This window comes from Moschus berezovskii, chromosome 20 (genome assembly GCF_049115385.1).
Source record: "Moschus berezovskii isolate FMDL1 chromosome 20, NW_MosBer_1.0, whole genome shotgun sequence".
In the NCBI taxonomy this organism is placed as follows: domain Eukaryota; kingdom Metazoa; phylum Chordata; class Mammalia; order Artiodactyla; family Moschidae; genus Moschus; species Moschus berezovskii.
This window is the reverse complement of record NC_142479.1, coordinates 48,138,458-48,252,202: the sequence shown is the minus strand read 5'-3', so window position 1 is coordinate 48,252,202 and position 113,745 is coordinate 48,138,458. Positions and strand designations below refer to the sequence as shown.

Genomic DNA, 113,745 nt, shown 5'->3' with positions numbered 1-113,745 from the left:
AAGGTCACCCCCTCAACTAAAGCCCTTCCGCAGCTTTCTTCTGCTCTTATCAGTAACCAAACTCCTGCTCACAGTTCAAAACCTAGCCCCCGCCCTCCTCCTTCTCAATGTCACCAGCTCATCTGCACCTCTCTTTGCTGTGCTGTCTGTCCTACAGCTGTGCTGGCTTCTGGAGCACCTCAGCCCTGACTCACTACTGTGCCACAGGGCCTTTGCACATCTGTTCCTCCTGCTTCCCCAGCACTTCCCCCAAGCCCTTTCCAGATTGCATCCTCTTGTTCTTTGCAGGCTGTGACACAAAGGTGATTTCCTTAGGAAGGCCTTCCTCTCTCCCACCAGACCAGTTTCCTTGTGATACCTAGTCATGGCACGTCTCACAGTGGGTGGTTGTACATTAATTTGTATGGCTGTTGGATTAGTTTTTGCCTCACTCATCAGACTGTGAGTAACACAAGGATGGGATGGCCTGGTCTCTCTCTGCCCACTGTGGTACCTAGCAGAGTGTCTCATGGGCACTCAATAAATGTTGACTAAGGGTAGCTGGGAGGGATTGGGGGTAGGAGGAGAAGGGGACGACAGAGAATGAGATGGCTGGATGGCATCACCAACTGGATGGAGGTGGGTTTGAGTGAACTCCGGGAGTTGGTGATGGACAGGGAGGCCTGGCATGCTGTGATTCATGGGGTCGCAAAGAGTCGGACATGACTGAGCAACTGAACTGAACTGAACTGAAGTGTAGCAAATGAGACTCATAAAATACCTGATAGCACCTGAAAGTTGGTTCATTATTATTATTCAGGGAAGGTTTCCTGAGGGGGTGAGGTTTGAGCAGGAACTTCAGGTGACGGGGCAGAGCAAAGGCGAAGCTCCCAGTTTGGATGGCCTGGAAAAGCCACTCCTTTGCCTCTCACTTCATTTCTCATTTGTAAAACGCGCAAGGTTGGACAAAATGACCGGAGGCTCTGGCTTTCCATGGCCCTGGCATCCTCACAGCCTCTATATTCTCCATAAGAGGGTTACCTCCCCGCAGGCCCTGATTTGCATCCTATCGAGCCCACCCAGTTTTTTGCACAGACCTGTGTCCTCCTACGGAGAAGGCAATGGCAAGCCACTCCAGTACTTTTGCCTGGAAAATCCCATGGATGGAGGAGCCTGGTAGACTGCAGTCCGTGGGGTCGCTAAGGGTCGGACACGACTGAGCGACTTCACTTTGACTTTTCACTTTCACACATTGGAGAAGGAAATGGCAACCCACTCCAGTGTTCTTGCCTGGAGAATCCCAGGGACGGGGGAGCCTGGTGGGGTCACACAGAGTCGGACACGACTGAAGTGACTTAGCAGCAGCAGCAGCAGCAGTGTCCTCCTAAGCCCCGAGTATACGGTCTGCAGTCCCGTGATCGGCCACCGGGCGGCGCTCAGAGACCAGCCTGCTGCCGGCCTTATCGGAGAAGACACTCCGGCGGCCGGTTCGGGGCCTGCTCCCGCCCTCCCTTCCTGTCCGCAGCGTCCGGGCCGACCGCCACCAGCAGCCATGCTGGGCGCGCGGGCCTTACGGTGCCGCGGCTTCCTGCTGCCCGGGGCCGGGCCAGCCCTCGCCTTGAGCTACAGGTACAGGCGGGCGAGGGGCACGCTTCAGCACCCGGCGCCTACGGAGCACTAGGGTCAGTTGTCCTGGCGCTGGTCCCCTGTGCCTGCCCGGTCACCCCCCCCACCCCATGCCTGCCTTCCCCCCAGACTAGGGCCAGCTCCTGCGACCGGGCTCAGACAGTAATCCTCTCCTCCCTCCCTCCCCCACAGCTGCAGGGCTCGCTTGCCCCAGGAACTCTGTTCTGACACCATCTCCAGGAAGCCTTCCTTGAACCCCAATGCTGGGCCAAGGGTCCTTGTCCAACAACACCCTGAGCTGGCCTGTCACAGCCCTTGATGCTGCAAGGGCTTGTCATTACTTAAGCCTGCCCCACCCATGCTGCCCTCCCAGGCTGAGATCAGCTCGAGTTACTGATTCTTTGAGGGTAATGGGGGTCTGGCACAGGATCTGGCCCCCCAGAAGTGCCAGTGGCTGGATGTTGAGTGAGGGAGTCCCTGATGCCAAATGAATTTCTTCTCCTTGCCCTTCACCTGGCCCAGTCCTACACACAGCAGCCAGCAGCCTTCCTGCCCAGATCATATACCCAGGCAGGCATGCCAGAGATAGCTCCCGCACAGTCACCCTGGATGGGGCCCCGTGAGGGGGAGAGAATGGAGCCTGAAGGACCATTCCACCCATTGTGACTCGCCCTGACTTCACAGTCATCATCGTTCCCACCACCAGGTCGGAGAGGTTGGGGGAGACTAACCTGGCAGGGAGCCCCCAATGAGCCACCTTTCTTCACCCCCCCAAAAACACAAGGGGGAGCACAAAGGCCACGGTCTCCCCCGTGGTTCAGAAAGGTGGGTTGGGCTGGGAGCAGGGGGTTCCGGGAGAGATACCACGGGGGTGAGGGGGTGGTCAGGTGGGCCTCTGGGCATGTGTAGGTGGAAGCAGTGGAGACTCCTGGTCTGACCTGCCTGACCCACCTGCCCACACCAGGGGTAGCTCCTCCCGGGACAAGGACCGAAGTGTGATGGTCAGTAGTTCAGTGCCCATGCCTGCTGGAGGGAAGGGGAGCCGGACTAACTGCTGTCAGTCCACACCCCAGAAGGTCCCCAACCGCCTGATCAATGAGAAGTCACCGTACCTCCTGCAACATGCCTACAACCCTGTGGACTGGTGAGTCCTCTCCTGATGCCCTCCTGGGGCAGCTAGATCCTCAATCTTCCTACTGCCCTCCTCCCGAGCTAGTGAGTGATGCCCCCACTCTACTGGCCTTAGGTACCCCTGGGGACAGGAAGCCTTTGACAAGGCCAAGAAAGAAAACAAGCCAATTTTTCTTTCAGGTACTGCATCCACCATTCCTGGGATGGGTGCAGGGGAGTGGTGGTAGGTGGGGGATGGGTCCTATGGGCCTGGGGCCTTCTAGGAACCTAGATGCTAGGGCATCACAGGCCCAGCTGGAGTCCTTTGGCTGCCCCTCTCTGACCAGTCACTGGTCCTGGTCCCCGTGGCCCTGTTCCAGTGGGATACTCCACCTGCCACTGGTGCCACATGATGGAAGAAGAGTCCTTCCAGAATGAGGAGATTGGCCGCCTGCTCAATGAGGACTTTGTCAGCGTGAAGGTGGACCGGGAGGAGCGGCCTGACGTGGACAAGGTGTACATGACTTTTGTGCAGGTGAGTGGTCTTCCCTTGGACGGGTGGTTGCCCGTGTACATGGGGCTGCTCCCCTCACCCTTGCCCTCTCTCTGCCAGGCCACCAGCAGTGGTGGGGGCTGGCCCATGAGTGTGTGGTTGACTCCCAACCTACAGCCCTTTGTGGGGGGCACCTATTTTCCCCCTGAGGATGGCTTGACCCGAGTTGGCTTCCGCACAGTGTTGATGAGGATACGGGACCAGGTGGGTATGCACTGGGGGACGGGGGCCGGGAGTCGAGGGGGCCTCAACCGCATGCTGACCTCCAGGTCTGCCCCTGCCTCCCACAGTGGAAACAGAACAAGAATACCCTGCTAGAAAACAGTCAGCGGGTCACCACAGCTCTGCTGGCTCGCTCGACGATCAGTATGGGTGACCGCCAGCAGCCACCTTCTGCTGCCACCATGAACAGCCGCTGCTTCCAGCAGCTGGATGAGGGCTATGATGAGGAGTATGGTGGCTTCGCCGAGGCCCCCAAGTTCCCCACACCAGGTCGATGCCCCCTGCCCCGCGCCCACACCAGCCCTGGCCTGGCCTTCTGAAGCCTACCCTAGCCAGTGATCTCTTCTGACTCCTGTCTTGGTTATTAACTTCCCACTCTCCTGTCTGGCCAGTGACCGCCTAACCCCGTCCTGCCTGTCAGTAGCTATCTAGCGAAGCTCTGACTTTTGGTCTTAGCAGGGACTCTCTCTGATGCTGACCTTGGTAATTATCACCCGTCCTCTGGGTTGACCTAGCCTATCCAGAGAAACGGCCTATTGAGTGAACCCGAAACCCTAGTCTGGCCAAAGTCCTGATCACCGAGATCTCGGCCCCCTGCCCTTCCTATTCTCTAACCTGTGTCTTCTTGGTGTCCGCAGTGATTCTGAGTTTCCTGTTCTCCTACTGGCTCAGCCACCGGCTAACCCAGGACGGCTCTCGGGCCCAGCAGATGGCCTTGCACACCCTGAAGATGATGGCCAATGGGGGTATCCGAGACCATGTGGGGCAGGTGAGGCAGGGGCAGGCATTCCTTGGAGAGGGCAGCAGGTGGCAGCGGGATGGGGGCAGTGGCTGCGGTCAAACTCCAGCCCCATGTTCGTCCTGGCACAGGGCTTCCACCGCTACTCCACGGACCGCCAGTGGCATGTCCCCCACTTTGAGAAGATGCTGTATGACCAGGCACAGCTCACGGTGGCCTATTCACAAGCCTTCCAGGTGTCCTCTGACCCCAGCCCTGAGTGGAGACCCAGCCTGTCCACCTACTCTTGGCTGCCCCTTCCAGGGCCTTCCTGGTGACCTGTGGCTCCCCGTTAACTTCACCCCTAATTCAGTCTCATGGTCACTATCCAGCCTCCCTCCCTGACCCCGTGGGAGGACACTTACTGCCCACCTCGTACCTAGAGACCTCTGCTTACAGCCTCCTTCCTCCCTACTCAGATCTCTGGTGATGAGTTCTACTCCGAAGTTGCCAAAGGTATCCTGCAGTATGTCGCTCGGAACCTGAGTCACCGGGTGTGTGTCCACTGAGGCAGGCAGGCCTGGCTGCGGGAGGGCTTGGGGCCTCCACTGCCCTGAAGGGAGGGGCCAGCCAACTCTCCCCTCCCTACAGTCTGGAGGCTTCTATAGTGCAGAGGACGCGGACTCCCCTCCGGAGCGGGGTATGCGGCCCAAAGAGGGCGCCTTCTACGTGTGGACTGTCAAGGAGGTCCAGCATCTCCTCCCTGAGCCTGTACTGGGTGCCACCGAGCCTCTGACCTCAGGCCAGCTCCTTATGAAGCACTATGGGCTCACGGAGGCTGGCAACATCGGCCCCAGTCAGGTGAGGACTGCTGAGATCACAGGAGAGGTCTTCAAACCACACAGACCAGTGGACTCCCTTGGACAAGAACTGTCTTTCTCAGGACCCCAAGGGGGAGCTGCAGGGCCAGAACGTGCTGACCGTCCGGTATTCGCTGGAGCTGACTGCCGCCCGCTTTGGTCTGGACGTGGAGGCTGTACGAACCTTGCTCAATTCAGGTCTCGAGAAGCTCTTCCAGGCCCGGAAACATCGGCCGAAGCCGCACTTGGACAGCAAGATGCTGGCTGCCTGGAACGGTGAGGTGGTGTGTCTGAGGCCTGATCCGTATATTGAATTCCCCTTCACAAGGGCCCTTATGTATGTCAGGCACCTGCTGAATATTAATTTTTTCTTTGTCAGAATTACTGTCCTTAATTTACAAATGAGCAAACTGAAGCCTATAGTAATCCACCCAAGATCATACAGAGACAGGAGCCCAGGCTTGCCTGGCTCTGGAGCTTAAACTCTTATACACTTGTCCTGTTGCTCCAGGGAGATATCAGAGCTTGGGGGGTTGGGATAGACATACCTGGAGAGCCCCGGCTGGGGTCACAACCACCTGTGTCTCCTCCCTCCAGGACTGATGGTGTCTGGCTTTGCTGTGACTGGGGCTGTTCTGGGGCAGGAGAGGGTGATCAACTATGCCATCAATGGTGCCAAGTTCCTGAAGCGGCACATGTTTGACGTGGCCAGTGGCCGCCTGATGCGGACCTGCTATGCAGGCTCTGGTGGGACTGTGGAACACAGGTAGGGTACTGGGCAGCCTGGGAAGGCTTGCCTCCCTAGGCATCCCAGGCCTCTCTCTGCCCCTCTCCTCCCCTCTGGGTCGGTGCTAATCCTGATTCTGCTTTCTGCTCACTGTGAGCTCTCTTACCCTCCTTGAGACCTTTTGCTCATCTGAGCAATGGGCTAACAGGACCTACCCAAGAGCTAGATTTTGAGAGTTAAATAAAGACATGTGCAAAGTGCCTCTTCTGTGAAAGTGCCTTTTTTCCTGGCCTGTCCCCCTAGCAACCCGCCCTGCTGGGGCTTCCTGGAGGACTACGCCTTCGTGGTGAGGGGCCTGCTGGACTTGTACGAGGCCTCACAGGAGAGTGCGTGGCTCGAGTGGGCTCTGCGGCTGCAGGACACGCAGGACAGGCTCTTCTGGGACCCCCGGGGTGGCGGCTACTTCTGCAGCGAGGCTGAGCTGGGGGCTGGCCTGCCGCTGCGCCTGAAGGACGGTCAGTGAGGGCGTGGAGCTGGGGTACTGGACCCAAGTGGGCTTGGTTTTTCCTGGGGGAGAGGAGTAAGTGCAGTGTGGTGGTGAAGAGCTGGCAAGGGCAGGGCCCAGGCCCTCGTGGGCTTCCATCTTTAGCACTGAGTGACTCTGAACTGGTCTCTTTACCTTTCAGAGTCTCAGATGCTTAATATGCAAAATGGAGCTAATGGTGGCATTTCCTTACATGGTTGACACAAAGATTAATGTAGCTATTCTGTGAGCATGCTTAGTGACAGTAACTGACATGCCTAGATAGACTAAACAAGGCCAACTTCATCCCTATCCTCATAAGGCTTTCTAGGTAGTGAGGGAGACAATGCACAGACAGTACTATTTAAAGCAAAATCGCACACACACGCATAGTTAAAACTGTGAGTGCCATGGAGAATTAGGAGCTGTCCACTGTGTACCCTGATCCTGACTTTTCTCAGTGGCATTTAGCATCACCTGATGCATCTAGTCTGTTAACGGCATCCAGATTTAAGTGTCTTGGGGTCAGGATGTTGTCACTGCTGTATCCCTAGGATCTCCTGCACATCTGGTATGTAATTAGGTGCTCAATAGATATTAACTGAATGACTGAAAGGGCCCTGACAGAACAATGGTAGGGCCCAACTCAGCGGGGAAAGTAAAATTAAACCTGTATAGGTGTCATTTACCCAAGGACTGGCGGGCAAGATAGAGCCATGTGGTCCTGCAGGATCAGGAGAGGGATTTCAGGTGGAGGGAACAGCCCCTGAGAGGCTCTGAATGGGCAGCTTGTGTCCTGGAGGACAGAGGGGCAGAGGCCAGCGTGAGGGGAGGATGCCCAGGGGGCTGGATCCCTGCAGGGTCTTACAAATGTGGCAAGGAGTAGAAGGCTCTGGTGAGTTTCGAGTTGGTTGTGATCTGCTCTGGTTTAGATCTCAGAGTGTCACCCTGACCGATGGTAGAGAACGGATGGGGAAACAGGGAGGCTAGGTAGGAAGCCGTTAGTGGTGCTCAGTCCAGGCAAGTGATGGCAAAGTCCAGACAAGGCAGAAGTACAAGATGGGAGAAGTGGTCAGTTTGGATCTATTCTGGTCACAGACCCTGCAGATTCACAGTGGGAGGTGAGGAGGTCGGAAGGAGGGGCAGTTGGTAGCTGGGTGGAGGTTTCAGCTGGGAGATGCAGGACCCTGGGGAGCAGCAGCTCAGTCTGGGCAGGTGGAGTTGAGGATGCATGTGAGGGTCCATAGGGTCAGTTACTGCTGGGCCTGGCATTCATTCTCAGACCTGGGGCAGGAGCCGGTGGGCAGGGACTCCTCCACCCCATCCCCCTGCCATCCTGGCAACAGTCTTGGACCAGGCTCCTGGGACCCGGTGACCCTCCCTCCCTGTCCCCTACAGACCAGGACGGTGCAGAGCCCAGTGCCAACTCTGTGTCGGCCCACAACCTGCTTCGGCTGCACGGTTTCACCGGCCACAAGGACTGGATGGACAAGTGTGTGTGCCTATTGACCGCCTTCTCTGAGCGCATGCGCCGTGTCCCCGTAGCATTGCCTGAGATGGTCCGCGCCCTCTCAGCCCACCAGCAGACCCTCAAGCAGGTGGGGCCCTTGGGCCGGGACCCAGGGTGGAAGGGAAGCAGGGGTTGCAATGGAGGCATGGAGTGGAGTTCCTGGGGCTGTCCCCAGAGCTCAGGTCCACGAGTGTGTAGCCCTCTGTGAGTGTGTGTCTCTGAGGGAAAGTCTGTAAGGCTGCTTTTTCGAGGCAGAAGAGTCTGTTTGTGTCTGAGGCAGGTCTCCATCGTGAGCAGGTGCCTTTGTGAGTTCCTGTGAGTAAGGTTCTCAGAGGAGAGGGTTAAATATGGATCCCTGTGGTTGCTGAAATGTGTGTCCGCCTGCCTCTGTGTGTCAGTATAGTTGGGTCAGCAGTGAAGTGTGTGCAGGCGTGTGTTTCTGGGTGTATGTCCCTATGTGTGTTCCCTATGTGTGTTATTGCTGGGTGTGTGCATCTGGATTTGTATAGCTCTGGAGGTGTGTGTGACTGTGTGCCGGCCTTTCAATGTGTGCTGGGGTGAGTGTTCACCAGTACATGGTTACCTCGTTGTATGTGTATGCCCCATGTTTAGGTTTGCCTGCTTATATTTGTATGTCTGCCTGTGTATCTGTGCCTCTGTGGCCTCTGTGTGTGTGTGTCCATGTGTGTGTGTGTGTGTGTCTGGTGTCTGGTGTCTGCTCTCTGCCGGCATCTGCTCTGTGTATATGTGATGACTCTGTGTCTCCCTGTGTCTGGCTTTGTGTGTCTGTGTGTCTATGTGTGAATGTATGTGTCTGGTGTCTGCTCTCTGCGGGCATCTGCTCTGTGTGTTGTGTGATGCTCTGTGTCTCTCTGTGTCTGGCTCTGTGTGCGTGTGTGTGTCTTCCAGTGTATCGAGTCTTATGTACCTGTGCCGGTGTCTCTGCCCATGTGTGCCTGTCCCTGTGTATCTCTATCGCTACATAAGACCCTGCCACTTAGTGTGTTCTCATTTGTGTGTGTGTGTGTATGTGTATGTGTTCTCACCTGCTGATCAGTAAATCTGATGCAGCCTCCTGGCAGCTGATCTGTGGGATGCTGAGTCCCTATTTCTTCTTAGGCATATAGGATGGGTGGCAGGCAATGGCACCCCACTCCAGTCCTTTTGCCTGGAAAATCCCAGGGACAGGGGAGCCTGGTGGGCTGCAATCTATGGGGTCACTAAGAGTTGGACACGACTGAGCGACTTCACTTTCACTTTTCACTTTCATGCATCGGAGAAGGAAATGGCAACCCACTCCAGTGTTCTTGCCTGGAGAATCCTGGGACGGGGGAGCCTGGTGGGCTGCCGTCTATGGGGTCGCACAGAGTTGGACACAACTGAAGCGCCTTAGCAGCAGCAGCAGCATGGGTGGCAGGAGGATGGGGAGGGCCTGTTGGGTCTGGATCCAGCCTCTTTGCATCAGTCATTGGAGTTAACCTTTCTGTTCTGGCTAGATTGTGATCTGTGGAGACCCCCAGGCCAAGGATACCAAGGCTCTGTTGCAGTGTGTCCACTCCATCTACATCCCTAACAAGGTTTGGTCTCTGAGCCCAGCCCCACTCTCAACCTCCCCTGCCTGGGAGCTCTCACTTCCTCAGCTCCCCAGTATCTCTGGCTCCTCTGAAGGCTTGGAGGAGAAACCCGCTAGTGGGTCCTGCTGGTGTCTGGGTGGCCCCTGGTGACACTCTCTGCCGTTCTCCCAGGTGCTGATTCTGGCTGATGGGGACCCCTCGAGCTTCCTGTCCCGCCAGCTGCCTTTCCTGAATACCCTTCGGCGGCTAGAAGACCAGGCCACTGCCTATGTGTGTGAGAATCAGGCCTGTTCGATGCCCATCACCGAGCCCTGCGAACTACGGAAACTGCTCCATCAGTGAATGCCTCCCCTACCTTGGGCTGGGGCAGAAGGTGGAGCTTCCCAACCAACCAGAGACTCAGGCCCTGCAGGGCCCTGCAGAACCTTTGGCCACCCCTGGGCACCATGTCACCAGGTGACCTCGGCCATCCCTTCTGCTCCCCCCTGAGCACCCACTCACCCTGGAATAAACCTAACAGCATCCCGCAGTAACCTCTGGGCCTCAGCCTTGCTTCTGAGAGAGGGGCCTCGGGCTCCAGCATGGAAACCAGCAGCCCAAGTTTCCTTTTTCTGGGAGCCCCTGGATGATCCTCCTGTATTCTTGGATTCCTGTTTTACCTTCAAAGGTCACCAGGCTAACTCTGCCCCCCTCCATGGTCATTACAACCTGAGTGAAGCTGAGGTCAGGGGATTGGTAATGGTCACCAGGGATGGGGGTGGGGTGTGGACTTGCACAAGAGGAGAAAGGCCAGTCCTTGCCCTCAGACAGGGTTAAGAAAGGTCGCTGCCTCTCTTCCCATTGTTTCCTCCAATTTTAAGCTGGGATGCTTCATATGAGCTTTTATTTTTCATGGAATTTACATATTTTCTGGTCCATTATGGGAGCTGCTCTTATCAGGACCAAGGACTTTTCTTTTGGGGTATCTATCCAGCTCTCAGCCTTCCCACAGGAAATCGTATTGTCCATCCCCCTGATTTCATATATGTCAGTCCAGGGAAAGAGTTGGGTTGGAAGTCCTTCTCCAAACCTGAGTACTTCTTGTTGCAGGGACAACCTCTGCCTGCCTGTGATCTCCTTCTGTTCCCTCAGTGTTGGGAGATGCTCACAAGATTCATCCTTGGCACCCACATCTTCACAGGCCCTGGAAGCCCCATCTAGTTTTCCTCAGGAAGAGGGGACTAGAAGCATTCTTTGGGAAGGGCAAGTACAGAGTAATGGGGCTGCACCTCAACCCTGAGCCCTTTGGGGGTCTGATGAGCCTAGGTACCCTTGTAGCCCCAGAGCCAAGCAGTACAGAGAGCCAGGAGAGGCTGCTAGAGATAAGATCTGAGTGGGGCCACTGCTTGTGGGAATGTCAGCAGAGGGGAGGAGTGGAGCTGGAAGGGGCTGGGAGACTGAAGTAAACCACTTCAAGTTCTGCTCAGGACTATCGCCACCCCTTGCACACTGTTAATCACAGCCACAAATGGTCACTGGGACCTGGGTATGGGCAGATGGGCCAGTGGCAAGCCACCGGCCGAGCTGGAGAGGATTAGGGCTCCAGCCAACAAGGTCACCTAGCCCTTTCTGGCTGAAGCCTGTTCATCCTGGCCAGGAAGTCTGGATAAGCAGAACCTGGTCTGGGGTGCAATGAGGAGAGAGGGTGGTGGTTGGTGGTTTAGTCGCTAAGTCATGACCAATTCTTGCCACCCCATGGACAGAGGAGCCTGGAAGGCTACAGTCCATGGGATTCTTCAGGCAAGAATACTGCAGTGGGTTGCCATTTCCTTCTCCAGGGGATCTTCCCAACCCAGGAGTCAAACCCGGGTCTCCTGCATTATAGGAGGATTCTTTACCAACTGAGCTACAAGGGAAGCTCCAGGAGGGAGGGTGGAGCATGGTAAAGCACAGGTGGCCTTTTTTTTCAGCCCCAGCTGTGGCTTTGAAAATGTCTAGGCAGTTTGCAAAGCCCTCTTAACTCAGTTGTCCCACTCACCCTCATGAATGAGATGGCAAGGTAGGTAACTTCTGCTTCATACGAATAGATGTTCAAGACCCATAGTGGGTAAGAAAACTGGTCTGAAAGCATCTGACACATCTCATTCTTTCTGGGGTCTTTGGCATACAATAAAGACTACTAGGGCTTCCTCTTTCTCCAGGAAGTCCAGCTATAAAGGAGAGTCATTTGGTGTTTTCTGCCCCTCCATCCAGACTTCTGTGGTGGATAAGCAGAGAATCCGCCTGCAATGCAGGAGACTCAGGTTCGATCCCTGGGTTGGGAAGATCCCCCTGGAGAAGGAAATGGCCACCCACTCCAGTATTCTTGCCTGGGAAATCCCATGGACAGAGAAGCCTGGCAGGCTACAGTCCATAGGGTCCCCAAAGAGTTGGAAACACCTGAGCAACTCGCCACCAACAAGAGTGCCCCTTCATCCAGTCTTCTTTCTCCGTCTCACCTCTTCTCCTTGCCCTGGTATCAGGCACGCACCTGACAGTGAAAGTGAAAGTTGCTCAGCTGTGTCTGACTCTTTGTGACCCCATGGGTGGAATTCTCCAGGCCAGAAGACTGGAGTAGGTAGCCCTTCCCTTCTCCAGGGGATCTTCCCAAACCAGGGATCAAACCCAGGTCTTCTGCATTGCGGGCAGATTCTTTACCAGCTGAGCCACAGTCGGTTCAGTTCAGTCACTCAGTCGTGTCCGACTCTTTGCGACCCCGTGAATCACAGCACGCCAGGCCTCCCTGTCCATCACCAACTCCCGGAGTTCACTCAAACTCATGTCCATCGAGTCGGTGATGCCTTCCAGCCATCTCATTCTCTGTCGTCCCCGTCTCCTCCCACCCCCAATTCTTCCTAGCATCAGACTCTTTTCCAGTGAGTCAACTCGATGTATGAGGTGGCCAAAGTATTGGAGTTTCAGCTTTAGCATCAGTCCTTCCAATTAACACCCAGGATTGATCTCCTTTAGAATGGACTGGTTGGATCTCCTTGCAGTCCAAGGGACTCTCAAGAGTCTTCTCCAGCACCACAGTTCAAAAGCATCAATTCTTCGGCGATCAGCTTTCTTCACAGTCCAACTCTCACATCTATACATGACCACGGGAAAAACCATAGCCTTGACTAGACGGACCTTTGTTGGCAGAGACGCCAGCTCCGGCGGCGCAGACGCGAGCTGAGCCACAAGGGAAGCCCCAAAATCCTGGAGTGGGTAGCCTATCCCTTCTCCAGCAGATCTTCCTGACCCAGGAATCGAACCAGGGTCTCCTGTGTTGCAGGTGGATTCTTTACCGGCTGAGCGATCAGGGAAGCCCACACCTGACAATGGGAGTTGGTAAATAAGTTCTGAGGAGAGTTAGGGCCTTAAAGGGTTAGTTCTCTTAGGCGTGCTTGCCTTTTCTAAAGAGGGCACAGCTGAGAATAAGTCTTGCTCAAATGTGGGGTTGTAAGTCTTCAGCCTCTCTCTTCCTTTTCCCTCTTGAGTATGCACCTTGTTCAGCCAGTAGGACTGTCCTGGAGGAGCTGTGGGCCAGGGCCATTGGAGACAGTCATTTAAGTAATTTCATCATTTCCTGGAGCCTCAGTTTCCTTATCTAAAAAATACCACCCAGCTCCCAGCACCCACCCAGCCACCAACTCCCAAGGCTGTGAGGTGACTAAATGGGACAGTATATCATTGCTGAGCAGAGAGCATCACCAATGGGAGGATTCTCTCAGTTCCTGAGGGAGCCATACAAAGTTGCTGCTGCTGCTAAGTCATTTCAGTCGTGTCCGACTCTGTGCGACCCCATAGATGGCAGCCCACCAGGCTCCCCTGTCCCTGGGATTCTCCAGGCAAGAACACTGGAGTGGGTTGCCATTTCCTTCTCCAATGTGTGAAAGTGAAAAGTGAAAGTGAAGTCGCTCAATCATGTCTGACTTGTAGCAACCCCATGGACAGAAGCCTACCAGGCTCCTCCGTCCTTGGGATTTTCTAGGCAAGAGTACTGGAGTGGCTTGCCATTGCCTTCTCCAATCCAGACTTGAGGGAGGTGTAAATGGGAGTGGGCTGAAAGGGCTGGTGGAGCAGGGTCCATTTGGAGGTTCTCCTCTAAAATCAGAGGAGGCTTTAGCCACAGACCAGCTGAGACCCAGAGAAAGGAATTTCTTATCCCTCCCATTCCCCTTGTCTGCCTGAGGTTATTTATTCATCTAACAGATTTATTAAGCACCTACTTACTATGTGCCAAACTGATGAGCAAAATGGACATAGCCCCTGCCTTCAAGGAACATAGAGCCTAGAGGGGAATATAACCATTTCATTGCCATAAATAGAGACATAAACCCAGGCTGGGCCAAGTCCTCTGAGATTACGGACTGTGGCGTGACCCAGTACGGAGTTCTCAGCACTTTGGCACTTAGTAGGTACTGTAATAGTTACTAAATACTTGCTGAAAGAAGGCCACCCTGAGGAGGTAATGTCAGAGCTGAGGCTTGGAGTTGAAGATGATTTCATGGCTTCCTTTGTCTTCTTTGTGGGTCCTGCCTCCCTCCTTACCTCCTGCAGTACAACCAACAGTGAGCGTCTCTGATAGGGATGTCAGAGTCCCCTGGTGTCCTGCAGAGAAGTCTGGATGCCTTAGGTGGCCCCAAGCTCAGGGATGCTTTGCCCTGATGGTGCATGTTATCTGCCCCCCTTTATGGGTGTGTTCTAGAACAAAGTTCAACCCCGAGATGGGGGTTAGAGGATGGTCTGGGTGCTGGATAAAGGAAACCTGACCATTGGACTGGGCAAGTCTCTCTGGCTTCGTTTTCTTTGTTAAGGGGTGGGGGTAATTAGAGTGGGGCCTCTTTCCCTGATCTTGTCTGGGAAGGGCAAGACAACTAGGCAGACTGCCGACTGCCCAGAGGGAAAAAGGTGTCAGACTCTGAGGGCATACTCTAATAAATAGTCCCCTCTCCCAGAAGACCACTGAGAGTTTAAGACTGGAGCGGGCGCAAGCCGGAATGAGAGCAGGGACTCCCGCTAGGAGAGAAAGGCACTTCTTCAGGGATCTGCTCATTAGCATGAAATGCAAAAAGCCCGGCCTCATTTGCACAACTAGGTGCCAGATTCGGCAAAGGGCAACCTGGGAGGTAGCAACCGCTCTGCCCTCCCCACTGCATTCCCTGAAATCCGCCCGGGAGGGAGCTGAGACCCCACCCAACTCGGCAGGAGGCGTGGGTGATGCAGCCTTGGGAGAGTGAAAAACGCCAGGGAGTCGGGGTGAGAGTGGGGAGATGGCAGGTGTAGGAAGGTCATCCAGTCCATTCCTCTGCCTCTCGGCGGTGGCACGTAAGTGGCCCTGAAGTCTCCAGAGAACTAACTGATCTGCTTGGTTGCGCAGTGTCTACCTCCAGCAGAGGTGGGAAAGCACTTCCCTACGTCTTAATCCTGGATACCCTCTCTGCCCCACTTCACCCCAGAACCCCGCTCCAGGGTACACACCACCTTTAGGGGTAGGGCTGCGGGCGAGAGGGACCTGGGGCCGACAGAGCTGGAGGATTCAGGAGGGAGAGGCAGGGTGAGGGCCAGGGTCTGCGCCCCTGTGAGCGAGCGTGAGTAGCAGCAAACCCTCGAGGACCTGCTCGGGGTAAGGTGGAAATGTGCGAGGCGAGTAGCCCTGCCAACCTGCTTTCCTGCAGACAGGCATATTGGAACTCGAGAAGGAGAAACTGAGGCACGGAATGGGGGCTTCGTGAAACTTCAGGCTAAGAGTCGGCAAAGCCCATTTCTATGCTTCCGCAGCCTCCCACACACTGGAGACCCCTGCAAGTCCCTTGGCAGGAACATCCCCTTTCAATGCAGTTGCTCGTAGAGATCTGGGCTCTGGGTCCATTGTGACCTGTCTGGGGCCATGTGTTCAAACACGAAACCCTCCCCGGAAGCTCAGGAGTGTCAGCATGAGATCAAGGTCAGCAGGTTAGGGTTAGGAGATTAGGGTCAAAGTAACAAAAGTGGACCTGGAAGGAGGACCAACAAGCCCAAGAGGTTGGTGGGGACCACGCCCAGACCTTGCCTGCTTCAACCTTTCCTTGGCTCGCCCGTTTCCCTAAGACTACCGCCCCCTCAGCCTGAAGTCCTATCCCCCGGACTTCCCGCTCCGCTCGCCCCTTCCTCAGTCCTGCTCCCAGGCTCAACTCCAGGATGAAAGATTAACCAAGGTTTTGCTCTAGGACCCTGGTCACACCCCTCACTCCGGACCGTCTGCTTCCTTCTGCACCAGGCCCTCCCAGAGCTGAGCCCCGCCCTCCATTTGCGGTCCAATTCTGGGGTCTTGGACAAAGGATGCCCCGGGGCCGGCGGCGATATCGCAGGACCCCATTCTAAAGACTTTTGAGTCCCTGGGGCTCCCTCCAGAAGAGTCCCAGAGCCCTTAGCAGCCAATAGGAAAGTGGGTTCGGTCTGGGTAGCTGTCTAATTGGCTCCGGTCTTCTGGAGCTGACACCACGGGCAAGAGGAGGGGAGAGGGGCGGTCCCGGGCTTCGGGGTGGGAACCGGATTCCAGCTGCGGCTCTCTCCCCGGCACCCCCGCCCTCACTGCCACGCCGACCGGCCAATGGACGTGCGGCTCGGGGCCGGCGGCGCGCGGTCATTGGCTGCGAGGCTGGCTGGGGAGAGGCGGGGCCGAGGCTTGAAGTTGGAGTGAGGGATCCAGCTGTGGTGTGCGCCCGGCTCCTCGCCGCCGCTTTCGCTTGCTCTCTCCGCGTCTCGGCCGGAGGAGGAGGCAGTGGCGCCGGCGACAGCTACGGCAGCAGCAGCCACCGCGGCGGCTGCGGCGGCGGCATCTCCGCCTCCAGCCCCGCCTGGGACGGCCCCTCGTCACCTCCCCGCCCCTCCTGGACCGGGAGCCGGCCGCCGGGAGGAGGAAGGAGCCGCCCCCCACCCCCTCCAAACCCACCCCCAAAGAGATTCCTCCTCCCCTCCCCCGCCGCCGCTGGCGCGGAGCCGGGACGATGCTGACCCCTTAGATCCTGCTCCAGCTGCGCCGCGGGAAGAGGGGGCGCCCCTCCTCGGACCCCCGCCTCCAGCCCTCTTCTCTCTCTCCCTCTTGGGGCCGCTTCGCCGAAGGTAGCGCCGAATCTGGCGACCGGAGCCTGGGCGCGAAGCGAAGAAGCCAGAACAAAGTGAGGGGGAGCCGGCCGGCTGGCCCGGGGGGCCCTAAAAGCACTGGGGAAGCGGGACTCGCGCCAGGCGGGGCTTCCCTTCGACCCGGCGCCCGGCGGGCAGCATGCCCCTGCGGGCAGGGGGATCTGGGCTGAACTGGCCCTCCAGGGGGCTCAGCCTGCGCCCTAGAGCCCCCCAGATGCGCCCCCGCCGGGGCCCCCCGCTTGCGTGAGGACACCTTTTCTGAGGGGCGCCTCTAGCCCCTCTCGAAACCTCCCGGGCCCCGGCTGGCCAGAGGATGGACGAGGAGGAGGATGGAGCGGGCGCCGAGGAGTCAGGACAGCCCCGGAGCTTCATGCGGCTCAACGACCTGTCGGGGGCCAGGGACCGGCCGGGGCCGGGGTCGGCGGAAAAGGACCCCGGCAGCGCGGACTCCGAGGCGGAGGGGCTGCCGTACCCTGCACTGGCCCCGGTGGTTTTCTTCTACTTAAGCCAGGACAGCCGCCCGCGGAGCTGGTGTCTCCGCACGGTCTGTAACCCATATCCTCCGGGGCACGACGACCGGGCTGGGGGGTCCGCAGGGGGGCGGGCCACCGCCTGAGGGAACCGAAAGCCAGGTGAGTCGGAGAAGTGAGCTTGGAAGACGGGCAGATGCGAGGGGAGCTGCTAGGGAGGGGAGGGGGCGTCAGAGTGGGAGCGGAGACGGGAGCAGGTTTGGCTGGTACCCCAGGCGAGCCCCACCTCGGTACACACACCTCAGTTCTCCTTGAGGGATTGGGATCCAGGCCAGGAAAAGAGAGGCGACGTGCCCCCATTGGTTGGCAGCTGGATGCTCTCCAGATGTGGGCAAGGGAGGGTCGTCATCCTCCAGATGTGGGAAGCTTCGGGAGCCCGGGAGCTCTATTCCGCCCGCCGCCAGTTAGCGAGCTGGGTTTGGTTTCCGAGTTTGGGGGGTGGGGTGGGGAGGAAGCTGCGGGGACGGGGGAGGGGGTACCGCAATCTCCTGGGTTTCCCTCCTGCCCCAGCTCCAAAGTTTGCAGTGGATTCTAGGGTCTAATTCCTCCACCCCACCCCACCCCCGCCCCGACCTGGTCCTTGAGACTGACGTTTTCACTGACCCTGAGGGAGATGCTGGGGGGCGGGGACCAGGTCCTAACCCCCCCAACCCCCACCCCGCGGGTTGGAGGCACAACAAGGAGATTCCGGCGGCGGCTGATGTCAGGGGCGCAGAATGAGAACAAGATGTGGTGGCGGAGAGCTATCTGCCCCCAGAGTCGGAGTAAAGACCCTTTCAGTAGGAACCCAGTGCTCCGAGTGCCTCCCTTCTCCCCAGTTCTTTATTCAATGCGGGGTGCTTAAGGTTGGCTTGGGGAGTTTTGTGCTAGATTTTTTTCTTGTGGAGGGAAAGACTGTGGCAAGAGCTTTGGCAAGCGGGGGATGGGATTAAGCAGGTCCAAGTTACCCATCCCCTTCCTATAGGAGCGCTCCTGCCTGACTGCCGAGCAGGTATGGGAGACCACAGCCTTCCGAGAAAGCCGTGGGGGGCACGGGGCACAGTGAGACTGTAAGCTGGTTCACTGAGGAAAGCTCAGGTCCACCACCTCATGTCTACTCCTTGGATGGCTTTGTGAAAGGCAAGCCCCACATTCCAGGAAGATAGATTTAGCACTGCCCTCTCTCCTGTGCCCTGTCTGGAATTGTGTGGGAGACCCCAGCCCCCTTACCCCCATGGCTTCTCCCCCTTAGCCCCCAGCACAAAACTCTGCTTGACTAATGCCCGGCTCCAGGCTCCTGGGTGAGTCCCATCACTGCCGAAAGGAATGGGGAGTGATGGGCTGCCATCCCTGGTCTGGACAGCTTCTCCTGGCTCTTTCTTCCCAGCACAGAGGCCCTTTTGGACCCAGGGTGAGAGATGTCAGTTCTCCCCTGTAACCAGCTGAGAGCCCAACTGGGACTCTGCTTTGGGGAGGGGAGAGCTTGGTGCCGCCCTCTGTCTCTGCAGCTCTGCTGCCTCTAGTCCGCAAAGCAGAGATGTGAGCCTGGGTCTCCCCCCAACCCCCACCCTGTGCGCCCTGTGGGTCTTTAGGAAGCTCCCCTCATCATACCCTCTCTCCATCCCCTGCTCTTTCCTTTCTCTTGGAGCTGCAGAAAAAAGGGGTTGCCTCAAAGGTCTGTAGACCTGCTGAACTGGCACATTTGTGCTCCCCACCCCCCACCCCAGAGTCCTTTCTCAGGGGTAGAGATGGGGAACAAATGTCTCTGCAAAAGAACAGTCTGGGGCCTCCCTCCTCTCCACTCCTAATCACCCACCCTCTCCATGAATGTGAAAAAGCGCTAGACCCAACTCCTCCATCTCGAGCCCCTGGGGTGTGTGGTGGCGGTGGTATGTGTGCAGAGAGAAATCTCCTCTTCTCTTTCCCTCCAAAAAGCCGCAGACCTCTTGGCCAGCATCTCCCCCGCCTCCCCCCCCCCCCCCCCCCGCTTCACCCGCATCTTAGGTGCTAGTGGATGGTCTGGGGTCAGATTTCTTCCTTGAGGAGGTCTGGAAAAGGGCAAGTGGAGAGGGCTGGAATGAGGAAAGAGAGGTGGAGGCCCAGCGCTCATCTTGGGAGTGGGGGGGTAAGTTTACCTCTAGTGGTGGGAGCCTGGGGTGTGGGGCATCAGCTTTACTGGGTCTGGACAAGCCCCTAAGCCTGGATTGGCTAAGGATGGGTGGAGAACAAATTTCTTGGCAAGGGAGCTGCTTCAGATGTGCCCTCACCATACTCATCACATCCTGTATCAAAAGAAAACTGTTTTCACGTCAGAGGGGCTCTGGACTGACTCTTGGACCTCAATCTTTCTCTCGGTCCTTTTGGTATCCTCAAGGCTTCCCTTGGCCGCACCTCTGGGCCTGAGGGACAGGACACCTCCCCTCAACTAACTGAAGCTCACTAGGTTCTTCTTGGCATTCTTCTCAGCCTCTTTAAGAGACCAGGTTTCCTAGAGAGGGGATCTAGACCCAGGTGGGACATGGTGTATGTGTGAATGTGTGCGTGTGTGCATGTTTGTGTGTGTGGATGTGTGTTGGGGAGGGAGGGGTGACAACCAAGGAAGGAGGAGCTCGGAAGTGCATATTTTGGTACTGGGGAGACCAGGGCTTCATGGACAGTCAGAAAGGCCCCCCTCCTCCCAGGCTATAGGGAAGGGAGTGTGTTGGACTTTGCAGGATGTGTTTCTTCAAGTGTGAGGGAGTGCGTTTCCCCTCCTGGGAAGGAGATCCTGAGCATTCCCTCGGCTGTTGTGTCACATCTGGAAGTTTGTGTAGGAGTTTCTCCAAGCTCAGAGCCCAGCACAGCTTTTTCTCATTTGGAAATCACAGGCTGGCATTTGGGATGCCGAGAGGGGGAGTGGGAAGAGGGCCAGAGGGGGAGAAGGGAGCCTGCCAGGAGTGGGGGGAGGAGAAGGGGAGGCCTGAGCAGCAGGAGCCCTAATGGCTTCCAGAAGTGAGTGTGAGTGTGTGAGCTGCGTGTGTCTGCAAGTATGTGTGTCTGGAGGGGAGGGGTCACCGGGAGTCTCTGGAGCTCTCCTTGCCACCATCCCAGCGTCCCAAGTTCCCCTGCTTCCCTTCCCTAGGGAGAAGTCTCCATTTTGGTCCTCAGAGAAAACGGAAGGGAGGTGTTCTTCGTATCTCCTCACCAGTTCCCCCCTCTTGTTTTCAACCCCAAGGCCCTCCAGAGACGGTTCTGGGGAGCAGGGCTGGGGCTAGAGAACTGAACTGGGCTGAGAGGGCCAGAGCACCCCCTCACACTCTTTCTGTCCCAGGCCCACCTTCCTTCCCGGCTCCACACACACTTTGCTCCTCTGAGCTGTTGGGGGACTCCCCATCACCCAGAGTGCCAGTTGGAGCCATTCCTGGGATTATCCCGACCACATAGCCCTCCTTCACCCTTGCCTGCTCCCGCCCGAGCTCTCACCCCGCCCTGCCTGCCTCAGCCAGGATGGCGACAGACACAACTGCTCACACACATACACACACGCGCATGCACGCAGACACACACACACACAGAGTCACAGACATTTGAATCAGATTTCTGGCCTATTTTCCCTCAAAGATTCCAGCGGGCCGGCTCTCTTGTGTCCCCATGTCTCACGTCTCTGTCTCTGGGTGGGGCTGGCTGCCTTTCTCAGGGCTGCAGTTTTCAGTTGAGCTGGAAACCTCCCTCCCCACACACCCACACTCTGGAACAGGAGATGGGCAGACCACTGTGAAACAGGCTTGTGGTGGGGGGGGGTTGGCTGGGGGAATCCCCTTTTCAGCCTCCCAACAGGAACCCTGCTTCTGAGCCCCTAGGTCTCACCCCACCTGGAGAATGCTGAATCTCATAGGCACCAGCCTCTCCAGGGGCAAATGAGACAAGCACCCCACCTTCCCAACAAGTACTGGGAGGCCAGGATTCCTGGGTCCAGGCCAGTTTCCTCTTCAGCGCTCCTTAGTCTCAGATTTGCTGGCTCCTAGCAGGGAATGGGACAGCTGGGGGGGCTGCTTCCCTTCTCAAAAATGCCTTGCCCAGAGCCCCCATACCCCTGGAGGTGGTCCAGCTCTACCTTCCTCTCCCTTATAGCTGCCTAACTAGGCAAGGGCTCTAGATAAAGCCCCACAGAGAAGACTCAGTTGTGTAGCTAACATGCTCTAGTTTTTTTCTTGGAGGGAGGAGAGGGGGAGGGATGGAAGTGGGGTTCCTCACCCTGCCATTTCCTTTTTCTCTGCTTTTGATGGTGGGTTGTTGGGAGAAGAAAAATCCTCCCTTCTCCTACCCACCTCCCCCTTTGGGATCCACTCCAGCCCGGACAGTCACCATAGCAACAGTAGACATGTGACTGCACAGGTCTCTCACAGTCACTATGGCAACCAGTGTCCCCCATTCCCCTGGTTACTATGGAGATTTGTCACATGGTTCCCCCTTCCCGAACCTGATAACCTGTGGGTCTCCCCACTTCCCCTTCCCTGCATGAGGATAAGACAGAAACCTGGGTAAGGGGAGTTCATATGTGAGAGGGTCCTTTTTGTTACCATGGCAACAAATCCACACCACCTGGTGACACATCCTCCTGTTGTTATGGCAACAGAGGAACATCACACAGTGACATACGGCTATATTCTCAAGGAAATGAGCCCTACTCTGATAAGGGTGAAAACCTCCCCATCCCCGTTAATTATTCCTCAGTTTAGATTGTCCCAAGTTTTCCTGTGCCTTGGTGTTTCCACTTTCCGTTTATGTTTATCTATAGGGAAAAGGGAGAGGTGAGAGTGGCAGGATGTACCTAGGAGTAAGGTGAATTGTCTGTGGGGGCTTTTAAGAAGGGGCTTCCATTGTTAAGAGCTGGAGGTGAGGTTATCTGCGGGCAGACTCTGGCTATAAGAAGCCTCAGTATGAGCATGTGTACGGTGTGGATAGAAAGATGGACAGCTCCTTTACAGTGTCACTTCTCCCCACCCCACCCCCAGTTATCATTAATGTATTGCTATTGGACCAATTAAGGTAGGAAAACATGAATGGGAGACACACCTGGCTTCTAGGCAGGGATATTGATTGATTCATCCATTCGTTCGTTCACTCATTCTTCCCATGTATTGGTCATCGGCTACATGCCAGGCACCACTCTAAGCTGTGTAGGGGCTTGGATGTGTCAGAATGCCCCTGCCTCGGCGAGGGAGATGAAACAAGGGCACAGATGATGTGATGGACTCACTGCCATTAGGGAGGTCCAAACAGGTGTCCCAGGAGCTCCTCTCTCCAGGAGAACTACCCGCCTCCCCCCAACGTGGAGACATCTGCTCATATGGGTCCCTTCCAGAAACTCTTCGCTACAGAAGAGAAGAGGGGGCTATCTTGGGGAAAGCAGGCCAGTTCTTGAAGGTAATTGTGTCCTTCCTCTTCCAGATGTTGGTCCCAAGGGAGCTCCTTTCCTGTCCCCTTTATTCCAGGGTGGCCCCTGGCTGACCCTCATTCTGGGGAGAGATCCACTGGGCTCTAGCTCTACTCAGGAAATCAGCTCCATGGAAACAGAGCACTCCTCTGATTTCCCCATTCCATCTACTTACCCCAAAAGCCTGGAAATGTTTTTTAAACTCTTATTCCTGTGAGGTTAGGGAAATTGTAGTGCTTTGGGAAGTTTGGGTACCTGTCAGTGGAAAGGGGTGTGGTCTGAGGGAAAAGGGCCTGGGTGATAGGACTGGGTAGGAGGGCTTTGAGGGGGTTGAGTGTGGACTCCTGGAGAGGGATACTGGCCTGAGGTTTAAGACAGAGATGGGGTATGGCTGGAGCCAGCTTCAAGGAAAGTTCTTGGGTCCCTGGCCAAAGCCTTCTCCACTCTGAAAGTGGAGTTATGACAGGAAGATTCCATCTGCTCAGGGCCCTGTCTGTTGCACTGAGCCTGGCTTCTTGGGTCATGCTGTGGGCTGCCATGGCACCCTCTGCACCTTCTTTCTCGAGGCCTTCTCCTTCCTCTGGCCTCCCATTTCTGCTTGTTTCTAGCCTCTTTACTCTTTCCCACCCCTCTCATGTTTTCCTTGAGAAAATGGGATGCTCAATCATTTATCTGTGAGCTTGATCCCCAGAACTTTCTAAGGTCTGGAAGCCATTTTGTACATTCTCCTGCTGAAGGGCTAGAAGTGAATCCCTTAATGAGATCCACTATGTGTAAAAAGACCTCTCTCCCCCTTGCTGCAAAACAGAGCTTTGCTGGAAACCCTAAGAAGGAGTGGTGGCGGCATGGTCTGTATACATGGTACCGTCTGCTCTGCCCAGGCTGAGGGCTTGTGTCCAGTACAGGGGCTGGTATGTAGTCGGTCCTCATTACTTAAACGTGTGAATGTGTCTGGAGGCCACCTGAGGGCTTTGAGAGGCCAGGGGGCTGGTGGGGAAGAGGCAGCCTGTGCCTCTGGTCCTGTGGCACTTGTCTGCCTCGGCCTGTCAGTTTGGTGCTGCCAGTGTGGTCGTGACAGCCCCTTCCATGCAGCCTGAGCAGCTATGGAAGCTACTATCCCAGATCAGAAGCTTAGAAACCTCCGTCTCATCTGGGTCTCTTCCATGACCTTCAGCACGTGACTTTGTGTGGGCCTCAGTTTCCTTGAGTTCTGCCGAAGAAGGTGATCTATTCCAGCTCAGATAATTCCTGAGGCTGTTGTGAGCATCCAGTGTGGCGTGCTGTGAAAGTGCTTGGTAAACTGTAAGGCAGGCATAATCCGACTTTAGGTTTGTGTCACACATTCACATACATTATCTCATTTGCTTCTCACATCTTCCCTGTGAGGTAGGGAGAACAGGATTCAGATTCAGCAGCAAACTCTTAGTGCCTGGCATTTCCAACAAGCACTATTGATTTTATCCCCTAAATGGCTTGTGCAAATAGTCAGGATATTTGTGGCTTTTCCTACTTTACAGAAGAGGAAGCTGGGTCCAGAGAGGTGAGATGGCCAAGGTGGGGGTCTGGACCAGCATGATATATAGGCCAGCATCCTCCCAGCATACCTGGCTCCATCTCAGATGGGGTTGGGAGGTCAAGCAGCAGGAGGTGCTTGGACAAGACGGTAATCAGGTTTCACCTGGCCAGCTGTTTCCTTGACCACTCGGTACCTGGTTTGAGCGCATCAGTATGTTGGTCATCCTTCTCAACTGTGTGACCCTGGGCATGTTCCGGCCGTGTGAAGACATCGCCTGTGACTCCCAGCGCTGCCGGATTCTGCAGGTGAGCATGTGTGTGGTGAGCAAGAGGGCAGTTCCTGGTCTTTATAACCCTGACTTGGCAAGAGGCCCTGAGCCCAGAGGTGCGGGTGGGGGTGGGGTGGGGGGGATTTGCCCACCCTTTTCTCAGTTTCAGCAGCCTTTTGTCCCCATATCAGGCCTTTGATGACTTCATCTTTGCCTTCTTCGCTGTGGAGATGGTGGTGAAGATGGTGGCCTTGGGCATCTTTGGGAAAAAATGTTACCTGGGAGATACTTGGAACCGGCTTGACTTTTTCATCGTCATTGCAGGGTGAGGGCCTGGAGTGGAAGAGTGATGGATCAGATAAGTCCCTTCCCCAGGTCCAGGGTTCTAGGCCTGGCCCCCTACCCCTGCCCACTTATAGCATTGCTTTCTCCCTGGCTGTCCACTAAGGGTCCAGGGCTGTCCTGCTTATGTTGCTCAGACCCATACCTCTCTGAGTTCCACGACCCCTCCATCCACACTCTTTTCTGTTCAGTCTCTGATAAGGAGTTCGTTCGTCCTTGGATTGAGGGTGGCCTTGCCCCTAGGGAGAGAGCTGGCTTTTCAGGGTCCCTTGGTGGAAGGGGAGGATTCCTGCCCCATCACAGCAGGATTCCTCATTGACCTCTTTTGACCCTCATGGCGGCCTCAGATTCAAAGGGCTTCCCTTTGGCCCCCTCCCTGCAGGATGCTGGAGTATTCGCTGGACCTGCAGAACGTCAGCTTCTCAGCTGTCAGGACAGTCCGTGTGCTGCGACCCCTCAGGGCCATTAACCGGGTGCCCAGTGAGTGACCCCTCAGCCCTCGGCCCCTGGACAGGGAACACCAAGAGGAAATATGGAAGTCTCAGATCCCACCCCTACCTCCTGGCCACTCATAGGCCTCATGAGGGTTTGGCACAATGAGACAGACCCCCCTCAGAGAAGGGCTCAGTGGAAATCTGGGTCACTGGAGCCAAAGGGAGCCCCCATACCAGCTGTGGCACTGTGAGATTTACCTGGAAAGGCTCTTCCCTCTCATTTCAGCCTGATTTTAGGTCCTAGTCTCAGGGGGTCTCAGATGACCTGTTCCCTTCAGCTACACTACCCTCCCTCCAGTGGAAGAAGGGTGGGTGGGAGCAGGGTAGAGAGTTGGCAGACCAGGAGAAATGGGTGCAAAGTGGGACGGCCTTTTCTAGCCAGAACTGCATCTCATGCCATCTGGTTCTCGTTGGAACCGCAGTGGCCACACTGAGCATGGCTTCTCTCAAGACGAGGCCGCTCCATGCCTCATCCTCCCGCCTATGTCCCTTTCCACCCCCTTCCAAGCCGCTGCAGCAACTGACTGCCGGGACCATTATCTAAATTAAACCGCATCGGTTTCTGAGCCAGCCAGGCTTTGGCAGCTCCAGCTCCCCCCCACATCCCGCCCCCCACCCTTGCTCAGGCCCCCATTGCAACTCCCCAGCCTACACAAACTGCAGATGGTCTCTGCTGCTGTCCCAGTGGGGTGGGTGGGGGCATGTTTCTGGGGCTCTGTGTCTGTTGTAGCAGTAGCCCCCTTTGCTGCTGTGCACACGTGCCTCTGTGTGGATGTGGATATATGTCAGGGTGGCCAGAGGTGGTTAGTATGTCTTCCAGGCATTGAGGTATGTTGGTGTTAACGGGATCTCCAGACAGAGGCATGCCTTCTCTTCTCTCCCACCCCAGGTGATGGCTGGCAGATTTATAGGCCTCTAACTACCAGTGTAATTCCCTTAATGCAAACCCTGAGGAATTGATCTCAGTGGGAGCACAGGGAAGCTGAAGGGAGCTGGGTTTGGGGGAGGGGAGAGTAACTGAGAAAACTGGGAGGGCCTAGTGGGAGGGGTGGGGCGGGTGGGCTGCTGTAGTCATCAGCAGGGTTAATTAGCAACTGCTTAGAAGGTTTTTCCCTGGAGGGGTCAGGGGTGGCACTTTAGGGCACATGAGTGGTACTTTAGGGGTCAAAACTAGTCACTAGAGCTCTGTGTGTTTGACAAAGGCTTGGTGGCCTAGGGGCTAGTTCGCTGTGTGTGCTCAGCCGCTCAGTCATGTCCGACTCTTTGCAACCCCATGGACTGCAGCCTGCCATGCTTCTCTGTCCGTGGGGATTTTCCAGGCAAGAATACTGGAGTGGGTTGCCATGCCCTCCTCCAGGGGATCTTCCCAACCCAGGGATCGAACCCAGGTCTCCCACATTGCAGGTGGATTCTTTACTATCTGAGCCACTAGGGAAGCCCATTAGCTAGTTTCGACATCCTAAATCTGGAGTAGGGAAGGTGGGCAGTATCTAACAGCATCTTAGGGGGTAGGTTTGTGGAGGCTTTCCCAGGGAAAGGGGTTGTTAACAAATGGCCACCTGAGAAAACAGCCTCAGGTCTCTCAGGCCCTGATGTGAGAAACTGGACCAGGCAGAGACTAGACCCAGGAAGGGGGCTCAGAACCACGGTGAAGTGCAGGTCATCTTGGTCCCTGCTGAGGGCTTGTTTCTCAAAGGGAAATTCCTCCCAGCTAACATCCGTGCTGGAGTTCTCTGCCTTGGTTTCCCCAGTGACTTTGGGGTCAGGTGATTATGACTGATGAGAGAAAGAAGTAGGATGGGAGTGTGTGTGTGTGTGTGTGTGTGTGTGTGTGTGTGTGTGCGCTGGGGAGTGGGATGCGGAAGCTGGGAAGTGGGTTTTAAAGTCCTGGAACCTATATTTGGCAGCTCTATGATACTGGACAAGTCATGCCAGTCCTCTGAGCCTTGACCCTCATCTGCAAATTGGGGGTGATGGTATCCGCTCTGTGATGATGTTAGGAGAGTTGGGTAGGATGTGGTGCTGGAGACTGTTTTGGACACTGTGGCCACTCTGCCCGTCCTTGGTGGCACTGTGCTCTGACTGGTGTGGGTGGACAGAGAGGGAGAGTGGGTAGGGGTTAGGGGCTGTGAGGGCTGCCTACAGAGTCAGCAGTGTCTGTTGGTCTCCCTCCAGCTTGAGCCGGGCTGCCTCAGCCTTGGAGGCCCCGGTGGGCCCTCTCTGGGAGTGCTGCCAGGCCTGTGGCAGCCAGCCTAGCCCGGCCAGCCTGGCACCCCCCAGCGTGGCTTCTGCCCCCACAGGCATGCGCATCCTCGTCACGCTGCTGCTGGATACGCTGCCCATGCTGGGCAACGTCCTGCTGCTGTGCTTCTTCGTCTTCTTCATCTTTGGCATCGTTGGTGTCCAGCTGTGGGCAGGACTGCTTCGTAACCGATGCTTCCTGCCTGAGAATTTCAGCCTGTGAGTGGCACATGGGTGGGAGGTGACCTGGGAGTGACTGTGGGGCTGGGACCTCCCTCAGTCCCTGTTGCTGGTGACATACCTGTTCTGTTATTAATGATGTGTCTGGTGATCAAACTTGGCTACACACTGAAGTCATCTGGGGAGCTGAGACAACTGCTAAGGCCTGGGTTCCCCGGCTCCCCATTCTGATATCATTTGTATGGGATTCAACCTGAGTGTGGGGATTTTTAAAAGCTCCTTAGTGAGCCTAAAGTGCAGCCAAATTGGGAACCACTGCCCTAGAATGGAGCCTTCCTATATCCCGACCCTGGAGTCCACCCTCAATCTGTGTGCTCCAGGCGCCCCTCATGCGCACCCACAAACCCCTGCCCCTGCCTAGTACTTGCCCTGCGTGCCTCAGTGCATCCACCCAGCTCTCCCTTCCTGGGCCCTGTCCCCTGAAAACCCTGGTCTCAGCCTCATTCCTGTCTGCTCCTCAGCCCCCTGAGCGTGGACTTGGAGCGCTACTACCAGACTGAGAACGAGGATGAGAACCCATTCATCTGCTCCCAACCTCGTGAAAATGGCATGCGCTCCTGCAGGAGTGTGCCCACGCTGCGCGGGGACGGGGGTGGCGGCCCGCCCTGTGGCCTGGACTACGAGGCCTACAACAGCTCCAGCAACACCACCTGCGTGAACTGGAACCAGTACTACACCAACTGCTCCGCGGGGGAGCACAACCCCTTCAAGGGTGCCATCAACTTTGACAACATTGGCTATGCCTGGATTGCCATCTTCCAGGTGGGGTAGTCTGGGCGTTGGGAGAGTTCCCAGGGCCCAAGTGCTAGGACACAGTCCCGGCTTGGAGTGGTCATCCTCAGGCTTGAGCTGGGATCAGGGCCTCTAGAGGAGACTGCGGGAAACTCTAGGGGGCCCAGAAGTAACCTGCCGCTTTGCAACCTCCCCAGGTCATCACGCTGGAGGGCTGGGTCGACATCATGTACTTTGTGATGGATGCCCACTCCTTCTACAACTTCATCTACTTCATTCTTCTCATCATTGTGAGTGATTCCTCAAGCTCTTGTGGGGATGGAGGACACTGGGGAAATGGATAGGGAGCCCAGAGAGGGGTCTGAAATTCTAGCTCTCAGTGCAAGTCTCATAGAGATGCAGGCAGAGGGCATTGTTATGAGGAATCAGGAGGAAATCCAAAGTCAAAGCCTGTCACTTATCACCACTTACAATCTTGAGCAAGTCATTCCCCATGAGGCCCCCAGCCCTACCCTGGGCATTTGTTTCTTCATCAGTAAAATGGGTGGTTCTCAACCCAGGGTGATACCACCTCTCCTAGGGGGCACTTGGAAATGCAAAGGGTTGTTCTGTTTTTTATGAGGACAAGGGGAGCACTTTTGGCATTTTGCTGGGAGGCAGGGGGTAAATAATAGACACCTTGAAATGACAGTCCTGCAAACAAGGAATTGTTCCACTCCAAATTCCCATCATTTGGTGTTGAGAAACACTGTGTGATCTGTTGTTCCAGCTCAGAAGTTCCAAGACTTTATGAGGACAGAAGACAGAGGCAAAAGTAGCAATATTTAGTAGTTTTAATCACTACCGTGATTAGTAATTTAATTGCTACCACATATAGCTAGTATTTATTGAGCATGTACTATGTGCCAGTCCCTGCTCGGACCGCTTTTTCATGTGCTGGTGCGTTTAATCCTCACTAAGGTCCCGTTATTAGCTCCATTTTACAGATGAGGAAACATCAGTTTCCTCATCTGTCTGACCCAATCATGTGCTTTGAATGTGCTTTGGCTTAGTCTTGCTGGGCTGAGTGCTGCTGCTGAAGTGTGCTGTAACATCTGCTGCCCGCTTCGTCCTCAGCTTCCCTGTGAGGTGGCAGGTGCAGGGACTGTGGGCCTCATCTTCTAAACAAGACCTCTGAGCTCCAGAGGGCAGGCTTGCTGGAGCTGAGCATTCAGCCCCAGGCTATTGCCTCCAAATCCAACCCTTTTCCCACGTCACCAAGAGGCCAGTGACATAGCCAGACAGAAAGACAGATAAGAGAAAGATGAGAGAAAGAGATGAAGATCTACTCAGGACTTAGGCTCCAGAGAGAGGTGGAGACAGAATAAAGACCTGTTGGTGAGTGAGAGGGGTCCCTGAGAAAGAACAGCCCCTCCGCCCCCAATCGTCCCTGATGGGGAAAAGTAGCCAGGCTTGGGCCTGTTCCATTCTCCCCACCGTCACCCGGGCAGCAAGGTTAGCACCTCTGGGAGGTGGTCTGTGATCTTTTTCCCCATTGGGCTCTCTCTGAGCCTGGGGAGTGGGAGGGAAGCAGACAGAGAGGTAAGGGACCTTGTTTCCACCCTCCCACACACCCCATGAAAAATCTTTCCAAACAGCTCTCCGGAATCACACTAGTGAAGCTAATTATCATAATTACTAGGACACAATCTAGAAAAAAAAATTTGCCTTTCACCATAAATATTCATTACTTTCATTCTGGATCATTGTCCAAGCAATTGCCATCCCAGAGGCCCAGGGTGGGGGTGGGGGGGTGGGGACTGAGGTATGAAAGTGGAGACATGACAGTGTGGTCAAGTCAGGGTGGCAGCCTGGCTAGTCTGCAGGGTTCAGGGTCAGCCTGTCACCCAGCTTGGGGCGAGGAGAGACATGGTTTGGAAAAGGGATACAGGCAAGGCCAATGGTCTTGAGGATACTGAGGTCCCGGGGTTAAAGGTCTTACTCAAGGTCACACAGCAGGACTTGGGACTAGAAGCAAGAGTTTTGTAAATGGTGTTTTTGCCAGAATATCAAAAGCTCAATCCAATGTGAAAACCCGTGTCCCCCAAATAGCATTCATTTCCATAGCCTTCTCTACTCCTAACGGAAAGTGAGAAGGGGGGTGCTCACAATCTTGAACGATGGGGTTGTTTAGGGGCGGAGAATTGGGGAGATATCCTTGCCAATAACCTCGTGATCAATAGCAATTCCTTGGAATTCCACAGAGGTTGGTTCAGGTCTTAGCCTTGCTGTGCTGAACGATCATGGGGAAATTCCTCAACATCTCTGAACCTGTTTCCTCACTTGTCAGATGGAGATAATAAGTGTCACCTCTTAAAAAAAATAAAGTGTCACCTCTTCAGATTGTCATGAGAATGAAACAGGATGATGCTTGGACAATTATCGAGCCTATTATCTGGCACATAGGAAGTGCTCAGTACTTGGCAGCATGCTCTGTGAGTCCCTCTCCTTTAGGCTGTCTCCTCTTTTTGTCCCCACCCCGATAGGTGGGCTCTTTCTTCATGATCAACCTGTGCCTGGTGGTGATTGCCACACAGTTCTCAGAGACCAAGCAGCGGGAAAGCCAGCTGATGCGGGAGCAGCGCGTGAGATTCCTTTCCAACGCCAGCACCCTGGCCAGCTTCTCCGAGCCCGGCAGCTGCTACGAGGAGCTGCTCAAGTACCTCGTGTATATCCTCCGGAAAGCAGCCCGAAGGCTGGCCCAGGTCTCCCGGGCAGCGGGCGTGCGGGTTGGCCTGCTGAGCAGCCCAGCGCCCCGTGGGGGCCAGGAGCCCCAGCCCAGTGGCAGCTGCTCTCGCCCCCACCGCCGGCCGTCCGTCCACCACCTGGTGCACCATCACCACCACCATCATCACCACTACCACTTGGGCAATGGGACTCTGCGGGCCCCCCGGCGCAGCCCGCAGATCCAGGACAGAGATGCTAGTGGGTCCCGCCGGCTCATGCTGCCACCACCCTCAACACCTGCCCTTTCCGGGGGCCCTCCAGGGGGTGCAGAGGCGGTGCACAGCTTCTACCATGCTGATTGCCACTTGGAGCCAGTCCGCTGCCAGGCACCCCCTCCCAGGTCGCCGTCAGAGGCATCGGGCAGGACTGTGGACAGTGGGAAGGTGTACCCCACCGTGCACACCAGCCCTCCACCTGAGATGCTCAGAGAGAAGGCACTAATGGAGGTGGCTCCCGCCTCTGGACCCAGCACCCTCACCAGCCTCAACATCCCACCCGGGCCCTACAGCTCTATGCACAAGCTGCTGGAGACACAGAGTACAGGTAAGAACTCCGGGTGGAGGCATGTTAGTGCCCCTCACCCAGGGACCAGGTGATGTCCTATCCCAGGGAGGACTGAGGGGATCTGGAGTCAGAAGGACAGGGCCTGGATTCCCATTCTGCCTTTCTCGGCCTTGGGACCTTCAACCAGTCACATCACTTCTTTGAGCCCCAATTTTCTCATCTATTAAAATGGGAGTCATAATTCCTACATTGTAATGACATCAATAGTTGTCTGTAACAAGCACCTATGCTCTGCTCTATGCCATTTGCACTTGTTGACGATTGCTATGTGCCTGTCGCATGCTTCACAGGCAAAACCCCGTTGGGTCCTCTTATCAGTTTAAGTGATAAACTTTCCTTATTTTACTGATGAGGAGGAGGAGCTTGGAGAGGTTGTGTGACTTGCCCAAGGCGCTGTTGTTGGTGAGGGGTGGAGTCAGGGCCCTCTGACTCTGGGGTCCATGCTCTATAGTCCAGGTTCAGAGGGGGAAATGGTGTATGACCTCGGTGAGCCCCATGCCCCATGCTAAGGGGACTCCTGTAAATACAAATGTCACTGTGTCCCCATAGGGAGACCTGGGGCTTGGTGCAGCAAGTCCTCAGAGGCCTCTAGACTGATGGATAGAAAGAATACCCAGTGTTGTGGGGAAGGGAAATGCTTGTGCCTTGGGGCATCCCCCAGTCAGGCAGGGGTGATGAGCCCTCCTCTACAGACTCACTGCAGCCAAAGCCCAGGGCCTGTGCTTCAGGAAGAATGTGGCACGTGGGAGAAGTGGGATATTTGTGGGCTGTTATGTGGGAATGTGGGCTGGACAGGAAGGTGCCATCACAGAACACAGTGGGAAGGGTTCTTATGCCAGTTCCGCTATTACCCTGCCAAGGGGCGCCAGCCAGCCACACACACGTATGGTTCTGTTTCCCTCTGTGTAAAAGGCGGGGCTGGGACCATCACAGCTGTGAGTGGTGCTTACTGATGTCCTCCTGCAGGCAGGCGGAAGGGCTGGGCCCCAAGCCAGGCGTCTTTACATCTGTGCTTTACCTGGGTGGTCTCTGAGGGTCCTCGCAGCTCTCAGTCTATGATCAAGCTGGATTTAAACGGACAGTGGTGCCTTGGGATGGGTCACTGTGTGCATGCACACGTGCTGTCTGGTGTGTGTGCGTGTGTTCATAAAGGTGACCACTGTGTGTCTGTGCCATCTACATGCACAAGTATGGATGCTTGTGTCCACACGTCTGCTGTGTGTAGGTGCATGTGTGCACACATGGGGTGGGGCTCTGGTTTAGTGTGTACACATGCCCTTGTGTGCACATGCCTGGCATACATGTACTGGGTGATGTGTATGGATCTGTGTACACCTGTGTTTCGCTCTACATGTATAAATGACTTGTGAATGGTGTGTGTATGTACACAGTACATGTGTGTGCAAGTATGTACCTAGTGCACAAGTGCAAGTGTCTGGCGTGAGAACGTACATGAACGTGTAAGGCTGTCCAAACCTGAGGACAACCAGCAGTGACTGTCAGTGGGATGCTGTTGGCGTTTGGGGGCATTCTATTGCTCAGGATCACCCACACTGCAGGCCATTCAGTACCCTTGCCCACCAAGTGCCTGGTACCACCATTGAAAGAACTCCAAACTCCCCCACTCATTTTATATACATGCTGAGGGAAGGTCACCCCAAGTAGGAAAGCCTGGAGCCTCTAACCTCTACCTTCCTGTCCCAGGCGCCTGCCAAAGCTCTTGCAAGATCTCCAGCCCTTGCTTGAGGGCAGCCAGCGGAGCCTGTGGCCCAGACAGCTGTCCCTACTGTGCCCGGACCGGGGCAGGGGAGGTGGGGCTCACTGGCCACGAGATGCCTGACTCAGACAGTGAGGCGGTTTATGAGTTCACGCAAGATGCTCAGCATGGCGACCTCCGGGATCCCCACAGTCGGCGTCGACGGAGCCTGGGGCTGGATGTGGAGCCCAACTCTGTGCTGGCCTTCTGGAGGCTGATCTGTGACACTTTCCGGAAGATTGTGGACAGCAAGTACTTTGGTCGGGGAATCATGATTGCTATTCTGGTCAACACACTCAGCATGGGCATCGAATACCACGAGCAGGTAGGGGCCTGGGCAAGGCATGGTTCTCGGGGCTGGGCATCCTCTATCTTCCTCTCCTCCCACCCCGAGTTGTTTCCTCTCTGTGCTGTCAGCCTGCATGGCCAGGAGGAGGGCAAAAGAGAGCTGCACCAATGCGTGGGAACTCTTTGGAGGATGAAAGCCAGGGAATGTCACGCAGTCTCGGAGTGTGGAGGTTGCCTAGGGGCAGGGACTGAGCTGGGTGTGTTTTATCGGGAGGGTTCTGAGAAGAGGTGGGCTTTAAAGGATGTAAATGAGTGGTGAGCATCAGATGCGGGCCAGACCATTTTGGAGGGACAAGTCATAGATAGGGGCATTCACCTGACTCAGTAATTAGGGGTGTGATTGACTGGTGGCAGGAGGGGGCTGTGCGGGTAGAGGTGAGGAGTGGGGGCCTGGAGCTGGCCCCTGGGGAGGGTAGAGAGGGTGGCCATCTGCTTCGGGCCTCTGTTCTGGGAGCCGTGCTGCGAGCGGGGAGGGCGCTGCAGGGTAGAGGAGAGCTCCCAGCATGGTGAGGGGACTTGAAACCTTTGCGTTTGAGGAATCGTTCTAAGAACCAGGATGTTTAGTCAGGAGAAGAGGAGGCTCAGCAGGGACAGGCGAGCTGTCTTCAAATATTTGAAGGGCTGTCATGTGGAAGAGGGAGCAGGCTTATTTTGTGGGGCCAATAGCTGCAAGCAATGTGATTTGAGCTGAGGCGGGGAAAAGGCTGTTTTCTCTCTCCGAGCTGTGCAAAAACAGAAGGGGTGGCCTGGGGAACCCCACTGACCCCCAACTCCCACACTGGAGATGGGAGCAGGTATCGTAGGGCCTCACAACTGGCTGTGGCTTCATCCCCCACAAGATTTCTTTCAGAAGTCAGCCCTTCTCCCGGTTTGGCCTTCGAGGTCGCCCCCTTGGTGGATTCTTGAGGAAGGAGGGGGGCCAGCAAGCAGGGGCTGTGGTTCCCAGGTCCTTCTGTGCTCTTCTCCTCTGTGTGTCCTCACTGTCCTGGGGCTGGGGGAGAGTCAGGGCTGCCAGAACCTGGTGTAGATGGAAGCCAGGCACTGCCCCAACCCCTCAACTCGTGGGTAGAAGCATGTGGGAGCCAGAGGTGTGGCGTGGGCACACACCTGTGTGCGTGCATGCACGGTGTGGCAGGGGCGGGGTAGCCACGGGGAGGAGTGCCCACCGAGGAGGGCAGAGAATGCACTCAGTCTCAGCTGAGGTGGGGTGTCCTAGGTCCCAGCCCGGGCTGGAGCACACATGTGATGTTCACTTTTCACGGGGTTCTGAATCCCCTTACCATCCACTCCACTCAGCTGCTACTCCAATTGCCCTGTCCAGCCGAGTGCACCCCAGCCCCAGCCCTTTCCCCATCACCATCATACCATATTGACACCCCTTTCTTTTGTGTCAGCGACCCCCACCCAGCTGGCTATACCCTGTTCCTTTCCTGGGGTGGGGAAAGCAGAGAGTGTGGACAGCTTGGGGCCCACCTTGGGTAAGGTGGGGGAAGTGGGGGTGGGGCAGGACACTAGCCGCAGGGTCAGCAATGGCATTTTGGTGGGTGTGTCGTGTCTGGGTGCATGGGGCGTGTGTATGTGTGCTCACGCCTGCTCAGCCAACCTCTGGGGAAGGGGTGCTCTGCTCTGCCAGAGCAGATCGTGGCTGGGGCACGATCCAGGTAATGGCAGCTCTTAATCTCTCACTATGCCGGCTCCCAAGCCTGAACCTCAGCCTCCTCTCCCTCACCCCAGTTCTGGCCATGGTCAGATGCCCCTTCCCCAGGGGGTGCCTCCTCTGCTGCTGATGGAGGATTTGACTACGCTAGAAAGAAGCTGAGTCACAGAGACAGAGGCCAGATGAAGCTGCAGCAAGAGGGCTTTCAGTTAGACATCAAGAAGGACACCCCCTTGGGGAAGATATAATAGCGATAAGTCAGGGACGACTGCAGCATCTCCTTACCCAAGTTCCTGAGGGGAGCGGGGGACAGCCTCTGAAGCCTTCAGCAGCAGGGAGTCCTACTCAGTGGTGTGGCACAATGTCTGCTCCAGGGAGGAGTTTGTCCCAGTACCTGGCTGCTAAGGGCCCCGTGGGGTGAGTGGGAGTCCCCAGCAGGCCAGGCAGATGACTGACTGTGGCCCAGCAGGCTCAGGGGCTGGGGGTGGGAGAAAATCCCAGAAGCAGCCACGGCCCTGTGCTTACAGGCACAGTGGCGTGAATGTCCCGCCATCTGGGTCCTGGAGCCTGAGCAGGCTTGGGGGTTGGGGGCCAAGTGCAAGGAGACATGGAGGCCAAAAGACAGAGACGCAGAGGGAGACGGAAAGAGAAAGGGAGAGACAGAGATGGGGGGATGAGGGCAGAGAGAGCAGGGTGGAGGCCTGGGCAGGGGCGAGAGGATGGGGAGAGATAAAAAGACAGGAAAGCAGAGACCCAGAGATAAGACGGTCAGAGATACAGAGAGGGAGACTCGGGGGAGGAGACAGAGGTAAGCGGAGGTACAGAGATGCAGGGGTGACAGAGACAGTCACGGGGAGGAAGCCAAAGTCAGGCCAAGGCCCGGATGCAAACAGGGACAGACCGGGAGACAGAGGCTCTGATGGAGCCTCAAATGGAGGGGAGGAGGAGCCAGCTGAACAAGGGAGCTGAGGGACCTGGCAAGGAAGAGCGGCCGCAGGTGCTGACAGAGGTGAGGGCCAGAGGCTCACGGTTCCCCTGCGGTGCTCGTAATGAGGCGGTTGTGTCCGTCGACCCTGGTATTGATCAGACTGAAGGGCGCTGGAGAGGGTGTTGCTGGTGCTTGCCTGGAGCAGGAGAACAACCCTCTTTCCAGCCCTGTCCTCTCCCACCGTCACCAGCCTCACCCTTCGTTCGGGTTTCCTGTCAAGAACAGAAATGCTCCTGCTGTACGCTACCAAGCTCTTGACTGAGGAAGCACTCATTCTGTCACACCGCACCCTACCCAGGGTGAACCCTCTGCTGTTCACACTGTCCTGCTTTCCCCACCCTTTAGCCCACCAGCTGGTGGAAACGTGGCAGGGCCGGTTTGTACAGAGAGACTGGTGAGGAGGATGCGGACACAGGACTCTGAGAAGGGAGCAGGACTGTGGTTTGAGGTCGGAAGTACAATCTGATAGAGGGTAGGCACGTGTGTGCCCCACCCACTGGGGGGCAGAACCCGGAACAGGGACATCGTGAACCATCCATCTGTCCATCCATCCATTCCACACACGTTTTCTGGGCATCAGAGTGGGGCCTAAGCAGTGGCCTGCTAATAAATGTTTAATAACCAGCCCTTTGAAAAGAAAAAAGGTCCTGATTTGTGGGATTTGCAGTGTTCACCAATGTCCACGGTGCAAATGCTCCCACTGTGGCAAGTTTCAAACCCCTGATGTGATGTCACTGCGTGTGGAGTTGGGAAGAGAAGTACATAACCAGACGCTCCAGCACAACACAGGGCCAAGGCACTCTGTCCTTCCTCTCAAAGACTCCACGACAAATAAGCAGTCACACAAGTGCCTGCTTGGAAAGGATGCTCAGAGGAGTCGCCTGTGACCCAGACTGGGGAAAGGATTCAAGAAGGGCTTCAGTAGGATATGACCTGGGAGCTGAGTTTGAATGGAAAGTGGGATGTAGCTAGCAAAGGGTGGAGGGTAGGGCACAGCATAGGGGAGAACCGAAAGCACCAAACCCCCAAACAGAGAGACTTATAAGGAGTTCAGAGTGAATTGGGCACTGGGTTGGGGCTGGGATGGCAAACAACAAGAGATGAGCTTGGAAAAAGCTCAGAGCCAGGTCCTGAGAGGAATAGGATGGAATTTGGATTTTATCCTGAAGGTGATAGGGTGCCAACAATGGTTTTAAACAAGTCCATGGTATATGTTTGTATTGTATCAAAGTCTTCCAGAAGCCATGTGGGGAGCAGAAGGGAGTGAGAGACGGGAGGCCAATGAGAGGGCTACTGCCACAATCCAGCCAGTTCATGTACCCTGTCCCTGGAGACAGAGAAAAGCATGCTGGGAAGAGCTGGCAGTGGCTGAATCTGTAGAACTCAACTCCAGTTGGATATTTGTGAGGTGGCAGCAAGGATGACATCCAGGTTTCTGCTTCTGGGAGGAGCCCTGGGGCTTGTGCATATTTGGGCTGGAGGGCATTGCTTGCAAACTGCCTGTGGGATGCCCAGGGTGTCTTTGGAGTGTGGAAGAGAGGTGTCTCCTGGAACCCGTCCGGCTGGGTATACATGGGGCCAAGGCCTTCCAGGAGGATGAAGTCTTAAGGACACAGGGACTTCCTAATCACCTTCCTTCCTAGTTCTGGGTTGCTGGGAGTTGGGGCCAACATCGTGCTCTAGAAGAGAGACAACAGCGGGGGGCGGGGTGGTAGGGGGTAGGGGCACACAGCCCACTGGTATCCTGGGCTGCAGAGAGAGAGAGGGAGGGTCCAGAATAGACAGTCTTTCAGGCCCGGAGAGGACAGGGCAGGTGATGCTTCTGCTCATTTCTCAGACTCTGGGCCCATCCTGTCACTCTGGATACATGTTCAGGGAGGGTTTCTATTTATAAGTGAGTGAGGTCAGCTGTTCAAGGCAAGGGACGCTGGGGGTGGGGTAGGGTGAGGAAGAGACCACATGTGGTAGGTCTTAACTTTGAGGGGATTCACAAACTCCTTTTGGATTCTGTTAAAAGCTGGGGCCATCTCTCTAGAAGATAGACACACGCATGGATACCCCAGTGTGGACTTCAAGGACAGGAGTTTACAGACACCTGTCCTATTCCTTGGGCCTCCCAGGAGTCCTTGGCCTGCAGACAGAGGAGCTGGGACTACAGGCCAAATGAGACTTTGGAGGACGATCTCTTACAGTTGCCCTGGCCCCAGACTTTCAAAGGTTCTCCACATGTGGGAGGGAGAAGGGTGCTTTTCTGGAGATGGCCTGCTAAAGGGGGCATCCTCTGGCTCTATGGCTCCTCCAATTCATCAAGCATGGGGAGTGCTTCTTGTGCACAGCACATTTGAAGAGAATAATAGACTGGGGGTATGGGAAATGCCAGGAGCTCCAAAGAAACTTAGGTTCCGGCAGAAAAGTCATTCTGCTTGATTATGCCAAATGCCATAAAGGAGATTTCTGGGGACAGAAGAGAGATGTGTACACCCAGGTCAGGGATTTTGGAGGTCTTCCTGAAGGAGGTGTCTTGTGAGAGTGGCCTTGAAAGAAAAGTGTCACTGGCAGCTGAGGCCAGGAGCAAAGGGATCTGGTGGAGGGATTGGGGGGGATTCTGGCAGCCTGGCCTGGGAATGCACAGGAAGGCATGGGATGCTCTGAAAGACCATCATATAGCCTCCCTCACTCCACCCTAAGTTATCTGAGCAGGGGCGAAGTGAATCCAGCAGTGCTCTTGAAGCTGGAGCTTCCAGGAGGTGTGGGCTGGTTTGGGGGCGGGACCCAGAAACTATTTCTATCGTCCAGATCAGAGGCAAGGAGGGCCCCCAGGATGGTGGAGGGGAAATAGAACTAGTGGGTGGGGCACAGCCATTCCATTGTACAAGGTCTGTGGGCCCAGGCACCTGCTGTTAAAGGGATGAAGGGCAGGCATAAGTCCTAGATAACTCCTAGGTTGCGAGATGGAACTCTGGAGAGGGAAGTCCATGGAGCCGGGAAGCTGGGGAAAGAACAGGTTTGGGAGAGGAGGTGAGAGGGTTTGTTTTGGATGTGGTGCATTTGAGCTGGCTGTGGGCCATCCTGGGAAGGCTATCAGGCAGGTTGGCTCTCTGGGTGAAGGGCCAAGGCTTGGAGGGAGATTGTTTTGTGTCGTCCACACCCTGGTGACAGCCGGAAAGGTGGGAGTGCTGGAGGTGGGGAAGTGGGAGAGCCCAGGGAAGGAAGTGGGCTCTACTGAACTCTGAGGAATGTTGGCCTGAGGGGAGAAAGGCAGTGGGAGAGGGAGAGGAGGGCAGGAAATGGCCAGCAGGGTCAGGGAAGTAGAGGGAGGTGGCCATAGGCAGGGAGGCGAGTGCAGGCCCAGGTATTGTTCAGGCATCCAGAAGTTGAAGACTGGGAAGAGGGTCCTTGGAGAGAGCTGGGGTGGTGGGTCCCGGCGTTCAGGGGTGAATAGGCTTGGATCCATGTGAAGGTTTCAGCTTTTAGGCAGGGGAAGGGATATTGGAGATGTGAGGAAACAGGACAGCTGATGGAATGAGATGGAGCCCAGGGGAACCAAGGTGTGGGTGAAGGTACAGGTGGAGGAGGCACTGGCTCCTTTCCAGGTGGGAAGAGAGATGAGTAGTTTGCAGGATGCAGAGCTGTTTGGGGGAGGGAAGTGAAGCCCCATGAAGCAAGAGGCCAGGTTGGAAGTGGGTTGGAGACCTAGGGGAGGAAGATCAGAAGCAGCTCTTGGGGCGAAAGATGGAGACCCAACAATGAGAACCATGCATACAGGTACAGAGCAACCCTGGGGCCCCAGTAGGGTATTTCCCTGTCCAGTCAGCACAGGTTTGTAAATAGCAAAGCTCAGCAATTTGACAGTTGCAGCAAAGAGGCGGGCTTGGGGGAGGGGGGACTAACCTGGATTGGACAGGAGCCCTCTGAGATCTGTGGCCTGAGGGCAGCCTTTAGATGGTCCATGACAACTGGGTAGAGAGGTTGTACAGGTGAAGGAGGGGCAGGGGCCGTAGCTTCAAAAGTTTAAGTCACAGAAGCTTGGGCTGACTCTCTCTGGCCGAGCGAGCACTGCGGGTGTCCTGTGCCTACTTAGCTTGTGTGTCCCCCTGCGGTGGCTCTGGGGAGCTGACAGGAGACCGTGGGGAGAGACTAAAGTCATCCCTGGTTATGAGGTACTGAAGCACAGTGACGCCTAAGGACAGGGCCTAGAGGGGCTGGAAAACATGCTGGGAGGTCCCTCCAGGGAGACGGTAAAGAGCAAGGCTGTGATCGTGTGATGAGCCCTGTGAGGTCTCCTAGAAACCTCCTGCTGCCCAGGCGTTCCCTGACTTCCCACACCTCCTTGGAGGAGGAAGAGAAGGGGCGGGGCCCCACTGACCCAGTGACCCTTACCCCATCACTGTGGCCCTCCTGTACCACCTCTTTTGAGCGTGAAAGTGGCCGGCAGAACTGTCAAGAACAGAGGTGAGGCGAGCCGAGGAGTCAGAACTGGGGAGCTGAGGTTGCAGGGTCCCTGGAACAGGTGGCCTCGGAGGAGACAGAGAATGAGGATGGCGTCTGGTAGGGCGAGGGTGACTCCCCTCAGTTCTGGTCGGGCTTGTCCCCGCCCGCAGCATGTCCCTGTCTGTGAGAGCCAGCTTTCAAGCCTCCCGCCTCGACCACTGCAGTATCCCCTAATCGCTCTTAGTCTCTTGGTCTCTCCAAGCCATCCGCAGGCTGCCACCACTGCAGTGGATTAATCTTCTTAATATACCATTTTGCACACCTCCTCCCTCCCCCTAGAAGATCATGGGCAGAGGCAAGTCCAGCCTGAGGCAAGTCATGGAGCAGAGTCAAGGCCATTCTGGCTGGCCCTGCCCACCTGGCAGCCTTGATGCCCAGAGGCCCCTCCCACCCTCTGACCAGGGCAGACACTCGATCCTCGGTCCTGGAGGATGCCCTGCATATTCATTCCTCTGCTCCTTTGCTCACGCCCCCTGGCCAGCCGGGGATACCTTCCACGGGAGTTCTCCCCACTGGCCCACTGACCTCAGCTGGCTTGAGTTCCTGGGGCCCTTCTGGTGTCTGCCTCCACATGTTGCTTAGCTTCAGACTAAGCGGCAGGCACTCTGTTCTGCCACATGTGAGGACTGCTGCCACTGTCAGTGCCCACGGGGCCACTTGAGCAGGACTCTGGCCTGGGTGTTTCCTGGCAAGCCACAAAGGGGTGTTACCCTGTTTCATAGAAGAGGCCACTGGGAACCAGCAACGTTAAGGACTTGGCTAGGTCACCCAGGTGGAAAGTCTCCGAGTTGCCAGGCCTCCGGCTTTCAGGTTTAGCCCCACCTCTTAGCAGGGTCGCACACACCATGGGCACTTTAAGGGTTAGTGGATACAGGTGCTCTGGGTTTCAGGGGAGTCCTGGTGCTGGGAAGTATTGAGCAGCTTACCTGGGGCCCAGTTACTCCAGGCTGACAGACTAAGAGGAGGGGAAGCACTGGGAGACGGGAGATGCACAGTTAGCGTCACACAGAGAAGAGCCTGGGGCCTCTGGGTGAGGACCTCAAGCTGCCTGGCCTCCACACGCAGAAACCCCCACTGGGCCTTGACCTCTGTGAACAGGCGGGAGGATGCAGTCTAGACTAGAAAAAGGACTTCCTGGCAGCCTGAGGGGCTTGTATGAGCTTGTGTCGGCGGTCTGGGTGTGTGCGGGGCGGCAGTGTGGAGAGATGTGGAGGGAAGTGCAGGTGGGCCTTTCTAAGCGAGCGATGTGACCTCCATCAAGTCACCACATCTCGAAACCTCAGTCTCCTTGCCGTCAAGGAAGCCTACCTCCCTCCCTCATCTTTTGTGAGCAGGGAGGAAACGGACTTCTAGGAGGAAGGGCTCAGCGGTGCAGGGCCTGCGGACGGCACTAGTCAGAGTTGGCTTCCTGTCTGTCCCTTTGCGGCTGCAGGGACTGTGATCACGGCTCTGGTCCCTGGGGCAACGGTGTTGCTAAGATTGTGCCTGTGCGTCCTCATCCTGCATTTGCAGAACATTCCCAGCTTCTGATTTAGTAACTTGGGCAGAGCTGGCTGTCTGAGAAAAGAGCACTTTTTTCCCATGGATCACAGGGAATTCGGGGCCTTGGGAGGGAACAGGCGTTGCCCATAAGTTTGTGCACTGAGGCGAGCAAGCGAAGGCCAGGGGAGGGTGCCAGCCAGGCCCTCCTTCCTACCTGCTCCTTCAGTCCTGGAGCCTCCTGGCTGGGCAGGCTGGAGCGCCGGTCTTTGCCGCCACCCATCGAGGAGAGCAGTGACACAGGCCTTCGGGGAGCCTGCACCATCCTTCTGACGAGGCTCTAGGTTGGTGTGCTGGTGGAAGTGTGTGTGTCTGTGTGTATCTATGAACCCTCAGGTACAGACTGCCAACAGCCCTGTAGACAACATCAGGAAACGGTGAGAACACCCCTCTCCACACGCCTGGTTGTACTTCAGGGATTCACTAATGAAGTAAATACATGATACCAAAAGCTATCATGCTGTCACCATTTTATTAAGTTTTGTTTTGGGTGGCTTTTTTTGATGTTTAATTCATATGCTCTAAACTATACCCATTATATGTGTGCCTCAGTTGTACTTTCAGACTCATTCTTTATTAATGCATCTGCGTTCACGTGAAATATAAAGACACTGCATATTCAGTCCATCCATGTGTCTGGATTCACGGGCCCCTCACTGTCGCCTTTGGATCCTGTCTGCCTAGTCGTATTGGAGTCAGAGTAGGCTAGGATTGGGTCCGACTCCCTGGCTCTCCCCATCCTGTGACTTCGCACTGGCCAAGCATCATCTTTTGGCCTCTTGTGCTTATCTGCAAGATGTGGAAGGGGAAGGCTGTTGTGTGGATGGTACGGGATGAGACCCACAGGGCATCGCACCCACGTGGCCTGTGCTTACCATCTTTATCAAATCCAAGAATGGACAACTGGGTAGATGGCAGAGTGACAGAGAGGCAGGTTCACTGACCACAGTTTTCTGACAGACTGGACTTGGGAGCAGAAGGTGGGCTTGTCAGGGGAGGGCCTGAGCCCTGGGCTTTAGCTGTCCTGACTGTGGCCCCTTCCCCTGTGCTGTGGTCCTCTGTGACCCCACTTGCTAAGTCAGGTGGCACTGCCCCCACTCACAGTCTGCGGGGCAGACTCTCACTTGAGATCTGCTGGAGCAACATGACAGTTACTTGCTCTTTGGACAGCTGGCTCTTGGCCCTGCCGGCTGACCCTGGCTCAACTCCCCAGACCTGTCTCTGGAGAGAATCCATGCGTGGACTGAAAACTTCTCTCCTTCTGAGAAGCCATTGACCCCTCAAATGCCCCTTACCTGCCAATCAGAAGGCCCAGCCTACCACCTCTCCCACTTCTCACCCAGGCTGGCCACACAGATGGGACTATTTAGATATATTTGGTGGTACCCAGGGCCTGACTCCATGCTTGGGTGACCTGCCTGGGCAACTGGCCAGATGAGGCAGCTGGGTAAATAGGAGGAGGTGTCTGATGGACTAAGGATTTCATTGGTTATTTATTCAAACTTCTAGAGTAGCTAGTATGCACCGTGGGCTTTGGGGGTGATCAAAACACCTCACCAGGTGGGCAGTAAGCTCCACTGAGTCCATCACATTCTGTTTTGCAGCTTCAGTCATCAACCAGGTTGAGCCTCCCTTTCTCCCCTGACATGGCTCATTCCCTGTGCTCAGCCCTGTGATGCCTTCCCCTCCTCTCTGCCTGGAGAGACCCCATTCACCCTCAGAGTTCAAGTGCTGTCTCCCAACCAAGGCTTTCCCAGTGTGTCCTCACTCACCTTCTCTCCTCAGAACTCCTGGATTTACTATCTGCATAATTTATTTTGGCACCAAATCATCTAAGGCCTCTCGTGGTTATTCGACTGTTTCATGTGTGTATAATTTGTTTCCAGCTAGACTCTGAACTCTTAGGAGGCAGGGAGCATTGCTGGCATGTTTTTGCCTGCCTGGTGGATTATATGGCACCTCATGGATTATATGGAAGGGACTTAATATTAAGAGGGATGCTCAGTCACTCAATCGTGTCCGATTCTTTGTGACCCAATGGACTATAGCCTGCCAGGCTCCTCTGTCCATGGGATTATCTCAGCAGCAATACTGGAGTGGGTTGCCATTTCCTCCTCCAGGGGATCTTCCCAACCCAGGGATTGAACCTGCCTCTCCTGGGGCACCTGCATTGGCAGGCAGATTCTTTACCACTGAGCCACCATATGAAGAGGGAGGAGGTACTTAATATTCTGTGCTAGAATAGCAGATGAAGTAGAGTTTGTCATTAATTCTGATGACCTCTCTAGGATGTGTTTGCTGTCCTAATCCCAGACCCTGGGTAGGAGTATTAAAGTAATTACCTCTAGTGTTTTACATTTGACCAGAGAGATTAAAGATCTTGCTGAAGGTCACACAGTGATTGACAGGATAGGCTGAGAATTAACCCCGGTGTCCTAGTCTCAGGTAGCAGCTCCAGGTGCCACCTCTTGTGTGACATCTTTCTTGGGGATCTCCCGTCTGCTCATTGGTGTGTTTGTGTGTACACACTTGTTTGTGTGCACGTGTGTGTGTGCATGTATGCATTTGTGTGTGTTTGTGTGTACGTGTATGCAGTGTGTGTGTGTCTGGAAGGAAATAATGTTGCCAACAATTGTCCAAGAGAATGCTGCCAAGTCCACAGAGTAATTGTGGAGAACATGTGACTTCGCGTATGGCTGTGTGACCGGATATGCGTATGAGGCCTTGGCAATCACCCTCTGGTGTCCACCAGCATCAGTGCACTGCTGGCCTGGGCCTGCTGAGCTGACATGACAGCACAGGACAGGTTGGGTCTCGGAGCACCCAGTAGGAAGTGGGTAGAACGCACACCATAGGCCTCCAGCGAGCCTGTGGCCCCAGACTCTGAGACTCAGCTGAAAATAACTAGGGGCTGGGGGCTTTGTGCCCTGGCCACCCCAAGTGCATTTTCTTATGGATGCTTTTGGGGAGCGTCCTCCCCATTAGCCTGAGCATTCAGCACCCCTACTACCCTCTCCCAACCCCCACCCCACCCCCTAGCTTGCTGTTCTGCTCCCGGATGTGTAGGAAGGCCAGGAGTTTTTGAGGACTGGGATGAGGGGCTCAGGGACCAGCCTCTGCTACTTCATGGCCCACCCTGTCTTCCAGCCTGAGGAGCTCACCAATGCCCTGGAAATCAGCAACATCGTCTTCACCAGCCTCTTTGCCCTGGAGATGCTGCTGAAGCTGCTGGTATATGGTCCCTTTGGCTACATTAAGAACCCCTACAACATCTTCGATGGCGTCATTGTTGTCATCAGGTATGACTGTCCCTCTGCTGCCTCTTGCCTGAGGAATGCCCTTAGGGTGGCTTGGGGTGAGAAGCCACACACCCTGCTCCTCTGGGCCTGGAATCAGACCCCACTGACCCAGAGGCCCCCTGCTCCCCTAGCAGCGCATACCACACTCTCTCTCAGCCCTCCCTTGCTCACACAGAATGTGGTCTTCCATCTGCTTTGGCCAGGCTCCTCTGAAATCTCTGCTCTCATTTCCACTCCTTGTCCTTGACCCCATGCAGGCCTGGGGTGGGCAAAGACTGGGGAGTCGGCTTTGGAGAAGAGTTGGAGGAGGTGTAAGGCCCAGCCAGCTGTCCCTGCTTACAAAGTGCTTGGAGACTGTCACACATGCTGGCAACTTGCTTTAGGGTTTCCAAGACCTTGGGAAAGTGTTCCACTGTTCCCCCCCACCCCCCTCAGGCCCTGGGCCAGAAGAACTGCTTTATTGCTTTTTGGAATTGGCTTTAGATTTCATTAGAAGAGAACAAAGCAAACATTCCATAACTTGAGGCTGTTGCTTTGGCTGATCGAGGGAGAGGACTGGCCTGGAGGGGAGAGCGGGGAGAGAGGGACCTGTCACCCTGACCCTTGCCTCTTGGAGCTCCTGCCTAGAGACCCAAGTTTCCCTCAGCACCCACATTCTCAGTGCTGGCCAGGCCAGACCCTCAGGTGCTGCTGAGCCCTCCCAGTGGGTGGGGTGGGGGGAAGGTGAGCATGCAGAGGCCTCAGGCTCTGGCTCCTGCCCCCACCCCTTGCAGCGTGTGGGAGATCGTGGGCCAGCAGGGGGGCGGCCTGTCGGTGCTGCGGACCTTCCGCCTGATGCGGGTGCTGAAGCTGGTGCGCTTCTTGCCGGCGCTGCAGCGGCAGCTCGTGGTGCTCATGAAGACCATGGACAACGTGGCCACCTTCTGCATGCTGCTCATGCTCTTCATCTTCATCTTCAGGTGAGGGCAGGTGCGGCATCCATGCCAGCGGGATGAGGGCCTGAGGGGCAGGGGTTTCTGGGGCCCTGACCCCCGTCTCACAGCTCCTGTGTCTTCAGCATCCTGGGTATGCATCTCTTCGGCTGCAAATTTGCATCTGAGCGGGATGGGGACACGCTGCCGGACCGGAAGAATTTTGACTCCCTGCTCTGGGCCATCGTCACTGTCTTTCAGGTGCAAGGGCAACAGGAGAGGGTGGGCAGGGTGCTGGGGGTGCCCCGCTAAAGGCCCTGACCCCCATCCTCGCCCACAGATCCTGACTCAGGAGGACTGGAACAAGGTGCTCTACAACGGGATGGCCTCCACGTCCTCCTGGGCCGCCCTTTACTTCATCGCCCTCATGACCTTTGGCAACTACGTGCTCTTCAACCTGCTCGTTGCCATTCTGGTGGAGGGCTTCCAAACGGAGGTAACCCCCTGCCTGCAACAGTCCACTTCCAGGAGGAATTGGCTGCGTTGCTGGAGTGGTGGTGTCCTGGGAGGTTCTGCAGGAAGTGCCCTTCAGACAAGCCTGGGGGACTAGGGCCGGGACGTTCTGAGTTTCAGGCAGCCCCCTGGCACTCGAGAGACAGGGTGGTTGTTGAGGGGCGTAACCCTGGATCCAAGGTGAGCTACTGAGTGGGCTTCCCCGACAAAGTCGGCCAGACTCTACCCCGGGGAGCTGGACGGGATGAGTGTTGGCACACAGACAGCTGGATCCCTGAGCACAGGTGTGCTTGGGGACATCTGGAAGGAACCCATCTGAGTTGAGGGGTGGGGGAAGTTTGCATGCAAATCATCTGGGCTTTGGCTGAGCTGGGGAAGATGGCACCAGCGCCTGGGCAGAACTGAGCTGCCCTGGTTGAGAAATGAGCCCAATTAGCTGCGGGCATGGCAGAGATGAGCGTCCTATTTCCAGCCCAGGATCCATCACTTTCGTCATAGGCAGCATCATCAATTAATATTGATTTACATTGATCCCACCCTCGCCCTGCCAGGACGCAGTCTCTGCCTGAAGGACTGCATACCATTCTGCTCCCTCAGCTCAGCCGCTCTTCTTACCCGAGCCCCAGGCCCAGCCCAGCTTCCCAGCACCTAGCACAGGGCAGGTTGACTCAACCTAGAAATGCTCCAGGTTGGGTGTGGAGAAGCTCTCGGTCCAGTTCTCTCCGGGTGACCCGGATGGAAGCTCCCGCTGCGGCTTGGTCTATAAATATCCAGCACACGGTGGAAAAACAAAAGTCTATTTTCTGACTCCTTCCCAGCCTTGCGAGGGAGGGCTGTTCCCTGTGGGCTGGGCTGGACTGATAGGTGCGGGTATGCCTCTCCCACACCGGTCTCCTCCCATTGTAGTTCCATAGTTAACCATTATTGCATTTCCTCCCCACCTTTGGTGACGCCTGGGCCTCTTGATGGGAGGGAGGTCCCTTGGATGGGACCTTTATTGACCCTCTGTGGCCTAAAGGTTTAAGGATGTCAATGTGTTCCATATGAGTCAAGGTCTACGTGGAGACCCACTGCTTGGCCACTGCTTTTGGCCTGTGGGTGGAGGAGCTGAGTGGGGACAGTGGTCCTTCAGCCTCTTCCAAACCACAGCTCCTGACAGCTCAGGTTCCCTCAGATAAATTCCTGTGGAACTCTGTGGAAATGGAAAACATCCCAAGCCTATTTCCCTCCTTCAAGTGACCGTTCAGCTGGCTTGGTAGTCCTGGAGATGCCTGGTACAGGCACCCCTCCCCGTCCCTGGTCCTTCCAGCAGACACCTGGTTAAACTGAGAGCCGCTGAACTGGCCTGGTTGCTAGGCAGCAACAAAGTCTGCGTGTGGGGATGGAGAGCAGTCTGGCCTTTGGGCCTGGCCTAGTCACTCTGGCCCTCCTGGGGGCTTGTGGCTGTCCCAGCCTGAGGGGTTCCCCAGGGTCTGGGGAACCTCAACAAGTGCCTAGGAGAGGGTCTCACTCAGGGTGTGATGCTTTGGGTTTGGGGTGGGATGGAGAAAGGATTTCAAGATCAGCCTCTTCATGGAGGTGGGCAGCAGCATGGCCCTGAAATGCCCATGTGAGGAGCTAGATCAGCTACTCACTATCCTATAAACCCCTGGGTCAGTGCAGAGGTTGGTCACTCAATGCCAGTGACCTAGACACCTGCAGAGGCGCCTGCTTCAACCGCATGGAATTTCCAGAGGCACACTTGTGGCTCTGCGGGAGTCCCAAAATCTGGCAGAAGAGGTTGGCTTTTCCTATTGTGACGACCTGCTTTTTTATAAACAAGGCAACCTACCTCAGTGAAAGCAGTGGTCACCCTCATTTTGTTGGCCGTCATCAGCAAGAGGCCTCAAGGGTCACCCCTTGCTGGGCTTGCCGCCCTGCCAAGATGTAGGAGAAAGTAGCCCGGGAGTCTGGGCCAGCTGGGTTGTTGACTTCCCAACTTGCAGGGGGCAGCGCCCTGAATCCATGAGTATTTATCATCTGCACACTTAATTGAATGAACAAACAGCAGGCCCTGTGTGAGGCCATTAATTGATATCAAACAACCTCATAGCCATCATCCTAGTGTTATTTGTCACATCCCATCCCAGCAGGAGCATGCTGATGTGGAGGGCACAGTTAGGAGTTCGGAGGCCTGTTCTTGTGCCTGGTCTTTGGTCTCCTCCCCCACCTCTGACTTCTATCCACTCCTCCGTCCCACCCTCCATGCCTGCTGCTTCAGAGCCAGTGAGAGGTGAGCTAGAGACTCAGATACGAGGCCCAGATGCATCTCTTATTCTCTGTATCACTTGGGGCAGTTTTTTTTAACTTCTCCAAATCTCAGATGCTTCCTGTAAGATGGTGCTAGCTGTACCTCCTTCTCACCTGGGTAAGCTAGTGTTAATGAAGCAGCTTTGTGATGCCTGGCACACCTCCAGTGAATGGTAGCTGTTATTAGGGTTACTGGGGGCTCAGTCTCCTTCCCTTTCCCTGTTCCCATCTCTGTGGCCTCTGCCCTCACCCTTCAGATTCATTCTGGCTCCAGGGCCTGTGGTTGAATTCTGGAAGGCCCTTCTGTCCCCTTTCTTCTCCTCTCTTGCCCCTTGTCTTATTTACCCCACTGTTGGGTTGGCACCCATCCGTCTCTTCCTCCTCTTTCAACATTGCTGCTGTTTGAAAGCCGGGCGCCTGTGACCAGTGCCCGTCCCCTGCCTCCCCTCTCCCTGTAGGAAATCAGCAAACGGGAAGATGCGAGTGGACAGTTAAGCTGTATTCAGCTGCCTGTCGACTCCCAGGGGGTAGGTATGCGATCATGAGTCAGCATGCCCCCCGTGCCCCGTGCCCCCGACTCTGCCTCCGTGTCTGTGCTTGTGTTCACGCTCAGCTGCTGTGCAACCTGTGGTGGCTGCGGTGGTCCTTGGTGTCGTGAGGTTTGCTTTGATTTTAAGTCCCTTCCCCCTTGAGGACACTGAGGGGAGGGCCTCCTTTCCTCTGCCCTGTTCGCCAGCGAAGGGCACAATCCATCCCGTCAGACGAGTGGATGGCTGGAGAAGGAAGGGACTTAGAATCCTCTGTGTGCACGTGTGCGTGCCTCTGCTGCGGTCCCTGAAGAGTCTGAGTCATTGGGCCTCGGTGGAGTCGGGATCTCTGGCCATAGACCCAGCTCCCCCATCTCTCTCCTCCTCCTTGCCTTAAGCTCCTGTTGGAGACCCCACAAGTTGCCTCATCTTAGGACAAGTCTTTGGAGGATGTGGGAGTGGGTGTGCCTCTTGCCAGAATGTACCAGAATTTTCAATCTACTTCTGTGTCTCTGGCCCCTTGACCACCCAGGAGGTCCAGCAGGTACTCAGGGGCACACTCCTCCTCTGGCCCCCACGCTGAGCCTGTGCCCTACTGTCTCCTGCACTGGCACCAGAATTCGGGGCAAAGCCAGGGTTCCCATGGGACTCCACAGTACTGTGCATTCTGAGCAGCCCCCTGGAGATCCCACTTGATAATTAAAGACCTCGTTAGGGATGTAAACTGAGTTAATGAAAATGATCCCCTGAGATGCCAATTACACAATATTTATGTCCTTATCAAAAGTAGCAATCAAGTATTTCTTAATAACTTCTTAAGGAGAAGTGTGTAATCACTGGGGAACCTACTGACCTGCTAAGGAGGAAGAAAAAATCTATCCCAGAGACAGGGAGAGAGGTAAAAATGGGGCCAGGGTAGGAGGCGGGTCTTTGGGAAGAGGGAGGAAAGAAGTAGAGAACATCCCTTGGGCTGAATAGCTCTGTTTGGGGTCCTTCGATTTCTCTCTGGGGTCCTCGGGTCTGAGGCTCAGGGGAGGGCAGTCATGGAGGGCAAGCAGAGGGCACAAGTGGCCTTTGGAATTGAGGCTCTCATGACCACTACACTCAGGCCCCCAGCTCCCTCTGACCTGTGCCACCCACCCGCTGGGCTATCCCCTCTCCCCTCAGCCCTTCTTGAGCCAGTCCCAGCCAGGAAAGTTGTGCTGTGGGTTCTGGAGATAGTCCAACCTTCTCTGAGGTGACAGAGGCCCTTGGGAGACCTAGGCCCCAAGCCTGGGTGGTCTGGTCCGGGCCAGTGCATGCCTCGTGCCGTGGTGGCTGGTTCCTTGTGGCGTGTGTGTGTGAAGACAGGGAGACCTTGGTCCATCCCCCTAACCCCTGCCGGGCCAGGTTCCTAAAGCCCGCTGCCCTCCCACCCTAGGGAGATGCCACCAAGTCGGAGTCGGAGCCTGATTTCTTCTCGCCCAGCCTGGATGGTGATGGGGACAGGAAGAAGCGCTTGGCCTGTGAGTATCTCTCTGCAGGTACAGGCCCTGGTTCTTGGCTAGCCGTGAGTGGATTCAGGGTCTTGCCCTCTCTCCCCTGCAGTGGTATCTCTGGGAGAGCACCCGGAGCTGCGGAGGAGCTTGTTACCACCGCTCATCATCCACACGGCTGCCACGCCCATGTCGTTGCCCAAAAGCTCCAGCAGCGGCCTGGCCGAAGTTCTGGGCCCTCCCTCGCGCCGCACCAGCAGCAGTGGGTCGGCTGAGCCAGGAGCACCCCACGAGATGAAGTCACCGGTAGGGGGTGCAGTGGGAGTTGTACAGGGGTCAGGAGGGAAAAGAGGTGGAACTGGCGGGCCCAAGGGGACAGCCTCTGAACCACGGGCCAGACGAGGCCCGGGGGTGTTAGTAGGGCTGGTCATCTAGGCAGACACCAGAGCCCTGACCTTGAGGACCAAAGAGCACTGTTCTAGTTCTTCTTCTGTTCCCCAAGTGTCCTTGGGGATAAGACTCAATCTCTGAGACTCCTCTGTAAAATGGGAGGTCCTTACCTCTTTAAGTCCATAGGGTCACAAAGAGTCGGACACGACTGAAGCAGCTTAGCATAGCATAGCATAGCATACCTCCTTGAGACCTCATCTTAATAACAGCAAACCCCATCCAGATATCGATTCTGTGCCAGACACTGTTCTAGACATTGCTTATAAGTGTTCTATTAATAAAAGCATGTAATCCTCACAGCAAGCCTCTGGTAGGTACCAATATTATCCCCATTTTACAGATGGGGACCTGAGTCTCAGATTACCAGAGTGAACTGTGGGAAGCTCCACAGCGAGCAGGTGGCAGAGCCAGCGTTTTAGTCCAGGCGGTTGGTGTCAGGGCCCATGCTGTCACTGTGATTTTATACTGCCACTCAGCTAAATAAGGAATAGGTGCTAAGGTCATATCTCTTTTACAGATGAGCAACCGAGGCACAGAGAGGTTTAGTGACTTGCCTAAGCTGGTGTGCATCCAGGCATCCAGGTCTAGGGCCCCTGCTCACACTCCTATAGTGATGTGATGCCAAGAGGCTCACAGGAGCCTGGGTGAATGTGAGGGGGTGCGGGGCCGTGAAGCTCTGGCTCAGGCCGGCCTCTCCTCTGTTCACTCCTCAGCCTAGTGCCCGCACTTCGCCACACAGCCCCTGGAGTGCAGCAAGCAGCTGGACGAGCAGGCGCTCCAGCAGGAACAGCCTGGGCCGCGCCCCCAGCCTGAAGCGAAGGAGCCCAAGTGGGGAGCGGAGGTCCTTGTTGTCGGGTGAGGGCCGGGAGAGCCAGGATGAGGAGGAGAGCTCGGAAGAGGAGCGCACGAGCCCAGCGGGCAGTGATCGCCGCCACAGGGGCTCCCTGGAGAGGGAAGCTAAGGGCTCCTTTGACCTACCGGACACACTGCAGGTTCCCGGGCTGTACCGCACAGCCAGTGGCCGCAGCTCAGCCTCCGAGCACCAGGACTGCAACGGCAATTCGGCCCTGGGACGCCTGACTCAGGCTGTGCGGCCCAATGACCCCCCACTGGACGGAGACGACGGTGACGACGAGGGCAACTTGGTGAGGCCCCTGTGGGCACAGTGACCTCTCACCCCTGACCTTGAGTGAGGGGAGCTGTGCCCGACCTGGTGCAGGACTGGACAACTCCCTCCCAGTTGTTTGGCATTCAGGCAGTTACCATCATGCTCAAGGGGTCTCCAGGGGTATCAGCCCTGAAGCCAAGCTCCAAACAGCCCCTCTGTCCCTCCGCCCACCCCACCAAGCCCCAGATCCTCGTCATGCCTGGGGCTGCAGCTATGCGTCCTTGTTGGATAAGAATGACTTCAGGCAGATGTGTATGAATCTTTCATGGCCCTCCCCTGTGACTCAGAAAGACCCATCACTCATCTCTCCAAACTGATGCCCTCCTCTGTCCCCCTCTCTTATATCAACCTCATCACAAGCCTTGATTTCACACCCACTTTTACCCATTCACCTTTTCCCCAGCCCTCTCACCACTGCCTTTAACCCTGGGGATGGGGCTCAGGGACCTGGGACCTCAGGGTTAGCACATGAGAAGGGGCGGATGTCTCCTCATCCCAGGTGTGTCTTTGAACAGACAGCTGTAATGGGGACAATGTTTGATCATTCCAAACCCAGTGGGGAGGGAAAGAGGGAAGGCAGGCAGGGGGCTGGGCCGGAGTGGAGAGAGTAGACTAGGAGTGAGGGCCACGGAGCTATTGAGGAGTGAGGGATCAGGAACTTGGAGACCTGGCCCTGCTCACTCCCCAGGCCATCCTTCCACAGAGCAAGGCAGAACGGATGAGGGCATGGGTCCGAACCCGGCTCCCAGCCTGCTGCCTGGAGCGAGACTCTTGGTCTGCCTACATCTTCCCTCCTCAGTCAAGGTCAGCACCCCGACCTCTCCTCCTGGGTAATCCTCCTGTGACTTCATCCCAGGGATGCTAGAAGTGTCCCTTGACGTGGGGGTGGGTGAGAGCAGGACCTCGGGCTGGGAGGGCCCAGGATGGGTAGGGGCTGGGCAGTGCCCCTCACTGCCATCCCGCCTTACACCCACTCAGCCTTTACCTCCATCTTGGAGCAGGTTCCGCCTCCTGTGTCACCGAATCATCACCCACAAGATGTTCGACCACGTGGTCCTCGTCATCATCTTCCTGAACTGCATCACCATCGCCATGGAGCGCCCCAAGATCGACCCCCACAGCGCTGTGAGTCACTGGGGCTGACGGCAGTTGCTGAGTGCCTACTTGGTGCCCTGCCCTCCTGGGTTAGCGAATTTGTACCCATGCGGCGAGCCAGGCAGGCAGGGAGGCCCAGAGACACGCGGAGGCAAGGAGCCAGGAAGCTCCCTGATTCTGACCCTTGCAATTGGATGCCTCCCGTGTCCTCACCTGTTTCCCTTGTGTGAAAAAGCAGCCAGTCGTGGGGCTTGCTTCTAGCCTGGGCGAAAGTCAGCTTTGTTGCCCCCGCTGTTTGCAGTGGTGCCTTCCTGCACACCAGGGCTTCTGAGGCCTGTATATGAGTCAGTGAGTATTGCAGAGATGCCAACGGTGAGACCGACCCGAGCTGGTCTGAGTGGCCGAGGGTCTCCTTCTCACCAGGACCTGTGCGCTGACGGGGAGGCACCCTGCCCAGCCTGCCCCATGGCTGATGTCCCATAGGGGAGGGAAGCTGTCCTTTGTTCCTCTGGGTCTTTCCAGGTTACAAACAAGTAGCGTTTTAGGGGCCTTCAGGGGAGCATTGGTCACTTATGCTTGGCTTTGAACCTGCCAGTCCTCCTCAGGAGAGGAGAGGCCATGGGTCAGAGTGTGTGGACACACTCCTTCAGGCCTGACTTCTTTAGGATGGGCCCAGCTAGTCCTGGACACTCTCTCCCTAGGCTGGCATCACAGCCTGTCCCCCCCAACAATGATCTGAGGCCTAGAAATGTGGGGGGCTCTGTTTTCCCCCCATGACATCTTGCACCACTAACTTGGAGGTAGACCCTATCCTTGTTGCTGCCTCCCACACCATTGTTCAGATTTCAACATTATGGGGCTTCTGTTTTCCATCAGGGTGGGCTCCAGCCAGGTCAGTGGGAAGGGGTGGTGGTGGCGGAGGGAAATGGGCGCTGGAGGGGCCAGCCTGGGAAGAGGTGAGAGCCTGTATGCGTGCAGTAAGGGTGGCCAGCCACACTGGCCCCCTGGTCTGTCTCCGACCCAGGGCCCTGCCTCAGAGCTCGCCGTGGCCGGGTCTCTCCCCCACCTTCCCACTCAGCCCCTCCATCTCCAGCTCTTCCACAGGCTTCTCCCTCCTCCCCTTTCCCTGTTTCTCACTACCCCTGACACACTTTACCCGCTGCCTCTCCAGCTCTCTACACCCCTCTCTTGGCCATGCAACGATGGAATCAGCTCACAGATATCAGGGGATTGGGCCACTTTCTTTCCTGCCCGGCCTCACGCTATGCTTGGCATAAATATGGTGCCTGAGGATGCACAGCCTGTACTCAGGCCCCCATCTTGCCCTGCGGCTCCATTTCTGGGGCACACAGCAGGAAAGCAAGTACGTGGAGCCGGGACGAGTAGGATGGGGCAGCGAGAGATCAAGCTAAACGCTGCTCCAGTTTTAAGAAAGGAATCAGTGAATAGGACCTGAGCTCTGGGGCTCAGATGACAGCGCTGTGGTGGGAATCACTTTCCCTCAAGGCAACTCCAGGAGGTAGGGGGCAGGAGTGGGACTGTGCTCAGAGCTCTGAGCGAGTCAAGGGGCTTGTGGCTGGCTGTGTGTGTGTGTGTGTGTGTGTGAGAGGGACGATGGGAGAGCAGGGAGGAGATTGCATGTTGAGGAGAGTGGGGGGTGGTTGTTCCGAGTTAAACATTGAAGGCAGTTCCTGGCTTCTGTGCGCAGAGCAGACCTGGCCCACGGTGGGGGTCCCGGTGGCAATACCTGCCTGCTCTCTTTTACAGGAACGAATTTTCCTGACCCTCTCCAATTACATCTTCACCGCAGTCTTTCTGGCTGAGATGACAGTGAAGGTGATGGGGGGGGAAGTCAGCATTAGATGGGAGCCATCTGGTTCCTGGGTGTGGGGGGAGTGGGCAGGGGAGAGGCTGGGCCACAGAGCGGGCAGGGCTGGGGGCTGACTGTGTTGGAGGCAGTGTCGGTGACGCAGGGGCATCCCCAGGTGGTGGCGCTGGGCTGGTGCTTTGGGGAGCAGGCCTACCTGCGGAGCAGCTGGAACGTGCTGGATGGGCTGCTGGTGCTCATCTCCATCATCGACATCCTGGTGTCCATGGTCTCCGACAGCGGCACCAAGATCCTGGGCATGCTGAGGGTGCTGCGGCTGCTGCGGACCCTGCGCCCGCTCAGGTGCAGGCACACCCTGATGGCCAGCAACCCATCTGCCCCTGCTTCCCGCCTGTGACTCCACCGGGAACCCGGCCCCCAACTCCCGGCATCATTTCTCACTTGGTTTAGCTATGGCCCCAGTGGTCTCCCTCCACAGGCACCCCCTTCAAGGACCCCCTCACGTGACACACTCCTACAGGGCACACCAGATAAGGGCCCATAGGCAGGGCCCTCATGCCCTTCAGCTGCAGCTCTCCCTGTGTGGAACCCTCAGGGGCAATACTTGACTCCCCCTGTGAAGTGACAGACTCTGTTTCCTCCTTCCCTGCTTTCTCCCCCATCCCAGGGACTCCCCACCAGGAAATACTTCTAGCAATGGATCTGCACTGTTAGGAGACCCTCCCCAATCAGACAGTCACCCTGAACCCCAACTGAGAGTCAGAAATTTCCATGGGTGGGGACGTGGATGAGGCAGATACTGACTGACCAGTGAGGTTTTCCTGGTTGTGATAATTCGCCTCCCTGCCTGCCTGCCCTCTACATGCTCCACACAAGTTTGTCTCCCCATCCCCACAACGTTCTGCATCCCGTTGAGTCACCACCCAAACCCCATCCTAGAGGTCTAGGTGTGGGGGTGGGTGGGGGTCTCTGCACAGTGAGCCCAGAGAGCCAACTCTTCCCTCCACTAGAGCCCAGGATGGGGACCAGTGAGCCAAGGTGGGAGGGGGTGGCGAACAGGGCAAGGGATTGGCTGAGCTGGGAACCCCTCTTACCAGCCTCCCTTTCTCCCCAGGGTAATCAGCCGGGCACAGGGGCTGAAGCTGGTGGTGGAAACACTGATGTCCTCGCTGAAGCCCATTGGCAACATTGTGGTCATCTGTTGTGCCTTCTTCATCATATTTGGCATCCTGGGGGTGCAGGTTTGTGGGGGTCCAGGGCCAGCTGTCAGCAGAAACCTGAGGAGTGGCCTTCCTCTTGGCCTGGATGCTGTGGCTCCAGGAGCTGCTGCCACCTTTATCCTAGAAAAGCCTTGAAGCCAAAGGCCCTCGGGCTTCTTCACCTCCTGGGCATTTTGCAGAAAACTGGGAGCCTGGAAGAGGCCCGCAAGGGGAGAGGGCCTCCAGGGGCTTCTGACCAGTGGCGCATAGGCTGCCGTTCTGCCCTCTCACGCACTGCTTGGAGTGCAGATGCTGGCCTTGGCCTGCAGTCTGCTCAGGGGTCCCCTCCCTTCCTTCCCTACTGGAGCCAGTGGGCTGCAGGCCAGGCCTGGGGATCCAGGGCCCAGACAGCTGGGCCAGGTTAGCAGTGAGCTGGCAGGCAGGCGGGTGCAGACCCCAGACGAGGCAGTAAGTGGGGGCTGCTGGGGAAACTTGGCCTCTGGCCCAGGGAGGGAACTTGGCTTTGGAGGAAAAAGAAAGGGAGCTGCCTGCAGGATTTAGCAGGCACCTCCAGGAGCCAGGGCAGCCCGATCATCCCTCTCCTCCAGAGTACCCCTCCTTGCTCCAGGCTCCAGACATTTCAGCTGTAGCATAGATGGCTGGCTGTTGCGCCAGAAGGAGCTTCTGGTTGGCTGCCCCCCTCCCTATCCCCTCCTTTGGCTTCCTGGGGTCTCCACTCTGCCTTGGGCGGGGGAGGCATTCTTGGGTTTCCTCAAATTCTCTGGCTCCAGAGACCAGGCCAGAATACATTTGCTAAGACTGTGTGGTGCCTCTCTGCACACGTGGTGCCCCTTCCACTTCTTATTTCTGGCCTGCTTAGGCCCCCTGTTCCTCCTGTCCCTTAGTCCCTTCCCCACAGTCATAGACTGGTCTGTTCTAGAGTGAGGTGAGCTTTCCCGTCAGAAGGACCTGTGCCTGAGCCCCCTTTTCGCCACCTTCTGGCTGTATAAACTTAGTGAGTGGATTTACTTCTCTGAGCCTCAGTTTTCCTCATCCGTTGAGTGGAATCCATATACCTTGCCCGCCCCCACCATTAAACCAGATCTCTTGGCCCTCCTGCAGCATGTCTGATTCAGTGGGTCTGGGGTGGTCCTGAGAATTTGTATTTCCAGCACGTTCCTGGATGATGCTGATGCTGCTGTCCAGAGACCTCACTTAGAGAATCACTGGCCTCCCTCTTTGTAGGAAATGAATGACTGTCCCCCTCCTTCCACACTTTCCCAGGCCCCTCCCCTAGGACCTTTCCTTCCTCTCCAGGGACTCTGCTCCGAGGAGCCTGGAGGAAGGGTGCCTACAGGGGAGGTTACTGTCAGTGTATCTCTGACTTGACCAAACACCTGGCCCTCACCTAGGGTGTACCTGGAGCTCTTAGGCCCCAGGGCTGGTCTGGGCTTCCTGCGCTCACAGCTCACTTCTTTCTGTGTCTCTGGTTATGTGTGTGTTCAGCTCTTCAAAGGGAAGTTCTTTGTGTGCCAGGGCGAGGACACCAGGAACATCACTAACAAGTCTGACTGTGCTGAGGCCAGTTACCGGTGGGTCCGGCATAAATACAACTTTGACAACCTCGGCCAGGTGCGTCCCAGGCTCTAAGGCGGAGGTGGGAGAGGTGGCAGGAGTCTGGGGAGGATGCAAGTCCACGCTTAATGATGCATGCGGGGTGGTTGGTTCACCTCTGTTTCATCATTAGTGAATGGGTCCTAGTGGGATCTCCATGCAGTGAGACGATGTATTTCTTTAGCACGGTACAAGGTGCAGGTGTATTGTCAAGATGATTCTTTTTCTCATTCCGCATTCATAGAAACAGAAATGTAGAAAATGAAATAGCTCGCTCAGTTTTGCTGGTTTATTTCCCTGCCCCACTCTGGTTTTGGTTTCCGGATTTCCAGAACTCTGGGGTCCGTTGTTCTTCCTGGCTGAGGTCATCTCCCAGGGCTCTTCTGCTTCAGGCAGCCATGGAGCCCTGGGACAGAGAACTCCCATGGAGCCTGGAGTGTGATTCCAGGCTAACCTCTGAAGGCCTAGGGTCCCCCCAGCTATTGCCAGGAGGTGCTTTGGGGGTCACTGGTGGGTGTCTTGGCTATACATCCTAGGTTTCAAATGGTCCTTTCCTCCCCTTCCCCCAGGCCCTAATGTCCCTGTTCGTGCTGGCCTCTAAGGATGGCTGGGTGGATATCATGTATGATGGGCTGGATGCTGTCGGTGTGGACCAGCAGGTAGGGCTGAGGTGGGCAGTATCCATCTTTGGACTCAGGTCACTCACGATGGGCCAACTCCAGGTGTGATGCGTGCAGGCAGTGGATAGAAAGACAGCAAAGCAGGTTGGCAAAATGCCATCCAAGAGGTATTAGGTCTTAATATCAGAGACTGTAACTGGTGGCCTGAGGACAAATGTGGGCTTGCTTTATTGGCTTACAACATATTTAAATTTTTTAATTAGGGATAAACAATTAAACAGCTTCCCTGGTAGCTCCTATGGTGAAGGATCTGCCCTCCATGTGGGAACCCAGGTTCAGTTCCTAGACTGGGAGAAGGGCATGGCAACCTCCTCCAGTGTTCTTGCCTAGAGAATTCCATGGACAGAGGAACCTGGCGGACTACAGTCCATGGGGTCACAAAGAGTCGGACATGACTGAGTGACCAACACTACCATTAAACAATTAAAAATTGACAAGTTTCACGTGAAAAATCCAGATTTGGGTCTGCTCAAGTCCAGAGATCTGGAAACACTGGACTGGCATTCCCTAAGGGCAGGAGTCAACTGAAACAAAGAAGCGACTCCCCCCCTCTTGGATAAAACATCCACGCTCTGCTTTGCCACAGTCCCCAAACCGCTCTACTGGCTAGCACCAAATGCACACCATCACTGACATCACCTGATGGATCTGTGTGTCACTGAGTACGCAGGCCTTGTCGTAAGGACCCCAGGCTGGGGGGCAGCACCTGTGACAGTTACCCTCAGGCTGATATCTCCCCTGGTCCTTCCTGCTTCCCACCAGCCCATCATGAACCACAACCCCTGGATGCTGCTGTACTTCATCTCGTTCCTGCTCATCGTGGCCTTCTTTGTCCTGAACATGTTCGTTGGCGTGGTGGTGGAGAACTTCCACAAGTGTCGGCAGCACCAGGAAGAAGAGGAGGCCCGGCGGCGGGAGGAGAAGCGTCTCCGGAGACTGGAGAAAAAGAGAAGGAGTAAGGAGAAGCAGATGGCTGGTCGGTAGTCTTTCCACATCTCTCTGAGTCACACTTAACCTTGGCCTTGCGACTGTAGGGGGCCAGGGGCTGGGGCTGGGGCAGGGAGAAGATGCTCCCACCCCTTCCCCACCTCCTTCCCCTCGAGAGCATGTCAGCCTTTAGAGCCTGCATGAAGCAGACCAGTTCAGCCCTGTGGGGTAGGGGAGCTCCCGTCTGTGGGCCTCCCGGTCTCAGCATCGTGCTCCCCAGATGATGCCGGAGGGAGCTGATGCACAGTCCCTCCCAGCCTGACTCTGAGAGGAGCCTCATGGGATGAAAACCCCGCTTCATTGCCCTGTGCCGGTATCCAGGGACCCTGACCTTGGCACTTGGCACCTTACCCATCCCACGGTTGGTGAGCAAACATCTTCAACCTGTGGCTGCCCAGTGTCCGTATCTGATGGGCAAGGCCTTGGCAGAACGTGCAGATGGACCATGGCGTGCAAACCCCTGATCGCTCCTTTCTCCCTGTTTCCAGAAAAACTCCCTGGCTCCCTGACTGTCATATATATATATATATATTTTTTTTTTTTGCTAAGCTGTTCAAAAATACCCACCCACCTCAGGGAGGGTCTGAGGTCACAGGAACTCTAAACTCATGACGCTCTGGCCTTAGACCCTTTAGCCCTTCATCTTCGACCTCCAACACCTCTTGCCATTGACCGGGTGAGGCCCCTACCCCAGGCCTCCTCACACTCCTACTATGGGTGGCCAAGACTAAGCGAAAGACTGCAGATTCCGGGACACAAGGCGTGAGTGCGGGTCCTGTTGTGTCCCCATGTGTCTCCAGGTGTGTCTGCACTTGAGTCACCTCCCAATCTCAGGACTCCTGCCTGTCTGTCTGGTACTCAACAATCAATCAGTGTAACTTCCAGTCGCCCACGCCTCTCTAAGTGTCTTTATGTGTGGGTTTTCCTAAGCTTTCGTGTATCTGTCTCTGTTTCGTCTGCGGGTTTTCCCTCTTCTCTCTACCCTTTCACAAACTGTCTTCCTTACTCTGAGAAGATGTACATGGTGCTCTGCGTTTTCCCTTTGGTTTGTTACAATGTGAGTACTGTCAAGCAGGTGGAGGGCTTGGTGCCCCCAGCCCCTGGCTCTAGGGCATCTGGAGCCAGGGGAGGGCTGCTGGGGGCTGTGAAATGGAAGCGGGAGGGACAGAGCTCATGTTCCCCATGAGAGGGGCTGCTCCAGGGTTAGGACACTGACCTCTAGGCAGCAGCTCTGGGATAGGGGTCCCATCTTTGTTCCTGGTGGACGACTGAGGCTGAGCAGGCGTACTGCCCCCAGCAGCCATGCTCCCACCCCTGCTCCATCTGCCCCTCCTTGCAGTCTGTCTTCTTGGCAGGACCTCTGCAGATGGAACTCTTTTGGCAGGAGGTACCTGTGGCCCTGCCTGACCAGCTGGCTCCCCTTCTGGGGTCTGCAGCCTTCTCAGGTCCAGCTGAGGCCACAGCACGGGAAGGAGTGGACATCTGTTCCGAGGACAGGCTTCCTCCTCTCCCCATGCCTCGGACTCCCTGCCCCTGTGACTCTGATGAGCTGGCCAAATTGCTCAGCTTCCTCAAGTGCCCTGTATTCGAGCTTGGGGCTGGTACTCAGGACCCGCCACCCTTGCTCAGCATGCCCTATGCATAGGCAGAGTGAGGGTCACAGCCCAGGGGAAGCGAGCTGCTGAGGGGGCCCTGCCCAGCCCACCTGGTCCGGCCAGTGACCGATGTCGTGTTTCATTCTTTTAGATCTAATGCTGGACGATGTAATTGCTTCCGGCAGCTCAGCCAGCGCGGCGCCAGGTACTGCGTCTGGGGTTGTGGGTTCCAGGGTATGGCCCCGGGCGGTCAGGCCCACGTCCTGTGTGCGGGCATCCTCTTTGCTCCCTCTCCATGGCTCACTGATTCTGTCTTCTCAGGGTGAGGGGTTCTGGGTTCTGTGGCATCCCGTGGGCCTGTGCTAGCTGGACAGGAGGTGAAGGCCTTATCATGCCCCTCCAGCCAACTTCTCTTGGTGGACCCTCCTTGTCTGGCCAGGCTTTTGAGGCCCTGCTCCCAGCCCCCTGCCACCTCTTCCCATTCCTGTTCCTCCTCCTGGGTCACACAGTTCGATTATTAGAGCTGCAAATCTCTCCCGCCTCCTTTTGTCTGAACAGGAGACTTTGATCCAAGCAAGCAGGATGAGAGGAGCAGAGAGGGAAAGGATTTGTTTTAAAAATGTAACAATGAATAATTGAACAGACTCATTAATAGTTAAGTAATTGCAGTGGCCACATCATTGCTACAAACAGCAGGAATTGGGACTCAAAGATCTGAGTTAGCCACAAGCTTCTCCAAAAGCCAAAGATTTGGGAGTGAGCTGGGTCATTTTCTTTGAGAGCTGTGTCTCTGGGAGGGCCCTCCTGGTTTTGCTTGCACCCTCCCCTGCCGCCCCCCACCAGTCCTCTGGCTCCTGCTCTCCCAACACGGCCCCCAGACAGCGGTTCAGAGGTTTTGAGAATCTGTGAAGTGTTGTGGGGCCTCATTACAGCCTCCGATGTCTTTACCCGGTGGTTCCCAACCTGATTGTCCCTAAGGGCCCCCCTTGTCATCTTCTACAACAGACCCCACAACGTAAAAGACCTTCTCTGAAGCTGAGAGCATGTCAGTAATGACTTTGTTTCACTGGTTTTACTAATCAAAGACACATCTAATTGCTAATCAGGACTTATGAGCTGCAGAAGCTTTCACTTTGAACGACGGCAAAGACCATTTTGCTGTTAAATTAGTCTGTGGGGTCTTAGCACAGGCATGTGTATGATTGCATTTAAGCTTTTAAAAATATTGAAAAGAACCTCAGGACCCCCATGTGACTGCCTCCTCAGGCTGTTGAGGCTTGGGACTCCAGACTGGGAACCATGGGCTGTACCATTCTCTACTTTTCCAAATTCCCTCAGAAGCCAGACTCCTGCAGACTCTACCCTGTGGGTGCTGGGCTGCCTGATCAAAGGGGAATCCATGAGCTGCCATTTGAGAGGTCATGCCTGGGGCCCTGGGTGGGTTGATGATGTTTGGCATTGAGAGAACACCTGGGGGCTCAGGCGGCTCCAGCCCCTCTTTATCTGGATTGCCTGGGCCCGCATCTCTGAATTGGGCTGTAGTGTGAGTTCCTGATGTTAAGGAATGAGAGGAGGGTGAGGGGACGTGGCCTTCAGCTTCCCCCTTGTGGGTTCACCTAGTCTGTTCACTGATGTGTCCACACAAACACACTTGCACCAGAACACCATGGGTCTGGCCTCAGAGGCTTCTCCCCCAGGAGTCAACCCATGCAGATTTGCATGGCCCCTGAGACCATCTTCTGACACACCCACTTCATGATAAGCACTCTCTTAATCTCACACTGCACCCCCTTCTGGGGACATTCTGCCGTGCTCTTGTGGGCACAGGCAGGTATATACCCTGGTTACAATATGTCTCACCTTTCCCGCTGGGGATGAAGACTCAGAGACCTTTCCCGCTGGTGACAAAGACTCAGAGACCCCAAACAGGGGCTCAGACCACCCCTACCCCTCTTGCCTAAACCTGTTGTTCTGTGTGGTCTATACTAGAGATTTTCAAACTTACGTGTGCCTAAGAATCCCCCAGAAGACATAACTGAGCCCCACCTTAGAAACTCTCACAGTGGTCCAGGGTAGGACCTGAGCGTCTGCATCTCCAGTCAGCTTACAAGGCATGGCAATGCTGGTGCATCAATGTGCCCAATGGTGTGATGGGGATGAAGTCACACCCACTAGTCTGGAGTTGCTGGAATCAAACACGTGCACCATACTTCCCTGCCAGCACCTCTGCCTCCCCGTGCTGCCCCCAGCAGGAGCGGAGTAGCCAGATCCCAGGGAAAGGCTGAAGGGAAGAGGCTGCTTATCAGGAAAACGACCTGATGAGACAGCTCGGTCCAGCCCAGCTTCCAGGTGGAGGGAGAAAACGGGGCTGCCTCCAGCACCAGGTCGGCTCCCCTCGGCCTCCTGCAGCACCTGCCTCCAACTTGCCATCTCTCCTTTTACCAGGACCCACTGATCGGGCCTGGCTACAGCAGCTGAAGCTGGCCTCTGTCTTGGGGGCCTGTGTCCCTAGGAGTGACCCCTGCCTTCCTCCTACCCCACCACTCCCCTTTGCCAGCCCTCTGCCCTGGCTGTGCCTCGGGCTCGCAGTGACCCTGACTAACTCACTATGCCTGTGGCTTACTCACAGCCTTGCACCCCCGCCCCTGACTGGGGGCTGGGCAGTCCTGGGGGGTGCTCTTCTCCTCAGTGTCTGACTCTGGTATTTTGTCTGCCTACGGTAACTCATACAGGTAGGAGGCAGGGAGACAGGGCCAGGGCAGCTGAAATGCCAGTGACCACTGGTCAAGACCCCCTCCTGGGCTACAGCTGGAGCTGTTAGAGCAGCAGACCCACCCAAGGCTCTGCCCAGGTGGTCAGTTTCTTCTCTGAGCCCAGGTTCTTGCCTGTAGAACCTAGGGCCGGGGACAAAACAGATGACATCATCCAGAGCACAATAGTGAGAGCCTTTGGACAAACTTCGAGGGCACCCTCTGGGCCAAAGCCCCAAGGCTTTGTGTCTAAACCCACCTGGCAGCTGGTGAGGTACTCTTCAGGTACTGGCTTGGTTGCTGCCTCACAGTGTGTTCATAACTAACTTTTTGATGGGCCTTCTTCTCTCTCTCTGTAAAACAAAGGGACTGGCCAAGGAGATGCTTATCAGGTTGGCCCTGGTGCACTTTGGACCTGGGCTCTAATGGAGGGATTTCTGGCAGCCTTGGCACCTGCTGGTCTGGGGTCAGGGCTGAGGGTGGAGGGGTTCTGTACACACCTCAAGGGTCTGGGACTGGTCTCTGAACAGATGCCCTGCCTCAGTCATCCTACCCCACCTTCCCTCTGGGCCTCCACCGGCTCCTTGGACTTCCAGAGCAAGGCCAGGAGGAGGTAGCAGCAGCTCCATCTGGCCTGGGGCTGCCTACACAGACAGACTGGGGTGACAGGGGAGGGGGAACTCTGCAACCTCTCCTCTGCATTGTCTCAGCTAATAACAGGGCTAATAAGGAGCCGCTTTTTCTAACCTAATTGTATTCAAACATTTTAGTTAATTCTCCATTCATATTTTAGCATAATGGGATCGAGTGCTCTCGGCACTTATGGAGATTAATGCAGAGAAAGAGTTCCAGCTGCTAAGGCAACGCTGGGCGACTAGCGCCCTCTTGTTCTGTGGGTACTGAAGGAAGGAAGAGGCTGGCTCACCAGGTCTACCTGGTGATCGCATCGCTGTGTGGATGACCTGTGGCCTTATGTTGTCCCCTGTCCCTGGCCTCTCCACCCCCATCTTCCTGGGGGCCCAGAGGGCCACCTGAGCAAACAAAGTCATGGTTGGCTGGCCCATCTCTGGAAACAAAAATATGGCCTAACGCATCCTACAGAGCACCAGAACACTTGGGACTTTCTGCCTCTCGGTTATCCACACCTCAAGGCTGATGCTGGAGCGCGGCAGCTGGTGAGGCTGTATGGGCAGCTCTTGGGCACTCTTCTTCCTTCGGCCTTTGGTGGGGGCCCACCCAGGCCACTCCTTGCCTCAGTTTACCTTTCTGATTAATTAATAGTCCTGCATGGGAAAGAACAGTTATAACCAAGCTGGCCTGAGCCAAAGCTTCCTGCCGCCCTGGCACAGTCCTCAGAGGCTACAGCCCTGGCTGGCTTCCGCCGTAGACTTCCTGAGGGGGAAGAGCTGTCTGGGACCTGAGGTTGCCCCAAGGCCCCCGTGCGGTGCCCCTTCTTTCTTTGTGGTTGCCTCTGATGACATGTATCCCCAACTTGGTGTGGCCTTTCCTCACACCTGGAGGAGGGGCCCCCTGTAATCTCCTGCCCCCAGATTTGTTCTGCCTGCTTAGTAGGTCAACCTGGTATGATAATTTTTATAACTAAGTGGTTATAAATTTTTATAACTAATTACAAGAGAAATATGATGCCTCTGACAGATCTCAGACAGTGCTTCCTGCTTCCAGCCCAGCCTGCAGGGGAAGCTGCCCTGGTCCCCAGGAGCAGACTGGGCACTGCCTCATTAGAAACTGGGTGAGCCCTGTGGCCTCCCCTCTGCCCTCTCCCGAATGAGGGTTCAGGAGTCCCAGGCCCTGCCCCCCCTGCGGGAGGCCCTCTGAGTGGGTCGGTGCAGTCAGCCAAGAAGACGTCCAATTCCCAATCTCCGGTTTTATCTCCAAATCCCAGCTCTCTTGCAATCTCCTCTGCTCCCCTCAAGAGTCTAAGCTCGGTAAAGGAGTAACAGCCTTCTCCTCTCCGTTGATGGAGCTTCCTCTGAAGCCAATAAGATCAGTCGCTTTACGTCTATTGATTGGACCTTACAGCAGAACACCAAGTCGAGGGTGTTACGAGGGGCTGCTGGATTTTGGAGGCTGCCTCGGAGAGGGGGCTCACCCGGTGTCTACTGTGGGTGGGGAGCCCCGCATGTCCTGACCCCTTCTGTGCCCAACCCCAGCCAGTAGAACAAATGCTTGAAGGGGAAACACCAAGAGAGGGGCTCCTGCCCAAAAAGAGCAGTGCGTGGAGTGCGAGGATGCTGATGACGCTGGAATGTTTCAGCTCTGGCATTAGAGGCTGGTGGCTGTCAGGGACTGTGGGTGGAGGGGGCACAGTGGGCAGGGCCCAATGGCTGCTCTGTTCTCCCTGCTGCCCCCCCCAGAAGCCCAGTGCAAACCCTACTACTCAGACTACTCCCGCTTCCGGCTCCTCGTCCACCACCTGTGTACCAGCCACTACCTGGATCTCTTCATCACGGGTGTCATTGGGCTGAACGTGGTCACTATGGCCATGGAGCACTACCAGCAGCCCCAGGTAGGACTGAGTGACTGGCCGTCTGGGCCCCACCTCCAGTCATGAGCCTGTGGGTGAAGCTAACCCAGCCCAAGTCAGGGCACCTCAGGCAAGTGCTTGGCCCCCTACAGGGGATCCTCTTGTACCACTTGCAGGGATTTGTGAAGGTCAGTCTTGTCTTGGTTTTACAGATGAGGACACTGAGGCTCAGAGCGGTTAGTTGACTTGACCAGCTAACTGGGAAGTGAAGGACCTGGATTCTTCACCCAGCAGATATTTGTTACCTTAAATAAACAAAGATGTTCAGTGTTCTTGACCTGTGAAGATAAAGAAGGCAGATCTGTGCCTACCCTTTTGGAATTTAGATTCTAGTCAATATCCAGCTCCAAACCTCACCTGTGATCTTGCTACTTCTCAAATCAGCTTCCATCATCTGCCTTCCACATCCTAGTTTTCCCATCTGTAAAACAGGAACATTGAATTGACAATGCAAAGACCCCTTTCACGTCTAGCATTCTGTGCCTTCCAGCACATTCTCACGTGATGATCTCACCATCCCTCAAGGAGAGAGATCTTTCAACACAGAGTTTGGATCATACGTGTGAATGAGAAACCTACTCTATCCTAGAGTGGTGGCCAATGATCAGCCATCATGGTGAGAAGGGAGGAAAGTTCCCCTTAGACTCACACTGTCTCCCAGATCTGGGAGGAGTGATAGAAGGATCAGGATGGGCATCTTCCCTGGGCCTTAAGAGATCTTGCGTCTTGCCCCCATCCCTGCCAGATCCTGGATGAGGCTCTGAAGATCTGCAACTATATCTTCACTGTCATCTTTGTCTTGGAGTCAGTTTTCAAACTTGTGGCCTTTGGCTTTCGACGGTTCTTCCAGGACAGGTAAAGGGGAGTGGGGGATGAGGGATGGAGGAGTGGGCACATGTTTCCCAGGGAGATGCCCCAGAGGATCTAGTGCCTAAAGACCTTTCTTGACTCTTGGGGTTCAGACTCCACTCCAGGACCTACACAGGGCTGATGGTGCAGTGTGGGTGGGGGGATATCCAGGGTCTGGGAGATGGGAGGGGAGAGAGGGAGCCTGCTGAGAAAGGGCCTGGGGACAGTGAAAATCAGTGTGGCCTAGACTGGAGCCAGACTGCCTGGACCAGATCTGAATCCTGGCTCTACCACTTAGAAGCTGGTAACTTTGGGTAAGTTACTTAAGTTACTTAATCTCTCTCAGTTTTTTCAGCCGTAGAATGGGATATAATAATTGTATCTACATCACAGAGTTGTGAAGATTTTGAGTTCCTATTTGTAAAGTCTATCAAATAGCACTGACATAGAGCAAAAACCGTAAAAGTACTAGATACAAAAGCAAATGAATAAAAATGAAAAGCAGAGGGCCTAGAACTAAAGTCCTAACCCTCCCTGTGGTACCAGCTGGCTGTGTGACCATAGCTAAACCACACCTTCTCCGCAGGATGGACAGGCTGACCTCCACTCTCCTTTCTGTGGCTGAGAATGCGCCACTCATGTTGCCACAACTACCCCCTCCTCTGCAGTGCCCCCTTCAGGGAGCTGTGTCCTGGGCTTTCAGGTGGAACCAACTGGACCTGGCCATCGTGCTGCTGTCTATCATGGGCATCACACTGGAGGAGATTGAGGTCAATGCCTCGCTGCCCATCAACCCCACCATCATCCGCATCATGAGGGTGCTGCGCATTGCCCGAGGTCAGTGCCGGCTGCCTGCCCGCCACGGCCACTCTCCCAGGGCGACTGCTCAAGGGGAGGTGGCAGAGGTCAGCGCTGACTGGCTAGGGAGGAGGTGGGTGTGGCTTCCATAAGCCTTTCTTCTAGCCTCTGCCGAAGGGGAAGGGTGGGGGTGAAGCCATGGCAGCCCGGCTGGCTGGGGCTGGCTAGCCCACCAGCCCCGGCCCCGGCCCCGGCCCTGGCTCCACCAGCTATGTGACCTGGGACCTAGAGGGGCTAGCTCATGACGTTGTCCTGTTCTGCAGTGCTAAAGCTACTGAAGATGGCTGTGGGCATGCGGGCACTGCTGGACACAGTGATGCAGGCCCTGCCCCAGGTAGCTGGGAGGTGGGAGAGGGTGGGAAGGGTCCTCTCGGGAAGGAGAGGGAGCTCTCCAAAGGGGCGGGGGAAGCTGGCTCAGAGATCTGGTGGCACCTTTTCCATTGCTTTTCCTCTTTTCCAGGTGGGGAACTTGGGACTTCTCTTCATGTTGTTGTTTTTCATCTTTGCAGCTCTGGGCGTGGAGCTCTTTGGAGATCTGGGTGAGTTGGGGTAAGGAGGGCGGAGGAGCCAGGGTTGGAGACTCAGGGACTCCTGGGCTAACTCAAGCCTCTCTCCCCTGCCTTCCTCCTCAGAGTGTGATGAGACGCACCCCTGCGAGGGCCTGGGCCGGCATGCCACCTTTCGGAACTTTGGCATGGCCTTCTTGACCCTCTTCCGAGTCTCCACAGGTGACAACTGGAACGGCATCATGAAGGTGAGAGCCCCCACAGTGAGGCCACTCCCAGGGCTGGCCCTGGCCTCAAGGAGATGGCCCCACTTCTTGGCTCAGCTTGAACTCGATGTGAATAAAAGCATGGAACCTTCTACCCTCCATGCTGGAACACTCTGGGACTCCCTCTCCCCAGGACATTCTCTAACTCACACTTCCCAGGACAGTGGCTCATGCTCTTCTGCCCCTCGGACACCATCACTCCCTCCTCCTGCCCTTCCTTGGCCCCCTGCAAAGCTCTGTGACACTGGAGACCTGACTTCCTGTGGCAGCTCTGTCCACTGTCCTCCCAACCTCCCTCCTCTAACCTGCCTCCCCAGGACACCCTCCGGGACTGTGACCAGGAGTCCACCTGCTACAACACGGTCATCTCCCCCATCTACTTCGTGTCCTTCGTGCTGACAGCCCAGTTTGTGCTGGTCAACGTGGTCATTGCCGTGCTGATGAAGCACCTGGAGGAGAGCAACAAGGAGGCCAAGGAGGAGGCCGAGCTGGAGGCTGAACTGGAGCTAGAGATGAAGACGCTCAGCCCACAGGCCCCCTCACCACTGGGCAGCCCCTTCCTCTGGCCTGGGGTCGAGGGCCCCGACAGCCCTGGCAGCCCCAAACCTGGGGCCCCACATGCCACACCCCACACTGGAGCAGCCTCCCACTTCTCCCTGGAGCACCCCATGGTGAGCAGAGGCCCCACCACCACCTCTAGGGAATGTGGAACAGAGATGGGTGGTGTGCGTGCTCAGTGGCTCGTTGGTGGGTGGTCCAGGGAGCGGGCAGCAAGCAGACCCTAGGGCTCCTCCTGAATCACCTGACCCTCCTGCCTCGATGTGGAGAGGTAAGCAGGCCCTTGTCTGTCCCCAGAGATGGCGGCCCACACTTGCAGTGTGGGGCCACCCCAGCAAGCCACTGGCACACTTGCTGGCTCATCTGTCCCGGTACCTCCAGCTTGGCTGGGACTTCCCTTCCTCTTTTAGGTTCAAGGTTGTTTTCTGTCTCCTACCTGTTTCTCTCTTACCCGTGCCCTGATTTTGCCGCACTTCTTTCCTTCCCCACCCTCAACCTGCCTGATGCCATCTCTCAATCTTTTTTCCCGACCTTTTCTTTCTTTCCCCTTCTCTCCCTCTGGGCTCCTCTATTTTCCATCTCCTATCTCTCCTTCCTCCTCCCACGCCTCTCTCTTCCCCTGTCTCTTTATGGTTATGTGTGCGCGCGCATGTGTGTACATATATGTGACCCCCTCTTTTTCTCTGTCTCTTCTCAATCCCTGCCGTGACACTTCCCATCACTGCTCCTCTGACCCTCACTCCCCTGCCTCTTTGGCTCCCATTACGGGCTGGTCCTCCCCAGGACAGACAGCTGTTTGACACCATATCCCTGCTGATCCAGGGCTCCCTGGATGGGGAGCTGAAGCTGATGGACGAGCTGGCAGGCCCAGGGGGCCAGCCCTCTGCCTTCCCTCCTGCCCGCAGCCCAGGCGGCTCCGACCCACAGGTTACTGTGTCCCTGTGCTATGCCCCTTCCCCTGACTGTGCTGGGCTGTGCCATGCTGTGCCATGCTTCTGGGGAGGTGGGGGTGTTTCCTGCCCACTGGGTGTCTGGGGAAGGAACAGCTTTACCTCAGTTGAATTGGGCCTGGCAGGAGGTGGCCAGGGGTTCCTCAGGCTGAGATCCACCTCTGGAACACATAGATGGAAGGTAGGGATGCTGAGATAACACTTCTGAGGGAGAAGAATAGACGGAGGAGGGGTTTGGAGAGGGCAATCATAAGAAAGAACCTGGAAGAGAAGAGGAGCCGAAGACGAGTTGGCAGTGGGTTAGCAGATGGTCAGAGTGATGAACAAGATCCAGGGGAGAGGTGCTTTGGGGGTGAGTGCAGGTGGCCAGGGGACCCACTGAGGGACATGTCTTAGGCCACAGTCTGCTTCTTCTCCGTATCCACTGCCCTCCCCACTAGTTCTATGTTTGGTGGCCTTTTTAGCTGTGGAAACCGCTGGGCATGGTGGATGCTATCTGTAGCCAGTGGCTTCTGACCCGGCCCTGAGAGGGGACGGAAGGCTCCAGTCAGGAGTGGGTTCAAGGACCTCGTTTGAAATAGGACTTGGCTTCCTCTCCAAGCCTTGCACCTTCCCACAGCAGCACATGCTTTTCTCCTCCAATCCCATCTCAGTGCAGTCTTCTGCTTCCTGAGGTCCTCTTCCTTCTCCTCTTGGGACCTGTCTCACCACTTTTGACTCCCTTCACTTGGAGGTGCACCCCAAAACCCTCCTCCTAAGTCAGGGACTGCAGGAAAGCCCCTGGTAGACCCAGAGTGAAAGCAAGGAGACAAGTTTCAGCTGTAGATAGAAAGCCTAGTGTTCTATGGGCCATGATGGATGGTGTGGTGGGCAAGCAGGTTTCCAGTACCTGGGACACCTATTAGCCTGATCAAAGAAATGGACGGTGATCCTTAAATAGGAAGGATCCTTGCTCTGGGGTTCCTGACCTCTTGTTGGATTCAGTCTCAGATAGACTATAGGGTCCTGAACCTGGCAATGACCTAGAATGATCCCTGAGAGATCAAGTCCATTCCTGAGTCCGCTCATCCTGAAGGAAGGTCATGGGGAAAGGTGCTGGGGGAGAAGATGTTGAGAAGGTGGCCAGGAGGTCAGCTCATCTGGGAGGCATGGCCCCACTGTCCCCCAGAGTCCTGCAGGCACTGAAGCTCAGCTGCAGATCCCAGGTGAGCCAGTCTGATGGTGTACTAGCCCAACTGAGTGTGCCCAATTGAGGCCAGCGAGAGGAGGGCCCAGGAGGGGAGATGCCAGAATTCGGGGGCAGGCCAAGTCCTGCCAGGCTTTTGGAAGCAGAGGGAATAGGCAGAAAGCCGTCGTCAAGCTGGCAGCTTTGTCCCCAGCACCCCCTACGCTGCTCTGTCTTGCTGAGAGCAGAGAGGCGCTTTGCGGGCCTTTCTTCTTTTTTTTTTTTTTTTTCTGGTATCTTCTTTATAAGAGTCAGAAGCCCTCCCAGCTCCCTGCTCCCTCCCTGGATGGTGCTGATGTGGGAGGGGCTGTCAGGGCTCCGTCTCCTGCTTTGTCTCCAGCTCTGTGCCTGTGCAGCCTCTCTGATCAGAGCAGGGGTTGGGAGTGGGGGGAGGGGAGGTGCTCTCAGCTTACTTGGGAAGGGTGGGGCAGAGAGAAAGGAGAGACCTTCTCCTTACGCTCTGTGAACAGTGGGAAAGCGGGGCCGTGTGCGTGTGCACACATGGGAGAGAGCGCACTGTCCTGGTTTCTTATGCCTGCTCATCTCTCTCCCTGTCTAGATCCCTCTAGCTGAGATGGAGGCTCTGTCTTTGACGTCAGAGATTGTGTCTGAACTGTCCTGCTCTCTAGCTCTGACGGATGACTGTTTGCCTGATGACACTCACACACTCTTACTTAGTGCCCTGGAGAGCAATGTACATACACACAGCCCCCCGGCTGCTCCCCAGCCCCCCAGGGGCGGGCTGACTGCAGGGGCTCCAGATCCCTCCCCCCTCACTCTGCCGCCAGCCCTACCCAGAGGCAGCACTTAGTGCCCCAGGCTTTACTAAGGTCCCCCACTGTGGACAAAGAAAGTAAAGTAAATGAGATTCAACTGGGGCCTTGCCCAGAGGGCCCAGGATCAACAGTTGTGAAAGGGTTAATCCAGATACCCAAGAGTGACAGAGCTCAAAGCAGAGGTGTTATCAGACAGCTGACCAATGTGCCTGTCTGGCCACAGAGTTGGTTTTTGTATTTGGAGCCCCGTGCAGGCCAGCCTTCCCCCTTCCTGCAGCCCTCCTTCCCACCTCCCCTTCTCACCTCCCCCGAACATGAGCCATTCACCACCACGCAGTGGGTGAGAGCCACATCTCTGCTGCTACCACCATGCCCTTGTCCACCTGGGGTGGGGGGCGGTCCTGTCTCCCGTCACTGTCCCTGGGTGTTCCCACGGCAGCTTCCCCACTTCTACCCGGCTCTCCCATCCACATCTAACAGTGAGCAGCCCCCTCCTCCCAACTTCCCCTCCTCTTGGGACTTAAGGAGGGACAGGGGCCCATTTCTCACAGCAGGGCTCTGTTGACCATAGATTCTTGGAGTGGTTGGCAGAAGTGGAGCCTGGGGCTGAGAGAGGAAGCAGAGGCTCCAGACTGTTTTCTGACAGTCATTCTCAGGCCTGCTGGGGCTACTCACCTGGCTGAGTCTGCAAGGGGACAGGAATCTGCGGCTGAGTCTGCGGGACAGGAATGAGAACTAGAGATGGAGAAATCTCTTGGGAACAAATCTTGTTTCCCTCCATCTGGGGTCAAAAGCTGGTGATGGCCTTTCTTTGAAATACGATTTAAAAAATCCACTCTCATTTCTAGTCTGTCCACTAAGGGAGGACTTGAGACCATGGTATCCAGGCCTTGCTCACCAGCCACCACCTGCCAGAGTCACTGTTTAATTAAAGAGAGGTGGGGAGGTGGGTAAACCAGCTGTGACCCATCCCCTTAGTGTTCATCCATCATTCAGCTCACATTAACCCAGCCCTTGTCTACTGCTGGGTGCTGCGGCTGCGTTAAGAACTGGATGATGAAACAGCCTCTGTTCTGCAGGGAGTCTCTGGCTGCCTCCTCTTCTACTCATTGGGAAGGTCCTTTCCCTCTCATCAGTGCCCCCACAGCCCCAGGGCAGTAGTTGAGATGGGGAGTATGTGCGTGTTAAGTCGCTTCAGTCATGTCCGACTCTTTGTGACCCCTTGGACTGTAGCCTGCCAGGCTCCTCTGTCCACGGGATTCTCCAGGCAATCTCCAGGTGGGATGCTGGGGGCGGTTGAGGCTATTAGCTTTTAACTCTCCACTGTGCAGCTTCAGAGCCTCTCAGTGAGGCCTTGAGTATGAGCTCTTGGGCTGCCTGCAGGGCTGGGGGCTGGGGGCTGCTCTCCCTCCTGAACACCTCCTCACCTCTCCGTCATTCCCCAGTGGGAAGCTGCAAGATGTAGTATGAATAGTTTTCTGGGGGCAGGGCATCCTCCTACCCACTTCCTCTCTGTGTTTGGAAGGCTCATCCATGTGTCTGGTCCTTCTCCCCAACCACAGTCATCCCATCACCACCTTGTCCAGGGAGGGGACCGGGGGGCCAGGGTCTGGGTCGGGTGGTGGGCTTCTGATTCCCATCGCCAGTCTCTGCCTCAGTTACCCAATCTGATGCCCCTCTTCCTCTTACTTCCCTCCCCGCCCCTGCACTGTTCCTTTTGCAGATGGAGTCCCACCCTGAGGAGGTGCCCATCATGCTGGGACCAGATCTGCTGACTGTGCGGAAGTCTGGGGTCAGCCGAACGCACTCTCTGCCCAATGACAGCTACATGTGCCGGGATGGGAGCACTGCCGAGGGGTCCCTGGGACACAGGGGCCGGGGGCTCCCCAGAGCTCAGTCAGGTACCAAGGCTGGGGGCAGGCCCGCTTGGCTCACACTGGGAGATCCGTCCTTGCCTAAGCTCAGTCCTGCCCAAGTACTGGAAGTAGGGGTACTGAGGCAGCCAAAGAGGCCTCTCCTACCTCCGAGGAGCCCCCAGCCTGAAGGGGTCAGCTGCCCCTGCCTAAGGGAGCCCCCAGCCTGAGGGGAGCGGCTTTCAGTCCAGGGCGGGGATGGGGTGGTGAAAGCAGAGGCCCCAGCTGGGGGAGAGGGAATAGTGGATGGGAGGGACTCAGGTCGGGGCCAGCACATTGACTGTCCAGGCCTTCTCTCTCCCCTCACCTCCCCTCACAGGCTCCATCTTGTCCGTCCACTCCCAGCCAGCAGACACCAGCCACATCCCGCAGCTTCCCAAAGACGCACCCCATCTGCTCCAGCCCCATGGTGCTCCCACCTGGGGCACCATCCCCAAATTGCCCCCACCAGGCCGCTCCCCTTTGGCTCAGAGGCCACTCAGGCGCCAGGTGAGCTGGTATAGTGGGTGGGCACGGGCCGGGGCTGGCCTCTCTGCAGGGAATCCTAGGCTATTGGTGATGATGAGGCTTGCCACTTCCATTCTCCCAGCAAACATTTATTGTGTGCCAGTGATGTGCCAGACTGAGTTCTAGATGCTGGGGACACAATTCTAGGCAAAGCAAAGTGGTCTGTGTCCCCTTGGGGGACACAGAAGAGGCCAGAGACCAGAGGGGGTCATGGTTGTCCAGGAACACTTGTCAGGTTGGAGATAGAGCCTGGGTCTCTGGATTCCCTTTCCATGGGCAGAGCTGCATGGAAAGCTTGTTGGCCTAGCTAAGGGGCACAAGGCATGTTTTGGGTGTCTCCACTCTTGGTGACTCCCAGGGCTCAGCTTCCAGATCCCACACTCAAGGAGCACAGAACAGAGGCTCGGGTAGCCAGGGCAGGCTTGTCTGCCCCCCTGTGACAAGGCCACCGCTCATGCTGTGTGCGTCCCATGTGTGAGGATGGCTACATGAGCATCTGCTTTCATCCATCGCCTTTGGGAGCAGGCACAGTCCTCATCTGCTTCGCAAATATTCACTGAGCAGCCTCCATGTCTGGGCACTGGGGACAGGGACAAATGAGAGAACGCCTGCCCTCTGGAGCCCGTGGTATAATAGCAGAGACAAATACCCCATCAGGTCACTGCAGCAACAGGGTGCTCACGTGTGTGGTGCAGCAGAGAGCAGAAGAGGAAGGAGTCAGTTTTTTCCTTTGGGGTAAAGGTGGTCGGGTATTACATCACAGAGTACTTGAGCCCATAAAATCAAAGGATGCTTGCCATTTGGGAAGGGTGTGTAAGGCCAAAGAAATAGCCTGTGCAGAGGCTGGGAGATGTGAAGGAGACAGCTGGGGAGCAGAGCTGGCCCAGTGCTTTCTGGGGTCGCATGGGTTGGGAGCTGTATGGAGCAATTCCTGCAGGCCTGGGGGTGGAGACACAATGGACCACAGAGAGCAAATAGTGCATGACCCCTATCTCCCAGTAAGAGCAGACACTGAGAACCCCTGCTTAGGGTGATCCTGCAACTCCATGGAGGGGAAGGAGGGGTTGTCTGACCTGCCAGGTGGGACAGTTCATGGGGGAGAGGAAACCTGTGGGCTGAGCTCTCCCCCCACCCCATACAGGCAGCAATAAGGACGGATTCCCTGGACATTCAGGGCCTGGGCAGCAGGGAAGACCTGCTGTCAGAGGTGAGTGGGCCCTCCCCGCTGCTGGCCCGGGCCTCCTCCTTTTGGGGCCGCTCCAGCACCCAGGCTCAGCAGCATTCCTGCAGCCAGAGCAAGATCTTGAAGCACATGCCCCCGTCAGCCCCCTGCCCAGGCCCAGAACCCAAGTGGGGCAAGGGCCCACCAGAGACCAGAAGCAGCTTAGAGCTGGACACGGAGCTGAGCTGGATTTCAGGAGACTTCCTGCCCATGGACAGTCAGGAGGAAGCCCCGTCCCCGCGGGACCTGAAGAAGTGCTACAGCGTGGAGGCCCAGAGCTGCCCGCGCCGGCCTGCGTCCTGGCTGGATGAACAGAGGAGGCACTCCATCGCAGTCAGCTGCCTGGACAGTGGCTCCCAACCCCACCTGGGCCCTGATCCCTCTAGCCTTGGAGGTCAGCCGCTAGGGGGAGCTGGGAGCCGGCCCAAGAAGAAACTCAGTCCACCCAGTATCTCCATAGACCCCCCAGAGAGCCAGGGCCCTCGGCCCCCACCCAGTCCTGGTGTCTGCCTCCGCCGGAGGGCTCCGTCCAGCGACTCCAAGGATCCCTTGGCCTCTGGCCCTCCCGACAGCATGGCTGCCTCGTCCTCCCCAAAGAAAGACGTGCTGAGTCTCTCTGGTTTATCCTCTGACCCAGCAGACCTGGACCCCTGAGTCCTGCCCCTCTCTCCCACTCACCTCTCTCCACTGGGTGCCAAATCCTAGCTCCTCCTCCTGGGCTGTGTTTCTGAACGTTTCCACATGGGCACCGAGGAGGTGCTCCTCCTTGCCTCAGTGGCACTGGGCACCGGCAAGCAGAATTTCCAGAGTTAAGAGCAGCAGCCCCGGCCCTGGACAGCCCCGGCCACCTTGGCTCCAAGCGGAGAGAGAGGCCCAGCAGAGCTGAGGTTCCCGACACCAGGAGCTGTTGGGAGAAAGCAATACGTTTGTGCAGAATCTCTATGTATATTCTATTTTATTAAATTAATTGAATCTAGTATTTGCGGGATGTACGACATTTTGTGGCTGAAGAGATTTGTTTCCTTCTGCTTTTATGTGTCTCAGAATATTTTTGAGGCGAAGGCGTCTGTCTCTTGGCTATTTTAACCTAAAATAACTAGTCTAGTTATGTTCCCTCTTCTTGCAAAGCACAAGCTGGGATCGAGAGTGCATTACAGCCTTGACGGGGGCCCATCTTCAGCAATGGAGAGCAAGAACCATTTTGGAAACTGTAATGTAACTTATTTTTTTCCTTTAATCTTGTCATCATTTTCTGTAGGGAAAAAAAAGAAAAAGATTTTACAAATGAAATGGAACCTTTTTATATATACATACATACATATCTATATCTATAATAAAGTAATTTTCCAAAATAAAAAGTTAATCACGGTCCAGAGTAAAAGCCAAAGAGACAGAGTTAGGTATTTCCAGATGGCACTAGACAAAGATTCCCGGAGATGGGGAGTGGGTGGTGGGAACAGAGCAGGGTCAGAGCTGCCTGTGTGTGTGTGTGTGTGTGTGTGTGTGTGTGCGCACACACACACAATACCCAGAGAGAGAGAGGATACAGCCTGGCCGCCCAGGGGTGAGGAAGAGAGAAGCCCCTATGTTGGTGGCAAGCTGGACAAGCAGGGTATACTCCTGCTTCTATCGAAGCTTTATCGCTTCCTTATAGCCAGGCAGCTCTGTGAATTTGAGTGATGCCAGATTAACTCTTATTTCTGCTGACAGCTATCAGCCCCACATTGAAAGCTGGAAATTGTCATAATGAAGCTGTTTTTGTTTAATGAGGCTGACTGAGGCTGGGGGAGGCGTCTCAGATGCTGTAATGGAGATTTGAGGGGTGCTTTCGGGGAGGAAGCAAGTGCTTCTGCATTTTCCTTCCTCAGGCTTCAGCCAGGATGACCTGAGTGGTCTGGGCTTCAGCATGTTGCCCTGGGTGGGGGGGTTGGGGGGGCAACAGAGCCCTGGCACTGCAGGCACTGCCCCATCAGGGCTGGCAATGGGGTTAAGCTATATAAACAGTGAGCTACTCCCTCCTAAGATGAAGGGGCCAGGGCTGGGACATCTCAGTGGAGTTGATATGGAGATGGCCCCCTGGGGGGTGATAAATGAGCATCGTCAAGGTGTTTACATTGGCTGCTGTTGCCTGCCCAGTGGGAACCAGCTGAGGAGGCGGGGGTGAAGGCAACCAGGCAGTCTGAGGGGAGGAGGTGGGGAGGAGGAGGCGCCAGCAGCATAGCCCAGAAGAATCTCCTTTCTGGTAATACCATAGGCAATATTCTTTTGTCTGAAACAAAATAATGTCATGGTGCCAAGGGCACTAACCACAGGTTCAGCCAGTCTGTCCCTGCCAGCCACCCCCGAACATCTGCCCCAACCCCACTCCTTTGAACACCCTTAACCCCTTACCCCAGCACCTTCAAACCCCAGGACTCTTGAAACCTGAAAGGCAGCTTGGCCTAGGCAGCTCTCACCCACATCCCTCATTGGAACCTGGGATCCCAGTGAGGTTGGGGAGGCTGCTGGATGGTTGGACCTGGAAGTTTTGTCCAACCCAGTATTTTCTAAGCTGGTGAAAGCTTTTCTCACTGCTCTTTTGGACAGAAATAATACCACACCTTGACACAAACACCTGGTTTCATCCTCTTAGGGTATGCAATAGCATAAAACTCTTTCTCCTCTGGGCTCTTTGGATAGGGAGAGGGGGTTGCATGTAGGAACTGCCTTAAAAAAAAAAGCAAATCTATACAAAATTCCTAGAGTTTTGTCACCTAGGTCTGCAGATTAAGCTTTTATAGCTTTTGGTAGCATTCTGTAGCTGTCTATTCCTTAATAAGGGTAGGAGATGTGGGGAGGATGTTCTGGGGTCTTTTTTTATTCTAATGGTTATTGGAATCTGGATCAAGGTGAAGCCAGAGAATTGGGCTGCTTCTCCCTCCCCTCAATCCCAGACTTCCCAACCATCCCCTGCCCCCACGACCCCTCAGAGTGAATATTTCAGAGGAGAGAACTGTGGCCTCTGCCAAAAATGTAAAATCTTTATCAATGATGAAAGCTGTTGTGTCTCATTAAAAGGGCTCTGAAGTAGAAATAAGGACACTGCTGAATCTTATTAACAGTATGTTATTTACAATCTGAACAACAAGGATGCTAATCTCATGATGCTTGTCTGGATGGTTATTTGATTCTGCAGGGATGGGGAGTGGAGGAGTCTGAAGGAAGCTAGGGTGAGGGGCTGGTAGAGGCAACCGGTCTTGGACTAGGGCCTCCAGGACAGGGTTGGAATGGCCAGGAGCTTCAGGGATGCGAGGGCTTTGGGAAGTAAGAAATCTACACTGGCACTTCTACTTTCAGCCTTCTCCTTGTGGGTTCAGAGGAAATTGTGTTAACAGCTACAGGCCCCCATCTCAGGCTTGGCTGCCTCTTTTTCCTCCATCTCAAGGTCCAGGAAAAGGTCTATCTAGGGGTGGGAGGACGAGGAGGAGCAAGCGGAGCTGGTGCTAAAAACAAACCTGAGACTCTCTGCAGCCTCTCACTTGCTTCTCACAACACCCTGGCAAGCAAAGTACCCCCTCCGTCATTTTCCCATGAGGCAATGGGTTCAGAAAGGTTTCAGTGACTTGGCCAAGATCACGCAGCCAGGAGATGGCGGAGCTGAGGTTTGAATCTCCATCTGGCCAACCTCTAGACCACTGACTTCACACTACCTCAGCCTCTGTCCCACTGCAGAAGGTATGGAACATGGTGTGAAGAGTCCTAATCAAAAAAATGACTTGCCAGGGAGGACTTTCCCAAAGCGGTCACATTTGTGTTCATGAAAATGTACTCCTGCACTCCCAGTTTGGTGTCCTCAGAGGCTTAGAGAAGCCCATAGCCCTCCACCTTGTATGAAGAGAGGCTTGACCACAAAGGAACATGTCCCTTAGTTAGGTACCTGGCCAAGAGCTGGCCAAGGCTGACTCTGCAATTTCCGAGTTTCCCAAGCACTGCCTTTCCCTAGCGTAATGTTCCTCTTGAACCTCAAGGCACCTCCTCCTCCCACCCTCTCCTTTGTCTCTTCCTGTCCTCGCCCCTGCCCCACCCAGACCTCTCCCACTTTCCAAACATTTTCACCTCCACGTCACCCTTAATCCCCACCCACACAGCCCAGTGCCCCATGACCTCCTCTCCTTTCACCTTTCCTGGGGGCGGGGGAGGTGGGTGAAGGGCTGTCGACAGCAGTGCAGTGAGGGCATCAAACACCAGATGGCAACACAAGGTGCCTTCGCCTTGTGGTACCTTGGTGCCCCTTCTGTAGAGGCACCTAGCCAGGAAGAGGACATCAGCATTGATGGACACCTTCTACAAACAGGTGCTGTGTACACCCACCATGGGAGGAAACAGGCTTGTAGGTCAATGAAGGACTCATCTGTGCCTGGGGAATTGCAGCCATTGGAGTGCTGAGCCCACGGTGCCCTGTGATCCCAGCCCACAGCCAGTGGACCCAGGACTAATCCAAGATAGTGGTTTCCAGGAGGGGAATTCATTCTCAAAGGCGAGTTTAGGTGTCACCTGGTGCCCTGCTCTGAGGACACAGCAAGGAAGATCAAGGAGGTGGTGGCTCCAGTGAAAACCCAGGAGGGAATTCTGCTGAGAAATGTTGGAATTCTGTGTGTCTTAGCCCTGGTCCAGGTGTGGAAGCTGCTGACTGTGGCTCACCGAGCTAATTAATTCTTCTTGCTTTGAAAACTCCTGAAGCGGACACAGCAGCCAGCGCTCACACACCTGCCAAATCAGATCAAAGTGCAGACTGGGAGCAGGAGGCCTCCTTGCAGAGTGCAAAAGTAGGGCCAGTGTAGGGCCCACCAGGCTGGGGTCTGGAGGAATGAGGCCCCGCCCCACCATACAGGAAAAGAGAGCTGAAGTTTGAGAGTTGGAGGTTGGTTTGGGGTTTGGGGGTGCTCCAAGCCTTTAAGAAGTCATGGGGGGTAAAAGAAAACCAGCAGTGGGTGGAGGGGAGAACTGGCAGCCTTTCCTGTTCTATACCTTCCCCCTGTCCCACCAGTTCCTACCTGTATCCCTGTTTGCAGGATTTCCTCTCTCTGGGTCTCCCTGACACCCACTTGCTCCGCTTTCTTTTCTCTGCTGTCACTGCTGCTCAAAGCTGTACCTTGCAATTATCTTATCTTTCCATCTTTCTGCCAGGAAATTCCCGATGCTGAGTTCCCCTGGGATGCTCGCTGGCAAGGGAGACGCAGCACACTCTCTGCGCATCCTACCTGGAGCTGCACTCAACTGGGGAGAGGGGATGGGGCTGGAGCCATTAAAGCTGGGGGAGGTTCAGTCCCTCTCTATGCTGCCACCCACCCACAGGTCTTTACTGCTCCTCTCAGGAGCCTCAAGCTGGAAACATCTTGGGTCTGAAAGCTCCGAAGAAGAGTAGACAGTGCTCGTGGCTGGAACTGTACCTAATGCTACAGCAGCCTTGTACTTATGACCTCTTCTAAGGATACAGGATTACTGTTTAGTCAGTCGACAAGTATTTCCTAAAGACCAACTTTGCCAGGCACTATCCTGGGTGCTGAAGATATAGTGATAAACAAGATTATCCTTGGGAAGTCCCTGGAATCCAATGGTTAGGACTCCACACTTCTACTGTAGGGGGTAACAGTGTTTGATCCCTGGTCGGGGAACTAAGACCCTGTATGCCACGTGGCCAAAAACAAACAAACACACAAACAATATTAGCTTTAAGATGTTCACAGTCTTTTGGGGGAGATAAGCAAGACAATCAGTGATAGGGTACAGGGAGGGAGGGCTGTGCAGAGAAAGGGTCCCTACTCAGGACTGGGGTGGGGGACGTTCAAGGAAGGCGTGAGGGAGAAGGGCTTGAGTAAAATCTTCAAGGATGAGTAGAGTTTGTCAGGTGCAGAAAGGGAAGTGAGGCACAGGGAGGAGAGTACGCCAAGCAGTCTTGAGGGGGACGCAACAGCGAAGGACACAGGAAATTTACCCTGCCCAGAGGATGCATGGAAATAGTCCAGCATTCAGAAGACATGGAGTTCATCCTGACTCTGCAGGACAAAAGGAGGGCCTCACTTCTCTTGCTTTGTTGAGAATGACCAGCAGCTTAATGCCTAGGAATATTGTAGCTGTTATTCAATGGCTTTGGGAAAGGAGCCACATTCCAGGAGAGGCCAGGAAGGGCAAACTCCCAATGAATGCCTCAAGAGACAGGGGAGGAAGCAAGGATTGCTAGGTATCCCACTACGATCTCAATTTTGGAGGCTCCCACCCAATGCCACAGGCTAGGGAAAGGCTCTCCAGTAGCAAAACGGGAAGGCTGGGGCCAAAAGGGATGGTGCTGCAGCCACAATGCTGAAGGCAGAACCCAAGCGTCCCAGTCCCAAACTAGAGGAAGGGTTGGCAGAGGATTCCCATCTGCTCCACATAGAAGCCTAGATCAGTAGGGTGGGAAGAGATCCTAGATGGCATCTTGTCCAAGTTGCTCAAGAAACTGAGTCCCAGGGACATCAAAGGGCTTGTCACACAGTATACTAACGATTCTGCCCAAGGTGCAGCAGGGGTTGGAGGTGATTCTGTCGATCTCTGCCCTCGGGGACCTCTCAGACTGACAAAGAAGACTGATTCTTCACAACTAAATATAACCCAAGACAGACTGTGACAGGAGTGTGACAACTCTGCAGAGTCTGGCTCCGAGATAGAGACTAGGAGACTGGGAGAGTGCAGGGGAGGGGGGCAGACAAAGGGCTAAGAGGACTTGGCCAGTGGCAGGGGAGAGGCCCCAGTCTCCTGCCTCGGGAAGGGGGAGTCTTGTCCACCCTGCTTCTACCTCCACCCTTCTCATGCCGGCTCAGATCTCTGTTCTGATAGCCCATGGCTGAAGAGACTTCCTTCTGGCGACTTCCTGCCTGCCCAGAGCGATAGGAGGTGGCTGTGGCTTCTATGCTATCTTGCTGGCACCCACCTACACCTGCTGCTGAGCAGCCAAGCAAGAAAACACTTTCTTTCAAGAGCAAGTGCAGGGAAGGGATCACCTGGGCAGATCCTACAGGCAGGAACAAGGTTGGGAGGCAAGTGCAAGGAAAAGGTGCTGGGGGAACGGGAGATTCTTTCTCAACCCCAAGAGGGGTGATGTACTGGCTTCTGGGGTCATGTTAGGGAAGAGAGGATGACTGGGGGAGTGAGGCCATCGACCCCCCCAACACATTTTACCGATGGGGAATGCGGTGACTCGGTTTTAGGAGGGATGTGCTAAGGTGGGGCCCTTCCTGAAGCCTCATCTCCCACCCTTACCAGACTGAAGTGGAGCCTACTCAATGTGCCAGAAGATATGCTTGGTGCTTCACATACCTTTCACATTTAATCCTCAGGGTAATCCTGTGACAGAGGTCCCTGGATTATCCTTGTTTTACAGAAATAAAAGTGGGGGCTGAAGCACCTGGTGCAAAATCAGGGAGGGACAGAACCTCAGGCGGGCAGCTGTTCAAGACAATCACGGGAAGCCACCATCTGGACGATCCTGGGACCCTCTCCCATTCTCTCTCTTTGGGTGTACACACGTGCGCGGGCACGCACACACGCACACGTGCACGCTGTGTGTTGGGCTTGGCCAGTTCCCAGATAACTCACAAGCTCTTCCCATTTCACAGATGAGGAGACTGACATTCAGAGATGAAGGTGACAGGGGCTGATTCACGGAGAGAGTCTCGTTAAGTCCCTTCCCACGTTCCCCGGCTCGGGGGGCCCCTCCCCACGCAGAGTCCGGGAGCGGGCTGGGCGTGTCCCTTGGAAACAGACCCAGCTCCCGCCGAGCAGCTTCATCTTCCTGGGACTCCTCTCGACGCGGCACAGGGGCCACCTGAAGCAGTTGCCACTGTGTCAGTGGACTCCGCTCCAGTCCCCAAACCTTCCTGGAGCCGCAGTTTCGGGGAGGCGCTGTCGCAATTCGACCCAAAGGCCCGGGGGAAGGGCTTGCGGGGGCGGGCCTGGGCGGGACGCGGGGCGGAGGCGGCTCCAGGCGGTCGCGAGGTCTGTCTGGGGCTGGCAGGCGATAGTGCGCGCCCTTCTCGCAGCCGCGCCGGGACCTCATGGACGCTCTGTGCGGTTCCGGGGAGCTCGGCTCCAAGTTCTGGGTAAGGAGGTGTCCCCGGGCTGAGGGCGCGAACTGGCCAGCCCTTACACAGCCCCGGGGAGAGGGCTTTGCGGTGCGGAGAGGAGGCCTGTGTGGCACCACCCAAAGCCTGGTCCCTAGTGGCCTCCCTGTCCTCCCCAGCCACATGGCAGAGTCTGGGAAATCTAAGTACCGGGCTCCTTCAGGGCTCAGTGGGTGGCATCCTGAATTCAGACGGTGTCCCCGCTTGCCTCCTCACCCTAGTCCCTCTCTAGGGCTGACTGCAGGGGGCAGAAGAGGCACGTCCCCATCCCCAGATGCTGGTAACTCTTCAGCACCTGCCCCGTGGACTAGGACTTGGATGCCCACCCCCGCATCTGGTTGACCAGGTGCTTTGGGAGGCTGGCTGCACTGGGCTTTCCTCTCCTTCAAGGGTTCCTGCCTTCTTGGAAAGAGTTCCTTCTTTCCTCTGGGCAAGAGCCACCAGAAAGCAGGGGATCCTCACTGCCCCAGCCGCAGGAGTGAGGGTCAGACCTCACTCTGGAGGCAGGGCCTTACAGGTACAGGGTATCAGGATTTCCTGGTCTGCCCTCTCCTTTTACAGATAGGGAAAGGAGGGCCTAGAGACTTGCTCAAAATCAGTCAGAGCAGCATAGAGCTGGGATAGAAAAGCAGACCTTCCGATTCACACACCAAATCTCTTTCTAAGACATTAGGCTGCTTTTCAGGCTGCTGACTGCAAACTGCCCGCTAGTTCAGGTGCGGTCCATGTAGACAGCCCGAGAGCTTTCTTACAGTTTTCAAAACCTGCTCACAGCAGCTCCCTTGGTCATCATTGCTGCTCTGGGAGGCCAAGTGGTGGTGCGTCTCCGTTTTACAGATGAACTTAGTTTCGAGGTGGTTATCTGGGCCTGCCCAATGTAGGCTGGTCTCAGATCCAGGGCCTCAGAATCCCAATCTGTAAATCTTTCTCCCATTTCAGGTGTTCAGGTGTACTTGGTGTTGTATGTGCCTAGTGTGTGTGGTGGTGGGTGCTTGTGTGGGTGTGTGTGCCTATGTGTATATAAGTGTGTGTATACAGTCAGGAACCCTACCCTTGGTCTGTGTTTGGGCTGGACTGAGGAGTTACATGAATTTTTTAAATGTGGGGCATTGGAATACCTGTAAAAAATGATTTTGGGGGATCGCTCTTTTTCTCTGGGTCACTAATTGATTCATCAGAGATGGTGTGAACTCTCTGTGGCTTTCCTTCTTGCCCGTCCCCACTGGAATCCCATCTGTCATCCAGCCTGACCGGGTCACTTGTTACCAGATTCCAGAGATTGCCCCTTTGGCTCAGGAATAGACTTCCTCTCACTGCCACTTAAGCCTGGCTGATATAGCCATGGCAGACCACAGTGTCTGAGGTGGCCAATTAAAGGACTTGTAAATCAAGGGGGCAGATGTGCCCAAGCCTCAAGTGCAAGGGCCCCTTGTTCCTGGGTAGACTGTTAACCCTAAGAGCTTAGGACTCTCCCAGGAACAGACTTTAAGGGACCAGGAGTTGGGGAACTCAGGACTCCTTTCCTGTTCTCAGGCCTTCCATGATACTGTGGGATCCAAGTGTCAGAGCTTGTGGGCTTGGAGCAGCCGGCCCAGCACCTCATTACAGAGCTGGGGTAACTGAAGGAAGGGATTTTTCAAGGTCACATGACAGTCAGCTATGGATTGCTGGACTGGAAAGCAGGACCCTGAGATATGGTTCTAACTTTGTCATTGCTCGACTGTGAACCTTTGGGCTTCTGGACTCCCAGGTCCCTGAATTTCCTGTTGCTTATGAGCTGTGTGCACCTTCTCTGAGAACCCCAGGGTCCATGGGAGTCAGCGCATCTATGTTAGGTCCAAGAGGTGACTCCTTTGAGGTCTCTGAGTGGATACCTCAAATGACAAGGGAACTGACCACTCCTCTTCCTGACTTCAATGTCTAAGCACCTTGCATCTTCCACATTATCTTCTTGGCTCCTGAAAGCTGTTCCAGGCTGTACCCAGTGTGGAGGTAACTGGAGGTGGGGTGAAGAAAAAGCAGGAAGGTTTCCAGCCCATCCTCTGAGTGTTTGCAGAGCTGAAACAAGGGGAGCAGGGTCTGAGGCCTGGAGGCTGGAGCTATAACCTCAGCTCTAGCTCAGTTACCCAAAAGGGCTGGAGTTCAGGGCTCCTCATTGATGCTGTGCTAGTTTGCAACTCATATTCATTGTCCCTGAACCTTTTATCTTTGAGGCCTGTGGATGACCCACTTTGTTGGAAGTTGGTTCAGGGCAGCCAGAAAATACCTGAGCCAAGGGTGAAAAGCAGGGGCAAGAGACATGGTTCGGGTCCCTCTGCTGCTGCTGTTGCTGCTAAGTCGCTTCAGTCGTGTCCAACTCTGTGTGACCCCACAGACGGCAGCCCACCAGGCTCCCCCGTCCCTGGGATTCTCCAGGCAAGAACACTGGAGTGGGTTGCCATTTCCTTCTCCAATGTGTGAAAGTGAAAAGTGAAAGTGAAGTCCCTCAGTCGTGTCTGACCCTTAGTGACTCCACGGACTGCAGCCTACCAGGCTCCTCCATCCATGGGATTTTCTAGGCAATAGTACTGGAGTGGCTTGCCATTGCCTTCTCCGTCAGGTCCCTCTGGGCCACTTGTTTATTCTACCAAGCCTTTTTGCTAGCTTATCCTCCCAGCCTGTTTTTCCACCTGTGAAATGGGGAAATAACCCATCTCCTAACTATCTCACAAGACATATGGAGATCAAATTAGAAACAAAATGTGAAGTGATTTGAGAACTTAAAACTCTCTGTTGATAAGATGTTCATGGGTCATGATATCCCTGGGAAGAGGAATAAAGAGGAAAAGAGATGAGGTTAGCAGGTCTAGATTTGGGAACACCCACAAAAAAAGGGCTGGCAAGGCCATTGGTCCAGGGGCTCCCATTTCAGCTGTTTCCTGGGTAATTTGTGGATAAATCCATCTGCCTTAGCCCCAGCTAAAGGTGAGAGTAGGAACCCCAAGGGGACTCCTAATCCCCCTGGACATGTGCACACGTGCTATGTACTCACACACACTGTGCCCTGAATGAGTGATTCATCCTTTCTTTGACTCTCTGTCTTACCTCTACCTGCTTTGGGGTGAATTACCAGCATCTCTGATCATGTTTGGGAGTGTGTGGAAATAAATTCCAAGAGAATGAACTGTGGCCAAGTGGCCCAAGGATCATGGATCCAGAGATGCTTCTAGAACAAAGAAGGTGGAAGTGTTCCTTTGATGCACCATGTTGCCTCTTGCCTGGAGGATTACTGTGTTCTGTGCAGTGGAGATAGGGAAACACCCACATGGTGATGAGGGTGCAGAGCAAGGGCCTCCAGCTGTTTGCCCTAAGGAGGTCTTGACCTGTTTGCAGAATTAGCTTTCATCTGATGGCTCCTGGAAGTTCCTGGAAGGCTGATGCAAGCTTAGAAATCCAATAGTCTTAACCAGGAGAGCTGTCCAAAGATGGCACTGACAGCCTGAGCAATAGTGAACTCCCCATCACTGGAGGGCTCAAGCACTGGATTATTAACCACTTGGTGGGGGTGGTGGAAAGAGGAAGGAGGTGGGGTGCTGCCCTGAAATTCTGCGACCAGCTAGGAAGAGAGAACGTGTGGTCAATAGGAAACTCACCAGTTCCTCCTCTGAGATTTTCAGACCTCTTTCCCTGACTGTCTCCATACTGTACACATGGAATTACCTAGTAGCAGCTCTTGGCAGAGTCCTGTGGGTCTCCTGCTGGTCAGGCACTGTTTTCCACTTTCACTGTTCCCTTGGCTATTTACTCACCCTGGGGAGGCGCAGGGCTCTAGTCCCTAGGCACTCCCTGTGTCTCCTGCTCTGTTCCAGCGTGTGCCATTCTGTCATTCACTAGCTGTGTGACTTTAGGCAAATTGCTCACCCTCTCTGAGTTCCGGCTGGGACCTCCTTCAGGTCTAGTTGCTCAGTTCTTATTCTGAGGGCCTGAGCCTCAGACTCAGGGGGGTTATGGCTAGGGTTCTGTGGACTTTCGGGCTCTGGGATGTCAGGGTCTTCCCCGGCCTCCTCCTGGGTCACTGCACAGTCTGAATAGGTGGCCACCATAACATGTGGGTAATAGACAAGGCTCTGATTTCAATGTATTTTGATTCTCAAATGAAGATAGTAACCCCCAAAGATTTGGGGAAACTGGCAGAGGCAGGGATGGCTTAGGCAGGTAGGTAGGAGGTGGACACCCCTCAGCCTACTGGACACCAAACTCCACCCCCACCAGGAACCCAGTCCTCCCTGCCAGGCTAGGGGCTCTAGAATCCCTTCTCTCCATCCCATCTGGGGCACCAAAACTGAGCCTCTGAACTTCTGGCTCCTGGTAGAAAGATTAGGTCCCCAGGCTGGCCTCTCCCAAGCCCTGATGTCCCAGACCTGGTCTGGAGAGCTGGAGACTTAGGGAAGGAAATGAGTCAAGGAAGTGGCACTTGGGAGGGAACTTTGCCAAGCCCGCCTGCTGGTCCTCTCACCAGGAAATGACCTTGGAGCACGGGACCAGCCCCCAAGGAGGGAGGCCCCAGTGGGGCCTGCCAGCTGACTGGCTGAGGAGCAGGGTCAGAGCACTCGGGTTGTGTCCACTCCTACCTGGTGTGGCTGACCCAGGGGCACAGATGCAGCAGGATCCCTGTTGGGGTGGGGTGGTAAGACTTGGGTGTGTCACTGTGTGTAGGGCCTCCCCTCCCCCACCTGGAGCTGTTCCTGTTTCCAGGGCTGGATCCAGGATGTGTTCCTGGGCTGGAGTGGGTGCTCATGGGTTCTAATCCGTGGACTGGATTTCTCCTTCTAACTAGATAGTCAGGTTTCTAGTCCAGCAGCTCCCAGAATGCCAGCTAGTCCGTGACCCTGCGATGGTAGCCCCTTTCCCTCTGCTCTGTGAGAAGAACCGCAGCAAGGAGGTGGTTTGAGGGCAGGCTGTACGGCTGAACTGAGATGTTTAATGTTTCAAGTGATCTGGACACAACGTGTTCTATGCCGAGGGTGGTTTGTCATGTGGGAGCCCTGACGGGGACTGGGATTCTGGAGCTGCACGGCCTGGGTTGCGTCAGCCCATGCAAACTGGGGCTGGTCACTTTTCAGCCATGAGTCTCAGCTGTTGTGGACATTAAATAAACATTTTGGAACACAGTGGTGCTTAAGTACCTGAAGTTCTTGCTGGTTGCCAAGGCCCATTCAGAGGCAGACAGGCCGGCCAGCCTGTGAGCCACAGATTTTTGCCTCCAGACCCAGACCCTTCCAAAGGCTACAGTTAGTGTGTGTGAACGGGCCCTTGCCCTTTTTCTGTGTCTCCATTTCTGCTGAGATAATGAACTTGTCAGTTGATCCCTTCTCCCCACAAAACAAGATTAAGGAAGTAATTACTCTTCTTTTGACAGAGGCTATCAAAAGGCCTGGGGCGCCTGGGGGCTGGAAAGTCCCGAAAGGCGCTGTGGCAGAGGGCTCTTGGGTCCTTACTGCCACCTGTCCCCGGCTGGGTTCTGTAGGGATTTCAGTCTTGGTGCCTGTGAAGGGGCTCCCTGGTATGTGGTCCATTCTGGGTGCCAGACCTTATCAGTCCCATCCAGCTGTTTAATCACATTGTTAAGGAAGCCTTTGTTGCCATGGAAACTGTGTGGGTGGCAGTGGGGGAGGGCTGTGGTCTTGGCTCCCAGCCCAGCTGGTGTTCTTCAGAATGGGGGTTGGGGGCTGCTGGTTTGAGAAGGGATCACCCATCCTACCCTGTGGGGTTGCAAGGAGTAGTATGGGGTCCATGACCTCCACCAAACCTGTCCTTTACACTTAGCTTTGTTTGGGTCAGAGACCCTCTCGAGTGCCTTGGTGTCAAGGAGAGAACAGTCTGAGCTCCTGGGCATTCAGCTGCAAACGTGGGCTTTAGAGGGTAACTTTAACTTATTTGTCCATTTATTCTTTCTTTCTTTGGTTCCACAAATGCATAGGAGTGTGGGCTCTGTGCCAGGAACTCTTCTAGGCAGTGGGGCTGCCTAGCTGGCCCAGCAGAACTAACAAACCGGCCCTCACGGAACACATATTCCAGTGGAAGAAGACAGAAAAATGATAAACATAACAAATAACTCAGTTATATACTATCCTAGATAGCGATCCTATCCTAGATAATGGTAAGGGCTATGGGAAAAAAGGACAGGCTAGCAGGGGTGGGGATGCAGGAGCCAGATGGGGGTCACAGTTCCAGTTTTAATTAGAAAGGCCGGGGTGGACCTCCATGAGATCTGAGATCTGAGCGCAGGCTTGAAGGTGATGAGGGCATGAAGCAGCACCACGGCCTGGGGACAAGCGCAGGCCTGGCATTTGGAGACCGCACAGAGGGCAAGAGGCAGGTGAGAGAAGGCAGTGGGCAAGCTGAGGTTGGAGAGACAGGGGAGCAGATCATGTGGGTTTCAAGGGCACGCTGGGCTTCTACTCTGAGCGAAATGGGGAGCCCTTGACAGGTTTTAACCAGAGCAGTGACATGGTGCGTCACCAATGTTGTAGCCACACGTTCCGGGAAACAAACTCACTCAGAAGGACAATGCAGATAGTGGAGTGCAGTTTATTACACCAGCGGGCCCAAGGCAGAGTCTCCTCTTAGCCAAGGATCCCGACCAACATTTGTGAACATCTTTTATACCCCATGTGTACGTGTCCGAACCCACCACTCCAAATTCCTTGAGACTGACATAAACCAAGGAAAACACAATCCCAATAACCCCATCATTCACGTGCTATATGCTCATGTGCTCAAACAGTCAGTTGGCCAATAATCAATAAGCCCGAGGTTACACTCCGATGGATACAGAAAAATTTACGGCCTGTCTGGAGGAAGGGGTGATTAGTGTATGTTTTCTCTTAGGCGATGAGTAATCTAGATATGATCTTCAAGGTTCCCCTGTCTGGAGGGGGGTCTTAGTCCATTGGAAAGGTGGCTGAGCATGATCAGCATGAACAGGCCTAAGATGGAGTCCAGGCCCTATGAATTCCTTCTTCACTAAGACATCCGGCTTAGGTTTCGTGAAGACTTGCCTCTAACTGCTGTGCTGAAGGAAACTGCTGGGTAAGCAGCAGGGGCAGAAGCAGGGAGACCAGAGAGGGGGTGATGCCACAATCCAAGTGGGAGAGTGGGATGAGGGGGAGCAGTTGGATCCTGGATCTATCAGGGAGGGCCAGGTGAAGATGCCTTTTTGTAAATAAAAAGCATTGGAAATAATCCTTTCATGGAGTTCAACCTAACAATTTGAAAGTAGAAGAGACAGGATTTGCTGAAAGGTTGGGTGTGAGTTGTGAGAGAAAGAGAAGGAACCAAGGATGACTCGGAGGATTCCAGCCTGAGAGAAGGAGAGCATTGCCCTGCATCAAGGTGGGCAGTCTGGAGGAGGGACAGGCAGGAGTTCTATTCTGGACATGCTGTGTGTGAGGGGTCCTGTCATTGTTTTAGCAGGCTGCTGTGCTGTGCTGTGCTTAGTCGTGTCTGACTCTTTGTGACCCCACGGACTGTAGCCCCTCAGGTTCCTCTGTCCATGGAATTTTCCAGGCAAGAATACTAGAGTGGGTTGCCATTTCCTCCTCCAGGGGATCTTCCTGACCCAGGGATTGAACCCACATCTCTTGTGTCTCCTGCCTTTGCAGGTGGATTCTTTACCCCTGAGCCACCTGGGAAGTCCTTAGGTCTTAGCAGAATGTCTGAGATAAATAAATAGTCTGGGGACAGAGGCATGGACTGGTACGCTATCTCCTGGAGAGGGCTCTGCCCAACTGAGCCCAGGCCGGATCTCCCTGTGGATCAGAACGGTCATCTGGTCCTCCTAAGATCTCTTGATTGTTGCCACAGTGGAAGTTTATGAAACCAAAGCAAGGTCCCTGCAGCTTCTGCTCTGTCACGTCCAGTATTGCCCTGTTTGAGTCAAGGCGCCTTGCTGTTCATTCTCCCCCCGAAGTGAGCTGGCTGGGATGCCATCACTACTGCCATTACTCATGCGCAGAGACAGGTTCAGAGAGATGAAGGCACTCACCCACGATTCCACAGCTCCAAAGAGGCAGCCCACACTGGGTCCTCTATATCAGGGTCTGTTCTCACAACCACTCCCTGCCTGCCTCAACGAGCCCTGCCCTTGACCCATTATAAGCGTGATTCCTGGTTGTGCCTTTGAACTCAGGCTCCGATCCCCCTACACATGCTCTCCCTCATCAGTCAATGAAAAGACCTTGACTGACAAGGCCAATCTGGGCTGCTCCTCATACCTGACCCTCTGCTGGGAGGTGGAAGGTGTGGGGGAGGAAAGGAGAGGAGTCACAGGAAGGCTCACTGTCTACCCTGAAGGGCTCACATCGCTGTAGAGAGAAGATATATTCACAGGTGCAGGTCCAAGCAGCACAAGGTGGGAGTGGCTCGGTGTTTCGAGGCCTGGGTGTTCCTCTCAGCTCCTGACTGCCAGGTGTCCTTGGACCTGTTGCCAGAGCAAGTGGAACCTGTTTTTTCTTTTGCAAACCAGGCTTAATACTGTTCCTCTTCTTTTCTTTTGGAATAATGACCTCTTACGTGCTATAATAAAATGCTGCTGAAACATAAAGAGCCTCGATCACTCAGGTAATAGTCATTTGCCTGAGTGCAAATACCATACAAAACAAAGCAAAGCAAAGCCCCTTGGAGGCTGGGGCACCCCAGAAATGATTTCTGTAGAAGGTGTAACTTGAGTTGGGCCCAGAGAGGTCAGTAGTTCACTCCCTCCAGGCCCAAAGACCAGGTGATAGAGTTGGGGATGGCCTTGGGCCAGCTATCGGACTGGTAACAAAGGGGATGAGATTAATGGGCTTGTGAAGGGTTAAACAGGGTATGGCTGCCACTTGAGGGTGGAATGGATCAGTACATGGTCCTCTTCTCATACAACGGACCACGTGTAAAAATGGGGAGGAAGAATCTTCACACTCAACACCGAGAATGACACCCCTCAAATGCAGTGCAGAGTGAAGAAGCTAGACATGGAAGATCTAGGCTGTGTGATTTCCTTTATAGGAAGGTCCCACGTGGGCAAAATCACATGTTGTTGGAACTCAGAATTCCCCTGGGATGAGGAGTGGCTGAGAGGAAGCCCAAGAGGAGCTTCTGGGCATCAGCCGTGTCCTGTTTCTTCATTTGGCTTCTAGTTACACAAGCATGTTCAGTGTGTGAAAATTCACTGAGGTGTATACTTAAGCTGTGTGTGCTTTTCTGTAAGTATATTATACTTGGATAAGAAATGTCTTAAAGAGGAAAACCATGCAGGCCAGGGTGTCTGCCTCCCCCATCTTGGAAGAGCCTGACCAGGCCTACAGTATTCAGCCATGGGCCGAATGCCAGTGCTCAGCAAGAGTCTGCTGGTCCTTAGCTTGCATTGCTTGAGTAACTACTGAGTACTGGGTTCTAGAATATAAGATGTATGTGGCACAACCTCTGCTTTCCAGGGTTTGAGTGAAATGCCCCCAAAGCAGTGTGTCCGTGGACCTCATGCTCCCTAGAGGCAGGAACCGTTTGTCCCAAGTGTGCCTCCACCCTCTCCCCCCCACCTCCCCAACCTCCCCACCAAGCCCATAGCAGGCCTTTACCAGAGCATCATCAAGTGGAAGACATATTCTGGAAGGCGGCTCTTTAGGTCTTTAAGTGCTGAGTTCAGAGCGGGAAGGATGCTCAAGATGGGAGAGGTGGGTCCTAAGCGGGGCCCGCCACCCTGCCCTGTCATTATTGGGATTTTGACAGGTGGAAAGAGGGACCAGACTGAAAAAAAGGTGTAGGAGTTCAATTTAGAGTGAAGTGAGTTTGGCAGTGGGGGAAAGGAGCAGTGGGAAGGCAGGAGGGGTGCTTGGACTTGGCTCCAGGAATGGGTCTGGGGACACGAGGCAAGGGGCACAACACTGTATTTCAGAAATCTTGCAACTGTGGTCAGGGAGGTGCATTAGAGGCAGAGTGCTGACCCAGATGGAATTAAAGAGTGGGGAACAGGCTGAAGAAGGGGAAGCAGGGTGTGCAGAACACTCCATGAACTGTTTTCTTAAGACGATAGAACTCAGGTATATAGTTTAATAGTTTAGATAGATAGAAAGTTCAAGGCCAGCTGTGGGACTTGAATGCCATGCTTGGACTTTGTCTTCTAGTCAGTGTGAAGCCACTGAAGGTTTAGAGGGAAGGTATAAGATCATCCTTTTGTTTATTCATTTAGTCACTAAGTCGCGTCCGACTCTTGTGACCCCATAGACTGTAGCCTGCCAGGCTCCTCTGTCCATGGGATTCTTCAGGCAAGAATACTGGAGTGGGTTGCCATTTCCTTCTCCAGGGGATCTTCCCGACCCAGGAATCGAACCCAGGTCTCCTGCGCTGTAGGCAGATTCTTTACCAACTGAGCTATGAGGGAAGCCTGTTTATTCATTTACTCAACCAATGTTTATTTAAAGTCAGTTTTTGGTGAGCACTTAGTGTGTGCTGGGCATTGCTCTCAGTAGTCAGGATACATCAGTAAATGGAATAAAGATTCTTTCCTTCAAGAAACACATATGCCAGCAGGAAGAGATGAAGAAAAACACATTAAACTACTCAATTATATAGCACGTTAGAAGGTGGTGGGTATAGGGAAAGAGCAGAGAAAGGTTAAGGGAATACTGGAGATACGGTGCAAGTTCAGGTCAGTTCCGTTCAGTCGCTCAGTCGTGTCCGACTCTTTGCGACCCCATGAACCGCAGCACGCCAGGCCTCCCTGTCCATCACCAACTCCCGGAGTTTACCCAAACTCATGTCCATTGAGTCAGTGATGCCATCCAACCATCTCATCCTCTGTCGTCCCCTTCTCCTCCTGCCCTCAGCAAGAGACGATAGTAAACAGAGTGGTTAAGGTAGGCCTCAATGAGAAATAAAGACTTAAGGATGTCTAAGGGAGGAGAGTTCCAGACAGAGAGCATCAGGTGCAAAGGCCTTGAGGCAGGAACATGCCTGATGTGTTCGGAAGTAGTAATGAGGCCACCGGCTGGAGGGATGGAGGGAGAAGCAGTGAGAGAGGTCACAGGTCGGCAGGAAGGTCCGCTGTGGGGGCCTTGTAGGCTCTTGCACGATGTGTAAAGTGGAGATGCCCAGTCAGCAGCTGGATATAGGGTTGAGGATTTGGAGAGTGGTGGGGTAAAGTTCGGGCTTCTCAGGTGGCGCTAATAGTAAAGAGCCTGCCTGCCAGTGCAGGAGACATAAGAGATGTGGGTGCTATCCCTGGATCAGGAAGATCCCTTGGAGGAGCACATGGCAACCCACTCCAGTATTCTTTCCTGGAGAATCCCATGGACAGAGGAGCCTGGTGGGTTACAGTCCATAGGGTCCCAAAGAGTTGGACACGACTGAAACGACTTAGCATGCATGCATGCATGGGAAGAGATAAACTTGGGAGCCATTGGCACATAGATGAGACTGGATGAGATTGCCCTGGGGTTGAGTGCAGATGGAAAAGGAGATGGAGAAGAGGAAAGGACTGAGCTTGGGGGCACTCTGATGCCAAGAAAGAACCAACAAAGAGGCCTAGAAGCAAAGAAAGACCAGAAAGGAAGGGGAAGACCAGGAGAGTGTGGGCAGGGATCTGGGCCCACAGGGCATAGAAAGGAAGAGAATCCCATGGAAATTGCTCAGGAAGAGATGAGAGTTTGGGCTAGACTGATGGCTGAGGGACCCGGTGGAGGGGCCCTGTGGGAGAGATTATCATCCCAGTGTTACACTCAAAGAAACTAAGGCCCAGAGAGGTAAAGCTCAAGCATCTTGCCTAAGGTCAGATTGTTTGAAAGGAGTAGAGTCAGTAGCAATGAACTTAGCAGTGAACGATATTTACATCCTCAAAAATATGTGAACTCTGAATGTTTATTTATCAACAGCCCATGATGTTTCTACACTGGAAGACTAAAGGAGTTCAAGTGGAGAGGGAGATAAAAGCCTTACCTTCCAGTGGGCAAAAGAAAATAGCAATTACCAAATAGTGATAGATTATAATAATAATGAAAGCAAATTGCTTAAAAACATGAAAGCAGCTCGCAGAACAATGTTAGTATGTTTGAACAGCAATCCTGGGTGTTCATTGGAAGGATTGATGCTAAAGCTGAAACTGCAATACTTTGGCCACCTCATGCGACGAGTTGACTCACTGGAAAAGACTCTGATGCTGGGAAGGGTTAGGGGTGGGAGGAGAAGGGGACGACAGAGAATGAGATGGCTGGATGGCATCACCGACTGTGGACATGAGTTTGAGTGAACTCTGGGAGTTGGTGATGGACAGGGAGGCCTGGTGTGCTGTGATTCATGGGGTCGCTGAGAGTCGGACACGACTGAGCGACTGAACTGACTGACTGACCCCAGGAAAATGGAGCTAGGGGTGGGGAGTGATGAGGCAGGGTAACATTTTCCTTTTCACAGTTAGACTTTTAAAATTATATGCATGTTATAACTTTGAGAAAAATAAAAATGATAATTCTTTAAACTGGCAATTAGGAGGTAGGAGGTTCTATCCTTTGGTGTTGTCTCTAGGTGGATGGGCTTGTGGGTGAGGCCTGTTTTTTAGTAGTTTATATTTTATGAGCTTTCTGTAAAGAATGTCCAATATTTTGCAAGAAGGGAAAACAGGATTATTTTGTTGGTGGCCTTGGGGGAAAACAATTTTTGTAAAATACATGTTTGAATAGTTTCCCCCATCCATTTCCAAAAAAATTCTTAGGTGCAAAGACAAAACGGAGGGTGGGGATCTTGTCTGGACTCAGTGGTTCCCAAGGACACAAGACTTTCAGTGCTAGAACCAGGACATTCTTATGCAAAATGGGATGATGGGTCACCAGGGCTTTGTTTTACAAAGCTCTCTCCACATCACCTTGTTCCTTTGAGTTCACTCCCACTGAGGGAGGTAGGGGGGGTGGGAGGTGGCCTCCCCTGTTTTAACAGAGAGGGAACTAAAGCCGAAAGAGGCTCCCTATCCCTTCCCTGGGAGACTTAGAGAGCTAGTGGACTCTTCAACCTTGTGCATATACTGCTTTGATAAAGTAAATTAATTAAAAAAAAAAAAAAGAGTGGGCATCTAGAATGACAGAAAGTGGATCAGTGGTTGCCTGAGAGGGACGGGCTGCAGAGGGGCACAGAGGGACTCGGGTAATGGTGGAGTATTTGATCTCTTTATTGCGGGTAGCGGTTTTGCAGGCGTGTACAACTGTCCCTCATTGGATTGTGCTCTTTAAACGGGTGCAGTTTATTGTGCTTAAATTATACGTCAATGAGAGAGAGAGAAAATATGAGGAAATGAGGAAACTAGCACCCTTAGCCTCCTGGGAGAGCTCACACTTGGGACAATGCCCGCTCATTTGCACACTTAGCCTTTCAAGATCACATGCCTTCCAACCCCTAGGGCGCATGGAGCAGCTCTCTGACCAGCCCCCTTCCTGGAGCTTGAGCCCATTGCTGCCCCTGAATTCTTCTCTCTTTTCCCAGGACTCCAACCTGTCCCTGCACACAGACAACCCGGACCTCACGCCCTGCTTCCAGAACTCCCTGCTGGCCTGGGTCCCCTGCATCTACCTGTGGGCTGCCCTGCCCTGCTACCTGTTCTACTTGCGGCGCCACCACGAAGGATATATAGTCCTCTCTCACCTCTCCAGGCTCAAAACGGTCAGAGGCTCAGGGCTCTGCTGTGGGTGGGGCCAGAACCTGAATGAGTCCCTTCGCCCACCCTCAGTGACTGGGCTGGGCTCTCCAGCCTCACCCACCCTGTGCTCAGGGCCATGGCAGCCTGCCAGCTGGGTCTACAGCCCAAGGAGATAATCTCTGGGGAAGTTCAGTCAAGGTCTCCAACAATGCTCTCCCCACTCTGGAGAAGCTTCCAGCCAGTGCCCAGCATGGCCCTTGAGGGCAGGCCTGGGCAGATCTGTTGGTTTCAGGACCAAAGGCTCCTCCCCAGGGGGGGCTCTCTGTTTCTTTGAGGGTGGAGGCTCCAACCTATGCCCCGTTCACAGGCCTTGGGCGTCCTGCTGTGGTGTGTCTCCTGGGCTGACCTCTTCTACTCCTTCCATGGCCTGGTCCACGGCTGGGCCCCTGCCCCCGTCTTCTTTGTCACCCCCTTGGTGGTGGGGGTCACCATGGTTAGTGTGGGACCAGGGGATCTGGGTGGGGGAGGATCTCTAGTCGGTTGTGGGTTGCTGATGGGGGAACCATGGGCTCTGAGAAGACTGGACACCTTAGAAGTGGGTAACCCCAGAAACATCTAGCCATGGGGCGTGGGGAGGAATGGAGTCAAGTCCAGATGTGTGCTCTGGCCCAGCGCCTGCTGCTCTCCCTGCACAGCTGCTGGCCACCCTGCTGATCCAGTATGAGCGGCTGCAGGGGGTTCGGTCCTCGGGTGTTCTCATCATCTTCTGGTTCCTGTGTGTGGTCTGTGGCATCATCCCCTTCCGTTCCAAGATCCTTTCAGCTTTGACACAGGTAAGGGGAAAAGAGAAACCCGCCAGGTCCACCGCTGTCTGGGGATTGGCCCCAGAGCTCCAGGTCACTGTTGACTCCCAGGCTCCTCCTCTCTGCCCCTCCTTAGCTCCCAGGACCTCCTCTGCTGTTCAGTCCCTTTTGTGTCACTCCTTCCTTGTTGCATCTCTGCTGAGAAGCAGACTGGTGAGCAGGGTGAGAGTCAGTGTAACCAAGGAGATGCAGCAAGATGAACCCTTTGTTGGCTGCTTGTGGAATGTAGCCACTGCCACTGTCACCGCCACCATCAAATGCAGTGTTTGTGCAGTGAGAGCGTGTGTGCAACTGGGAACAATTCTGGCTTCCCTGGAATCCCATTGTCCTGTTCTCCCTCTTTTTCCCGCTTCCTCAGTTCCCGGTCTTCCTCTTGATTACCGTGGTGGTCGGGGGGAGGTGATGTGGTGGTCGGAGCACTGGGGATCAATCTAGTGTCTCCCTATTCCTCTGTCTCAAGAGAAGTCAGTCAAGTGTATTCATAAGAGCACAGGCTGGGAACAATCCAATTACTTTGTGATCTTGGGCAAGTTCCTGAGCCATTTGAAGCCTCATTTCTTCAATTACACAAGGTGATGTAGGTGAGCAGGGCAAGTCTTCACCAAATAGCAGACCCTCTATGATCTTTCCCCTCTCTCAGAGCCCTCTGGGTGGGGGACCCAGATGCCCCCAGGGGCTGACTCCTACACAGAGTGGTGTGGTGCCCCCAAGGAGTCCTTTGGACTGCAGGCCCAGGCATCCCCAAGCTATGATGTTGCTCCCCTTTCTCCCCCAGGGCAGGATCTCAGACCCTTTCCGCTTCACGACCTTCTACATCTACTTTGCTCTGGTGCTGTCTGCCCTCATCCTCTCCTGCTTCAGAGAGAAGCCACCGTTTTTCTCCCCCAAGAATATCGACCCTGTAAGTTTTAATGGAGGTGGGTGGTAAAGGTGGTTCCACAGCCCATTGCTCAGCCCAGTCCTTCCAATTCATTTGATCTTGTCACCTCTAGAGTGTGCAAACTGGGGCTTGGAGCAGGAAGGAGTGAGGCACTCTCCTCCCTCTGCTCTGCCTTGAGAGGGTGGTATGCACTCCTGATTTCCCCTGTCTCACTCTTTTGCCTTCTAGAATCCCTGCCCAGAGGCTGGAGCTGGCTTCCTCTCGCGCCTATCTTTCTGGTGGTTTACAAAGTAAGTTTACTCTTCTCTAAGCCTGGGAATCTGGGGGTGGGGATGGATAGTTGGGGGGTTAGAAAGAGGAATGGGAGCAAGCCAAGAATTCAGGAGCTTGAGGAACTGTGAACCCCAGTGAGCATGGGGCAGGCAAGGGTGGGGAAACCTGTCTGTTTGGGCTACTGGGGCTGAGTACAGAAGCTTACTCCTTGGAAGGAAAGTTATGACCAACCTAGATAGCATATTAAAAAGCAGAGACATTACTTTGCCTACCAGGGTCCGTCTAGTCAAGGCTATGGTTTTTCCCGTGGTCATGTATGGATGTGAGAGTTGGACTGTGAAGAAAGCTGATCGCCGAAGAATCGATGCTTTTGAACTGTGGTGCTAGAGAAGACTCTTGAGAGTCCCTTGGACTGCAAGGAGATCCAACCAGTCCATTCTAGAGGAGATCAATCCTGGGTGTTCATTGGAAGGACTGATGCTAAAACTGAAACTCCAATACTTTGGCCACCTCATGCGACGAGTTGACTCACTGGAAAAGACTCTGATGCTGGGAGGGATTGAGGGCAGGAGGAGACGGGGACGACAGAGAATGAGATGGCTGGATGGCATCACCGACTGGATGGACATGAGTTTGAGTGAACTCCAGGAGTTGGTGATGGACAGGGAAGCCTGGCGTGCTGTGATTCATGGGGTCGCAAAGAGTCAGACACGACTGAGCGACTGAACTGAACTGAACTGACAGAAGCCAGGCCTGGTCCAGTTCTGATCCCAGGGCACAGGCCAGCCCAGTGTCTGGCAGGCCATGGGGACAGGCCCATGGTTCTAGAGGGAGAATTAGTTCCCAGCTCTTTGGTCAGGGATAAGCTTGCAGCTGTCATTTCCTTGGGCATCTCTCAGAGTAGCTAAAGCAGGAGAATTATGTCTGTGACCTCGGTGACAGCTCATTAACCGTATAGCACTGAGGAAGCTCCTGGGCTCGGGCTTCATCCAGTGGGTCTTGTCATCGCTCAGGGCCCCAGTCAGCATCAATTTCATCACCAGGGCCCAGGAGTCAATGGGGCATCTGAGAAGGAGGGAGAAAGGGCTGTAACTTGGAGTGGGAGTCAGTGACCCCCATCTTGCTCACTGTAGGAATAAAAGAGACACTCTTCTTGGCTACTGTCCCCCCAGGGACATCCTCCTGTCTGGAGACCCTTGTCCCCAGGCTCCTAAACTCTGACCCAGTGTGGTGCTGCCTGCCCACTCCAGGTTGGCCATCCTCGGCTATAGGCGGCCCCTGGAAGAGCGAGACCTCTGGTCCCTAAACAAGGAGGACCGCTCCCAGATGGTGATGCAGAGGCTGCTGGAGGAGTGGAAGAAGCAACAAGATCAGGCAGCGCGGTGAGGCCCCCCTTTCCCCAGTCCCTGCACCCCTCCACCCCAGCCCCTCACACAGCCCAGGTCTCCTGCAGGTGAGGTTGGTAGATCACATGGCTGGGGCTGGAGAGAAAAACAGGTGCAAGTGGTCCTGGGGTGTACAGTTTAGGCCTGCGTGGGGCCAGGTGGAGAATGGCTGACACTTTCACAACACTTACTTTGTCCAAGGGGCTTCCCTGGTGGCTTAAACAGTAAAGAATCTGCCTGCGGTGTGGGAGACCTGGGTTCAATCCCTGGGTTGGGAAGATCCCCTGGAGAAGGGAATGACTACCCACTCCAGTATTCTTGCCTGGAGAATTCCATGGACAGAGGAGTCTGGCTAGCTACAGTCCATGGGATCACAAAGAATTGGACACAACAGAGCGACGAACACTCTGTCTGAGGGATAGTTCTAAGATTAGCCCAGTCAGTCTCTGACAGCCCTACTGCACAGACTCTAATCTCTTTGTGTGACAAATGACATCCCTGAGGCACTGAGGTTTGATGATACACCCAAGGTCCCCTAGTTGGTGGTGGCACGGGCAGAATCCACACCCAGCTGTCTGGGCCTCTGCAGTCACCACTGAACTGCCCTGACTTGAAGGGTGGATTCCAGAGACTTCCCTCAGGAGGGGAAAGGACCAGGGGAAGAAGGTTAAGGCCAGCATCCCCGCTTAATCCTGCCTTCTATGTGGAGCCAACAGCTGGAGATTACCCATCTGATTGAGGACCTTCCACTGACCCAGGAGTCTGTCTCTGGCTGACTACTCAGACAAAAAATCTGAGACTCTGAGGCCTCCTTCTTCACCCATATCCCCCCAACCCGGACCAAACCCTTTTGCCTTCCACCCACAGTCTGGGTCCCAGAAGTCCCATGCTGGTTCTGTCTGAGCCCCTGATGGCCAGCTGGCTGTGGAGGAGCCAGGGATTTGAACTTGGTCATCCGTGTCTTGGGTTCATGGCTTGGAGCCTCTGAGACCTAACGGACTCCAGTCTGCCTGCTGCACCCCATCTCTGCCCCTTCATGCCACCTCCACTCCCTCCCTGCTCAGCCCCCCAGTGACTAGGCCACTAGCCAGCCCTGCCAAGTCTCCTTTCTCATAGCATTCTCCTTGGAGCCAGCCCTCGAGAGGCAGATGCTGGAAATTGCTGGGTGTATAGTTCTTGGGGAGCAGTTAAGACACCCTTCATATATCCTCTAGAACCTGAAGACAGAGTCACTTGGGGATTCTCAGCTGGAAAGTTGCATTGTCTGTCCCAATTCTGAGAGCCAAGGAAGCGGCTCCCCCTCCAACCTGCTCTTCAACAGCCCCGGTGGCCTTTGGCTTCACGGGGCCTTTGTACCCATTCCTACTCACTGTTCCTTCCTCCTTGGACCAGACACCAGGCTACAGAGGCTGCTGGGAAGAAACTGTCCAGCGAGGGTGAGGTGCTGCTTGAGGGCCGACCCCGGGCCCGGGAGCCCTCCTTCCTGCGGGCCCTGATGGCCACCTTCAGCTACAGCTTCCTCCTCAGCATGGGCTTCAAGCTGATCCAGGATCTGCTGTCTTTTATCAACCCACAGCTGCTCAGGTCTGTCCACACTGCCACCCACATGGCCCTTCCCGGGACAAGGGGCCGGCCAGGGGGGACGACGAGTGGGGAAAGAGCCCCAGTCCAGGAACTGGTGGGGCTATCCCCATTTTCTCTGTGACCCTTGGCAAGTGGCAGAGCCTCTGTACCTCCTTTCCCCATTCTGCATTCAACTTACCTGGCCCAAGTAAAACTGCCAGGTACCCCGATGTACACATTAACAAACATTCTCTCTAAATCCTCCCAACAATCCTACAGGGGATTTCCCATTTTACAAATGAGGAAGCAGAAAAAAAATAACAACATGAGGAAATAAGAACTCAAGAGAAATGAAGTGATCTGACCAAGAGCGCACAGCTGGTGAAGACGGATTTGAGTTCAGAGCTCTGAACTCCAGCTAGGGTGCTCTTTTCATTTCTCCCCTGAGTCGCTTGGGCTGGAAGGAGCTCTCAAATGAGGGAATGGGAAGGAGCCCTCACTCCGTTGCCCCTCCATTCATGAATTTGTGCATTTGTTCATTCAATGAACATTTTTTGAGCCTCCAGGGTCTCAGAATAGTGCCAGATCCTAGGTATACAAAGATAAATAAGATCTGGTCTTAAAGTCTTGTGAGAGAAACCGGTGTGTAAATCTGTTAGAGCACAGTGTGGGCAGAGGTGTACTCAGGTGTCTGCAAAACCCCTCAGAGGGGCAGGAAGCCAGCCTGGGAAGGGGCAGGGTACTCTTGCCAGCCAGGGAGGTTATCTAGCTTGGAAGGACAGGCAACTAACTTACTAGGTGAAGAAGGAGGTGAAGGTGCAGAGTCACAAAAGCCTGAAACAGCGTGACTCAGGAGCTCCAAGTACTTATGACTGCTTGAGGGAGGGTGACTGGAGGGAGGGGTAGAACAAAGGGAGAGAGGGAAAGCTAAGAAAATCCTTGAAAGGTTTGAAGCCAGGGAGGGGCATCTGGCAAGGATCCCCTGCTGGTAGTGTGGGTGGTGTAAGGCAGTGTAGCCAGATGGAAGCGGGCCAGCTAGGTCTAAGGAAAGTCCAGCTCAGGAATGAGCTGGATTCAGGAGCCACTCTGGAAATGGGTGCTTGTGTCAGGGAAAGGGAGGGGACAAAGATGGCCTGGGTTCTTGGATAGCTAGGGAATGATGGATTTTTTTTGCTGAGATAGTGAACTCAGCAGGAAGACAGACCTAGGCACTGGGCACAGTGGTGAGCTGCATCTTCGCCATGTCAGGCCTGAGGAGCTGGTGGCCCACAAGGGGAGATTCCCAGCTAGAGGGAGGTCAGAGAGTTTTCAGAGTCATCATGGAAGCCCAGGGCTCCATCTCTTTGGCTGACCCCTCCCAGAGAGGGAGGGGTGCCAGACAGAGTCCTAGGGCATTCTAACAGGTATGGGGGAGGAGAAGACTCTGGAGGGGCCAGAGTTGGGAAAAGAATCCAGATTGTGGACCAGGGAACAGAGAACACATCCAGGGGGAGCCATGGCCTCCAGTGAAGCAAATTGACCAGGAAAATAGAGCCTGAGGAGGGCCACATGGAGTTTGTTGGCAACTTTGACAAAAACAGAGGCTGAGACAAAGGGGAAGGGCCTGAGAGAAGGGTGTCTGCTGGTGGAGATAGGGCCAGTGGAGGTCTAGAAACTTCCTATAAAAGTTTTTAGTTTCCTAGGGTAACAGTCCCACAAACTGGGTGGCTGAAAACAGAAATGTATTCTTTGATGATTCTGGAAGCATGGTCTGAAATCAAAGTGTTAGTGAGTTGGTTCCTTCTAGAGGCTCTGAGTGAGATCTGTTCAGCTTCTGGTGGTGCTGGCAGACTAGACTTCCTTGGCTTGAGACTCATTGCTCCGATCTCTGCCTCCATCTTTGCATGGCATCTTCCTGTATGTGTGTGTGTGTGTGTGTCTGTCTGCATGCAAATCTGTGTCTCTGTGCAAATCTCCCTCTCTTTTCTCTTACAAAGATACAAGTCACGGGATTCGGGGCCACCCTATTCCAGTACGACCTTATCTTAATTTGACTACATCTGTAAAGACTCTATTTCCAAATAAGGTCACATTCATAGGTACCAGGGGTTAAGACTTGAGCATGTCTTTTGGGGAGTCACACCCAACCCACAGCAGAAGAGGCCTGGCCATGGCTGTGGAGGAAGCTCCATGGGGCCAAGGTGGGGTTTGTCCTAACATGGAAGAGACTTGATCATGTTAGTCAGCCAAGGCACAGAGCTGCCAGTGGAGAGGAGGTTCCTGAAGATGAGGCGAAACGGGGCCATTGATGAAGCATGCTCCTGAAGAGGTGGGTGGGATCTGGGGCTTAGGGGGCAAAATCCAGTGTGGAAAGTCAGAAGGACGCCTCCTGTCCTGAGGCATGCAGGGAAGTTTGTAGTTGGCAGGGAGTTCTCAGTGGGAACAAGAAAGTGGGCCACTGCTGAGAGAGGTGGGCAGTGAGGACAGATCAGAAGGTAAGAGGCGAAGAGGACTGTGGGAGAAGAATTAAATTAGGGTCCTGGAGAAGGTCACTGGGCAGCACTGGGGGCTGCTGATATTGAAGAGGATGGATTTCAGTGGCGAGAGTCTGTGTAGTCATGCACTGGACTTCAGAGCCCTCAGCAGTCCAAGAAAAGGTGCAGGAAAGTCTAACCAGCTGACATGTGTCATTGCTTCCTGCCACATGGTTCAAGGAGGCAAAACAAGCAGGCCAGTGAGGTTGGTGGCCAGAGAGCAATAAAGAGGTGGGTGGAGGGAGGCCATGGTAGATGGGAAAGGAGGTGGAGGCAGAAAGGAATAAGGAGACAGAGTCTTGCGCCAGCTCTGGGCTGATTGCCGTGGTCTGGGTTGGGGTTGTAGAGGACCAGCAGCCTCCAAATGAGAGGCTTGAGAGAGTGGAGGCTGAGGGGCAAGAAGAGAGCAGCAGTAGGGGGAAAAGCCTAGGGGAGATTCTCCACCCTTATTGTTCTCTCCTCCATTTGCAGCATCCTGATCAGATTTATTTCAAACCCCACGGCCCCCACCTGGTGGGGCTTCCTGGTGGCCGGGCTGATGTTCGTGTGCGCCGTGATGCAGACCCTGATCTTACACCAATATTACCACTGCATCTTTGTGATGGGGTTGAGGTTTCGCACGGGGATCATAGGTGTCATCTATAGAAAGGTCAGCTGGAGCAGGGCATGAGGGGCTGGGGAGGCCAGCCCTGGGGAACCTTGAAGAGACTCGCATGACCAGTCCATCAGCCAAGTGTCCACCTGCAGGCTCTGGTCATCACCAATTCAGTCAAACGTGAGTCCACTGTAGGAGAAATTGTCAACCTCATGTCAGTGGATGCCCAGCGCTTCATGGATGTTGTCCCCTTCATCAACCTGCTGTGGTCAGCACCCCTGCAGATCATCCTGGCAGTATACTTCCTCTGGCAGGTGACTCTTGAACCCTGATCTCTGCCTCCTTCCTCGGACTTCTCTTTCCTTCAGATGGGACAAGAGAGAGTTATTCTGGGTCAGCAGAGGGGTGGGGGACAAAACTGTGAGGATGCTGGTGTCTGCAATCAAGTCTTTCCAGCCTGTGTGATTGCCCTCTCACAGAACCTAGGGGAGGGAACAGGGACTTGGAAACAAGATGGGAGTGACTCTGGTTGTCATTGCCTGTCTATCTGTATTTGCATCTCTGTGTGTCTGGACGCCCTTCAATGGCTGCCTGTTTGTCCCTATCTGTTGTCATTATCTGATGGCTGGCTGTTTCTGCAAATGTTTTTGCAATTTTGGCTTCATCTGTATGTCTGCTTTTCACTGTTCATCTGTTTGGCTGACCACTAACTTTGCTTCGGGCCCATCCCCGCATTTCTCAGTAGGCCTCTGTCTGTTGGGTTCTGTCTATATACTCTGTATATCTGTCTGTCTGTCTAATCTATCCATCGTGCGTCCTCAGAACCTGGGTCCCTCCGTCCTGGCTGGAGTTGCTCTCATGATCTTGCTAATCCCGCTCAACGGAGCTGTGGCTGTGAAGATGCGTGCATTACAGGTGGGTGCTAGCAGACCGAGCTGCTCCTGCCTGGAGCCCTGGCCAGGTGCCTGGTGGCGCGCCGTCACTAACCTGGGCCTTATCCATTACCTTGCTCACTGAGTACCGATGGCTCTAAGCCACTTTCACAAACCTTAGCTTACTTTAGCCTCACAACCCTGAGAGGGTTTTAGAAACATTCTCATTTTGCAACTGAGGAACCAAGGCCCAGGGAGATTACAGCAATGCAGAATCAGACAGAACTTGCCTCTTCTGGTCTAACAAGAGTTTGTCCACCACATTGCACTTAGTGAAAATAGCCAGTCATTCAGTCTTTTATTTGCAAATATTTATTGAAGTCTTTCCTAGCTTCCCATTGTACATAGAGTAAATGAAAATTTCTACTACCACACACTAGGCCCCTGCTCACCTTTCAAGCCCTCACCTCCTGGAATATGGCTAAATTTCAGCCAGTCTGGCCTTTCTTTTCTCCAAATCACCAAGCTCTGCATACTTCTGGGCTACCATACATACTGTTCCCTGAAATGTGCTTCAGCCTTCCTTGCTTGCCCAGTTCCTTTCCTTCCTTCACTCCTAGCATAAACTTTGATTTCCCAGTTCCCACCTAAATTATTCTCTCCCAGAATCCTGTTAGTCCCATTGGAGAATGCATAATGATTTAGTGTAAGCATTTATTCAGGTGATTGTTTGCTTCCTAGCTACTTCTCCTATCAGACTGTCAGCTTTATGATGGCTAGGGCCTTCAATTGTTTATAATTATCTGCCCTACATCTAGCACGTGGCCTGGCACATAGTTCAGTTCAGTTCAGTTCAGTCGCTCAGTCGTGTCCGACTCTCCGTGACCCCATGAATCACAGCACGCCAGGCCTCCCTGTCCATCACCAACTCCCGGAGTACACTCAAACTCATGTCCACAGAGTCGGTGATGCCATCCAGCCATCTCATTCTCCGTCGTCCCCTTCTCCTCCCGCCCGCTAGGCACCCAATAAGGGCTGAATGAATAAATTAGTGTAACCTGCTACACCTTGGGTTGGGGACTGGGGAACAAAGAGAAATAAAGGATCTATTCCCTCAGGCTCACATGGATTTGAGGCAGCATACATGTTCAGGGTGCCCTATGAGAACGTGCCTTAGAAACCCAGGGAAGGGGCCTGGGGTAGTCAGTGATGGGAAGGGAGCTTGGCTTGGTGGCAGGGAGGAGGGTGGAGAAGTGGTGAGCAACCTAATTGGCGTGTGTGTGAGTGCAGAGAAGATGTTTGCCCCTATTGATAGAGGTCTGGGGAGGGGCTCCGGTATGCACTTGCCACACTTTCCATAGGTAGAGCAAATGAAGTTCAAGGATTCACGCATCAAGTTGATGAGCGAGATCCTGGGCGGCATCAAAGTGCTGAAGCTATATGCCTGGGAGCCCAGCTTCTTGAAGCAGGTGGAGGGCATCCGGCAGGATGAGCTCCGGCTGATGCGCCAGGTTGCCTACCTCCACGCCATATCCACCTTCATCTGGATCTGCACCCCCTTCCTGGTGAGGCGCCCATACCTAGGCTGGTGTCCCATCTCCTGCTTGGCCAGCCAAGGCCTCTGAACCCTGCAGACTCCACCCTGACACCCATCCCCACCACTGCCCAGGTGACCCTGACCACGCTCGGAGTATACGTATCCGTGGACAAGAACAATGTGCTGGATGCTGAAAAGGCCTTTGTGTCCGTGTCCCTTTTCAACATCTTAAAAATTCCCCTCAACATGCTGCCCCAGTTAATCAGCAACCTGGCCCAGGTAAGCCTGGGTAGGGCTGGGGTTCTAGTGGAGTTTGGGCAGGTTGTTGGGGCTATTTAGGGTCAGGGGATAATCAGGGAGAGTTATTGGATTCAGGGGAGGGCCATTTGGCATTATGAAGAATTGTTCCAAGATGAATGAGGTCAGCGGACTCATGGGCCATTTGGAGTCAGAGTTAGGTAGGGTTTCTGAAAACCCAAGTTCTGGAGACAGCCTCCTCTTACCAACATGGACCCTCACTTTGGCAGTGGGAGCCAGCCAAGACTCAGGCATGAGAAGGGACCCAGCACCAGCATCTGGGTCCTCGGGGGGCCCAGCCTCACCCAGGAAGTTAGGGGCCAGCAAGGGTAAGAGGAGATGGGTGTAAGAAAGGCATAGCTTCCAGGGCTGACTCACTCCCTTCTGCATGCAGACCAGTGTGTCTTTGAAACGGATCCAGCATTTCCTGAGCCAAGATGAACTTGACCCTCAGTGTGTGGAAAGAAAGACCATCACCCCAGGTCCAGACAGCCTCTACCTGGGCTTCCCTTAACCCAGTCACTTCTCCAGAAAATTCTGTTTTAAGCTTTCAACTTTTCTCTTGTGACCTCCTTTTCGTCATCCTCTTTCCCACCTGCCCTCACTCTGCGCCTGCGCCCTTCCTCTTCTGGTTCTTTACTCGCCGCTGTTACCCCTCCCCAGGCGCCCCCGCCATTGCCTTCCTTCTCTAGGGCGCTGCTTACTCCTCCCTGGGACTTCCTGCCACCTCCCCGTCACCACCCCCAGGCTTCCCTGTGCTCCCCATTGGCTCCTTTCCCTAGGCCTCTTCCACCCAGGGATCCCCTCCCCTTGCCCTGGGCCCCCTGACCCTGTGCACCTCTTTCTTCCCAGGCTACGCTGTCATCATGCACAATGGCACCTTTACCTGGGCCCAGGACCTGCCACCCGCCCTGCACAGGTACCAGCTTCTCCTTCCCTTCGCAGCTGCCTAAAGTGGACCGCAATTCAGATCATAGCAGAACCCACCCCACTCCCACTCGTCAGTGTTTGACCTGGGAAGCAGGAAGAGCCTCAACTTGCCAGGGTGCTGTCTGAAAAGGCGGAGAGCTTGGGTCTTCAGGTGGAGGTGGGGGACAAAACCTCGATTCCTCCTCTGACTGGGCTACTTGTCTCCTTACCCCCAGCCTAGATATCCAGGTGCCAAAAGGGGCACTAGTGGCTGTGGTGGGGCCTGTGGGTTGCGGGAAGTCCTCCCTGTTGTCTGCCCTGCTGGGAGAGATGGAGAAGCTGGAAGGCAAGGTGTATATGAAGGTGAGAGGGGTGGGGATTACTGGGAAGGGAAGCTTGGCCAGGCCCTGGGCAAACCCCGAGGTAAACTTCTCCTTTGGCCAGGGTTCCGTGGCCTACGTGCCCCAGCAAGCATGGATCCAGAACTGCACTCTTCAGGAAAACGTGCTATTTGGTCGAGCCCTGGACCCCAAGAGGTATCAGAAGGCTCTGGAGGCCTGTGCCCTGCTAGCTGACCTGGAGGTTCTGCCTGGTGGGGACCAGACGGAGATTGGAGAGAAGGTACAATCTCTTCTGTCACTCTCTGGGGGAGTTAGCACATACAGCTGCCAACCTCAGTCCAGCTCAGATCCAAATATGAATATTCATTCACACATTCATCTATTAACGATATCATGCCTAGCTCTGTGCAAGGCCCTGGTAAAGCAGATCTATTACTGGGGGAAGCTGACTTGTAAACAGGTAGGGGCTGTAGAATGTCCTGGAGGCCAGGCTAAAGGCCTGTTCAAGGTACTGGGAAGGAGTAAAGGAGGTAGTCTGCATAAGGAAAAGCATCACTTTTGAGCTGAATCTTAACAGCCAATGATAAGAAGCTCTTATCATTCATCAGATTTTATGACATGCCTACTATATGCCAGGCAATATTATATATTAGTAAACGTGTGTGTGTGCTAAGTCACTTTAGTCGTGTACAGCTCCTTGTGACCTCATGGACTGATTCCTCCAGGCTCCTCTGTCCATGAGATTCTCTAGGTAAGAATGCTGAAGTGGGTTGCCATGCCCTCCTCCAGGGGATCTTCCTGACCCAGGGATCAAACCCACGTCTCTTATGTCTCCTGCATGGCCAGGTGGGTTCTTTACCACTGGCACCACATGGGCAGCCGATACATTAGTAAATACAACAGACTAAAGTCTCTGCCTTCATATAGCTTACATTCTAGTGAGGAAAGAGATGTTAGCAAGATAAATCAGTAAAATATATAATATTAGGAGAATGCTAAGAGGAAAGGATGTACAGGGATTCCCTTGTGGCTCAAGGTTGTATTATCGGTATGCTTTGTGAAAACCTCACTGAGAATTGGAAACTTGAACAAAGTGAAGGAGTGGTCTGTATCTGGGAACATGAAGCCCTGTCTGGGACTCTGAGGCAGGAGTGTGATTGGGGCATTTAAGGACCAGCGAGAACAGTGTGGCTGGAATGGAATGAGCAGGGATGAGGAGGAGGAAATGAAGTCAGTGAGGTGTCCAGGCAGCAGACACAGGGCCTTAAGTCTACTGTAAGGACTATGGCTTTTACCAAGGGTGATGGAAAACCTTTAAGGGTTCGGTTCAGTTCATTTCAGTTCTGTCACTCAGTCGTGTCCAACTGTTTGCGACCCCCATGACAGCATGCCAGGCTTCCCTGTCCATCACCAACTCCTGGAGCTTGTTCAAATGCATGTCCATTGAGTCAGTGATGCCATCCAACCATCTCATCCCCTGTTGTCCCATTCTCCTCCTGCCTTCAATCTTTCCCAGCATCAGGGTCTTTTCCAGTGAGTCAGTTCTTTGCATCAGGTGGCCAAAGTATTGGAGCTTCAGCTTCAACATCAGTCCTTCCAATGAATATTCAGGACTGATTTCCTTTAGGATTGACTGGTTTGATCTCCTTGTGGTCCAAGGGACTCTCAAGAGTCTTCTCCAACACCACAGTTCAAAAGCATCAATCCTTCGGAGCTGTTTTCTTTATAATCCAGTTCTCACATCCATACATGACTACTGAAAAAACTGTAGCTTTGACTAGATGGACCTTTGTTGGCAAAGTAACATCTCTGCTTTTTAATATGATACCTAGGTTGGTCATAGCTTTTCTTTCAAGGAGCAAGCATCTTTTGATTTCATAGCTGCAGTTACCATCTGCAGTAATTTTGGAGCCCAAGAAAATAAAGTCTGTCACTGTTTCCATTGTTTCCCCATCTATTTGCCATGAAGTGGTGGGACAGGATGCCATGATCTTAGTTTTTTGAATGTTGATTTTTTAAGCCAGCTTTTTCCTCTCCTCTTTCACTTTCATCAAGAGGCTCTTCAGTTCTTCTTCTCTTTCTGCCATAAGGGTGGTGTCATCTGCATATCTGAGGTTATTGATATTTCTCCTGGCAATCTTGATTCCAGCTTGTGCTTCATCCAGCCCAGCATTTCACACAATGTACTCTGCATATAAGTTAAATAAACAGGGTGACAATATACAGCCTTGACGTACTCCTTTCCCAATTTGGAACCAGTCTGTTGTTCCATGTCCAGTTCTAACTGTTGCTTCTTTGAGGGTTAGTGTTAGGGTTAAGGATGGAGGGCATTCGATGCAATTTGGTGTGACTGGAGGATAGCAGGGTGCAAAAGATGCAGGGTAAGATAGAACTTTGATGACTTTAGTTAAGGTTTTGATCTTTACCCTAAAAACCATGGGATATCAGTGAAAGCTTTTTTGTTGTTGTTGATTTATTAATTTTTGGCTGCTGCAAAATATACATAGCATAAATCTGTTTTTTGGCTGTGCTGGGTCTTGGTTGTGGTGGACTGTTTCTTTAGTTGCAGTGCATGGGCTCTAGAGTGTGGTGGCAGTAGTTGTGGCATAAGGGTTTGGTTGCCCCATGGTATGTGGGCTCTTAGTTTCCCGACCAAGCAAGGGTTGAACGCCTGTCCCCTGCATTGGAAGGCAGATTCTTAACCACTGGTCTATGGAGGAAGTCCCCATAACGTAAATCTTTAACTTAAAAGTCTTTAGAAGTATGTAGATCAGCAGTGTTAAGTTCATTCACACTCTTGTGCAGCCAGTCTAGGGAACTCTTTTTATCTTACGAAACTGAAACTCTGCACCCGTTAAACAACAGCTTTTACTTATCCATTCACCCCTCAGTGGACACTTGGGTTGCTTCCACCTTTCATATATTGTGACTAATACTACTATAAACATGGGTGGGCAAAGGTCTTTTTAAGACCCTAGATACCCTAAAGTG

The 113,745-nt window shown here is 54.6% G+C and overlaps 3 protein-coding genes across 5 annotated transcripts in view; all 3 read left to right on the top strand.

Annotated features, from left to right (window-relative positions):
- The first annotated feature begins 1,217 nt into the window (after positions 1-1,217).
- On the top strand, positions 1,218-9,926 carry SPATA20 (spermatogenesis associated 20). The gene is made up of 16 exons (XM_055396702.2): positions 1,218-1,608; positions 2,570-2,749; positions 2,852-2,916; positions 3,096-3,250; positions 3,329-3,472; positions 3,559-3,760; positions 4,129-4,259; positions 4,361-4,465; positions 4,688-4,762; positions 4,860-5,069; positions 5,152-5,344; positions 5,666-5,834; positions 6,099-6,310; positions 7,717-7,916; positions 9,325-9,405; positions 9,574-9,926. The coding sequence occupies exons 1-16, from the start codon at positions 1,532-1,534 to the stop codon at positions 9,742-9,744; spliced, it is 2,370 nt and encodes a 789-aa protein (XP_055252677.2). The 5' UTR covers positions 1,218-1,531; the 3' UTR covers positions 9,745-9,926.
- Positions 9,927-16,123: 6,197 nt separating this feature from the next.
- CACNA1G (calcium voltage-gated channel subunit alpha1 G) lies at positions 16,124-78,269 on the top strand. 3 transcript variants are annotated; one of them, XM_088828975.1, is made up of 37 exons: positions 16,124-17,085; positions 24,165-24,276; positions 24,431-24,564; positions 24,964-25,061; positions 27,376-27,535; positions 28,018-28,318; positions 28,486-28,578; positions 30,814-31,597; positions 33,323-33,699; positions 45,545-45,696; positions 46,470-46,655; positions 46,754-46,868; positions 46,948-47,103; positions 51,357-51,441; positions 51,524-51,717; positions 52,575-53,006; positions 53,733-53,833; positions 54,031-54,154; positions 55,892-55,960; positions 56,110-56,294; positions 57,067-57,193; positions 58,658-58,783; positions 59,335-59,424; positions 60,208-60,400; positions 62,179-62,232; positions 67,153-67,304; positions 68,068-68,177; positions 68,875-69,008; positions 69,293-69,363; positions 69,490-69,568; positions 69,662-69,783; positions 70,119-70,470; positions 71,102-71,286; positions 73,094-73,228; positions 75,034-75,211; positions 75,543-75,712; positions 76,872-78,269. In XM_088828975.1, the coding sequence occupies exons 1-37, from the start codon at positions 16,844-16,846 to the stop codon at positions 77,604-77,606; spliced, it is 7,113 nt and encodes a 2,370-aa protein (XP_088685101.1). In that variant the 5' UTR covers positions 16,124-16,843; the 3' UTR covers positions 77,607-78,269. The 3 variants fall into 3 exon arrangements, with proteins under 3 accessions (XP_088685101.1, XP_055263539.2, XP_088685100.1); XM_055407564.2 differs by lacking the exons at positions 71,102-71,286; positions 73,094-73,228 and having other exon boundaries at positions 70,119-70,472; XM_088828974.1 differs by lacking the exons at positions 16,124-17,085; positions 71,102-71,286; positions 73,094-73,228 and having other exon boundaries at positions 24,184-24,276; positions 70,119-70,472.
- A 6,665-nt stretch (positions 78,270-84,934) lies between these two features.
- ABCC3 (ATP binding cassette subfamily C member 3) overlaps positions 84,935-113,745 on the top strand; it is a 49,385-nt gene continuing 20,574 nt past the window's right edge. The window contains exons 1-17 of the mRNA XM_055407558.2: positions 84,935-85,069; positions 98,573-98,749; positions 99,094-99,219; positions 99,422-99,559; positions 100,365-100,490; positions 100,698-100,759; positions 101,993-102,124; positions 103,520-103,711; positions 106,675-106,852; positions 106,951-107,112; positions 107,621-107,713; positions 109,032-109,235; positions 109,340-109,486; positions 109,899-109,986; positions 110,357-110,423; positions 110,650-110,776; positions 110,858-111,034. Coding sequence (XP_055263533.2) covers positions 85,025-85,069; positions 98,573-98,749; positions 99,094-99,219; positions 99,422-99,559; positions 100,365-100,490; positions 100,698-100,759; positions 101,993-102,124; positions 103,520-103,711; positions 106,675-106,852; positions 106,951-107,112; positions 107,621-107,713; positions 109,032-109,235; positions 109,340-109,486; positions 109,899-109,986; positions 110,357-110,423; positions 110,650-110,776; positions 110,858-111,034 — 2,241 coding nt within the window. The 5' untranslated portion in view covers positions 84,935-85,024. The remainder of the gene's footprint in view (positions 85,070-98,572; positions 98,750-99,093; positions 99,220-99,421; positions 99,560-100,364; positions 100,491-100,697; positions 100,760-101,992; positions 102,125-103,519; positions 103,712-106,674; positions 106,853-106,950; positions 107,113-107,620; positions 107,714-109,031; positions 109,236-109,339; positions 109,487-109,898; positions 109,987-110,356; positions 110,424-110,649; positions 110,777-110,857; positions 111,035-113,745) is intronic.

Coding starts and splice junctions, on each gene's coding strand:
- CACNA1G (XM_088828975.1), top strand. CDS start 16,844: ATGGACGAGGAGGAGGATGGAGCGGGCGCCGAGGAGTCAGGACAGCCC. Junction 57,194..58,657: donor TTGGCATCCTGGGGGTGCAG/GTTTGTGGGGGT, acceptor GTGTGTGTTCAG/CTCTTCAAAGGGAAGTTCTT. Junction 58,784..59,334: donor ACTTTGACAACCTCGGCCAG/GTGCGTCCCAGG, acceptor CCCTTCCCCCAG/GCCCTAATGTCCCTGTTCGT.
- SPATA20 (XM_055396702.2), top strand. CDS start 1,532: ATGCTGGGCGCGCGGGCCTTACGGTGCCGCGGCTTCCTGCTGCCCGGG. Junction 2,917..3,095: donor CAAGCCAATTTTTCTTTCAG/GTACTGCATCCA, acceptor GCCCTGTTCCAG/TGGGATACTCCACCTGCCAC. Junction 9,406..9,573: donor CCATCTACATCCCTAACAAG/GTTTGGTCTCTG, acceptor CCGTTCTCCCAG/GTGCTGATTCTGGCTGATGG.